The sequence below is a fragment of the Gracilinanus agilis genome, chromosome 1, assembly GCF_016433145.1.
Source record: "Gracilinanus agilis isolate LMUSP501 chromosome 1, AgileGrace, whole genome shotgun sequence".
Classification (NCBI taxonomy): domain Eukaryota; kingdom Metazoa; phylum Chordata; class Mammalia; order Didelphimorphia; family Didelphidae; genus Gracilinanus; species Gracilinanus agilis.
In genome coordinates, this window is record NC_058130.1 from 277,758,271 (window position 1) to 277,873,450 (window position 115,180).

General features: G+C 36.4%; 1 protein-coding gene across 1 annotated transcript; it reads left to right on the plus strand.

Moving 5' to 3' along the window:
- The first annotated feature begins 18,751 nt into the window (after positions 1-18,751).
- TNFAIP8 (TNF alpha induced protein 8) lies at positions 18,752-80,138 on the plus strand. Its single transcript, XM_044661993.1, has 2 exons — positions 18,752-19,274; positions 78,469-80,138. Exons 1-2 carry the CDS (start codon positions 19,202-19,204, stop codon positions 79,032-79,034), a joined length of 639 nt encoding a protein of 212 aa, XP_044517928.1. The 5' UTR covers positions 18,752-19,201; the 3' UTR covers positions 79,035-80,138.
- The last annotated feature ends 35,042 nt before the right edge of the window (positions 80,139-115,180 follow it).

Genomic DNA, 115,180 nt, shown 5'->3' on the forward strand with positions numbered 1-115,180 from the left:
CTTTTTGTGGTGGCAACAAATTGGAAAAGGAGGGTATGTCCTTCAATTGGGGAATGGCTGAACAAACTGTGGTATATGCGGGTGATGGAATACTATTGTGCTAAAAGGAATAATAAACTGGAGAAGTTCCAAGTGAACTGGAGAGACCTCCGGGAACTGATGCAGAGCGAAAGGAGCAGAGCCAGAAGAACTCTATACACAGAGACTGACATTCTGTGGTAAAATCGAATGTAATGGACCTCTGTACCAGCAGCAATGCAATGACCCAGGACAATTCTGAGGGAGTTATGGTAAAGATGCTACCCACATTCAGAGGAAGGACTGCAGGAGAGGAAACATATAAGAAAAACAACTGCTTGAACGCATGGGTTGGGGTGGACATGATTGGGGATGTGGACTCGAAACTACCACACCAATGCAACTACCAACAATTTGGAAATTGGTCTTGATCAAGGTCACATGACAAAACTAGTGGAAATGCGCATGGATAAGGGGGGTGCGGGGGGGGGGTTGAAGGGGAAAGGAGGAGCATGAATCATGTAACCATGTTAAAAATGAATATTAATAAATGTTTAAAAAAAAAGAAAGAAAGAATGCTATAAATATTTTGGTGTATCTGGGATCCTTCTTTTGATCTTTGACCTCCTTAGGGATTTTATTTCAAAGGATATGGATATTTTAGTCAATATTTCAGTACTTTATGAATCCCATCAATAGTGCTTTTCTTCAATGCCTTCAGCATTGACGCTAGTCCCATTTTGTGTCATCTTTGCTAGCTTTCTAGGTATGAGGTGAATCCTCAAAGTTGTTTTTATTTTGATTTTTTTAATATCAAAAATTATTTGAAGCAGGTTTTCATATGAGTGTTAGTAGTTTGAATTCTGCTTTTGAGAATTATTCATATTCTTTGACTCTTGTTAGGGTTAGGCTTTTGGTCCCATATATTACTCCTTAGTTGCCTATATATGTTAGATAGCAGGCCCACATCAGAGACATTTGATATAAATTTTTTTTTCCACATTGATTGCTTCCTTTATCTTAGTTTTTATTAATGTTCTTTGTACAAAAGCTTTCCAACTTCATGGAATAAAAATTAGCCATTTTATTTTTTGTGATCATCTCCATTCCTTTTTTCATTATTAATTTACTCCCTAGCCATTGCTATGAAGAGTACCTGATTGGTTCACTTCAGATAATTTTATGGAAAAACTTTTAATATACCCATCTTGTGTTCATTTTGGACTTAATGTAGTATATGGTATGAGATGTTCATCTTAACCTAATTTCTGGTAGAATACTTTCTTGTTTTCTCAGCAATTCTTTTCAAATAGAGAGTCTTTCCCAAGGTAATTTATGTTTTCAAGTTGTCAAGTACTGGATTAATTAATCAGTTTTTTCTGATTCTTCTCTTTCTGCACTTTCCACTGATCTACTTATATATTTTTAATCTGTAGCAAATAATTTATTAACTGCTGCTTTATAATACAGTTTATAGCCCAGGAGTACTATTGTCCTTTTATTCTGCTTTTTTCTGTAATTTCCTCTAATATTCTGGAGCTTTTACTCCTCCAAAAGCAATTTGTTATTATTTTCTCTAACTGTAAAGTAGAGGTAGTTCTGCTAAAACATAAAATGGTTTCCTAAAAATAACTGCAATGTACAATTGTTCATTTAAAAAAAATGACTTAGGGAAAATGGAGTTAAGGGCACAACACTCACAACTTTCATCAGTAATTCAATGGAAAAAAGCACAGGAACCTAATAAAAATAGTAGCATGGTTTTTTAAAGTGTTAGATGCATAAATAGTATGATAGAAGAAATACATAAATACTATAATAGTGGCAGTAGCTGTGACTAAGGGCTGCTGCTTTTTCCAATAGGGCCAGAGCTGGCAAAGTCTGATTGCTGCAGACCTTAGTAGGTAGTCTGCAACTCCTGAGGGTGGGAGCTATGGTGGAAGGTGGAGGAGTAGTAGGTCAATGTAGATGAGCCCTCCTAAGTCCCACTGCTCCTATTTATACCAGATATACAATAAATGTCACTTTACTTTGCCAAAAAGATGTAAAATTTGCTTGTAGCAGTGGGTAATAGAAGGGCTTCAGCTTGTGGGTTATCATGAAACCATGCAGTTTTTTGTGTTTTCTCATTGTTTTTCAAGGATGAAATAATGCATAAGCAAACACAGAATTCAGTTTTGCTCAAATGGGTCTGTAATTCATGAATTGCTTTGGAATAAATTCACTTTTCCAAACTAGTGTTAAAGCTGAGCTGATTATATTCTCATGCTTGTATGATCACCTAGATCATGAATTAATTTAGGTAGCATTGGCATCTTTATTATATTGGCAGGACAATAAACATTGAAATTTAAGCTTGTTGTTTCTTTAAGGAGACTCAGGTAAAATATTTAAATACTGCATATAATTTATGTACTTTATCAAATATGCTGCAATATTAAGTATGCCATTTTATAATGTGTTTTCCAATAAACTCCTAGAAAATATATAAGCAATCACCAGAAAGAAGCTTTCTTATCTAAAGATCTGTTAGAAGGAAATATATCCAGTTTTCTGAAATAAACTGGTGTCTCGGAGGTGTTCTCATCTTTCTCTGTTGTGTTTCCATGTCCATGAGCTCAAGTTCAGATGGTATAGCACTGGATGTAAAAACAAACAAAATGAAAAGTTTCCCAACATATGAAGGGTAATGTTGCTAGTTTGAAGAGGAAAGCAGCTGTTGGTATTTTACTGACTGTAGTTTTTCACCATCTGAAACAGATATTTAATCAGCTTGTATCATATGGGCTCAGGACACTACTAGTAGGTATGGTACCTATTTAGGGAGGGGTAATTTCTCTAACCACGAATAAGTATGACAGAACACGGAGTTTAAATGGTTTTAAATTGTTTTCAGAGATGTTAAATATGTTCTATTTGTTCTGTGTTGGACAATGTTAAAGGAAGTGCTTTGTACTCAACTTGTAAAACAGAAGGTTTGCAGCTGGTGATATTATTTTCAACTTGGTTCTTTTTCAGTTGTTGTTTTTTTTTGTTTGTTTGTTTGTTTCCTTTTGGTAAATTGAATAGATTTATGTATTTTTGAAGATGACTAGATACAACACTGTAGCTGAACTACTATGGGAAGGTAGGCTTTTTTTTTTTTTCTTTTAAGATGGCAAAAGAACATTTTCTCATCCACTTAAATACTCATGTGGCCAGGGATTTGGAATGTACCATCTGAGACAGGGTTAACATGAGCTCACTTCCACATATTGCCATAATCTGACTTAACTGAGCCACATTTCAGTAAGCAAGTATTTAGACACCTTCCTATCTACACAGCAGAGTTTGGGGAAGACAGCAAAAGCATAAGATCCAGCCATACCTTCAAGGACTTCTCAAGATGGCTGGGGATATCTGAATATGCATAGAATAAGATAAAATTTACTTCTAAACTCTGTGAAATTTATCAGTATGTAGTCAAATCCCTTCAATGATGGGGCAGATCAGGGTGGGATGAAACCTTGTAGAAAAGAAAGAACTTGAATTGAGGTTTGAAAAATGATTAAGCTCTATGTAAGTGGAAGGAATGCTTGATAGTAAGATAGTAGGTGCATGATAGGGTTAGTAAACTTCTTGAATGAAACAGAGGATCCATGTCAAGTTATAGTAGGAAATAAGGCTGGATAGAATGAGTGGGCTCAAATTATGTAGTTCTCAGAAATTTGGCAGAAACATTTGAATTTAATGGACAGGGAGGCCAATGAAGCTTTCTGACCAGGGAGTGATATGATGCAGGTAGTATTATATAAATCTTCTCTTGGCAGTGATGTACAAAAATGGATTTAAAGTGAGAAGAGCATGAAATCCAGGGACCTATCTTAAAATTTGCTGCAATCATATAGGTATGCAGAAATGCAATCCAGAAGTAGTGAAATGGAAAGAAAAGGCAAATCTGAGTGCCAATTCAAAGGAAGAAATAATAGGGATTGGTAGAAGACTGGATTTGGGGTATAAAAGGGGAAACAATGCTGTTCATAATATTTCTAGTCATTCTAGCCTGAGAGAATGAAAACATAGTGGTACTAGGGGTAGAAATCAAATTATTAAGAAAGAAGTAAGATTTTGGTAAGGGAGTGTGGTAGATGAGAGTGAGAAAGAAACCAATTTAGTGTCCAGATTAATATAGTCAGTTTTCAACATGTTCAGTCTGAGGTGATACCCAAGTGGACATAGTCGGCTTGAAATATGGAGAACAAGATGAAGACAAAGATTTTATAGGTACACTTTTTCCCCCCAGTAAACCTTGAACCTGACTATAATCAACAGTGGCAAATAAAAAGCTGAACTAATGAGTGCTATAAACAATATTTAAATTGGGTCTGCTGAAATAGAATCCAGATTGAGAAAGCTAAGTGAAAATTAAGCTTAAGAAAACTGACTATTCATAAAGGTATGGACTATGGTATTAATTTTCAGATACCTAGAATAAGCATCTTTAGTCTATATTATTAAACAGATACAGATTTATTTTTCTGGAAATTACAACTCTATAAGCATTGACCTTTGTACTTTTCTCTAGCATTCCTAAAGTGGTAGGGGGTTGATATATTGACAACTTGGTATTTGTTATAGAGTTTATTCTAGTGGAAGAGCTTCTTATCTGGGCCTTTTGCATAAGATACCCTCCTTTTAGATTCACATTTGGCTGAGTTCTGCCTTGGTTCACATTTTCACCACCCACTGAGTTTACCTCTTGAGCTCTGGCTTCATTTTCATTTACCTGGCAAGTTTTCCCCTGCTCAACATGTCTGGCAGACAGAGCTTCCCTTTCTTAGCCTCTTCTCTTGAACAAATGACCACTTGGATTGCACTTTTCACTTATTTAGTGATTCAACCCCAAGTAAAAAATTCTAGGTAATAACTTTCCATTCCTCTTACTCTCTCTCTCTCTTTTTTCTCTCTCCCTGGCTAGCACACGCTGATCTTGGTTCCATGTTTGGACATTTATTTTATTTATAGATTGTAGGGGTGGTTTTTCCCCTGAAAACTGAGCAAGGTCCTTATTGCTCATTTTCTATGAAATATATATATGTGTGTGTATATGTATATATCCTGTCTCTCAAATAGAATAAGTTTTACCTTATATTCCTTTATATTTAAGCAGAAAAGAGATTGTCATGGACTGGATCACAGTACTTTTGCTTGGAGACCTCATAGTAATAGGTAACAGATGTGAGACTGTAATAGTGAAGTTGCATAACTGTCTCATGTTAAATTCTGTGCATTTCAAGTACATATAGCTTGCCAGTAAATATGAGCAATGGTTTCATTGATTTGATGAAAATGGTCATAAACAATATATATTTATTTCTAGCAAATTGCCTCTAGAGTAGGAAAGACAGTGAGATTAGTTCTATAATTATTTCCCTCAAACACATTCAAATGTTGCTTGTATCCTTTGTGCTACCACCTAATAAGCAGTGGCTGGTATTCAGGGGTGTGTTAATAAGTGGTTGATATTTTTTTTAAAAGTGATTTATAATTTTAAACTTTTAAAAAGATGGAAGGTACCTTCATCTAAGACTCAATACTGTATATTAGTTATAAGGCAGAAAAGTAAGAGCTAGGCAATGGGGGTTAAGTGACTTGCCCAGGGTCACCCAGCTAGGAAGTATCTGAGATCAGGTTTGAATCTAGGACCTCTTGAGCCTGGCTCTCAAACCATTGAGCCACCTAGTTGCCCCTATGTGCTGACAAATGTTTTGATCTCTGGAGGGGTAAGGGGGAAGGTAGTCTCATGACACACTTGTAAGCTTAATCTGCTTTATTAATATTTTCTCAAGTCAATTAAAAAAAAAACCCTTACCTTCTATCTTAGAATCAACAGCAAAAGAGTGGTAAAGGCTTGTTGGTGGGTATTAAGTGACTTGCCCAGGGTCATACAACTGGGAAGTGTCTGAAGCCAGATTTGAACATAGGATTTCCCATCTCTAGGCCTGCTCTCAATCCACTGAGCCACCCCGCTGCCCCCCACTTTCTTAAATCTAGACAATAAGCTAAATAATCAATTCCTGATTTGTAGTATTTAACAATGAAAATTTAAGAACTGGTTCTCATGAGCCAGTTGAAACTGACTCCAGCACATCCCTGGATGTTGGAGAAATCTGATACCATACAGCTTGGAGCTGCTTCTCTTTTCCTTGCTGGGCTTTTCCTCTGCTTTTTCCCTTTCATACTTTGTTGGCATCATTTCACTGACCCTAATTTTAAAACTTTTTTAAAAATTGTGTCTCATTCCTCTAGTATTCATTCACTAGAATATAGTAAACAGCAAGTAGCTGTTTTCTAAATAGATCCCAAAGTTCACAGGATTATTCCCTCACCTGTGGTACATATAGACTACTGACCTATATATCTAACGTAAAAGAAAAATTACAGGAATAATCCATATGTATCTTTGTTTGGTAGAGAACTTTACTGGATTTTGTTGTGAAAAGATCAGGGGTGAAATTCTAGTTCTGTTCTTTATTACCTATGTGACATTAGAGAAAACACTACTTTTCTGTGCCTCAATTTTGTCATCTGCAAACTGCATTGATACTATTTGCAAGACTAAAAGAATACAGAAAATGCTATTTTTTAGGGTCATAGATCTAAGGCTAGAAAGGTCCTTAGTGACCATCCAGTTTAACACTCTTATAGATGGGAAAAGCAAGATCAAGGGGTGAAGGGACTTATCTAGGGTCACACAAGTAGTAAGAGATAATTAAGAAGTCCGGGATTTAAATTCATGTCTCTTACTTCCAAGTTTGCCTCTCTATACATTCTACTTATTGTTTCACACACACACACACACACACACACACACACACACACACACACACAGACATATATTAAACAAATTGTTTCAATAATGCAACATATCTCCTTTTAAAAAAGGCCCATTCTACCAAGGAGTCTGCCATGTGTTAAGTCAGAACTCTCCAAGTTTTCTCAAAATATATAACAATAGAGATAAATTTGATAGATGGCCTCATTGATATCATAAATCATAAAATGGAGATGTTTCCTTGCCAAAAGAACCTGCAATTAGCATGGTGGAGTACAGTATACAGTCAAAGTTGAAAGGAATTTCTGGTGGTTTTTCAGATTCCCCTAATTATAGATGGAATATAGGTTGCAAAATATTCTGCACTATAGACCCTCCTGGATTAGACCTATAACCACTTCCACTCAGTAAAAGCTGAGTGAAGAATGCCTGTTTTTCAGACTATTCCATATTTGGAAGGATAGTTTATTGGGCACATCTATCATAGCTCTGTATTGGACTGACATGGAGAATGAAAAGTGAGTTTGGACCAAAAATGAAAATGAAGAGGACAGTGGATTGGATTGCCTTTGGGAAACTTCATAGTTCTTTGAATATGCCCAAACTCTGTCCCAAAACAAAGATTATCTTTTTTTATGCCAATATTCTAGTATTGTTCTATACCTGTAGAGCAGTGATTCCCAAAGTGGGTGCTACCACCCTATGGTGGATGCTGCAGCGATCCAGAGAGGTGGTGATGGCCACACTTTTTTTGTATTACATTCTATTCTGAGTTCAATAAATAGTTTCATAATTTCCAGGGAGTGCTAAGTAATATTTTTTCTGGAAAGGGGGCGGTAGGCCAAAAAAGTTTGGTAACCACTGCTGTAGAGTCTTAATTTTACATTCTCCAAAAATGAGTATTGCCCAGAGAAAAATGGAAAGGCCTGTGGTGGGTGTGAATAGAATACCAAACATTACAAATGGGGTGGAAGGTAGAGGAGACGTCTGGTTAAAAGGCAATAAAGGCCAAGCAAATATGGTGGATTCTCCTTGTAATCCCTGCTACTGGAGAGGCAGAGGCTAATTTGATTTTGATTTGACCTCAGAAATTCTGAGATGCAGAGGACTAAATTGATTGTGTTTACTGAGCTGATTATTAGAGGAACTGGGCCTGTGAGTGGCCACTGAGCTTAAGAAAGAAGGGGGCGGGGTGGGGAGAAAGCAACAAAATAAAGGCCGTAGACGTCTTGCACAATAAACCCTTGTGATTATTTGAAAAGTCCCAGAAAGTCCAGTGATTAAGAAAATCCATGTAGAAATAGGTAAAATTTTTCCTATTATTCCAGAACTTTATAAAAAGATGGCTAAAAGTCATCAAAGACCAAAAGAGGGTATCATAAAGGAACTTTACAAATTTTGGAACTCAGGTAAATGAAAAAACTGGAAGAGTTTGGAGAAGAGTTCTGCCAAGGAAGTTAGCACCCCACTCACCCAAAAGTACTGAAAATAACATAGATCTCAAGGAGGGGATGGGAAGGATTAATGATGGTGGTGCCACAAATCAGCTTAAACTCCACTAATTGAAGACCTGAAACCAGTTGTTGACTTTGGTCTATTAAATCAGACAGAAAGACATATTCAGCCAGTCAGTTAACTAGTATTTATTAAGCACCAACTATATGTCATATATCATATAATATATATCAGTGGGATTTTTAGGCATTCTTGATTAAATGAATAGAAATTTTGAAATGCAAAAACAGGTGTAAAGAAGAACCTAGGAAAGAAAATACATTTGTCCAATTGGAAAAGATAATGAAGAATTTACTTGTTCCTTCAAATTCCTATATTCAGAGGTCACAGAGGTATTAAATAAGACAAGCATGGGTTAGGTGTGGTTTTGTTGGTTTTAAGTGAGGTAAGAAAAGGGAGGGAAGTAATGAGGAAGAGGGAAATTTTATTATTTCTCATCAACAGAATGTATATGAAGAAGATTATGCATATAGTAAGGAAATAAAAAAAAGAATAGACAAGTCCTGTCCTTACTTTTATATGAATGATAGTTTCAAATATAAAAATTCTCAGGATAATCTAGCTTAATTAGTCTGCCACAAAAGCTCATTTTTTAAATATTAGTTGTCTCTTAGTCATTTGATATTAATGAATTGTGGAATACCATGTTTAGTCTAAATAATTGACAGAATGTCATTAAGTGAAGGAAGTGACTTAAAAGATATAAATAATATTTATGATCAGAGAAGAAGGTAGACCAATAATATAGTCATAATTAAGATATGGATAACAGAGTTTTGCATTAATATCTAGGAATTTTTAAAAAAGGAACCCATTGTTTCATAAATCATCCAAAAAGGATTTATTTAGGAAAGGATATGGAAAAGAATTGCATAGAATTTGAAGATATAGAATCTGGAGTTATGGCAAGAGAACTGTAATGTAGAAGATGGCAGCATGGAATTCCTGCAAAATACAGGGTCAAGCCTCACCCAGAGTTCCAGGGGATGCCCCCTGGAGAACTTTGGGTGAGGGGCAGTTGAGAGGTAGTTTAACAGTTGTTGGGGGTTCACCTGAGGGGCCATTGTGGCAAAAGCCATTGTGGTTTCTACTCGGGAGTTAGCCTGTCTAGTAGGATTAGACCTTTTCAGCATCAATATAACAATTATTTAGTTATATAGACATTTGAAATAATTACTATTAACCAAGAGAGCAAGTTTAGCTAAGTGCCTGCCACTCCCTCCTGGGGGAGGGGGGAGGGGCAGCTTCAACCTGATAGATCAGGGCTTCCCATTAGTGATCCAAATCCTAATTACTCTCTCTTGTCTTCCCCTTTCCTTCCATTACCAATATAAGCTTCATCTTCAATATCTGTGCCTGGGAATTATTTGAGGATACTCACTCCTCACTTTTGCCATCAAGCTCTAATCCTGTCAGTTGCCAGCTTAAGAAGACAAGACCCATCTCAGTCCTCAACATTAAGATAATTAGCCACTGCTTATTCCTCAATCAGATCTGTGGGGAATATAGGTTAAGAAAGGGAACATCATTAAAGATTAGCCTCTGTTGAATCTTGCTTGAAGAACCTCAGCCCTGACTCCATCATCAACTGAAGCCCAACTGCTTGGGGAGAGGGGTTTGAGGACAAGGAGTACCTAACCCCCTCCCTACTCACTCAAGCCTGTCAGTGTGGGAGGAGGGTGTCCTGCAAATATCTGGCCCTGGCCTAACAATCAGCTTCCCCAATATTTCTGTTATTACTAACAGAACAGTTTTATCCTCAAGATATTATAAATCTCATGCAAGATGTTTTGGGAATCTGAAGCTATGGCAAGAGAACCCATACCACTAAGGTCATGAAGCCATCACATTTATTAATATGTGTCAAATTTTGAAAGACTTTCAAGGACCCATATGAAAAAAATTACCAAAAATGTGAATAAAGTTAAGTTTAATGGAAGAAATCTACAAATTCATTAAAACAAAACTTTCCATTTTTTTCTTTTCTCTAATTTTTTTTTTATTTTCAGATTTGGCTATATTTCTACATATTGGAAAAAGAAATATTTGACAAAGTGGCCTCATTTGTGCTTTATTTATAACTTTAAAGTCATAGGAATATAAGTAATTTGTAAATCTTTCAAATTTTTCTTTAAAGTTTATTTATAAAAATCATGACTGAACTGAGAGGATGATTTAGTGAATATGATACTGGTCTTGGAGTAAGATTTTGGTTCAGATTCCATCTTTGGATGGAATTTCACTAACTGTGAAATCCTGGGCAAGCCACTCAACTTACTTTGGACTCAGTTTCCTTATTTGTTAAATGAAGAAGTTGGACTTGATATCCAAATTCCTTTTGGCTCTAAGGTGTCACCATCTGAATAAACCATAAATTTTATTTTTAAGCTAATCTCATTCACATGAACATGAAACCTTAAAAAGTGATAATCTCTAAACCAATATGGTAGTAAATGGGTTTAAAAATATAGCCAGTTCTTTGTGTTTTAAGTTCATCTCCTCCGCAATAGGTACATTTCACCACTATGAACTGTTTCTTTAACGTTGCATTGATCAGAGTCCTAAAATAATTTATAGTTATTTTTCTTTATAATGTTCTCACTATTCTCCTAGTTTTTGCTTTGTGATACATTGATTCAGAGAGATTTTCTCAGTCTTCTCTGAAACTGCCAATTTTGTCATTTAGAAGTTGTAAAAGTACTATAGGCAATCCATAGTGGAAGATTAGTGGATCCAAAAATAAAGTTCAATTCTTTGGCATTTTATTGAAGTTAAAGTGGATATTTAATGTAATGTGGCTAAATTTGGATAGCGTTTGGGCTATAAACTATGTTAGTAATGTCTTATGTACATATTTTAAAGTATGAAAATATATTCAGTTCTATATAGGTGGATAATTAATCAAATATTTCTTAAACAACTACTCTATATAAGGTGCTGTGTTTAGGGAAGATATATTCGGCATAACCTTCACCTACCTTACAGTGAAAGAAAGAGAAAAAACAAGAACCTAGGCAGCAATAGTATAAACTATTATAACCACTAGATGACAGTAGTGATCAAGGTGGACAGCTGCCAAGCATCCCTTATGCCAGTGATTCTGTCTAAGAATACCCAGGATAACCACTCCCTTTGCTCCTATGGAACTTTTCTAGCAACTCACTTCCCACTTCTGCACCCTTTACATTGAAAGGTGGTTTTCTTTCAAATTGACACAACAACATGCTTATCCTACCACATAAGCTCCTGTAGTTCAATTGACCTTTAACGAGGAGAGTACCCCGGTCTCAAGTTCTTTGCCAGACATGCATGTAAGTCTATAACATTACCTCCTCATTTCACTCCCCCAATGGTTATCAATTATGACTCCCAAGTTTCCAGTCTAACTCAATTAGACAAAATGCCCATCATCTCTGCAAAGGGAAATTCTCTACTGTCCCACCCCTAGTCCTAAATTTATAAATATCAAATAATATGCAATACAAAGTTTAGGATTTCTGTTGATCAGCAGTTTTATCACTTTCAACAGCTTGGAAGAAAAAGTAAGCATAGAAAAACAAATGCTATTGCTTAGTAAACCAAGAAGAAAATAGGGAATCTAAAGTGTGTAATGACCCATAGAGACATTTAAACTTTCTTCTGAGGAGAGGGGAAAGTATTTTAACTCTCTCCTGCCAAAACAAGGGGTCAGCAGTGCAGGTTTCATCCATAATATAATTCACCCTTGAATCACTCTTACTATTTTGGCTCAACTCTCACCAGAGCCAGACTTTAGCCATCTGCTCTCCATTGGATCCATATTTCCATCTGTCTTGCTGATACTGGTGCAATTCCTCTTTCTTCTTGTTCATTTGACTTCCTAGTTATACTCACAACTTCCTTAACCCAAAACAGGGAGGGCTTGGGACTAAGTTGGGGAATATGGGGGAGAGTAGTCCGAGTTCCTTTTTTCCCTCTTCCCAAGTCTTTTGAGTCCTTGCTCCCTGAAGGGATGATCAAAGAGATGGTTCAAAAGTTAACAGGAAGGAAGAGATAAAGGATAGAAATACTGGTGCTTAGAAGATTTCTCGAAGAAGATGGAATATTTAAGCTTCCTCTTGAAGAATGGCTTTGATTTTAATAAGTAGAGATAGGATTAGTAATACTACAAGTGAACAATGACATAGATAAAGAATTCAGGGCATATTCATGTATGGAATGACCAGTGGCATAATTTTTAGTAAGAGGGAAAGTTGGTTTCTATAGTATTGGAATAAATGCCTACACCAGTGAATCACAAGACCTTTGGGTCAGATACCAAGGAGGTCAACTAGCCCAACTAACCTATACCTGTTCATCAGTATAGGGCATTGAAAGAAAAATAGTAGTATATAAGATGCCATTCAAAGAATTTCACATAGGAAAATTAAAATGTCAATAGGGTAGAATACATTAGAGGGATTAAGGACTGCAGAGAGGTAATTCAATACCTCTTCAAGTAGTTCAAGTAAGAAATGATGAAGTTATAAACTAAAAGTGATAATAATGGGAATGGAAAGATTCAAGGAGCAATAGAACAGGTCCAAGAGATATATCAAAGAGAATCCTACCCGAGGTGACGTATTAAATGTTTTCACATTTTTTCTTTAAAGAGTGATGACTACATGAACTTTATTACCTTATCTGTATCTTTATTTTTTTCCCTTTTTTATTTAGAATATTTTTCCTTGGTTACATGATTCCCACACACACACACACTGTTTCCTCCTCTCTCCTGAAGTCGACAAGCAGTTCCACTGAGTTATACACGTGTCATTGTTCAAAACCCATTTCTGTGTTATTTACATCTGCAGTAGTGCGATCCTTTATCATCACAACCCCAATCACATCCCTGTCACACTACACGATCAATCATATATTTTTCTAATGCATTTCCATTTCCACAGTTTTTTCTCTGGATGTGGGTATAGTGTTCTTTCTCCTAAATTCTCTGGATTCTCCTGGGTCATTGCATTGCGGCTAGTAGAAAAGTCCATTACATTTGGTTGTACCACAGTGTATCAGTCTCTGTGTATAATCTTCTCCTGGTTCTGCTTCTTTCACTGCATCAGTTCCTGGAGGTCATTCCAGATCACATGGAATTCCTCCAGTTCTTTATTCCTTTCAGCATAATGATATTCCATCACCAACATATACCACAATTTGTTCAGCCATTCCCCAATCGATGGATACCTCCTCATTTTCCAATTTTTTGCTACCACAAAGAGCGTGGCTGTAAATATTTTTGTAAAAGTCTTTTTCCTTATTATCTCTTTGGAGTACAAACCCAGCAGTGCTATGGCTAGATCAAAGAGCAGGCAATCTTTTAAAGCCCTTTGCACATAGTTCCAAATTGCCCTCCAGAATGGTTGGACCAACTCACAACTCCATCAGCAGTGTTTTAGTGTCCCAATTTTGACACATCCCCTCCAACATTTATCACTTTCCTTTGCTGCCATCTTGGCCAGTCAATCGCATGAACTTTAAATTAAATTGTGAGACTGTGACGTAGCTCTTCCTTCTATTCATTCATGTTTCTTTTGAACAAACTGAGGTCTGATGGCCTCTCTTTGAACTCAAAGTAGGATTCCTTAGAAGATGACATAGACTGTGCACCTGTTTTAACTCCTTTCCTGTGGCCCCTGAACTGTGCTATGTCTTTGAGGCAATTAAGAAGTGCTTTGGGATGTTGGATTTTTTTCAGCAGAAGAGAATTGACATGAACTCTGTCTAAGGCAGCATAAATATAATATTTCACCTGTGACATTTTGTATAATCATTACCTGGAAAGGTTTCATGTAGTAGCCTTAATTATTGATCATGTCTAAATATCTCGATAGAATCCTACCTCTGCTAAGAAGAACTCAAAACTTATGCCTAATGAAAATAATGTATTTGTTTTTGTCTCTTTGGGGTGCTTACTGAGGGATGAGAAGCTGGTACTCTGAATGATTCATTGGAAAAGGCCAAGAAAGGTCATTTCTGCTTGCCTCCTGTACCAAGTCCCAGGCATATCTTGTCAGATCATCAATGTGTCACATCTCAGATTAGAGGCAGGACTTTCTCGAGAAATCTAAGGTTACTGAATTTTTAAATTAAAAAAAAAAAAAGCTCCTTCTGTCTTAGAATCTACACTGAGAATTGGTTTTAAGGCAGAAGAGTGGGGTCACTTAGCTAGGAAGTTTCTGAGGCTAGATTTAAATCCAAAATATACTGTTTCTAGATATGGCTGTCTATCTAGTGACCCACCTAGCTGCCCCTAGTTATTAAATTTTTAGTTAAGAGTTCTTGGTAGGTTTTGACTATGGGTTACTGCAGATGTCTAATAAGAGACCTAGCTACTATCTATGACATTCCTAGAGTTTAGACATGGTTAATTTGCCAAAATCAAGCATAACTGACATTTTTTAGACGTCTTTCTTGACTAACAGGCCCATCTTTACTCTTCCTCCTCTCTCTCTCTCCTTCATCACCTCTCCTTTCATTATTTTTTTTACATTTCAATAAAATAAAAAACAAGCATTACTCAGCAAAAGGAAGTGGTTTTATATCTATGCCTTACAGTTATACCAGTGTTTGACCTACTTGTAGATGAACTTAAAATGATAATGTTAATCTACTTTTTTTTTTATTTTTAAATTTTTTTTATTTTAAACCCTTAACTTCTGTGTATTGGTTCATAGGTGGAAGAGTGGTAAGGGTGGGCAATGGGGGTCAAGTGACTTGCCCAGGGTCACCCAGCTGGGAAGTGTCTGAGGCCAGATTTGAATCTACAACCTCCCATCTCTAGGCCTGACTCTCAATCCACTGAGGTTAATCTACTTCTGATTCAATCTCAGTAGCTCTCATTATTGAAATATTTATTGGGATTACCATTTAAGATAAAGTTACTCCAGAGTTTGTCTTAAGGAGGCTTTCTTTTTTACTTTTAATACTGTTTATTCTCTCCTTCCACAATTAATACGAAACAGTCATTTAACATTATCAATGCTTCTATTTTTCTAAAATTTTGGCAGCTTTTTTTCCTGCCAAATCTATTTATCTTAATGTTGCAGTAATTAGGACATATTTTTGACATGGGGTTGAATAAAGGAATGAATAGGGAGGGGAAAAAAACTGTTAAAGATAAAGTGATTTTCTAAATTTGATTTATGAAAAAACCCTCTTATACTTATTGATAAATTAATTTCCTATTGATAATTTTTCATCATTATGCCCTCAATAGATAGAAACATAGAAATAACAGAAAATATGAGTTCCATTTCTCAGATCAGAAATTGAGGTTCCAACTCACTTAGCCTTTCTAGGGATAATATATAAAGGGAGAGAGTTGGAGTAAATGAATGCAGCATTTCTCTAAATAACTTACCCAGGGTTTCATGAGAATTTTTGTGCTGTACTTAGAGACTTCTTAATATGAAATGTTTATTCATTTCATAAATTGATAAAGCTTTTAATGTGCCAGGCAGTGAATTCACTTCTGGGGATACAATATAGTCAAGCAAATCAGTTCTCAAGAAGCTTACATTCTAATAGGGGAAGACAACACTTAGAAAAATTCTGGAAAAAAAAATGGAGAAGCATCCTGGGATTTGGAAGCATAATGAAGGACTAGACCTTGACAGAATAAGTCAAAAGCTCACCAATCAGAGCTAGGGTAACCAGGGACTAGAATCATAGGACCATGGTTTAGAAATAGAAAGGAACTTGGGGGTACTTTGGCCCAAGCCCTTCTTTTTTCTAGATAAGAAAATTGATATATTTATTTGTTTGTTTGTTTATTTATATAGCCCAAAATTCCACAGGGTAGTAAGTAGCAGGACCCAAAATTGAACCTGAGTCTTTGATTCCAAATCTAGTGCTTTTTTTTTTTTTCAGCGCATCGTGCTACCTCAAAATAGATGTCTTTATCTTTACAAATAACCTCTTTATTCCATCTCTGTTTTAATTAAAAAAAACAAAACCAAAATGACTTCCTAATTAGAATTATTTCTTTAAACCCTTACCTTCTGTTTTAGAATGGTATCAGTTCTAAGGCAGAAGAGCAGTAAGGGCTGGACAGTTGGAGTTGTGACTTGCCCAGGGTCACACAGCTAGGAAGTATCTGATGCCAGATCTGAAACCAGATTTTTCCAACTCCAGACTAGTGCTCTAGCCATTATGCTGCCTAGCTGTCCCTCCTGATTAGTATTCTGATATAAATAATTAATCCAATCATTTAGGAAAGTGGACCTAAGAGATTACATGTTATCTAGGCTCACCGAAGATTTCTTTAACCCTCAGAACCATTATGTCTTAAAGGTTAGCATTTACAGTATGTAATTTTGCCCATGGGCCTGAATCTGCAAAAAAAAAAAAATGTATAAATGTAGAAAATCTGTAGACAATGGATTTTTTTTTTCTTTCTCCTATACAAAGATAATTGATGATGGTGCTATTTTTTTAACTAAAAAGCACATCGCATATAACAGCACCTTCTGTCTGGATTGTATATACTATATTTTTTGTAGTACTAACATGGAAAAATGGTTTTATTATCTGTCAGTCAATAAATAAGCATTTATTAAACTTCTACAATTTGTCAGGTACTACTTGCTCTTAAGGAGCTCATAGTCTGTTGGAACAGATAACGTGTAAAAAGGTATCTAGATATATAGAGGATATATACAGGATAAGATACCAAAGAGGATAAATTGGATATAATCAACAGAAACAAGGTACTAGGATTTCAAGGGGATCAGGAAAGTCTTATTATATAGAAGGTGGGATTTTGGCTGCAACTGAAAGGAAGCCAGAGAGGCTGGGAGAAGGGAAAGAATTTCGGGCATGGGAGACGGCCAGTGAAAATTCCCAGGGTATCTTATGCAAGGAATAGCAAGGAAGTTAGTGTCACATATGGGAGGACTAAGGTATATGAAGGCTGGAACAATAGGAGGGGCAAGTTATAAAGGGCTTTGAATGCCAAATAGAAGGTTTCATATTTGATCCTGTAGACAATAGGGAGTTTATCGAATGGAGGGGTTTTTTGGGGAATCTTGACAATATTACTCAAAAGTTGATGGAACGACAGGAAACCAAAAAACAAAACAAAACAAAACAAAATAAATCAGATGACTTAGATGATGTGTTTCTTTTAGTCTGTTACATAGGAAAGGTGGAAAAGGAGAATGTATAAAAAAGCAATTATTTCTAATACTGACAATGAATGAAGGGTGAGTTACAACTTGACCACTCTGGTGTGTGTGTACACACACACATACACACACACACACACACACACACACACACTCAATTGACATATATATCAACTGATCTTGAAATCAAAGTTCAAACTGAGATCATCTTTTCCCCTCTTACTTTGATGTAGTTTATATAGTCTGTTGAAATTTTGAATTATATATTAATTTTATTTCTTGTGATGGGGGGCCTTCAAAATGGGGGGCCAAAGCCAAGGAGTTTCATAATCACCTAATCAGAGGTTGGAAATGTGGTTCTCCCTTGTATGGTTAAATGTAGGATTTGTCTCCAACATAACTATATCTACCTTTACTCCTCAGTACTTTCTTGTTCTCCAATCCCATTCTCTATGCTATTCTTGCTCTCAGTCCTCCCTTTCTGAGCCAGTCACTGAACTCTCAGAAGTTAATGTCTAACCACTACCTTACAGAGGAGCTATACAAAATGCCACTCTGAAAAGTCCCTTCTTATCCCAGCATGTTCATCCCTTCCTGTGTCATCTGTCTTTCTCTTTACTCTCCCACACCCGACACATTCAATTAGTTGCCAAATCTTAGCATTTTTACTTCTATAACAGCTCTGGCATCTCTTCCCTTGTATTCTCATAAAGCCACAACTCCAGCTTGGTTCTCATCACCTCCCACCTGGAGTGTGGCAATAGCTTCCTAATTGGTCTCCTTGCCTCAAGTATTTCCCCTTTCTAATGCATCCTTCTCACAGCAGCCAAAGTATCTTTCCTAAAGTGCAGGTCTGAGCATGTCACACCTTTTCAGTAAAGTCCAATGGCTCCCTGTTGACTCTAAGATCAAATAGTATTTCATCTTTAATCTCCTTTTAAAGTTCTTTTTCTATAAGTTATATATTATACATACTTATAAAGAGAGTTATAGGTATAAAATTTACAATAAAAATAGACATGGGTACATGATCAAAATTTTTATTTATAGGAGGAATATATAATAAAAAATTAGAGCATCATAATTTAAAGGCAGGTAACTAATCTTATTAAGAAATAAGTTATTTTCTTTCATTAAATTCCCATCACATGCTTTCTAAAACTTATTTTTAATCAGATTAAATAAGCAATAATACTAAGCATTGGTTTTGCACCTCCTTTTTTTCTGTTTCCTGCCTCTCCCCTTTTCTTTTGCTGTTTGTCTTCTCTTTTTTCCTCTTTCCTCTCCTCCCACCTCTGTCTCCTTTCCCCAGTTCTGCCTCATACTTTGCCCCCTCATGCTTTGCCTGTATGCCCACAGAGCATGCTATAACAAGTATAACTCCACCCTGTGAAAGAACTGAAGGCTTTGGGGAAAATCCAGTGACTGAACTCTTAACTACTGATATGTAAGTCTCATAGCGCCTGTGTGCAAAGGTGCTACTTCCCCAGCAGTTGCTAGCTAGCATGCAATTTTGAAGGGGCGGCGGAATCCTGTTCACATAGCTGAGATGTGATTCGTCAAATTTGCAGAACTTTCCCCTTAAAATCTCTACACGACTACCAGTCGTACACCCCAGGAGGTTTTTCTTTTCTTGGTTTCTTTTTTCTTTTTTTTTTTTTTTCCTTATGTTGAGACATTGACTTGCAGCTTCTCAGAGTGCATGTCAGCTATAATCCAGTCTCCAGCAAGTTACACTGACATCATGAACTCAGAAGCTGAAGAATCAAAGGAAGGTATGTTTTTTTGTGGGTGATAGAGTGGGAGGTATATTTGGGTCAGTGTTGGAAAAGGTGATGGCAGGCTGAGTTTTTAAACAAGCTATATATATTTTCTCTTTTGGAATTACCCTTTTGCAGCCAAAATAATAGAGAAGAATATGGATCTTGTGTTCATTTTTTAACATGCAGCCATTTAGTGGAGACGGGGAGGAAGAGGGGAGGGGAGAGACCTGGCACAGACTCTAGAGGAAGGACTGCTCTTTAGATTTCTCTGGAAACAAAATAGCTGAAGTATTGACTGCAAGAACTGGGAACTTGTTTGTGAAATGGCATCAACACAGCAGAGGGCTGGATCCCCCCTGGAAGAAAGCTCTAATGATGGCAACTGAAAAAAGAAAACTTTGGAAATTGGAATGGTTGTGTTTCTTAATGAAAAAGGAAACTATGAGAGAGAGAGAGAGAGAGAGAGAGAGAGAGAGAGAGAGAGAGAGAGAGAAGTGAAAGATCTTTATTTTGGACTTTTGCATTTATCTTTTAACTTCCCCTCCCCTAATAGGGTATTTGGAGGAGATGGGGGTGAGTGGAGGGGTTGGAGAGAGATAATAAAGAAAGAAATGTAAGGGAGATTTTGTGTGTGTTTGTTAATACTGAGAGGAGTGTGTCAGTTTCCAACTTTTCCAAAGCAGAGGGTTTCATTTACTCCCAACCTGATTGAGTGACAGGGCTGGAAATTCGCCAACAAAAACACAATTATACACTAGTGTTAGTTTGGGAGTTTATTTGTGTGTGGAGAGGGTGTTTGTATGCTTTATTTCCTGAAACTTTGTGTACAAAAGACCACTTGTGAGAGGTGGGCAGAGAAAAATCAGAGAGTAAGAAGTTAAATACTCTTCAAGCTTGTGGAACTTTTCTTTTAAAGCACTCCCCAGGGAAACTGGTAAATTTCAAAAAAAAATCACAGTGGTGTTGGCAATCGGCTTTGGCCGGCAAGGTTCCAACAGTATTTGGGTAGAGGTTAACTAGAGAGAAAAAGCCTTTAAGAAACTTGATTTTTCCCCCACTCTGTTCTGTGCCTCACTCCCTTCCCCCACTAAAGGTTAAGTGTTTATAAAGTCATTACTGTGGACCTGAACTTACCTTATTATGCCTATTGAGGGGAACAGGCAATAAAAAGGGTGCTTGTTGGACAGGAATACGGAGCTGGCTTTGAGTCAAAATGTATGGCTATGAGTAAGGATTTGAAAATTCTTACTGAACCTACTAGTAATGGGGGGTGGAGTGATAAATGTCTGTATAGTGTAGCTACCAAAATCATTTTGGGGAGATTGGGATATGCATTCTATACCCTTTTCTCTTCCCTGCTAACTGAAAAAGTTACTAGGAATGAATGCAGGAGGAAAAATAACAAAGATTTAGTATGGGGGAACTGAAGAGGAAACATCTCCTTAAATCACTATAATCAAACAATCAACAAACATTTATTAAATATTTACTGTGTGCCAGTGCTGTGCTACATACTGGAGAAATAAAAGACAGAAAACTCAATCTTTGTCCTCAAGGGGTTTATAGTTGGGGATGGTAACTGGGGTGGTTTTGCATGGGCATTAAAATAAAGGTAGCACTGTCAACATTTAGGGGCTGAGTTCTTTTTTCTTTTTTGAATGGTGGGGGAGGAGGGAACCAAGTATTATGCATTCTTTTAGCAACATTCACTTTCCACCTACCTAGAGTAGACAGTGGTTTGCAAGTTGAAGCATGAAAAGGCCCCTGAGTTACACACAGGAAGCTGCTAATACTCTTGTTAAGTAGACCTCCTTAACTCTGAAAAAAAATTTTTTTTTTTCATTTTGGCTAGACTCTTAATAATTTACGTTCCACACATTCTCTAGAAATAGCTTAGGTACTTTTTTCAGAAATGTCTGAAATTTAGAAAAAATACTTGGAGGTGCCAGGGTTTTAAATTGATGGAAGTTGAAATCTGATCTATCTGTAGGGATCTGATCAAATACTTTTATCAACCAGGTGGAACTATTCTGGTTTTTGCCAAGAATCTTAAACAGTAGTGACTGTGTCTACATATCTGTGAGGCAGAGTTCTGGGTCAGAGAATTCACCTTAGGGCTCTCATAAAGACAGAGTTTTCACTAAGCTGCAAACCTGATTATCTGGGAGTTGATATTCAGTTATCATCAGTCAAATCTCTATGTAGAACTATGTCAACAACCTAGTTATCAAACTTCTCCATACATGCAAATAACTCATTGGCTTTCCCCCATCTTTTACAGTTAGTTTTCCCCACTTAGTGTGAGAACATAGCTGTTTAGCCATAGAATCTATTTTGCAGGAAAATGCCCTTGGATTTCTTCTGATTTCTTGTAATGGGAGATGTTCTTAAGTCCTCATGCCAAACTGTCAATGAGTGACTAGAATACTTCTTTGAGGGTTAAATATGAAGGAAGGAAAAAAAAGACTTAATAGTCTATCAGAGGCCAACATATTTGTGTGTGCATGCAGGCGAGAAAGATCTCATGGCTATTAGAAACTTAGCCACCTTAGCCTAAGAAATTCTTGCCATTGTAATACACTTTTTTGCCTGTCCTTTTTCTCTTTACCCTTCCCTCTCACTTTAAAAAGGGTAGTAATAGCAAAAACACTTTGAGTTTGATGATGAAGCATGGAATGGACACCCAGTCCTTACATTCTTACTAAAGGCTGAATGAGTTTAACATGTCTGGACTTAAAATAAACATGAGAAACAGGGAGTTCTGTTAGAAACCTACTTTGAAGAAAGAATGAAGGCTATTGAAAGGAACACATAGACACTTTAGCTTCAGAGAGTAGCAACAGTGCAGCTGTCGACTACATTCCTAGCATACATTTGCTTCTTATAGAATAAATGCTTTTACTTATGAAATAATTGGGAGTAAAGGATAAGTTAACAGCAGCAAAGAGACCCCTAAAGCCTTTGCTCTTGTTGAACACTTAATTGGAAGTAGCTTCCTTCCCCACTTATTGCTATCTTCTGAATTAAACTCCCTCTTAATGTAGAGGTCCATTGTATAGTTGTAGATTCTTGAAAGGAAGAAATAGGATGAGTCTGGGTCACCTAACTAATTACATCCTGTTTTGGATTGTCTTTTTAAAAATATCCTTTTATATTTATTTTTTTATGTCATATTGTAGTTGCACTTCATGCATATGCCCTCCTTAATGCTTTCCTCGGTTGATTATCTCTAATTTACCCTGTCTGTTTACATAGTGTTTTTTTCTCTGTGTGTGTAACCTTGGGTAAATCATTTCACAAGGTCATAGGAATTAATGCTAGAGAATCCAGAGTTCATCAAGTCTAATTCTGTAATTTTACAAATGACAAACTGTCTTTTTTTACATAGTTGTTTCTGTGTCTCCACAGTTGGACTGTGAGCTCCTTGATAACAGGAACAATATATTTTTTTCTTTTTTTCTTTATTTCTTTTCTTTATAGTCTTAGGGCTCAGCACAGTGTCTAGGAGGCACTGGTACTTGTTCTAATTTTGATTACAGGATTTATTACTGAAAGCCTCTAGACCAGGGGATCCCAACATTCCTTTGTGTCATAGACCCCCTTGGCAGTCTAATGAACCCTATAGAACCCTTGTGTAAATGGAATTTTGTACCCCGGGGGACTACATCCCCCAACATTCACTATACCCTTTAAGAGTAATGTTTTTAAATACATTACATGAAATCTATAGGATTACAAAGGAAACAAATTCTTTTTGAATAGGATTATTAAACTGTCTTTAAAATGAGGTCATGGACCTCAGGTTAAGAACTCTTTATCTAGAGCAGCCCTTTCATTTTTTAAAAAGAAATGATGAGTCCCCAGAAAGCGAAGTAGAAAGAACACTAGATTTCAAACTATAAGGACTTGAGTTCAAATCCTGGCTCTACTACTTAACAAGATTTAAGATTTTGGGCAAGTCACCCAACTTCTCTGTGTTTCAGTTTCTTCATTCGTAAAATTATAGAATTAGACTAGATGATCTCTGGATGTCTCCTCTAGCATTAATTTTATGAGCCTGTGAAGTGACTTATACACACACAAATAGTGGCAGAAGAAGGGATTCAAAGTTCTCAGATTCCCGCTGTGACTTGTTTTACACTATAAGCACATGGCTATAAGTACAGATAAGCTAGACATACATTCCATTGAGAGAAAAGCATACTCTTCATTTCATTTTGAGACTAGTTTCAGATTCTCCTTTCCTTGTGAGGATCTTTTCTAGGTGTGATTTGGAGGGACCAGAAAGAATTGGGTAGAAGGACACAGAGCTCCTGTTCAAAGAAAGACTAGGTAAAGGAAATGGACTTGTTGGTTTAGCTCTCTTTAAAAATTGCATATGTTTGGTTTGAACAAAAATGTTGTAAATGTGCCACCTAGTAAGATGGGCAGCTTAATTGAAGCAGAGGCACTAGGTGACTAGCCACTATAGCTCTCACATTTTTCTCCTTGCTTCTTTTATCTTCTGCCTTTTGAATTACTTTGAATTATTCTGAATTTGTATCACCAGATATCTATGTAGCCCCTACTACATACCTAGCATAAAAAACATGATCCTCAGGTAACTAGTTGATTATCTAATTGTGGGGATAATACTTAACACATGCAAACAATGGCAATTAAGAGAATAAATTTTGAGTGTTCAGTTGAATAAAGGCAATAAAATATAACAAGAGTTCAGGGAAGTGGATACTGGGGCTATATAGGAATTAAAAGCTTCCTGGAGATGGTGAAACTTAAAGGATTTGGATAGGCTGAGGGGAAAGGGGGAAAGTGATGGGGCACAGTTCTTGAACCACAAAGGCATTTTCTCAGGTAAGGCGCTGGGTTTTCTATTCTGTAGAATATTTACAGAGGATTTTGCCATTGCTTGTCATCTAGAGTCTGAGGCTTCCACCTCTAATAGGCTCTAGACTAGAGCACAGAGAGAAACTTGGTCCATGTAGCCAAAAATCAAGGATCAGTGATTAGAACAGGATTGCATTTTGAGAATTTCCTGGACTCTCCCATCATACCACTCATTTTATAGCATTTAAGATGAATTCTCTAACCAGGCATCATTTTTTGTTTTTTAAGAGTAAATTATTTCAACTCCAAATATATTTGAGCTTGAAAACTAAAACTGGTTAGACTTTGAAAAGGCTGAAGGCTCTCCTAGGAAGTGTGAAGAATGGAAATGACTGTAAGAGAAGTGAAGGGCTTGATTCAGAACCTGTGTTTTTTTTTTCTAACCTGTGTTCTTAAACAGCTGAAGAAACCTTAGAAATCAATCTACGAGGACAAGATTCAGTCAGGTGCCTGTAAATTGTAGAGATATGAAACCTGCTATACCAAGGGGTAGGAAAACAAAGACAAAAATGAAACCAACAGTCTCTTCTCTCAGAGAACTTACACTTTATTGGGAGGATATGACATAAACACAGAAAAGTAAAATATAAGATAATTTGAGAAAGAGCATTAAAAAATGGGATTATCAGGAAAGGCTTTGTACAGGAAGTGACATGACCTTAAAGGGGATCCTCTTCAAAGAGAGGAGAGAATTCACCCCAAGCATTGTGGATACCACATGTGAAAATATGGGGAAAAGAGAAACAAAAAATGAGTTCAGGGAGCAGCTAGCAGGCCTGTTAGGCTCTAATAGAGACTCTGCAAAGGGAAATAATGTGAAATTATATGGAAAGATAAGCCGGGTGCCAGACTGTGGAGTTTATATTTTATCCTAAAGGCAACAGGAAGATATTGATCATTTTTTAACAGACATGGGGAAGAAAATTGGAGAGAACAGAGAGAAGACAAAAAAAGCTTTCAGGTACACTTAAGCTCAGGGGGTGATGAATAGTGGGTGGTCCAGCAACGGGAGAGTGAGGAATAGGCACAAAGGAAGAAAAGCCAGGAGTGAGTAGTTTTGTGTAGCCTAGGAAAGAAAGAATATATAGGAAGGGGTTTGGAAGACAACTGTCAAAAACTTCAGGGTGAAAGGGGTAAAAATAGAATGAGGACTTAGAAAAGCACACAAGATTTTGAAATTGGTAAATTTTAAGAGAGTAGTTTCAGTTGAGTACTGGTGTTAAAGGTCCCATTACAAAAAGTTAAGAAGTGATGACAGGTAGGCAAGTGATATAGGCATCTATTTCTAGGGGCTTAATTCTGAATGAGAAAAGGAATAGATGATACCTTGAGAGAAAGTGGTAGGAACAAGTGAAGGTTTTTTATTTTAACATGGAGAAAATGAAGTATCTCTCTAAGGAAAAAGTCAATAAATATTGAAAATGAAAGAATAGGGGGCAGCTAGGTGACTCAGTGGATTGAGAGCCAGGCCCAGAGATGGAGGTCCAGGGTTCAAATTTGACCTCAGACACTTCCCAGCTGTGTGACCCTGGGCAAGTCACTTAACCCCCATTGCATAGGCTTTACCACTCTTCTGCCTTGGAACCAATATACAGTATTGATTACAAGACAGAGAGGTAAGGGTTTAAAAAACAAACAAACCCAAAGAAAATGAAAGAATAAATAAATCAAGGGGGAGGTTCCCAGGGAAGATGGAATAGGATCAGATCAGAGGCACAAGTAGCAAGATGGGCCTGAGTAAAGAAAAAGCCTACCACAGTCTCACATTAGAACAAAGGAAGAGAGAAAGGGAATGGTGAGGTATGTAATAGGGCAGAAGGGGATCACCTAGTGGCCTTGATAGAGCCTTTCCTGAGAAAGAAGAATTGATCTAGGAGGGTTGAAAAGGGGGGTACATTATCGTAATAATTTCTTTGGAAAGTTGTGATTAAAGAAAAATAAAAGTATTGCCACGTAGCAGTCAGGAGCAAATTCCAATTAGGTAATATAAATGTATAGAGTATCTAATCAGTAGGGTTGTATTTACCTACTCCAGCAGTCACTTAGCAACTTGTCAGTAGGAGTGGAGAAGGCAGATTGGTGGAGATAACTCAAAAGTAGAGATGTTGACATAGTTTAAATGATAGGATCTTTTGAGAGTCAAATAAGTTAAGAGTAGAGCATTATATAGCAGAAATGGCTAACTATAGAGGCTAGAGGATGGTGGAAAAGGGGAAAAAGAGAGAGAAAAGTTGGTATAAAGCCTATAGGTTACAGTGAATAAGAGAAAGTTTAGACTAAGACCAAAGGAAATATGGTAGAATGAGGTTATAGGTAAAGAGAGGGGACACTTCAGAGTTCAGGAGTCTTTAGGCCACATAGTAATAGGTGATGGCTAGAAAATAACTATTTCTGTAGATTGCTGAATTGGAATGAAAGTATAGTTTATAGGAATTGAGGTTGATGATCTGGAAGGTCAAGGTGTTTGATGGAACATCAACATCTACCTTCTTAAGAATAAGGCCAGAGGCTATTTCCGGGTTAAGATAGTGGCAGAGTAGAAGCAGCTTGCCTAACCTCTCCTAACCCACACATACAGGACTCCTCAAGAAGACATAAAAACAAATCCAGACGAACAAAGGGACCCCACAACAGGGCGCAGCATTGAAGGTACTTGGGATCGGGGCATTTCCATGCTATAAATTAATAAACAGCTCTCAGTAAAACACAAGCTGAGCAACCCCCTCCACTCCCACACCACCTACAGTGCCAAAACCAGCGCACAAGAGCTAGAGAGAGCTTGGGGCACTGATTAAGTCCTTGGCAGCTACCTGGGGTCACTAGGGCCTGCTCTTGAGAGCAGCAAGACTTAAGACCCCAAGAGGCTAAAGAAAGTGTGGACTTTGAACACAGACCCTGAGCGCAGGCTCGGACTTGGATCCTGAGTGCAGGCATGGACCCAAGTGCACACTCGGATCCTGAGTTCAGGCACGGACACGGAGCTTCAGACAGAGGAACAAGCAAGGGGACCACCAGGAGGCTTGACCCTGAGAACAACTAGACCTGTGACCTCAGGAGCCTAAAGAGTGCAGACAGACCCTGAGTGTGAGGATAAACCTGAAAGGGTGCAGGGCTAACAATGGCAAGCCATCCACAGGAACCTCAGAAGAGAAAGATCAAATAAGAAGAAATCTGTAACAGTCAACAACTTTTACACAGATAAAATCCGGACAACAGAGCAAACAGCAGAGGAGAACAAACAAATAATCATATCCAAACCTTCCCAAAAATAAGGAAAACTGGTCACAAACTCTTGAAGAGTTCAAATCTGAGAAAATGAGAAAGATGGAAGAGATTTGGCGAGAGAAGTGGAAAATAGCTCAAAAAGAAATTAATAAGTTAGAAGACAGAAACTCCCAATTGGAGTAAGATGCCCCAAAATCAAATGAAATGGTAAGCAAATTGGCAACCAAAATCTGGCAAGAAAATAACAGTTTAAAAGGCAGAATTTTACAATTGGAAAGTGAGGCAAGTAAATTGAAGACCAGAAATGACCAGATTGAAAAGGAAAACCAGTCTCTAAAGGCTAGAATTGAGCAATTAGAAGCTAATGATCTCTCAAGAGAGCAAGAACAAATAAAGCAAAGTAAACAGGTCTAGAAGAGACAATTTGAGAATCATTGGTCTCCCTGAAAAAGCAGAAATTAATAGAAATTTGGACTCCATACTAAAAGAAATTATTCCGCAAAACTGCCCTGAAGACCTACAACAAGAGGACAATATAGACATTGAAAGGATCCATAGATCACCCTCTACACTAGACCCTGAAAAGACAACCAACCCCCAGGAATATAATAACCAAATTCAAGAGCTTCCAAGTAAAAGAAAAAATTTTACAAAAAGCCAGAAAGAGATAATTCAGATATCAAGGAGCACTAATCAGGATCACATAGGCTCTGGCAGCCTCCATGCTAAAAGACCGCAAGGCTTGGAATATGATATTTAGAAAGGCAAGAGAACTGGGTCTACAACCAAGGATCCACCTACCCATCAAAACTGACTATATACTTCCAGGGGAAAGTTTGGGCATTCAATAAGATAGGAGATTTCCAAGTATTTGCACAGAAAAGAACAGGATTAAATGGAAAGGTCAATATCCAACCACAAAAATCAAGAGAAACATGAAAGGATGAATAAGAAACAGAAGGGAAAGAAAGTAAACTCTTATTTTTTTTAATTTGCCTCTTTAAGGGCTTCAATAAGATCTAATTATTTGTATTCCTATGTGGAGAAATGTTATGTGTAATTCTCTGTAGTGAACTCTATTCACTATTATAGTATTCACTATTATAGTAATTAGAAGAATTATTCATAGGGAGAGGTTGGAGTACTAAATGATCTAAGATGATATGGGGAGTGGGAAACAGGGGGGGTGAATAGTAGAGGACACCAAGAGAAATTTGAATGAATAAGAAAAATAGGATATTCTATTACACACAAAGAGGGCATGGGAAGGGGAGGGGATGAATACTATTATAAAAAGGAGAGGAAGAGAGCATTAAGAGGTAATATTTAAACCTTACTCTCAGTGGAATTAACCCTGAGAGGGAAGAGTAGCTATCTACATCCATGCGGATATAAAACTCTATCTAACCCTACTGAGAAAGTCAGAAGGGATAAACCAAGGGGAGCAGGGGAGTGGGGAGGTCAAAAAAGGGAGGGGAGAAGAAGGAGGAGGAAATTCATTAGGCCTTAAAAATAAAAAGAGGGAAATAATAAGGGAGGGAGTAGAAAGGGAAGTAAATCAAGGGAGGGGACAAGGGTTACTGGCTTACAGCAAACCACTGGTTTAAAAGGAAAGAGTGTAAGAAGAAGGGTAGAACTAGGAGAGGATACCAAAATGTTGGGGAATACACAACTCATAATTATAACTCTGAATGTGAATGGGATGAACTCGCCCATAAAACGGAAGCAAATAGCAGAATGGATTAAAAACCAAAATCCTACCATATGTTGTCTACAAGAAACACATATGAGGCAGGTGGACATACACAGGTTTAAGGTAAAGGGCTTGAGCAAAATCTTTTGGGCTTCAAATGATAAAAAGAGGGCAGGAGTGGTGATCATGATTTCTGACAAAACCAAAGTAAAAATAGATATGATTAAAAAAGACAGGGAAGGTCATTACATCCTGATTAAAGGCAGTATAGACAATGAGGAAATAACAGTGATCAATATGTATGCACAAAATGGCATAGCATCCAAATTCATAAAGGAGAAACTGGCAGAGCTCAAGAAGGAAATAGATAGCAAAACCATAATAGTGGGACATCTAAATATTCCTCTTTCATATCTAGGTAAATCAAACCAAAAAATAAATAAGAAAGAGATAAGAGAGGTGAATGAAGACCTAGAAAAATTCGATTTAATAGATATGTGGAGAAAAATAAAAAGGGTCAAAAAGGAATACACCTTCTTTTCAGCTGTACATGGTACATTCACAAAGATTGACCATGTAATAGGGCATAGAAACATTGCAAACAAATGCAAAAGAGCAGAAATAATAAATGTAACCTTCTCAGATCATAATGCAATAAAAATGATAATTAGTAAGGGCACATGGACAGGCAAATCAAAAACTAATTGGAAATTAAATAATATGATTCTCCAAAACCAGTTAGTCAAAGAAGAAATCATAGAAACAATCAACAATTTCATTGAAGAGAATGACAATGATGAGACATCCTACCAAACTCTATGGGATGCAGCTAAGGCAGTACTCAGAGGGAAATTTATATCCTTGAGAGCATATATTAACAAATTAGGGAGGGCAGAGATTAATGAATTGGGCATGCAACTTAAAAAACTAGAAAGCGAGGAAATTAAAAATCCCCAGATGAAAACTAAATTAGAAATACTAAAAATCAAGGGAGAAATTAATAAAATCAAAAGTAAAAGAACTATTGAATTAATAAATAATACTACAAGCTAGTATTTTGAAATAAAAAAAGATAAAATAGACAAAGTACTGGTCAATCTAATAAAAACAAGGAAAGAAGAAAACCCAATTGACAGTATCAAAGATGAAAAGGGAGACCTCACCTCTAATGAAGGGGAAATTAAGGCAATCATTAAAAATTATTTTGCTCCATTGTATGGCAATAAATATAGCAATCTAGGTGATATGGATGAATATTTACAAAAATATAAATTGCCTAGATTAACAGCAGAAGAAATAGAATACCTAAATAATCCCATATCAGAAAAAGAAATTGAACAAGCCATCAAAGAACTCCCTAAGAAAAAATCGCCAGGGCCTGATGGATTCACAAGTGAATTTTATCAGACATTCAAAGAGCAACTAATCCCAATACTATACAAATTATTTGATATGATAAGCAAAGAAGGAGTCCTACCAAATTCCTTTTATGACACAAATATGGTACTGATTGTAAAGCCAGGTAGATCAAAAACAGAGAAAGAAAACTACAGACCAATCTCCCTAATGAACATAGATGCAAAAATCTTAAATAGAATACTAGCAAAGAGACTCCAGCAAGTGATCAAGAGGATCATCCATCATGATCAGGTGGGATTTATACCTGGAATGCAAGGATGGTTCAACATTAGGAAAACCATCCACATACTTGACCATATCAACAATCTAACAAACAAAAACCACATGATTATCTCAATAGATGCTGAAAAAACCTTTGACAAAATACAGCATCCATTCCCATTGAAAACACTGGAAAGTATAGGAATAGAAGGACCTTTCCTAAAAATAATAAACAGTATATACCTAAAACCATCAACAAGCATCATATTCAATGGGGATAAATTAGAAGCCTTCCCAGTAAGATTAGGAGTGAAACAAGAATGCCCATTATCACCTCTATTATTTAATGTAGTACTAGAAACACTAGCAGCAGCAATTAGAGAAGAAAAAGAAATTGAACATATCAAAATAGGCAAGGAGGAGACTAAGCTATCACTCTTTGCAGATGATATGATGGTCTACTGAAAAAATCCTATAGAATCAACTAAGAAGCTTGTAGAAATAATCAACAACTTTAGCAAAGTTGCAGGATACAAAATAAATGCACATAAATCATCAGCATTTCTATATATTTCCAACACATCACAGCAGCAAGTGGTAGAAAGAGAAACACCATTTAAAATCACCCTAGACAATATAAAATACTTGGGAATCAATCTAACAAAACAAACACAGCTATTATACGAAAACAACTACAAAACACTTTCCAAACAAATAAAACTGGACCTCAACAATTGGAAAGCCATTAACTGTTCATGGGTAGGACGAGCTAACATAATAAAAATGAACATCCTACCCAAATTAATTTACCTATTTAGCGCCATACCTATCAAACTACCAAAAAACTTTTTTACTGAATTAGAAAAAACTGTAACAAATTTCATTTGGAATAACAAAAGATCAAGAATATCAAGGGAAATAATGAAAAAAAAATGTGAAGGAAGGTGGCCTACCAGTACCAGATATTAAACTATATTATAAAGCAGAGGTCATCAAAATGGTATGGTACTGGCTAAGAGACAGAAGGGAGGATCAGTGTAATAGACTTGGGGTAAGTCACATCAGCAAGACAGTGTATGAGAAACTCAAAGAGTTCAACTTTTGGGACAAAAATCCACTATTTGACAAAAACTGCTGGGAAATTTGGAAAATAACATGGGAGTTATTAGGCCTAGATCAACATCTCACACCCTACACCAAGATAAATTCAGAGTGGGTGAATGACTTGAATATAAAGAAGGAAACTATAAATAAGTTAAGTGAACACAGAATAGTATACTTGTCAGATCTCTGAGAAAGAAAAGATTTTAAAACCAAGCAAGAGTTAGTGAAAATTACAAAATGTAAAATAAATGATTTTGATCATTTCAAACTAACAAGCTTTTGTACAAACCAAAACAATGTAGCCAAAATCAGAAGGGAAACAACAAATTGGGGAAAAAAATCTTTATAACAAAAAATTCTGACAGGGGTCTAATTACTCAAATATACAAGGAATTAGATCAATTGTATAAAAAAAATCAAGCCATTCCCCATTTGATAAATGGGCAAGGTACATGAATAGGCAATTTTCAGATAAAGAAATCAAAAGTATCAATAAGCACATGAGAAAGTGTTCTAAATCTCTAATAATTAGAGAAATGCAAATCAAAGCAATGCTGAAGTATCACCTCACACCTAGCAGATTGGCTAAAATGACAGAAGGGGAGGGGAGAGTAATGAATGCTGGAGGGGATGTGGCAATTTGGAACTATGCTCAAATGTCTATAAAAGACTGCCTGCCCTTGATCCAGCCATACCATTGTTGGGTTTGTACCTGAAAGAGATCATAGATAAACAGACTTGTACGAAAATATTTATAGCCACACTTTTTGTGGTGGCAAAAAACTGGAAAAAGAGGGGATGCCCTCTAATTGAGGAATGGCTAAACAAATTGTGGTATCTGCTGGTGATGGAATACTATTGCACTCAAAGGAATAATAAACTGGAGGAATTCCATGTGAACTGGAAAGATCTCCAGGAATTGATGCAGAGCAAAAGGAGCAGAGCTAGAAAAACATTGTACACAGAGATCAATACACTGTGGTAAAATAGCTTGTAATGGACTTCTGTACTAGCAGCAATGCAATGACCCAGGACAATTCTGGGGGATTTATGGAAGAGAATGCTACACACATTCAGAGGAAGAACTACAGGAGTGGAAACACAGAAGAAAAGCAACTTTTTGAATACATGAGTTGAGGAGGACATGATTGGGGATGTAGACTTACAACTACCACACCTATGCAATTATCAACAATTTGGAAATAGGTCTTGATCAAAGACACATGTTAAAATCAGAGGAAATGCGCATTGGCTATGGGGGGGATGGGAGGTTGGGGGTGAAGTGGAAAGTAAGAGCATGAATGATGTAACCATGTTAACTTTTCTAAAAAATAAATATTAAAAAAAACGAATAAGGCCAGATATTGAGGATGGGGGGGGGGGGGGGGGGAAGGGTTAGACCTGTGAGCCAAATTCTGAACTCCTTAAGAAAGAGGGAAGAATAATCTAGAGATCGGTAGGTACTTGTAACAGTGATCTGGACAGGGTAAGTAAGGTCTTCAATGGAGTTGGAAAGATTGTTAAATAATTGAATCTATAATGAGCAAGTAATATGCCTACTCTTTTTCATGGCCCTGTGTGTCAGGAGGCATGCAAGGAGGCCTTCTTACTGAGGCCACTGATGAACTACTTTTTAGAGGATGCTAGGCTTAAGTGATTGCAAGAAGTTAGAAGAAACAAAGAAGTCTAGGATAAAGGAAAATTTGTTAATAAGACTGGAAATTCCAGAGGGCACAATTGTAGGGGAAGGCAAAGTAAAACAATAATTATGGAGGGATAGGACTGAGGGTAACAGGGATGAGAGGACAACAGACAATGCCTCGGCAAACATCACCCCTGAATTTCAGGAATTAGAAATGAGAAGATGGTGGAAATTTGCTATCCTCCACATGGAGGAAGTATCCTTTGTTCACTTCAGTAATAAAGGGCAGAATCAGTTTGTTCTTTCTTAAGCATCAAGGACCTTAAAGGGGGAATGGACCAAAAGAATATCAAGTCAGTGGTCTCAGTGGGCAAAATACCTGGTGATTAGGTCCAGAGTTGCCTTACTGAACTCACTCTTCAAACCATCTCCATACTTACTCAGATGGTGCAAATTTGTGAGTATATTTCAAAGACAGCTAAATTGTGGAATATGCACCTGGCTCCTGGTTATGTCTGGTGTCTCCAGTTCTAGTTCTGGATAAAGGCTCTTGAGTGTCTGAGCACACAACTGTCAGAAGAGCTAAAGTATTATTTTTCTCAGTGTGGTCAATCTGGGCAGTATTAGGCAGTTCTAGAGCTAATTGATTTCTACATCTAGTCACTGACAAGGTTTGAAGTTAAAGCTCCATCTTCCAATGTTCAGTGATGGCAAAGGGAAGAGTAAATACTGGGGAAGAGGTTTTAAGCATTAGCTGTGGCTTCACTAATCTGTACTTTCTGTGATCATGGAGGGCAGAAGCATTGTTGTTTTCTCAGACTGTAATAGTGGTAAGAGCCTTTTGCCTAATGCCACCAGGGATTGTATTATTGAATACAAATGAAATGTGCACAGATAACTAATTAAATTAGAACGTCAAAAGAGCATAACAGAAGGAAGCACAGAGTATTTTTCAATAGGAAGAATCAGGAAAAGCTTCTGGAGGGGAAAGAATTGAAGCTAGTCTTTGAGTTGGACCAGATCAGGAAAAATTAGGTCAGGAAGTTAAGCTGATACAGTGGAAAGAGCACTGAACCTTCAGTCATGGGACCTATGTTTGAATGCTAACTCAACTACTTGTGGGGCCTTGGGTAAATCATTTGATATCTCTGGGCCTGGGGAAATGGAGAGATGAAGAGACTTTGGACTACATGGCCTCTGAGTGATTTTCCAGCTTGAGATCTATGATCCTGTGATATTTTGTAACTTGGCAACTATATTTCCATGAATTGTCTAATCTGGTGACTTCTCTTACTTTCATAGTAAAACATTTTAACCCTTTTCTTGTTTCAGTTAAATAGAAAAAATAATCACTCTCTATGCTGAGAAGCAAGGACATCAGTACATTTTCTTTAGTGTTCAGGGTTAAGTTGGTGGCAGCGAAAGAAATAATTCAAGGCAGGGAAAAGCTTCTGGGGTAGGAACTTAGGGATTCAGCTGGGGAAGTCATTCTTGCCTTCTTAGTGTGACAGAACATCAAAGGAATGGTAGTATGCAGGGTTTCTAGGATGAAAGGTAGAACATCCTGGGCATAACTTATCATCAGGTTTAGGCAGAGTAGTGAGTCAATATCCCTCAAACGTTTTCCTATTTAGGAAAACGTTTGAGGGATATTGATCACAGGTTGAAATGATGGAAAGAAGGTTTGCCTGGGGAATGTGGTAGTGGTGTAGGTAGATGGTAAGAGAAACTCTAACTCAGAACGATTAGAGCTTTACTAAGTGAAAATTCTAGGGCTTGATAAAATTGTCTTTCAACTATTCCTAACCTAGTAGTTTGAGAGTGGAAATGAGGCATTGTAGAAAAAAAAAGTTGGTTTTTTTAACTAAACATTTAGCTTAATTGTGAGAGGAATAAACTTTAAATGGAGAGATAGCAAAGAAGTGAAATCAAGTTTTCATTGCTTATAGAATATCATTTAAATTAAATTTACTACTGGGGTTGCTATTTAGGAAGGGAAGATATTCTTCATGAGAAAGGGTAGTTCAGGGGACAAGAGAAAAGTTGTGATCCATGCCATTATAGGATCATACAGACATTCCCAGGAATTTTTCTGTCCATAAAATTCATAAATGACAGGAAGTAACCTCGGCCTTCCCAACCTTTAGATCACAAATCTCTTTTCAGAAGGCAGTTGTACAGTTTCCTCAGAGCAAATAGGCATGCATTTGTGAAGAACAGAAAAGACTTGGAGAAGCATTAGTCCAAAAGAAGGGCCTCATCACTGCTTCTTCTTCATATTTAAGTATCACAAATTCACTACTAAAGAAGAGAGCATACTTAGAGTTCAGCTTTATTGGTCTGTAGGGAAAGACTACAAAGTCTTTTTTAATGGCTTATATTCCCATTGGGTAAATAAATTATGTGGCTGTTGTTTGTATAATTATCATTTTTAATGTGTGAATTTATATGTGTGTGCTGTTATTTGTGTATTTAAATAGACTTTGCAATGACAGATGAGATTTTGTTTTTAAAATAATTATGAATGATCTTATTTTCTTCCGTGAGGATGGTGAAGTAAAGAGGTTGCTGAAAATGATTCATTCCTTGCAAACAATGTAAAATCTAGGCACAGGGAAGCCTTTGAAACCATTTGCCAAAATTAAGATGTTTTAAAAATCACCAGAGATTATGAATTCTTGACAGGAGAATAAGATAGAAGAGGATAAAGAGAAAAAATCCTTAAAGAGCTTTTCCAATTTAAGATGCCTACAAGACTTATCCTATCCTTGTGTCAACTAACATACTCTGGCCATATTTTTAAAAATGTGGTTCCATGGCTCCTATTCTGTATGCATTATAGAGACCACCTTGTGACCAGAGCAAGAACTAGGAGCATCTCCTGCCAACCTGCTCTATGCTGCTGTTGTCATTTAATTGCTTATCTCCTACCCCATTATCATAATCTTGACCATTATCATTTTATCTTTGCTACTATAATCATCAGTAGATATATATCATATGTCTACTTAACATAGAAGACTATAGGCACTGGGAGTTTTAAAGATAGATCTCTGCCCTTAAGGGATTTAGTTTAGTGGGTGTGACAATATATATTTGTAAAACAACACTGAATTGTGCATGTTAAGTACTAGATGAGAGGTAGAAATGAGAAGTGCAATATAAATTCAGAAATGAAGAATAATCACAATGTAAAGAATCAAGATATTTGCAGAGTGCTTCTCACCTGTCTGGCACAGCATTAGGCACTGGAATACAAAGACATAAATAAAAGTCTCTGCCCTCAAGGTTGCAGACATTTTATCAGTGGAAAAAACCTGGAAATATCCATATAGATACAAAATATCCAAAAAGTAAATATAAGGTAACTAAGTGAATAGAGAGGCTCTAGAAGCTGGAAGAGGACATCTGTGCAGGAGGAAGCCTTTGAGCTGAAGGATAAAGAATGCTGGTTAATCTAAGAAATGGAGTAGAAAAGTAATAATTACCAAAACTATCAATAAAATAGATTATCTAACCAGGAACTAGTTCCAAATATATGGCAAAAAAATAGATTACTGTTTGATAAATCCTTGAAAATTAATTGTTCAACATTAGTTTTCCAACAAAAAACTGTTGGTAAAATTGGATAACAGTATAGTTTTTAAACATAAGCTTAGGATCCATAATTGTTCATTTGCCACAATGGAGAGATCCATTCCCCAATAGATAAAATGCTCAAAAAATGTGAATCAGCAGTTATTGAAACAGGAAATACAAATTCCATTTGAAAATATAACATCAACTAAAGCAATGATGTTTAGTTTCTTGCTTTGATTTTCATGATATACTTTGGTTTTTAACACTCTTACCAATAATTAGCCTTTGGAGGAAAGTAATTCTTTAGTATTCAGGGTAAACTATGTATCAACAATTATATGGCAATTTCGTACCTACTGAGTAAAAGATGCTACTGCAAGTAACATTATTGTTTGAACCTGTAAAAATAGACCATGCTAAGTACATACTGTTGCTTGTAGCCCAATAAATTTGTTAACATTTTTAAAAAATGGAATAGAGAAGGGGATGCATTCCAGGCTTAGGCAACAACCTTTGCGAAGGCAAGGATGTGGGAGATGGCATATTGCAAGGAGCAGCAGTAGACCAGTTTAGTGGGCTACAGGTACATGAAAGCTAAAATTAGATAGATAGATAGATAGATAGATAGATAGATAGATAGATAGATAGATAGATAGATAGGCAGATAGGCAGATAGGCAGATAGATAGATAGGCAGATGGATAGATAGGCAGATGGATAGATAGGCAGATGGATAGATAGGCAGATAGAGAGATAGGCCAAGATGGTGAGCAAATCTCATATTAGATTCTAGAAACAGATAATATGGAGTCTTTGTAGAAGTTTGGGGAAAAGCTTAACTCTAGAACGCTAGCACTAGAAGGGGCTTTAGAGAACTTTAATATAATGGGATCCAGTCTAATGTTCACATTTTAAAGGTGGACAAACTGAGGTGCAGAGGTTTGTCTAAAGTCATACATGAACCTACATCCTCTGAATCTTTTTTTTAGTGTTCTTTCCCCTATGGCAAGTGACTATTTTCTTTTCTTTTATTTGTTTTAGTAAGCTTCCTGTTTTCCCATCCTAACTACGTGCCTCCCCCACCCCTTGCCCATGAACACAAGACAAACAAAATCCACTACAAATATATATAGTCAATCAAAACAAATTTCTACATTGGTCTTGTCCAGAAAAAAGTACCTCATTTTGCATTCTGATTTCTTCATCTCTTAGGAGGATGGATAGCACATTTTATTATCAACCCTCTGGAATCTTTATTAGTCATTTTGCTAATCATAGTTTGGCCCAATAATATTCCATCACATCTATAAACCATAATTTGTTCATCTATTCTCCAATATATGAACACTCCCTCAGATTCACCTTCTTTGCTACCTCACAAAGAACAATAAATGTTTTTTATATATCCTTAGGGTTTGTTTTGTTTAAGACTTCTCCTCTTAATCTACCCTTCCTCCACTTCCTCCAATCCCCTTTCAACCCTATTTTCCTGTTCAGTTAAATGGGTCTTTGTGTCCAACTCTCTGTGCATGTATTCTATTTTTTTAAAAATATCACTTCAGATGAGAATAAAGTTCAAATAGAAAAAGAAGACAGGTACATGAGATACTGTTTTTAAAACTTAAAAACCAATTGGGTATGGTTTATTAGGGGATCAGCGAGAAACTGACCAGTCAGAAATGATGCCAAGATTACAAACCCAGGTGTCTTGGAGCTCCGCAGATATCTGGATTTGGAAGGGACTGGTTTACAAAAGATAATGAGCTGATAAGAGATCAAATCAGACACTTCCTAGCCATGTAATCCTTGGCAACTCTCTTAACCTCAGTTGCCTACACCTTACTATTCTTCTGCCTTGGAACCAATATTTAGTATTGATTGTAAGATGGAAGGTAAAGGTTTAAAAAAAAAAAAGATAATGAGTTTTCCTTAGGATGCATTTGAATATGAAATGACTATAAAACATCCAGTAAACAGTTTGTGATCTGTGGCTAGAGTTTATGAGAGAGTTATGGCCAGAAATATACATTTGGAGTCATCTACATAGAGATAGGGCTAGCTCAGTGGATTAAGAGCCAGGCCTAGAGATGAAAGGTCCTAGGTTCAAATCTGGGCTCAGACACTTCCCAGCTGGGTGACCCTGAGCGACCCATTGCCTACTGGTTGTGGCCCTATGCTCCTAGAATGGAGTCCCAGGATAAAAAAAAAAAAAAAACAAAAAAACATAGAGATACTTGAAACCAAGGGAAATTCTAAGATCACTGAACTTTAGAGAGAAATCCCAGGATAGCGGTCTAACAAACATCCAGCAGAGTTTCAGAGTTTACTGAGAGGAAACAGGCCTACAGATAGAATGGTCTCATGGAAACCAAAAGAATAATGAATGTTCAGAAGAGAAGTATTCACCAGTATTAAAAAGCTACTGAGAAGTCAAGGAATGGAGGACTGAGAAAAAGCCATAGGATTTAGCTGTTGAGATAATTAACATAGACAATCAATCTCTCTCTCTCTCTCTCTCTCTCTCTCATAGCATTGTAGGTTAAGGGTCTGGGAGAATCAAGTCAAAGTTTTTTGAGAATAAAGTGGAGCTAAGCATTTTTGACAATCAGGAAATCTAATGATATCATATTGTCTTTCCTAGCTAGATGCTAAGCTTCTTGAGAGAAAGGAGTGGGGTTTGTTGGTTTTTTTTTTTACTTTTGTCTTTGTATCCCCAGTGCCTGACACATGGCTGATGCTTAATAAATGCCTAGAGATTAATGGATTAAAAATGAGCCCTTAATGTTTTGAAGTAGAATCTTTTAAGATTAATTTCAAGTCACCCAACAAGCATTAAGAATTATTGATAACAAGTATATGCATCTAACATGTATATACATAAACATATGTATATGTATGCATATATTCACACACAAAAATATGTTTTCCTTTGTAGATTTAACCAGTTTCTTTGTTTAGTGAGGTTATATAATTCCTGAGAACATTTATATAGCATTTTAAGGTTTTCCAGAACACTTTTGATTACCTCATGTTAATTCAGGTGACCTCAAAACAATCTTGTGAGGTAGGTACAGCATGTGCTGTTATCCCCATTTTACAGGTGAGGGAACTAATGCTTGGAGGTAAGTGATTTGCCCAAAGTAGCACTACCAATATTGAAAAACGATGTGAGTCTATATTTTTTCTTACTCTAAATCCAACATTCTATCCACAGTCATACTGTTCTTCTTATCCCATTTTTCCATCTTAGAAATTATTGTAATTCATTTTAGTTCAGTATGTATACTATGATTCTCTGTATATATATATATATATGTAATAATGATTATTCTATTCTTTTATTCTCTTTTTCTTCCTCTTCTCCCTCAATTTTTTTTATCTATATCTTGGGAAGCCAGTGCTTTTGTTTTGGGGAACTCTAAATTTGGCCTGTATTTATAATCTGGAATTCTTAATTTTAGAGCACAAAGGGACGTTAGAGACTTAATGAAGTCAGACTTCCTCATGACTGAGGATGAGGAAAATAAGGTCCAGTTCAGTGGGAAAGCACTGGTTAGACCTGAAAATTGAGCTTCAATTCCTGTCTCTACCGTGTCCAACCTGTATGCTTGTATTAGTCAGTTTACCTTAATTGCTTGTTTTATTGACTTTTCCTCTTGGGGCTACAATGTCCTCATCTATAAAATGAAGGAGAGCTCAAATCCTTCTAAGGTCTGTTAGAGCTTGCAATTCTAAAGGTATGATTCTTCAACTTGGCCCAGGGGTATTAGGGCAAAGCCAAGACTACCTTATTCCTTTGCTGGCTTCAATTGTTAATAGATTTAGAGTTGAGAGTGATATTAGAGATCATCTTATACACACCTCTCATTTTATGGAGGAGGAAACTGAGTCCTAGAGGGGTTAAGTAGATTTCCTGAGGTAACAGTAGCAGAACCAGAATTTTAACTCAGGCTTTATGATTCCAAATCTAATGCTCTTTCTCTTAGAGCAGTGATTCCCAAAGTGGGCACTACCGTCCCCTGGTGGGTGCTGCAGCTATCCAGGGAGGCAGTGATGGCCACACTTTTTTTGTATTACATTCTATTCTGAGTTCAATAAATAAGTTTCATAATTTCCAGGGGGTGCTAAGTAATATTTTTTCTGGAAAGGGGGCGGTAGGCCAAAAAAGTTTGGGAACCACTGTCTTAGAGCATGCTTCTTCCTCTCTGGAATCTTCTCCCCTTACACCATTCTCTGAATTAGTCTTCTGACTTATCTCCATGATATGTCCTACTAATTAGGCTCTTGACTACATCACTGAACTAATAAGAAACGTTGGGTAATTTCTCATGAAGTGGTAAGCAGCTATCACACCAGTTTAAAGTGGAATGATGACTTATCCCTTGTGAGAACTCATGAGGTAATTGGGGGCAGGGGGGTTGGTAAGTAACACTCAGTGTTCTTCACATAAAAGGTGCTACATAAATTTAAAATGTGTTATAATCACATGCACTGACAGAATTCTGCTCTCCTAATTAAAAAGTGAGTTTTATATACTGCTAAGAATCAGAAAAGCTATTCCTTCTCCAAAGAGATCACCTTTTAATATTTAACCTTGATAAAATATTAGACCACTGTTCATTGTATAGCAAATGTAAAGATAGGTTCTGCCTTAAGTTTTAAAACTAGTATTGAGTAATTCTGTTATGAAATACCTTACATTTCAGTGGTATACATTTTATGTTGTACAAACAACCATTTGAACTTTGGATTAAGGCATTCAGTGGAAAAAACAATTATTAGAAATGCTTTGTAGAAAAATTCCAGAGTAAGAAATTCAGGGTCAAATAATGCCAGGGAAGGGAACAGAGCTCGTATACTTTGAAAATAAATTGAAAGATTTGGAGACAGGAGTGGGGAAAGGAAGTAGAGGGAGTGGCTACTTGGCAGGTTTCAACCGAACAAAGTGAAAGAGAACGTGAATAGAAGAGTAAAAGGAAGCCAGAGCTAAGGTACCCATATCTTGAAATGATGCAGAGCCTTGAAGAGAAGACACATGAACTTGATACAAAAGGTAAATAAAGGGGGTAGGAAGACAGGAGAAATGTGAAAGCAAGGAACATGGAAGGAAAATGATAATTTATGTATAAGAGTACAGGATATCAGGAAGGCAAATGTTTTACTAGTTGAAACAAAATTTTAAGGGCAGGGTATTTTATTCTTAATATTTTTAAGGTGAAAAGAAGAGATGTTTATAGAATGAAAGTGAGTAGTAATTGTGATATTGTCTTTGAAGCATTATAGAAGCAGGGAGGTTGTAAAATAAAAGAGAAAATGACTTTTAGATGATAAGTATTTAAGTTTTTCTCTCATCAAGTTAATTTGTTGACATAGCCAAAGATGAATATTTTTATATTTGTCCAGTGTCCACAGTAAGAATAGTCCAAGGAGAGAGTTTAATGGGATTTATTATCTTAAATTTCTAATAATTTCCTTATCGTGCTGTAAAATTGGATTCCCCATCAAGATTTTGAAAAATGACAGTCAGTTCTCAAAGAAATGTAATACCTGATTTGATGAAATTAATTCAAAACCGCTAGTGGTACTTTATACCGGCTGTTAGCCGAAATGCTAGTCCCACTTTTGACATATGGGTAATGAAATGATATACTTTTATAGGGATTATAACTTCCTATCTAGTGCAAATGTTAAGAGTAAATGCTAGGTAATAAAGCTCAGGAGAGCTCTGGGTTTGAATCTTGCTTCTATTCTAGTACTAACTAACTATGTGACAAGCAAATTAGTAAACCTTTCTGATGCTGCTTTCTTTTTTACAATTTACACTACTTGTCTCCCTGGGATATGTTGTGAAGGATAAAATGAGATGATATAAGTAAAGGAAATTTGCAAGCTTTAATTTGTTATTTTTCAGGCATTTCCAACTCTTTGTAACATGATTTGGGGTTTTCTTAGCAAAGATGCTGGACTGATTTTCCACTTCCTTCTCCAGCTCATTTGATATAGGAGGCAAACAGGGATAAGTGATTGCAGGGTTACACAGTTACCAAGTGTCTGAAGCTGTATTTGAACCCGGGTCTTCCCCATTCCAGGCCTAGTGTTTTAGCCAATGCACCACCTATCTTCCCCATTTTAAGTCTTAAAGCACTATCTAAATGTTAGTTGTTACTATTTTACCATAATCATTCCAACTTCTGAGGGCCTAATTTCTTAAGAAACTCAAAGAATGTAAAGCAGGGGAGGAAGCATATTGATTTAATTGGCAAGAAAACAATTTTAAATTATTTTTGTTTCCATTGACTCCAACTCATTGATAAAAATCAAGTTTAGAATTACAGAACTGTAATATGAGATCAATGACGTTTCCTCTTCTGGTGAGCAAGAGATCATAAAGGCTTATACGTGGTAGTGGAGTTTCTCTGCAACTCAGCACTGGTATTTATGGGACAAATTTAAAGAGGTAGAAAAATTAATGTAGTGAATTAACATAGTGATTATAATTTCCCCTTCTCTGTTAGGAATCTTTCTGAGTCCCTCAATACCAGCTCACTAATTGATGGGGAAAGAGATAAAAAAAACCAATTGATTTACATCATTGGTTATATTTCTCTTGATTTGCCTTCCTTTTACATAAGAACACTTCCTTTTACATAAGACTATACTGCAAAGACAAATTAGCAAGCAATTTACATGCCAAACGATGATATTTTTTAACCTTTCTGCTGTACAGAAAAAGTTGCTGGGGCAAAATCTGTAATTTGTCTTCTGAATTTTATTTTTTTTTAAGTTATTAAGACCATTTCTGTTAAAGTCAATTGTTCACAAATAAGAGAAAAAAAGAATAAATTATTCTTTATTTATTTCCTCTATTGGAATATTCCACTGTCCTTGGGCATTTTTATAGTGAAGCATAGACTACACAAAACTTCATCTGTGCTTTTTAATTTGGAGCGAAAAGGATTGGCATTTGGTAATGGTTATATTTGGTGGTTGTAATGAACAGCTGTAAAACAAGAAAAAAATACAAGATAAAACAAAATTTATTTTAGAGTAAGCCCTTCTAGTCCATAGCAGATAATTAGACCAATTTTAAATGTTTCTCTGAAGATTTAGTTCTGACAGATACTTTCTGCCCACTTATTGCCATTTTGATTTTTTTCTTTTTAATGACTATGGGCTAGTTGTGTGCTTCAGCTTCCTCCACCCTGAATATTTAATAGTAGCAGTTTGTTTCCATTACTGGGTGATTCTTCCACATGCTTTCAGTATGGATATGATGCTTTCAGTATGAATATGACCGATCAATTTCCAGTTTAAAAAATAAAGTGGGTTTTTTTTGTTTTTTTTTTTTTAGATAAAGCAGACCTTTATCTTGTGATCTGTCATTTAACTTCTAGGCTTCCGTTTCTTTACTTATAAATGACTGGTTTGAACTAAATGACCACTAGCCTTCAAGAATTCTGTGACCATTTGACATAACTTTGTATTTACTTTTCTTTTTAGCTTCCTTTATTTACATTTTCTTAAAATTTTATGAAATTAATGACGTTATAAATATCTCCTCGTGGAACTGTGCTTATGGTCCTTTACAAATTTTCAATTACCTTACCATTTTTATAGGAAGTAGCATAGGATGAGGCTTTATCTATTAAACTTCATAAATGGGAAGCAGTTATGATGTGAGAGGCAATGGATAATTGGATTTGAGATAATGGGAGGCACAAGATTTGAAAAGAATTCAGTAGCTGGAAATTTCATTTCTTAGTCATCAGGTTGCTTTGAAGTAGGTAGAAGTTAGATCTTTGCCCCTTAAATTGGCTCCAATTAATTAAATAGGTGATTTGCAGATTTCTTTCCCCTGATGTTTTATTGCTCTTAGTAGAAGTAGAAATGGAAAACAAAAATTAGATTTAGCTAACTGTTAATGAAGTTGTAAAATAGTGGAGCCATTCTGAAAAGTAATTTGGGACTGTATCCAAACTGTCACTAAACTATGTACCTCCTGGGACTCATTTATATCAGTATGAGGCATATACCCCTAAAGAAATTAGTGACAAGAGGGGAAAGACAATATACAAATATACAAAAATATTTCTAGCAGAAATTACTGGTTTTGCCAAACATTTCTATACAAAGCATAGAAAATTAAGTGGATATATGTCAAGGCTACAGAAGTTAGGATTTTAAGTGAGTCTTGAAGGAAGCCAGGAGACAGAGATTAGTGAGTATGTAGGCAGGGAAATGGACGTGCAATAAAAAGTCAAAGCCAAAAGATGGGATGTTATTTGACAAGGAATCCCAAAACCATTTGCTAAACTGTAGAGCACATAGGGAGCAATAGTTTTAAGAAGACCAGAAATTTGGGAAGGGAAGGTTATTAAGGGCTTTAAAAACCAAATAATGGATTTTATATTTGATCCTAGAGGTAATAGGGAGACTTCGGAATTTATTGAGTAGGGATGAGGTATGACATTAGATATATAATGACTTGTGCCCACTTTATTTTCAAAAAGTTCTGTGAAACATATTTTGTATATGTGGATCAGATCTTTGGTTTAAGAAAATGACTTTAGCAGCTGAATAGAGGATGGATTTGCAGGGGCGGGGGGCGGGATCTGGAGAAGGAGACTTAAAGCAGGAAGACCAAGCAGAGGCTTTTATCATAGACCAGGTGTGAGGTGATGAGGTTGGTCATATATCACAGTAGTGTCATCAGTTCTTTTTGTGGTGGCAAAGAATTGGAAATTGAGGTATGTCCATCAATTAGGGAATGGCTGAACAAATTGTAGTGTGTGTTGCTGATGGAATACTATTGTACTTTAAAAAATAAGCAGGTTCAGAAAAAGCTGAAAAGATCTACATGAACTAATGCACAGAGAAATAAGCAGAACCAGGAGAACAGTAACAGCAATATTGTACAATGATTAACTATAAAAGAGGTACAGATCAAAGCATATTATGTTTCACATTAGTTTATTTATAGTTTTGTTTTGGGGTTTTGGTTTTATATCAGTATTCTCTTACAATAATGACCAATGTGGAAATATGTTTTACATGATAATCATACATAATCCAGATCAAATTGCTTACTATCTTTGAGATGAAAAGAAGAGCAAGAGAAAATTTGGATCATGTAATTTTAGAAAACATATGTTGAAAATTGTTATTACATGTATTTGAGAATGAAAAATTAATTACAAAAATACTTGATAATAAGATAGAAGGTAAGGGTTTGGGGGAAAGAGTAAGTCACATGTAGAAGGCACTTAAATGTCTAATTAAATGTCTAATTGGATTGAAATATATCAGGAATCTTCATGATTTATTTAGTATATAAGGATACAAGTAAAACCAAAAGGAGTGTTAAATTAATTAAAATAATTTAAAAATTTTTTATTTATGTAAATATAATAAAATTTATTGATTGGTATTAAAATTAAAATATATAATTGGCAACCAATTAAAAATATACAATTCCAGATTCTATTTATTAATGCATTATGCTCAGAAGACAAGCAATGGGGATTTTGCTAGACAACTCAGACCAGAAAATTACAGTAAAAGGGTTTCTTTTCTGAAGACTCCCTTACCTTTGTGCCTTGCAGTTTCCATCAAGACTTATTGATTACAATAATCATAATATGAATGGCACTTTATTACCTCCATTCAGGACTTTTAATTGCATTCAGAAGGGAAACAATAGGTATTTGGGTACCCAATTTTAATGAAGTTCAGCTTTTCTCTGATTACTATATTCTGTGAAATCTACAAGGTGACCTTATAGACACAAAATACAAGCCTAAATATTGATACTGAGTACTTTTGGAGGTGAAAAAGAAAGCTCTTGTTAGAAAAGGAAAGCTATCTTCACTTTGGTCTTTCCTGGTAAGAAGCACCAGGGTGGAGTGGAATGATTATGAAATCTTTCGAGTTTGAAGACTGGAGTTCAAATCCCCACTCTACTTAGTACTTACTGTATTTGATACTTCTTTGAACCTCAGTCTACTCATCTGAAAAAGTAAATCTTATAGGTCCAAATCCTATAGATTACTTTACTTTTTGTCCATGTTAAAGAGTTTTATGAACTGATGCAGAGTAAATTGAACAAAATGAAAACTATTTCTAGTATAACAACAATAATGGAAATATATATCATAAAGCAATTAACTTTCAAGATTTAACTTCTCCCTTTAATGTTTGTTCAATGTTTTAAAAACCCATTCAAAACATGTTTTTTAATTTGTTTAAATAGTAATTTTTTAGTGTTGGTGGCAACGTATGGTTTTTTTTCCTTCTAAAATCCTTAACTTCTGTTTTATAATTAATACTATCAGTTCTAAGGCAGAAGGGTGCTATGGCATAGCCACCTGGGGTTAAGTGACTTGCCCACAGTCATGCCCAAGACCTCTTGTCTTCAGGTTCCTGAGCTACCTAGCTGCCCTTTAAGACTCTTTAAATTTTCCTTTGTCATACATTGCCTTTATTTTATATTTAATGCTTGTTATATAATGATGGGGATAGAGACTAGACATGTGATTTCATTAGTAAAAGGAACTCCCATGTGAGGAAACAATATCTACAAGTGCAAAGCAGCCACTTTTCTGTAATTTATAGTCTTACAGAGTTAACTAAGTGACATGCCCAGGGTCATACAGCCAGTGTGTGTCATAGTTGATACTTATAATATGAACCCGGGTTTTCCTGTCTTTGATGCCTGCTCTTTATCCACTAAACACACCGCCTTTTTTCAGAATTTGATAGATAATGAAAGAAAATATAGGTGGATTCTTCTATATGTTTTAGGAATAGATAGATAAGATGGGCATATTGCTATAAGTGAAGAACAACATCTCTGTAAGATTTGAATATAATTTGGATAGGAATGTGGGTGGAATTCTGTTCACAGATTTGAATGTTGCAGTGAAATATATGTACAGAGAAGCACCTGTTTGTTGCCTATATAAAGACTTGAACTGTACAGCTGACTGCTTAAAATATTGTATGAGAGCCATGTTTCATGTCTTTATAGTAACCATCTGTTTCAACATTCCAAGATAAGCAATGGTTATAAAGGAAAAAATAGTAAAGCCAACTTAAAAACAGCTCTATTTTAGGGGAAATCTATTAATTTGTTTAATTTAGGAAGTGGCAAATGGAAGAATAAATAAAGTAAAACTGTTGTATGGGGAAAATAGCCATAGATTTGATTTACACAAAATAGATTTAATTCACTGGTTTATTTTAGGATAATAGATTTAGAGACAGAAGGAACCTTCAAAGTCATCTAATCCCACCCCTTCACTTTGCAGGTGAGGAAACTAAGATCTGGAGCCCAAATCCTCTAATTTTACTTCCTTAGGAGGAGACACAAACTACATCCTTTGATTATTTTATAGTTTAGATTAAAGTAGTTTTCATTTTTTAGAACACAGACCTTGGAAGTTTCTGGCAAAGTCTAGAGAACTACTTGTCCAAGTATGTTGTAATAGGATACACACACACACACACACACACACACACATGAGAGAGAGAAATATCACTAAGCTGAAATTCTGTTATAGTCCCTAATTTCACCCCTCCACCACCACCCCACTATATTTTTGGAAACTATGTCTTAAAGTAACCTATTATCCAAATATGCTGGAGAATAAGGTTGTAATTGAGGGCTTCATTCTTCAATAAGAATATGGCATCAAATAATCCTTAATATGACCAACCATATGTAATAGAGGCAAAAAGTCAACCAACTCTATAGTCATGTAAAATAGTAATATCGTGCTTTTGATTCTATAAAATAGGCAAAAATGATTCCATTGTATATAAGAGATTTGAATATAGTAGACATGGTATATAACAATAGAAGTCATATATGTCATAATTTTGACCCTAAAAACAATATTCTAGCTTTATAAAATTATCAAAGATTTAATTTTTTTATTATTATTATTTCCTTTTTTTTCCAATTACATGTAGAAACAAATTTTGACAATTGTTTTCTGATGTTTTATAGTTCAGGTTCTTTCTCTCCCTACCCCTACCCCAGGCTATAAACATTATGATGTAGGTTATAACAGTGCCTTCATGCAATAAATATTTTCATATTGCTCATGCTATGACAGAAGGCACATCCCAATACAATAAAAAATTCATGAAGGACATAAATTGGAAGATGGCATGTTTTGATCTATAATCAAACTTTAAATTTCTTCTTTTGCTGTAAATAGCATTTTTCATCATGAATCCCTTGTGGATATCTTTCTCATAATAGTTTAATCCTTCACAGCTGATCATTATACAATATTTCTGTTATTGTTTTCCTGGTTCTGCTCACTTTACTTTGCATCAGTTCATATGAGTCTTTCCAAGTTTTTCTGAATTTATCCTGTTCATCATTTCTTAAGGCACAATAATATTCTATTACAACCATATAACACAACTTGTTCAGCTATTCCCCAGTTGATGAACATCCCTCAGTTTCCAGTTCCTTGCCACTACAAAAAGAGATGCTAAGAATATTTTTGTACTGGTAGATCCCTTGTCTTTGATCTCTTTGGAATACAGTCCCAAGAGAGGCATTTTTTTGGTCAAATGTATACACAATTTTATGGCCCTTTGAGTCTGGTTCCATATTGCTCTCTAGAATGGTTGTTTGAGCTAACCACTCTACCAACAATATATATTAGTATCCCAATTTTCCCACATTCTCTCCAACATTTGTTATTTTCCTTTTTTATCATATTAGCCAATTTGATAGATGTGAGGTTGTTTTCATTTACATTCCTCTATTTGGATTTGGAGCATTTTTCATATGACTAAAGATAGCTTTAATTCCTTCCTCTGAAACTGCCTGTTCATATCCTTTGGCCATTTTTCAATTATAGAATGCTTTGTGTTCTTATAAATTTGAGTCAGTTCTCTATATATTTGTGAGATTAGGCCTTTGTAAGAGACATTTGGTAGAAATATTTCCCCCCAATTTGTTGTGTCCATTCTAATCTTGATTATGTCGATTTTGTTTGTATAGAAACTTTTAAATTTAAATTTAATTTAAATTTAATTTTAAATTTAAATTTAATATAATAAATATAATAAAAATTATCTATTTTGATTTTTTCTAATGTTCTCTGTCTCTTGTTTTATGATAAATTCTTCTCTTATCCATAAGTTTGACATATAAACTTTTCTGTGTTACCCTAATTTTTAGATTACGTATCCATTTTGACTTTGTCTTAGTATATGCTGTGAAATGTTGGCCTATGCCTAGGAAAAAGTCACCACACATTGGTGGTTGCAAAGTTCCCTGCCTTTTCCTTTTCCCTTTCCCAACTCATTGACCCATTATTTATCTTCTTTCTTGTACCTCAACTTCTTGTTCGTCTTAGTGCAGCCTCTCCCTTATTGTCCCTACATATTAATAACTCTGAACTCAGTTTGAGCCTTGCAACTTCATATAGGAAATATACTTCCCTATCACCTACTTAGAAACTCTCTTTCTCCTTCTACCTGATATGAATGAATGAATGGATAAATGAATGAATAAAGCACTTACTAAGTGCTTACTATGTTCAAAGCTCTATACTAAGAGTTAGGATACAAATAGAAAAGTAAAACAGTTTCTTGTCTCTTTGTATGACTCCCTAAAAAAGTAAAACTAAATAAGACAATTTTAACACATCAAATATATCTTTGATACAATCCCTTTCCTGTTAAGCCTAATCCAAATTCTGCTGTCTCAATGCTTTAAAATATTTGTGATTTTATTGTCATAGGTATTTCTTCCACAAATGTAGATACCACCTGCCTTAAGAGATTATCTTAATGAGTTACTGGGACCACCTTCTGCTGATGGACCTAATCCTCAAATGACATGATCACAGTTTATTGCTAGACTTGCATTCACTTGTCCTTTTTACCTTGGTAGGTAACACCAGAGCTTATCAACTTACCAGCTTAATTTTTTGGAATCCGTGATTATCCTCTTACCCCCAGAACTTCTGTGAAAGACCCAACAATAGCAATATGTCAAATTTATATAGCATTTTCCATCCTGCAAAACACTTTCCTTGTATTAACTCAATGAAGTCAGTAGTGAAGGTATTATGAGTTCCGTTTTAAAGGTTAAAAAAAATGAGGTTGAGAAGTTGCTTTTTGCAGAGTAAGTGGCAAAGCCCACCTTTTCTGACTCCAAATCTAGTATTACCATGTTCCCTCTATACAGACAGGGGCTAACTTAATTGATACTTTGTTGGCATGCAGTCAAAGCATGTAATTTTTCATTAGAAAGCCATAAACTTTTATAAATAAGTTTACAAGTATCTCTCATTGGATATGTAAAACCAGGTTTAAAATGGAATCTTTACTGGCAATGGGTTGTTTTTGAGGAAACCACTAAATAAACAGATATCTAGATGTTTAGAGCAAGAGACCCTTGCTTTCAAGGACCTTACCTTCTAATGGGGAAGCTAAAACATAGCAAATAAGTATAAAGTGTAGAAACGTGATAGTACAATAAGATTTGGAAGACAAAGAGATCTCTTCTGTCCAGAAATGGAGTCAAGGAGAAGGAATCAAGAAAAATATCTTGAAAGAGCTGCCAAACTGACTAGAACCTTGAAGGGTTCATAGTGTTATAAAATGAGATATTTGTAAAACTTAGCACAATTCCTGGCACATAGTAGGTAATACTAATAAATACTCGATCCCTTTTCTCTCTTCTTGCCCCATAGTTTGATTTCAGTAACTGATAGAAATGTAGGATAGGGTCATAAGATTATAAATCTAAAGCTGGAAAGGAGATTAGAGGCCATCAATTATAACCCCCTTATTTTACAGATTTACATTTATAAAACACCAATTTTGTTGGTCTTAACCATAACCAATAGAACTCCAAAATAATATAGAAAGGCAATTTCATTTATCTTAAGGACTGATTGTGACCTTAGGAAATTTATCAACTACTTCTGCCTTATTTAACACTCTATGAGAAGGTAAAAAGTGAGAATATTGCTTCCAGATATAATTTCCTGAAGTCTGTTGGAAAAAAAAGAAAGGTATTGTGAGGGGGAAAAAGAAACACTTATAATCCCCTGCTATCTTGGAAAACTGGATGAACCATGCTTTGCATTTCAAATATTCTTCAGAATAGCAGAACACACAAGCATCCCTAAGTTTCTTATACCTAAGTATAATTAGTCATTCAATTGCTAACTGTAACCATGGGAGTCATGGAAAAGTAATTTGAAGAGACTCGCTTTTTGAGTAGTTGCATTGTTTAATTGTTAAACATGTAAGCAAAATCAGCCTTACTTGTTAATAAATGCATGTGCTACTTCCTGGGGCACACAGCCTGCCCTTCCTTGTCCCAAAGAATTGAAAATACCTTTTACCATTTATTCTGATCATCTTTCATGTTGGGGTTTTTTTCTTCACCTTTTTGTCCTTAACAGTTTTGAGTTGAAATTAGGTTGTTTGGAGCAGAAGTAATTTATTTTATAGGGTTAAAATTGTAAAAGTGAAATTTGGGAAATGTATCAAACTACATTTCCCGTGGTCCAACGGGTTTCCGTTTCCGGTTTTTGGGCTTGGGAAGGCTTACGTCTTGACGCAGGGAAGGGTTTAAATCTCCTGGGTTAGGAGGGAGTGGTCTCTTTTGCCGGTAGGGGCTTGGCTAGGTGGTGGAGAGAGTAATGGAGGTGGCGGCAGTTTTGAATGCTTACAAGCGCGTGGTCTAATGATTTTATCTATCAGCATGGCTTTAATTAAAATACTAATATATATATTTATACAAGCCTTTATCATTTTTCATATTTATCATTTGGCGAACCAGAAGGTCGAAATTCGAACTCTCAATCTTCCAGATAGCCTAACGATAGCCATGCCTGCTTTTTGGCCGTCTGGCTCAGCTCTTTTGAGCACCTTTTTAAAAAAGGAAAGTGACTTTCCTTGCCATGCTTTTGCTAAAAGCAAGAGCACATTTTTGCCTCCAGTGGGACTCAGCCGGCCAGTCCAGCCCAAGCCACCTTGGGAGGGAGGTCAGGTCAGCCGATTCGGGCTTTTGGCTTTAAACTAAAATCCCGGAGCCCAGCCAGACTGTCTCTGCCACTGATCTCCATTCTTGACTCGCTGATGCTGCTGATGCTGCCATCGTTCCAGTCCCAGTGCTGCCGCTTCCACTTCAACCCCGAGCTCCAGAACCTGAGATTTCCGGGAAGGAACCCAGTCCTGATAAATATGAAAAATGATAAAGGCTTGTATAAATATATATATATATATATATTAGTATTTTAATTAAAGCCATGCTGATAGATAAAATCATTAGACCATGCGCTTGTAAGCATTCAAAACTGCCGCCACCTCCATTACTCTCTCCACCACCTAGCCAAGCCCCTACCGGCAAAAGAGACCACTCCCTCCTAACCCAGGAGATTTAAACCCTTCCCTGCGTCAAGACGTAAGCCTTCCCAAGCCCAAAAACCGGAAACGGAAACCCGTTGGACCACGGGAAATGTAGTTTGATACATTTCCCAAATTTCACTTTTACAAAATCTGGGAAGAGTCTTAGGGTAACTTCTTCATTTTATAGAGGAGGACATAAAGGCCCAGAGCTCAAGTGACTTACTCAAGATGACAAAGGAAAATGAGTAACAAATATACTGGTTGTTCATCCTTTATTTGGAAAAGGACCAATGACATTGTGGGATAGGTAATGTCATGGTTTCGCATGAGTTAGATTTAAGTGAAGTACAGTTGTACAAAGTCATCAGCCTCAGAGCTCTTTTCTAGTCATCAAAGTCTAAAGGTCAGGATGGCTAGCATTGGCCCGGGATGTATTGGATGACAAAGGAGATGACTTCTTTGGTGTCTGACTAAGCTCTTGAGCACTCAGTAGTATCCTCTTCAACCCCCTTCATGGCTATTGGAACAAATTAAGATGAATAGCATTTTTATTTGTTTTATGACAAAATACCACCATTCTGTTTTAGTTCATCAACTAAAAGAGATTTTGTGCCTTGAAGCTTTCAAAGATAGAATGTCCATTACTGTTTGTTTGTTATCTGGAGACCTAATGTCTTCAGGATTAGTTCTTCTCTTCTTATACCCATCTCCTAAATAACATCTTGCAGTTTGAATTGGGTTTGCTACCCAATTATGCAAAGTCATCCAAACCAGTTCCCCCTCCTCCATGCACAGTAAACCCCACCCAAACCTTGATTTTTTTAAAAAATTGGCTGAAACCCCTGGGGCTATTTCCTGTACTGAACTCCTCTAGCCACTAACATGTTTATAAAATGCTTGACTAACTTTAATATTTTAATATAGTTATTGGGCAATGGTCATGACAAGAATGTTGGAAAGTTTCACTAAGATACATATTTGATTGCTGCTAATAACAACAATAATAGTTAATATTCATATAATGCTTTAAGATTACAGAGAACTTTACTTATATTCTCTCATTTGTTCTGAAGCCCAAACTTGAGGCCAAGGGGTTACTGATCTTAAAATACACCAGTATCTGGAGGTTTTTCTTGGATAGCAATACTTTTCCTTGGAAACCTCTGGAATACTTCCTGGAGAAATGGAATAGTAAACATGTCCTGCTTCTAAAAAGTGGGTTGTTTTGGGGTTTTTGTGGGAGCAGGGACAAGAAGAGAGAGGTAAGTGGGTAGGGAAGGAAATAAAGTAAGAAGTTTTAGAAATTATAATCCTTGATTCCACAGACATTAAATACTTGTCATATCAGACAGCTTTGCTGGTTTGGGGGAAAGGGATCATAGAAGAAAAAAAAATGGAATAGTTCCTGACCTCAAGGATTTTATAGCTTTATAAAGAGGATTATCAAATCAACAAGCATTCAGTAATTACCTACTACATGCCCAGTACTGTGCTAAGCACCAAGTATACAATGACAGAAAAGAAACTGTGCCTTCAAAAAACTTATATTCTATGGGGGAGGGAGAGGAGAGAGAGAAGAGAAGGAAAGGGAAGAGAGGTATAGAGTTGGAGTGTGAGGAAGAATAGTTTTGCAATAGGCTACTGAGTATGGAATAAAGACACTATAAGAAAGGTTGGATCTGGGGCCAGTTTCCTTTAAAAGGCCAATGTAAAAAAGTTTATATTTGATCCTAAAAGCATTAGGGTGGTTATTGATAGAAGAGCAATTATGGTTAAACTTGCCTTTTTTAAAAAATCACTTTGGCAGCTGTTTGGGAGATAGGTTGGAAAGGGGATAGATTGAGGCAGAATATTGGCTATTTGGAGGCTATTTTATAATCCTACTGAAAGTAAGGGAGGGCTGGAGATATGAATATATATAGGGAGAAAGAGATGAAAAAAGATGTTCCTAGTGGTAGAAATGAACATATTTGGATACTGCTTTGGATATGTGGGGTGATGGAGAGTGAAGAATCAGGAATAATACTGAAGTTGCAAAATCACTGGTGTCTTCATCAGAAATAGGGAAGTTCATAAGAGAGAGTTTAGAGGGAAAGATGATGAGTCCTGTTTTGGACATACTGTTTGAAATGCCTATGAAACACAATTGGTGATGCAGCATTAGAGCCCAGAAGACAGATAAGGACTGAATATATCAATCTGGAACTCATCTGAATAGGGATAATAATGAATCTCATAAGAGTTCATGTTATAAACAAAAGTAGTCCTATGGAGCTATAGATGTGCACTGATGTTGATGTACCCCTTTCTCTCTAATAGCTGCCCAAGAAGGACCCTCGAGAGGTTAGATAGATGAGTAACCTTTCCAGGTCCAACCTGGGGTTGGATAGATTATTATTGGGCTGTTGATTTGCCTTGGATGACGTTTGGTATCTGACTGCATTTGACTCCCTCCCCAAGGGTCATGATATAAGGACCACTCAGGAAGATACTTGTTGAACTGTCTTTATAATCAGGGAAAGGATAAACAGGACAAGGACTGGGGATTGGAGACCCTTCAATCCTTTATTTATAAACTAGTTGACAATCAGGACTGGAGGCTATTAATCAGGTGGAACCTGGAGATTTACTCTCTCCACTACCTCTGGCCCAGCCTGGCCACAGCCAAGCCAGAGAATAGGGAAGACTATTGATGCAGCTGTGTTGGTAATCTTATTCTCTCAGCTTTCTCACTACCAGTGTTGGTGATGCACTAGCTCTCACAGTCTTTCAGGAAATAGATTCAGATTCTTCCTACCCTCTTTTTCATAGACCTTCCTGCCTCCCTTCACCACCCACTCAGAGATTTCCCAGTCCAGAGACTCCTGTCCAGAGACCTCCAGAGCCCAGAGAGACCTCCTCCAAGTGGCTGTCAGTGGTATTTATACCATGGGGCCAACTGACGTTAGCCTCTGGCTCACGGCACCTGGGAACATTCTGTGTCTTCCAACTGCCTTCCCTGTCATTCAAGGTGGTATCCATCACTTCCCAGATTATGAATATAACATTCATTAAGATTTTTTAAAAAATATATGCAACTAGCAGATATAAAGCAGACTATGGTAAGCATGAAGGAAAATTCCTTATAAAGTACTATAATAAATTAGAGGAGGGTGAGATCATTTTCAGCAACAGAAATAAGAAGTCTGTCTGGAGTTAATATCTGTGCTGGCCTAGCAAAGAAGAGAATTTCATCATTAAGAGATCTGGATGGAAAACATTCTAGGAATAGAAGTTGATGTGTATAAATGCACAGATACCAGACAGTGTAGTCTAAAATTAGAGAATGGCTAGAAGCACAGTTTGGATAAAGCATAATATCCATGAAGTAAAGTAGTGTGAAATAGTTAGGAAGGAGTCAGAATCATGGAGGGACTTGCATTTATTTTAAGGAGTCTTTATTTTACTTTACTCTGCAGCAATATATTCTTCTTTCAAGGAACATAATGCTTTTGTCTTTTTTAAATAGTTTTTTAGGGTGGGGTATTTCAGAGTAATGTTTTTATCATTATTTTCCCAGAATACTATTGTATGAGCCTTAGAGTTAAGTTTATTTCCTACTTCCACTAAATATGACAACTCTGGAAAGCTGTATAGTGCAGTTGGTATAAATGAGACCTCAGTCAAGTTACTTATCCTTTATGGGCTTCACTTTCCTTATCTATAGAATTAAGAGGTTGTATTACTAATCTCTGAGGTCCCTTTTGACTCTAAATCTATGATCCCATTAGCCTAAGGTGTTCTTGGGAATGCTATCCAGGCAAATCTGAAACTTCAGCTTTTATTCTTATGTCTTAGGAATTGTTCCACCCTTTCTTATTTTGAAAGTTACTGCTCCTGAACCCAGCAGATCATTGTCATTTAGACTTCTTTTCAGATGTCTGATAAATTTTGCAGCTGTCCAAGGAATTTTGGCTTTTGAAATAACAATTCTCCATTTCAGCACTTGATCTTGATTCCAGTTGTCCATGACACTGAGTGATCAGGTGATGCCTAAAAGATTGTCCACTGAAGTAATGACAAATGTGTAGAAGCTCATTCACACACAATATCCAGATGTTATATTAGGAATATTAGGCTCAGATTGATATCTAGCCTTCCAAACAGCATGTGAATATGAATATTCATCAAGATCCAAGGAAATCATAGAAACTGTTTAGAGAATTTTCCTGTGCGTTCACCACTGGAAAATTGGATCATATATGAATCAACATAGAGATTCATAGCCCCAAGAATATAAATAAATGAAACCTTGTTTAATTATCTACTCTTGAAGAAAAAACTAAAACTTTTTAGAGTATATCATTAAATCTGAGCTAAGTAGATTAATTTTTCAGATGTCAACCTTGTATAACTATAGAATGGGTTTCTCATTTAATTTCAGGCAAATAAAAAAGCTAATGCTAAAATGAATGTTTTTTTGATCCAAAGTGTTTGTTAAAATGATGCTTTCTGAAAAAAGGCTAACTTTAGATTATTTTCTCAGGTGCTTTTCAAACACAATATCTGTAGGGGTTTTTTTTTTTTGTCAATATTAGTGCTTCACCAATAGACATAGATAAGCAACTCCTTCACTGCCTAGTTTCATGAGTTCATAGAAGTTGAGTTTTCCTAATCAATCCTCTTATTTTATTGATGAAGAAAGCTTGAGATATAGAGAGGTTGTGACATGTCACAGTTATTTTTCAGAGAAGCCAGAGTTGGAATCAAGTTCTTCTAATTAAACATCAAATTTTTAGTAAGTTTCACTCATTAGAAGTTTCATTCAGTAGAAAGTACTATTATTCATATTTCCATAAAGTTAATTTACATTAATATCTAAATGGTGTGTGCTCTTGGAAAGTGTCTGTATGATTAATATAGTTCTTTAAGATACCTTCCTGAGGGCTCCTATTCAATGTCTTGAGGAAGTATTAAAAATATACATTTTTAGGAACTTTACAACATAACTTAATGAAATGACTGGGTAATTCATTGTCAATCATTTGAATTATATTCCATGTGAAGCATTCTACTTTGGTGTTGGTATTCCCTCTGACGGCACAGATCAGAGCTTTTTTATCTTGCACTCCACTGACATCATCTTTAAATGCTTTTAACACTTTAAACACTTCCATGCCATGATGAGGAATCTATGTAGAACTTGAATGTATCTAAGAACTTTCACAATCAGTATATTTTAATTCTTTATACAGCCTATGGCTTGAAAAGAATAATCTTCAGATTGTCTCCAAATATTCAACCTGTTTCTGTATGATGGGGATCAGTGAAGTGGGAAAATGAAATTATGAATCCTTGGCTAAAATGTATCCCTTGGGTGAAAAATATTATTCAATCCCAATACTGTGCCCTTATAATAATTCATTTTTTCCCTTTGTTATGGTCTTAGGAAAGGAGCCTAAACCCATGCTGTAAAATGGATTAAAGTTCAACTCAGAAAACACTTATTATTCACCTACTATGTGCCCAATTCTGTGCTGGCACTAGGGATTTAATAACAAGAATCATAACAATCCCTGACCTCAAAGAGATTATGTTATCCTGGAGACAAATAAGTGAGTTGAATGTTTAATAAGCAATTAATGCAGAAGCTACAAAAGTTATTCTTCTTAACTCAGTCATTTTACCAAACTCTTATTAATTAATAGAGTCCTGGCCCAATTCAAGAAGTGATAAAGCAGACAAATATAGACTAATTTCATTAAATAATATCGATGAACATTTTAAAATAAAGTTTTAGCAAAGAGATTGCAATATCAAAAAAAATTATCTCATATAGACAAGTTATATTTTAACCAAGGATGTGCAAGGCTGGTTCAACCTCATAAAAATAATTAGTATAAGTAATTATACTCATGAGTTTGTAATTTCATTGATTCAGAAGTTCCCTCTAGTGTTACAGATTGCAAGTCATCCATGCCTGCTCATCCAATATATCTCTTCCTTTCCCCTTCAATGTCCATTCTGTGGACACAGAGGTTGTACTCAATATGCCAGAAACTTTCCTTGATTGCTCCTGACATTGTTTACCACCAATGTGGCATTCTGTCTACCCATCTGTCATCCCTTGTTCTTGCCACGTGTCCATCCTAACATCTTTTCTTTTCATGTAATTCCTTGACATCTTTTATTCCTATTCTTTGGAACTCTTTATTGGTATGTGTTGCAGTCTGCTCCATACAAGCTGAATACCTCTTCATTTCTCTCATTAAGATACTCAAATTTTAGTTTTTCAAAAACAGTTCTATGCCATGTCTCGCTGCCATTTAGAACATGATTCTAATTACAAAAATTTTTATATTATAGAACATTCTATTTTTCTTTCATGGTATAATCAATCTACAAAAGAGCCTTACAATGATCTGTAATTGCAAATCCAACTGTACTATTCCTCCTTTTCTTCTTTCTTTTTTTTTTTTTAGACCCTTAACTTCAGTGTATTGTCTCATAGGTGGAAGAGTGGTAAGGGTGGGCAATGGGGGTCAAGTGACTTGCCCAGGTTCACACAGCTGGGTAGTGGCTGAGGCCGGGTTTGAACCTAGGACCTCCCGTCTCTAGGCCTGACTCTCACTCCACTGAGCTACCTAGCTGCCCCACTATTCCTCCTTTTAAACTCTGAGCCAAACTAATTGGCCCATTGTAATGTCACAGATGTATATAATGATGGACAAATTTTATAGGATGTCCAATATACAAAAAAACAAAATTTACAGGATTGTATCAATAAACAAAGAAAAGGGCTTGGATAAAATAAAGCACTCATTTATGTAAAAAAAAAAAAACAAAAACCCTAAAAAATATAGACACAAAAGTTTCCTTCTTAAATACAACCAAAAGTAGATATCTAAAAATCAAGTTCTAATAGTATTGGCAATGAAGAAACCCTGGGGACTTTCCTAAAAGATAATAGTGGTAAAGGAAGGATGTACCTTCTCTTTATTTTTATTTAACATAATAATAATGTTCCTTTATAGTTGAATAACACTTTTTGTTTTGCAAAGCCCTTCATATATTATCTCTTAAGCTTTAAACAGCCATTTGAGGTAGGCTCTATGGGTATTATTGTCTGTATTCTATGGAATAGAAAACTGAGGCTCAGAGAAATTGAGTATTTTGCCCATGGTCACAAAGCTAACAAAAGTGTGAGAATTAATTTTTGAACTCAGTTTTTCCTGACTCAAGGTTCAATATTATCCAATAATCCACACTTTCCTTTCATAGTTCTAGAGATTAAAAGCATAAATATCAGTAAAGACATAATAGTTTACTTAGAAAAATCCAGAGACTCAATGAAAAGCTAATCAAAATGATTAATAGTTCATTAAAATGGTAATATTTTAATAATAAATATGAAAATATAATTTTAAATAGTAATAAAGTATAAATAAAATAAAATGTGTTGTTTATAGTAAATATATTTTAATAATAAATATGAAAATAGTAATTAAAATAGTTCAGTAAAAACACAATAAATCCCCAAAGCTCTTGTAATTTCTTTACACTGAGATGTGAATAGAAGCTAGACTTGTGGTTTCATTTGTTTAGAGAACATGCTGATAAGAAAGTTATGACTACCAAAGAAAGTCAGCACTTTCTCTGCAACTTAGATGGTCTTACAGAATTATCTAAAACAAAGGTGCCAGATAGGTATCCCATAGCATCCTAAAGTGTAGACTGAACCAGATTAAAATATAATTGGGCAATATTTAACAAAATAAATAAAAATACAATGAAAAAGAATGGTTTTCTAAGTCAATATGTGGCCAACAGGGATTCTTTTATATCTGATTCTGACACCCCTGCTTGTAGAAGGTCAAGGGAATAACAACTAAAAAATACAGAATTGCAAGGACAGTTTCAGTAGAATGATGGGACCAAAACTAGATTGTAGAGCTGCAAAATGAGGAGGTAATGAAAAAGTTAAAATCCTGAGTATAGATTAGAACTGGCCTCTGAAGTAAGGGAGACCAGAGTTCAAGTCCTAACACTAGCATATAAGGAAGCATCTCTCCATGAAATAACATGTTTTTTTTTTTTTAATTTTTTAAAAACCATTTTTCTATCTTTTTCTTAAGTGATCTTGTTTTATGTAGTTTTTTAATGGATATCCTGAAGTTGAGTGTGTAGATAAAAGTTAGAAAAGGATATGAGTAAATGAGGTTACAATTCAATGTTTTGCACAATAGAGTTTTTGGAACAATAGAAAGCATTTAATACCCTTGGGGATGAGTCTCATTCTAGCTCAGATAAATTCTAAAAAGAGAAATATTTACACAGCCTTTAAATTTTTAACTTTAAAAAAGATCATCTTTGTACAACTTAGTACATACTTCCCTGACTTTTTAATTTATCATATAGTGTTATAGGTGTAGCTATAAATATAGGTGTAAATTTCACAAGACATGGGCTATATGGTTCAGCTTGGCAATGGCTAAATACATACCTTAAATTCAATCCAGGCTGCTCAACTGTGGAAGTCTGGGGGCCCTTGTGTGACATATTGATACCCTAAGAGTTTGGGTATGGAAATTAGAATAATTGTTTGTCCTACCAGAGTACAAAGCATTTCTGTCTTTTATCTCTTATTTGGTCACTATTGCCTATAGCTTGTTGTCCACTTGTTAATATAATCCCCACTGGTTACTGCCACCCTTGACACTTCAAATTTTTGCCATACCATCTTCTGAATTCTTCCTTCATCTCCTGTTTACTTTTATTCTGTTTTGTCTTTGCTGTTTCTTGTCACTTCTATTAGGCTTTATTGTTTTTATATGAAATGAATGGTCTTTTATAAACACTTCCAACCCAGAACACTCCTTTCTGCAGACAAATTGATGAATCATAACAGAATGGGGAATCTTTGCCTCTTAATTTTCTTATTTATTATATTACACTGAGCAACGGCTTTTTACACACGCACACGTGTGCACATATGTATGTATTTAAAATGCAAGGAGAAAGATGTGGGTTTGTATTTAGATGGCAGCAGAGATTTGAAGACATCTTGGTGCCAGGTAACTAAGTTTTCCAGACCTTCCTATGATCTTTAAAAAGAAAATCAAGCCATTCCCTAACTGATAAATGGGCAAGGGACATGAATAGGCATTTTGGATGAAGAAATCAAAACTATCAATAAGCACATGAAAAAATGTTCTAAATCTCTTATAATTAGAGAAATGGAAATCAAAACAACTCTGAGGTATCACCTCACACCTAGAAGATTGTCTAAATTGACAGCAAAGTACTTTCCTTTGTTGAAGGGGATGTGGCAAAATTGGGACATTTAATGCATTGCTGGTGGAGTTGTGAATTGATCCAGCCATTCTGGCTGGCAATTTGGAACTATGCCCAAAGGGCTTTAAAAGACTGTCTGCCTTTTGATCCAGCCATACCATTGCTGGGGTTATACCTCAAAGAGATAATAAGGAAAAAGACTTGTACAAAAATATTTATAGCTGCACTCTGTGTAGTGGCAAAAAATTGGAAAATGAGGGGATGCCCTCTGATTGGGGAATGGCTGAACAAATTGTGGTATCTGTTGATGATAGAATACTATTGTGCTCAAAGGAATAATGAACTGGAGGAATTCTATGTGAACTAGAACGACCTCCAGGAATTGATGCAGAGCGAAAGGAGCAGAACCAGGAGAACATTATACACAGAGATGGATACACTGTGGTACAACAGAATGTAATGGACTTCTCTACTAGCAGCAATGCAATGATCCAGGACAATTCTGAGGGACTTATGAGAAAGAATGCTATCCACATCCAGAGAAAGAACTGTGGAAGTTGTTATTTTTGGGAAGCTGTAACATGCCAGGGGTCTGTGGCAATCAAGTCTTTTTTTTTTTTTTTTTTAAACCCTTGTACTTTGGTGTATTGTCTCATAGGTGGAAGATTGGTAAGGGTGGGCAATGGGGGTCAAGTGTCCTGCCCAGGGTCACACAGCCGGGTTGTGGCAATCAAGTCTTACTAATCTTTTGGTTTATGGAGAGGATACACACACACCCACTAACAGGCTAGACTGAAAGGGAGAGGGGCACTGTCTTGCTGAGTGCTCCTTTACTTCCCCCTCATCCCCCACCAAGCAGTTAGAAAATCAGTTACAATATGGAGGTTAATCTATTATCTTCTGGGCTCAGTCAGGAAACTAGGTAAGGCCAAACTCCTAAAGATGATAACCTTCTCTAAACTATTTCCCCACAGGATTAAATAGGAGAAGCTTGATGTTTTTGAAGCTTTAAGGCACAGAGGAAGGGTCTTACTTTGGGCTACAAGGCAGAAGGAACTCAGCTTGAGGAAGTTGTATCTCCCTATAACCAGGCACTGCTCCCAAATGATTAAAGACTTAATGATATGTGGGGAAGGGAAGGAAGGGATATCAAATACGGATAGATAAGGTCTGGGAAGCCCTAAAACTGTTATGTCCAAGCAGCCCCTCCCCCCCAAAGGGGAAAGGTAACTTGATTTGCTAGTTAGCTCTCTAAACCTATAAATAATCTTCTTCTATATCAAAAAAACTAAATAGAGATAACTGTGATGTTGATTGAAGGTCAAATCAAGGTAAAGCAGTTTGGCAGCTAGGAACTAAAATGGCTTTTTTCAGATTCAAGCCTCTAGCCCAGGGGTCAGCAACCTTTTTGGCTCTGAGAGCCATAAATGCCACATTTTTTTAAATGTAATTTTGTGAGAGCCGTACAGTGCTCACAGTGCACGCTCCTGTAACAGCACCTGAAAAAAAAATTGACTTTAAGGCTCCTGCAGAAAGAGCCATATGTTGCTGACCCCTGCTCTAGCCCCTCAAGAGCAACCAGGACTTAGGACCCAGCAAACCGAGAGACCTGCTTACTCCCAAACCCAGGATCCAACTGCCTTTAACTGCCCGCTCTCTCAGAGTTCTGAGCTGTGACCTGACCCCCTCTCTTGCAGCTGGAATTCCATTCTGCCATTTCAGTCTCAAAAAGTAGAAACACAGAAGAAAAACAACTGCTTGATCTCATGGGTCAATGGGGAATGTAGACTCTAAGTGATCACCCTAATGCAAATATTAATAATATGGAAATAGGTCTTAATCAGTGACACATGTAAAACCCAGTGGAATTACTCATTGGCTACGGGGGGAGGGGGAGGGTAGCATGGGGAGGAAGAAGGGGAGGGAAAGAACATGAATCACATAACCATTGAAAATATTCTAAATCAATTAAATAAAATTTTCAATTAAAAAAAATAAAAAGTTGTACCCCAGAAATATAATGAGCTGTACATGTTTTCCAGGTCATTTTCTTATTAACATTTTCAATGCTGTATACCAAGACCTTAACTGCCAAAGGCCCTGGAATCTAGCAATTATCCTTTCAAAATTACAGTGGCAATACATCTTATGGCTAAGTGAATGATTAATTGTTATTTTACCTTTAAGTATATCAGTGGGATGTCAGAATCGATAAACTTAAAAATCATTTAATACAACCCAGAATGTCTCAGGTCCAAGGTCATGCATGCAAAAAGTGACAGAGCTGAGATTCAAACTCAGATCTCTAAATGGAATATTTAAAAGGACCCCAAGTCCAATGTTTAAGGAGTAGATATGTTCTAAAATATTATTTGTCTTATCTAGGGATCAATTTTTTTCCTTACTAGAGTGCATCTCCTAAATTAGAAATAGAAATTAGTAGTAAAATTAGTTCCCCTTAACAGAAATTTGCTTCATGGTAACCTTTTCCCAAGTCTAGATATCATTATACTTATAATAACACCCCAGGCCTATTTCCATGATATAGTATAGTATTATTTTATTAAACATGTTAAATTTTCAAAATTTGAGTTTTTATATGCTAAGCATTGACATGAAGTTTTGGTGGTGGTTGTTGTTATTGTTTTTTAGTAAAATACACAGTTGTATTTCCTTTTAATGTGTAAAGCACTGATCTGACCTCTCCAGAATTTGTCCTCTGGAGACCACTGTATGTGCACACCTTATTCCTTTCCTGGGAACATAGCTTTTGTTTCATAACTGTATTGCTTAAGAAAATTGAGCAAGCTTTAGAGCAGGATAGATGTATGTGTTTTTTCTTTCCAACTGAAGAACTTTTATTTCACCATACTTTCTTTAAAATATATATAGCATTATCTTGTTAACAGTTGCACAATTTTCACAACTAATTATTTTCAGAAGCATACTTAAGAATCAGCTATAGGGATAAGATTAATTTGAGAAGGAATTCAAGGTATGAAATATATTTAAAGGGAAGAGAAATATTCATAGCTAAGTGGAAGAAATACTTGTTTTCCAAGCCTGGTGGTCATATATTATGCAAAGATTTTCCCCTGGGGAAAATATGTGTCTTGTGTCTCTTTTCATTTTGGAGTGCAGAAGTAACTACAAATAAAAGAGAATACACATGTATGGCTATCCCTGGGATATGTAACTTATTCAAAACACAAAGTAAAAGAAGTGGGATTTTTATCCCCGGGTAAATCAGTTCATTTACACAAGAGAAAAGTGCTACGCCTTGACACTAAAGGTCACATTTGCCCTGGTCAAGCAAATCACAACTGTCCCCTGCATTGGTCTTTCCTGAGTAGAAACACAATATAACCAATGTAAAATCAATTTGAAAGCTCTATCATCCTGCTAATGGCTTAGTAGCAACATCTTTATGTAAAAGAGAATACACGGTATACACACATACAAATAAAGTGAAGATGGGCAGTTAGATTGATACTTGAAATTTCCCTGGTATTAAAGTGAAATGAAAACTTTTTAAAAAGCAACTTTTTTTTCTTAGTTGTTCAAACCCTTTACCAGTAAATGGTAACTGAATAATGTTGGTTGGCCAGAATTGTAGTTTCCTTTTAAGCTTTCTCTTAAAGGAAGTAAAACTGGTTCTCCATAAAGTAGTGTAAAGCTCTGATATCTGTGGTTAAATGGAAAAATTAGGCCTGATTAGAAAAGTAGTTTAAAAAAGCTGTATTGAAAAGTCTGTTCTTAGAAGAAAGGAGGGAGAAGGAATCATCAGGAGCCAATTCCCCTTATGATTTTATGTCCTTTACTAGCTTTCCATCTGAAAGACACTGTAGTAAATCTAGAATAGCATATTTTTAAACTGGACATCTTGATTATTTATTGATTAAAAACAGAAACTTGAAGAGTTAGAGCACAAAGTATTATGGGTTTGTTTTTTTTTTAAAACCCTATAATTTTAACTCAATCTTTAATTTGTAGCTTTATGAATTACTTTTTTTATATAGATAAAAGTCTGTTTCAAATTATTTTTCATTTGTGTTTTCTTGGCTATAAAGATCTAAGGTATATACTTAAGGTATAAGGTATCTACCACTATTCCTGTCCCCATATGATAAAACTACATTTTTTTTGAAAGGTGAAGGTAAGAAAGAAGACATTTTAAAGAACTGATTTGAGTTGTAAGCAACTACATGAAGTAATGTGAGGAGATACATCTCTTCTAAGAAAGAAAACCTTTGTTGGCAATTAAATATTTATAATGACAATAATGTAGTATAATAAAGACACTGTTCCTGCCCTCAAGTAGTTTATATTATAATAGGGAAAGGACTGGTGGCAGCATTCATTCATCTGTTTTTCTACTCCAAACCTTAAAGGCCATCTGATCCAATCTTTTCATTTTATAAAGGAGGAAACTGAGGGCCAGGAAAGATCATGCATCTAAACTTGGAAATGATCTTGTTCCTTGGGCAAATCATTAAACCTAAAAATGAAGCTCCTTGAAGGGAAGGGACTGTTTCACTCATCTTTGAATCACTGCACAGTGCCTAGCACTTAGTAAGACCTAAAAAACTTGGTGATTAATTGATTGATTAGGATGCTCTGGGGAGAGAAAGGAGGGCTTGAAACTTTAACTTAAAACATAAAGAATAGCTGGTTTCAAGGGTTCTCTGTACCTATTCAGCCTCAACAGACTGTATGTGTGGTTAAGAAATAGACCTAGCATTTTCCCCTTATCAGCAAAAATTACGATGCACTCTTACAATGTAGCAAATTTGGAATTTTATTCCCCATTGAATTTGAGTTTAGGAAACATAGTTTTATATAAAAATAGTAGTTCAGCTTTTTAAAGTATGGTATAGTCTAATTAAGTGAAACAAGCAAGTTGTGGGATATTTAAGCTCGGATTTCCTCATTTCCTTGTTTTAAAACTAACTTATATTAACGTGATTTTGCATTAAGATTCTTAAGCCATATTCATGATTAACTTTTTTTTTTAGTATCATGAGCCTTTTGTACATGTTGTTAGATTAATCCTGACTCACCTTCAGACATTTACATTAGGAACAAAACACATATTCTCATATTATCATTGGATAATTTCTGCTCCTGAAGATCTCTGGGAGCCCAGAGCAGTACCCTAAAGTATTATCTAGGACAGTGATGGCAAACCTTTTAGATACCAAGAGTCCAAACTGCAACCCTCATGCCGTATGTGAGCCCTCCACCTTACCCCAGATAGGGGAGGGAGGAAGTGCTCCTACTGGGCAGCGAGGCAGGTCATGTGAGAAATGTCCTCAGGCACACATGGAGAGGGGTAAGGGAGCAGCCCTGTCCAGCATGCCAGAGGTTTGCCAACTCAGATCTAGGATATCCTATTTTTGATAGAATAAAAGCACCCATGGAGCTATGAGAGAATCAGATAATCAAAGAGAATCTGAGTTGAAAATTTGAGCTCAATATACCAGTCCTTACTTGAAACAAGAAACATTTCTTATGGCAAACTGAAATCCTTGATTGATAATATCCAAGTATTCAGGAATCTGAATGGAGCCATATTAGGCACCTTCAAAGAAACCTTTCCTATGACTTCTAAGCAAAATGATGATCTCAAAAAAGGGTTGGAAAAAATAGGATGCTGGGGCATTCAGTTTTGTGAAATCTATCATATAGTTATAAGTATGGGAGAGGTGGTAGTATTGGAATTACAAAGTTGCATTCTGTTTTGTTTTTTGAGTCTTGGGTCTTTTTGTTGTTTACAGATGGGGATATTTTCTCTATTTTCCTTGGTTTGTTTTTTGTTTCAGTTTCATGGTGTAACATTCAATCATTTTCTAACCCAATGAAAATGCCTTTAGGAAAAAGAACTAGGGAATAACTAAATCTCATTTTAATGTAGCATAGAAAGTTTAGATACAGACAATTTTAAAAATTGACCACATGATTAAGATGTGAAAAAGAAAGACTTGCATGGGAATTATAAATGAAGCTCTTATTACACCTTTACCTGTCTTCTGTGCTTTCATATAGTTGTGTCCATTGCTGAGAGACTTTGGTTTTAGCTTTTATTCTTAAGTAACCCTATATCCTTTGAAAAGCTTTTTCTTTTCATGGGTCATTTAGAGGAACACAATCACTTCAATAGAAGAATTCAACTCCAGCCCAGCCCAGCTCACCCTGGTGCTCTTAGACTTTCTGGCAAATTTCTTTTTTAGAACCACATGAAACTGTTGTTCATAACTCTCTTTCACTTTCTTTCTTAATTTTTTAAAATTCAATTTCTTCCTTTGCTGTTTCACTTCATGAAAGAAGATATTTATATTAAAATACCCTACAAGTGAGTTTTTCAAGGGCTCACTATTCTCTTGCTCCATTAAAAGGTGACTTTTTTAAGACTTTGTGTAAGTATTTGATAGAAGGACTTTCCAGTCATTTTGACTATTGATCTCTTATACATGGATTAAAAAAACAGGGTAACTCAGAGCAAATTAGTTAGGTCTTCAAAAAAAATGCATCTTCCTGTCTGTAGCTTCCCTTTTTTTGTGGTGGTTTCCCCTTCTGGGCAGTCAGTCAGTCCTTCTTCCTCTCTTTGGAGCCTGCTTCATTTTCCTCTACCATTTTTAAAGCACAAGAGTCTTGTGCTTCTTGGTGGCAATGGGTAGCCCCGCCCAGTATTTGTGGTTTTTAAGTAATTTAGCTCTGAATTTTGGAATGAAAGGTCTTTCATTAAAAGGATTTCAGTCAATAATAATTCAATCAGTAACAAAATAAGAAGATTTGTAGACATTAGGGTCAGATACAATCATGCTCTCCCTTTATGAAGTGTGAAGATGGTCCTCCTGATAGAGGGGCAGATGACATTCATTGACTAGGTAAAGATTTTTCATGTCCTTTTAAAGAGACTTAAAAAAATTAACCTATCAGTCCCACAGGGCAATTCTAGAAGGTGGTCCAGAGGAAGATATCTGTGTGGAGTGTATTCGTAGTATTTCTACTCAAGGGCAGTTTAAGATGAAGGAGACTTTCCCTTTTCCGCCATATCCATGACAAGAAGCAGAGCTTTTCAACAACAGGAAAAACCACAGTATCCAACAAGGAGCAGAGACAGACACAGAGAAGCAGTACAAGTTCAAGGAAGGAAGAAGCTTTTAAAAGTGTGATCCCCTAGTAGCAGAGAAGAGAACCAACCATTTTTTGACAGGGAGAATTAGCCATGGTAGTTAGGAGCTAAACTGTTTTTGTAGAAAAGTATGCCCAAGCAATCATTACAAAAAGCTTTTTAGTGTAATATAATCAAAACCATTTAATTTACATTTTGTAATTTTTTTTAACTCTTGCTTGGTTTTAAAAATTTCCCTTTCCCATAGATGTGACAGGTATACTAGTCTGTGTTCAATTAACTTATTTATGGTTTCCCTCTTTATATTCAAGTCATTCACCCATTCTGAATTTATCTTGGTGTAGGGTATGAGATGTTGATCTAAACCTAATCTTTCCTATATTCTTTTCCAAATTTCCCAGCAGTTTTTGTGAAATAGTGGATTCATGTCCCAAAAGTTGGGCTCTTTAGGTTTATTATACACTGTCTTGCTGATGTCATTTACCCCAAGTCTATTCCACTGATCCTCCCTTCTGTCTCTTAGCCAGTACCATATTGTTTTGATGACTGCTGCTTTATAGTATAGTTTAATATCTGGTACTGCTAGGCCCTCTTCCTTCACATTTTTTTCCATTATTTTCCTTGATATTCTTGATCTTTTGTTATTCCAAATGAAATTTGTTATAGTTTTTCCTAATTCAGTAAAGAAGTTTTTTGGTAGCTTGATAGGTATGGCACTAAATAGGTAAATTAATTTGGATAGAATGGTGATTTTTATTATGTTAGCTCGTCCTACCCATGAGCAATCAATGTTTTTCCAATTGTTTAGATCTAGTTTTATTTGTTTGGAAAGTGTTTTGTAGTTATATTCATATAATTCCTGTGTTTGTTTTGGTAGATAGATTCCTAAGTATTTTATATTGTCTAGGGTGATTTTAAATGGTGTTTCTCTTTCTACCTCTTGCTGCTGTGATGTGTTGGAAATGTATAGAAATGCTGATGATTTATGTGCATTTATTTTGTATCCTGCAACTTTGCTAAAGTTGTTGATTATTTCTACAAGCTTCTTAGTTGATTCTCTAGGATTTTTTAAGTAGACCATCATATCATCTGCAAAGAGTGATAGCTTAGTCTCCTCCTTGCCTATTTTGATACCTTCAATTTCTTTTTCTTCTCTAATTGCTACTTCTAGTGTTTCTAGTACTATGTTGAATAATAGAGGTGATAATGGGCATCCTTGTTTCACTCCTGATCTTATTGGGAAGGCTTCTAATTTATCCACCATTGCATATGATGCTTGATGATAGTTTTAGGTATATACTGTTTATTATTTTTAGGAAAGGTCCTTCTATTCCTATACTTTCCAGGGTTTTCAATAGGAATGGATGCTGTATTTTGTCAAAGGCTTTTTCAGCATCTATTGAGATAATCATGTGGTTTTTGTTTGTTAGATTGTTGACATGGTCAATTATGTGGATGGTTTTCCTAATGTTGAACCATCCTTGCATTCCTGGTATAAATCCCACCAGATCATGGTGGATGATCCTCTTGTTCACTTGCTGTAGTCTCTTTGCTAGTATTCTATTTAAGAATTTTGCATCTATGTTCATTAGGGAGATTGGTCTGTAGTTTTCTTTCTCTGTTTTTGATCTCCCTGGCTTTGGAATCAGTACCATATTTTTGTCATAAAAGGAATTTGGTAGGACTCCTTCTTTGCTTATTATATCAAATAATTTGTATAGTACTGGGATTAGTTGCTCTTTGAGTGTCTGATAGAATTCACTTGTGAATCCATCAACCCTTGGCGATGTTTTCTTAGGGAGTTCTTTGATGGCTTGTTCAATTTCTTTTTCTGATATGGGATTATTTAGGTATTCTATTTCTTCTGCTGTTAATCTAAGCAATTTATATTTTTGTAAATATTCATCCATATCTCCTAGATTGTTATATTTATTGCCATATAATTGGGCAAAATAGTTTTTAATGATTGCCTTAATTTCCCCTTCCTTAGAGGTGACGTCTCCCTTTTCATCTTTGATACTGTCAACTGGGTTTTCTTCTTTCCTTTTTTAAATTAGATTGACCAGTACTTTGTCTATTTTATCTGTTTTTTCAAAATACCAGCTTCTAGTCTTATTTATTAATTCAATAGTTCTTTTCCTTTTGATTTTATTGATTTCTCCCTTGTTTTTTAGTATTTCTAATTTAGTTTTCATCTGGGGATTTTTAATTAAGTTTTTTAAGTTGCATGCCCAATTAATCTCTGCCCTCCCTAATTTGTTAATATATGCACTCAAGGATATAAATTTCCCCCTGAGTACTGCCTTGGCTGCATCCCACAGAGTTCGGTAGGATGTCTCATCCATTGTCATTCTCTTCAATTAAATTGTTGATTGTTTCTATGATTTCTTCTTTGACTAGCTGGTTTTGGAGAATCATATTATTTAATTTCCAATTAGTTTTTGATTTGCCTGTCCAGGTGCCCTTACCAATTATTATTTTTATTGCATTATAATCTGAGAAGGTTACATTTATTATTTCTGCTCTTTTGCATTTGTTTGCAATGTTTCTATGCCCTATTACATGGTCATTCTTTGTGAATGTGCAGCTGAAAAGAAGGTGTATTCCTTTTTGTCCCTATTTATTTTTCTCCACATATCAATTAAATCTAATTTTTCTAGGGCTTCATTCACCTCTTACCTCTTTCTTATTTATTTTTTGGTTTGATTTACCTAGATATGAAAGAGGAATATTTAGATCTCCCACTAGTATGGTTTTACTATCTATTTCCTTCTTGAGCTCTGCCAGTTTCTCCTTTATGAATTTGGATACTATGCTTCTTGGTGCATACATATTGAGCACTGTTACTTCCTCATTGTCTATACTGCCTTTAATCAGGATGTAATGACCTTCCCTGTCTTTTTTAATCATATATATTTTTACTTTGGCTTTGTTAGAAATCATAATCACCACTCCTGCCTTCTTTTTCTCATTTGACGCCCAAAAGATTTTGCTCAAGCCCTTGACCTTAAACTTGTGTGTGTCCACCTGCCTCATATGTGTTTCTTGTAGACAACATACAGTAAGATTTTGGTTTCTAATCCACTCTGCTATTTGTTTCCGTTTTATGAGCGAGTTCATCCCATTCACATTCAGAGTTATAAATATCAGTTGTGCATTCGCTGACATTTTGGTATCCTCTCCTAATTCTACCCCTTCTTCTTATACTCTTTCCTTTTTTTTTCCTTTTTTTCTTTTTTTTTAAACCCTTAACTTCTGTGTATTGACATAGGTGGAAGAGTGGTAAGGGTAGGCAATGGGGTCAAGTGAGTTGCCCAGGGTCACACAGCTGGGAAGTGTCTGAGGCCGGATTTGAACCTAGGACCTCCCGTCTCTAGGCCTGGCTCTCAATCCACTGAGCTACCCAGCTGCCCCTATAATCTTTCCTTTTAAACCAGTGGTTTGCTTTAAGCCGGTAACCCTTATCACCTCCCTTGATTAACTTCCCTTTCTGCCCCCTCCTTTATTATTCCCCTCTTTTTATTTTTAAAGGCCTAATGAATTCCCTCCCCCTTTTTCTCCTCTCCCTTTTTTGACCTCCCCAGTCCCCTGTTCCCCTTGGTTTATCCCTTCTGGCTTTCTCAGTAGAGTTAGATAGAGTTTTATATCCCAATGGATAAAGCTACTCTTCCCTCTCAGTGTTAATTACTCTGAGAGTAAGGTTTAAATATTACCTCTTAATGCTCTCTTCCTCTCCTTCTTATAATAGTATTCATTCCCTCCCCTTCCCATGCCCTCTTTGTGTGTAATAGAATATCCTATTTTTCTTATTCATTCAAGTTTCTCTTGGTGTCTCCTACTATTCACCCCTCTCTTTCCCACCCCACCCCCCATATCATCTTAGACCATTTAGTATTCCAACCTCTCCCTATGTATTATTCTTCTGATTACTATAATAGTGAATATTATAATAGTGAATAGAGTTCACTACAGAGAATTATACATACCATTTCTCCACACAGGAATACAGATAATTAGATCTTATTGAAGCCCTTAAAGGGGCAAATTTTAAAAATATGAGTTTTCTCATTCCCCTCTGTTTCTTATTTACCTTTTCATGTTTCTCTTGATTTTTGTGGTTGGATATCAAACTTTCCATTTAGTCGTGGTCTTTTCTGTGCAAATACTTGGAAATCTCCTATCTTATTGAATGCCCAAACTTTCCCCTGGAAGTATATAGTCAGTTTTGATGGGTAGGTGATCCTTGATTGTAAACCCAGTTCTCTTGCCTTCCTGAATATCATATTCCAAGCCTTGTGGTCTTGTAGTATGGAGGCTGTCATATCCTTTGTGACCCTGATTGGTGCTCCTTGATATTTGAATTGTCTCTTTCTGGCTTCTTGTAAGAATTTTTCTTTTACTTGGAAGCTCTTGAATTTGGCTATTATATTCCTGGGTGTTGTCTTTTGTGGGTCTAGTGTAAAGGGTGATCTATGGATCCTTTCAATGTCTATATTGCCCTCTTGTAGAACTTCAGGGCAATTTTGCTGAATAGTTTCTTTTAGTATGGAGTCCAAATTTCTATTAATTTCTGCTTTTTCAGGAATACCAGTGATTCTCAGATTGTCTCTTCTAGACCTGTTTTCTTGGTCTGTCACTTTCTCATTGAGATATTTCATGTTTCCTTCTATTTTATCAGTCTTTTAATTTTGTTTTATTTGTTCTTGCTGTCTTGAGAGATCATTAGCTTCTAATTGCTCAATTCTAGCCTTTAGGGAACTGGTTTTCGGTTATAATCTTTTGATTTTCGGCTATAATCTTTTTGGTTTTTCTTTTCAATCTGGTCATTTCTGGTGTTCACTTTGCTTATCAGTTCATTTGATTTCTGAGCCTCACTTTCCAATTGCAAAATTCTGCCTTTTAAACTGTTATTTTCTTGCCAGATCTCTTCCATCTTTGTCATCATCTCAGATTTGAACTCTTCAATAGCTTTTGACCAGTTTTCATTAATTTGCGAAGTTTTGGATATGATTACTTGTTTGTTCTCCTCTGCTGTTTGCTCTGTTGTCTGGATTTTCTCTGTGTAAAAGTTGTTGAGTGTTACAGATTTCTTTTTGATGATCTTTTTCTTCTGGGGTTCCCGATTTTGGCTTGCCATTGTTAGACCTGCGCCTTCTCAGCTTTATCCTCACACTCAGGGTCTGTCTGCGCTCTCTAGGCTCCCAATGTCTCAGGTCTTATTGTTCTCGGGGTCGAGCCTCCTGCTGGTCCCCCCGCTTGCCCCTCTGCCCGAGGCTCCCTCAACAGTCTCAGGGCACTGCTTCCACAGCTGTGCTCCCGTCTGCACAGGGTCCCAACTAGAGGTCCAAGCCTGCCCTCAAGATCCTTGTCCGTGTCTACAGCAATGCCTTTACCCGCGCCTGCACTCACAGTCTGTGTTCAAAGTCCACGCATGTTCTTTAGCCTCTTGGGGTCCTAAGTCTTGCTGCTCTCAGGAACAGGCCCTGGAGTTGCCAGTGACTTAATGGGTGCCCCAAACCTGCTTCAACTCCTATGCACTGGCCTTGGCACTGTAAGTGGTGTGGGGGGTGGGTGAGGGGGTTGCTCAGCTCGCACTCCAGTGTGAGCTGTTTCACCCCTTTATAGAGTGGAAATGCCCCGATTCCACGTACCTTCAATGCTGCGCCCTGTTATGGGGTCCCTTTGTTCATCTGGATTTGTTTTTATGTCCCCCTGAGGAGTCCTATATGCCTCAGTTAGGAGAGATCAAGCAGCTGCTCTTTACTCTGCCGCCGTCTTAACCCGGAACCTGCAGAGTACATTGATGCAGGTAGTTTTATGGAAATTAAGAGGACACAATAGGGTACCTAGGTCAGGCCATTCTCTTCAATTCCTTTTATCCTTTTGTTCCAAGATTTCTAGATTCCTAGGATGCAGAGCCCATTTTCATTACTATCTTCCCTAACATATAAGCAATTTGCCAGCTTTCATTTATGCTACTTCTTCATTTCCAATTTATAGCATGGAGAACATGTTTTCTCCTCCATGCAGGCCATTTACAGCCTAGAGTTTTCTTGTACCTTATATCCTCTAGCAACCAGGGTATCTAACTTAAAAGCAGTGAGTAGCCCTTAAAGTGAGTTAAGGCATATTTGAAAGGAACCAGTGCTTTACAAGGGAAAAAAAAGACCTTCATTTTTATGTTTATAAACTATTATATTCTGTTTGACAGCAGTAAATAATACAAGTGTATTATCTCATTGTATAGATGAAGCAGTTCCCTATAGATGCATGGTATTCAAATGCAAGTCCAATTTTTACTGGACTATATACCACACTATACATGACTATATTGTGTGTGTGTGTGTATGTGTATATAAATATATATATATATATATATATATTCACATATATATGTCTCATGTCTTAGGACAAGAGGTGATAGATAAAGGGCAGGAACAAAGGGGATCTTCTAGTGGGGAGTAAAGGTAGTGGTGATGATGATTTCATGGTATTAAAAGAAAACAATTTTTGACATCAATTATAGACACTAATAATGAAAAGAAATAGAAGCTAAAAATAAAGGGTTTATTATGTAGCCAGAAATGATTGTGTGTACCATTCAAAATAGATGAGCTTAGTTGTAAATTTTATTTTGTAGGAACCATCACATTTTAGAGCTAGGTGGGGCCTTGTGAGATTTAGTCAAATTCCTTCATTTGACAGATGAAAAAATGAATTTCCCAGATATGGGAAAATTCCCTGAAGTCATGCTGTTAACTAATAGCAGATCCAGATCTAGAATCCAGGTTGGCTACTCTTACCTTAAAGGAAATATCATTCAGTTTTCACCCAGGAATACTATACACAGATCCAAGGAGCTATCCATATAATATTTCTTTTCCTCCCATACCTTCTGTTTTATCTCTAGTTAAGACATCCAAACTTTTGGATATTAGTCAATGTTTTTTGAAGAACATCCTCTCGCAGAACATAGTATAAGCCTAGTAGTACTCTCCTATTTCTCTTGACTTCTATGGACTGTGCTTAAATAAATGCTTATTAATTGAATGAATGCATTCACTCTTTGCTTCTGCATTGCAATACTCTGCTGTAGTAGCAGTTGATTCCATTAATATGATCTGTGACATAACTGGCTGGAGGCAGAGGAAACACTAATAAATAGGACTGCAGTGGAAATGATGGTTTGTTCCTGCCATTGCCCGCATGATTTGTTTAATTTTCTTTCAGAAAAAAAATGGGATAGTATGAGATAGATTTGTTTAAAAGATAAATGTTGGGGGCAGCTAGATGGCTCAGTGGGTTGAGAGGCCTAGAGAGTCAGTCCAAATCTGGCTTGAGACACTTCCTAGTTGTGTGACCCTGGGCAAGTCAATTTCCATTGCTTAACCCTTACCACTCTTCTTCCTTGGAACCAATACACATTATTGACTCTAAGATGGAAGGTACAGGTTTTAAAAAAATAAATACATAAATAAAAAGACAAATGTGCTATATAATGAAAGATTGTAAATAACCAGTTGGGGAGTAAGAGTGGTAAATCTATGCAGTTGAGTTTTATATTGACATAATAATGAAATGTAAAAACAAAAACAAAAAACACCAGAAAAACCTGTATGAAATAATGCAAACTGAAAAAGCAGAATGAATAGTATTATTATCTACATTGACTACAACTATACTTAATGGCCATACATTCTTACTATCATAAGAATCGGGAGTTATAAAGTGACATCTATAACTAATCAATGGTGCCTATATATTTGTTTTACCTTTTATTACAATTGTGATTAGCCGTGATTTTTTTTACATAGCTTAGAGTTCTTAGGATTAAAATTAAATTAAACTGACAAATATAAGTGCTTAGTGTATGGGGGAAATAAAAAATATAAATGAGATACCATTTCTTTCCTCAATGAGCTGGCAGTCTATTAGGAAAATTAGGATGTGTGCATGAACTGAATATGCTAAATGTCATAGAGGTACAAAGAAAGCTCTGTGGAAATTTAGAGGAAAAAGAGGTTCCTTCTGGTTGCCAAGATCATGTTTAATTTTGTGGAGGTGGCATTTGGGCTGAACCTTGAAAAATATAATAGACTTTTGACAAGGAAATGAATAAAAGAAGGTATATCAAGTGGAAAGAATAGCAGAAACAAAAGGATGAAGTAGTGATTGGCCCAGTTTGACTAGGTTATTTTCCATTACTAATATTCATTATGTTATTATTAAAGGGGTGCTTAAATTCAGGTGGACTTAAACATTTTTTTGATAAGTGTCTTTCAGTTGGTTCCCTTTGTAATTCTTTGTGCTTTACTCTATGCATTTAAAAATACTTTTCCAATTAAGGGTCCCAAAGATCCACCAGATTATCAAAGTCTGTTGAAAATAAAAAAGTTTAGGAACCCCTGGCCTGGCCTAAAGAGTTGTTTAGGTTAAATGATAAAGGTCCTTAAATGCTAGACTAAGAAGTTTAAGCTGAGTATATTTCCATCACCTTGCTTTTTAATAGATGTCAATGACTGTGGAAAGGAAGGCCACCCTAGATAATGAGGAAAAAACATTGAGGAATCAATTTTTAACATATGTTTTTTAACAGACTTTCTCCCTTCATATTTACTAACTTTTTTTCCTTTCTCTCTTCTCCTCATTTTTTTTAGTGGCTACAGATGTCTTTAATTCAAAAAACCTGGCTGTGCAGGTCCAAAAGAAGATCCTTGGGAAAATGGTATCCAAATCTATAGCAACAACCTTGATTGATGATACAAGCAGTGATGTTTTAGATGAACTCTATAGAGTAACAAAGGAATACACTCACAACAAGAAGGAAGCTGAGAAGATCATCAAGAATCTAATCAAAACTGTCATCAAGCTGGCCATCCTGTACAGGAATAATCAATTTAATCAAGATGAACTAGCATTAATGGAGAAGTTCAAGAAGAAAGTTCATCAACTTGCAATGACCGTGGTCAGTTTCTATCAGGTTGATTTTACCTTTGACCGGAATGTATTATCCAGACTCTTAAATGAATGTAGAGAGCTGCTTCATCAGATCATTCAGCGTCATCTAACTGCCAAATCCCATGGACGGGTTAACAATGTTTTTGACCACTTTTCAGATTGTGAATTTTTGGCTGCCTTGTACAATCCTTTTGGAACCTATAAGCCTCACTTGCAAAAACTCTGTGAAGGTATCAACAAAATGCTGGATGAAGGGAACATATGAAAACCTGGATTAAAATTTTGACTGCTGATGCATTTCTTGTAAATGGAGCACTGCTGATTTATGAAGGAAAATAAAAATAGAAACCTAGGGTTGTTTTTTGTTGTGGTTTTTTTTTTTTTTTTGAGATTATAGATACTTCAAAAAGACTTTGCCAAATCAATCAAGATTAAACATCACATCAGATTGCTATATGTAGGCCTTGATTTTTATTTGATGAGGAGAATATTGCCAAAATATCTGATTAAAAGCTACCAAATGTTTAACATGTCATGAAAATTATGTTAAATAATATAAATGTATTTATAGCCCCTGGAAAGAACTTTTTTAAGGAAACTCTTTGTGATGATGGTACACCCATTACATCTAACATGTATAAAGTTATATATTTTTTTACTTATTTTCCTTCTTGAGGTGTGTTTGCTCAAAACAAAAGAAAAAAAATCTTCCTTTTGATGCCAATGCTACTTTAGAAACAATTTGAGTTTTCTACTTCTATTCTTGATGCTTTTGCAAAGTTTTCCTCAATAGTGTTAAAATCCACTTCAAGCCAAATCAATTGCCATGGAAATTTTACTTTGATTTTCATACCCTTAGAGATAAAGTTTTACCCTTTGAGGAACAGGAAATTATATTTAAAAGAATTCATAGTATAATAAAATATGTGAAAAGATGAATAACGTGTGTGCCCATTTAGTACTGATGGTGATATCTATGTTTCCCAAAATGTAATGGGGCCATGTTTACTTTGAGTGTTTGTTAGTGCACTTAATGAGTATAACCTTGATTTTGTTTTGAAAGTATGTTTATGTTAAATGTGGGCAAGACAAATTTCAAAACTAAGAGAAAAAAGAATGACAATCTGGAATGGTATGATATTGGTATAGGACTCTTGGTATGGGACCATCAAAAGCAAGTGTAGTTTAAAAAAAAAAAAGAAAAAAAAGAACTTCCCAAAAAGCAAATAGATCAAAATGAATGGATTTCAGATATTTGAGAGGTTTTGTTGTGAATACATAGAATGTCACTTTTTTATTTAATTACCAAAGTTGTTTATTTTTTTGTTGGATATTTTGATGATTAAACCAAAGAACATTTGCACTTACAGCCATGTGTGTATGTCTTATTTCTGTACATTTCCTTGGAAGTAAAAGTTTCCATTCATTTTTTAAATGGAGTTTTAGAGAGAAACTGATTCCACTCCCACCATCAGCAACAGAAAGTATTCTGTGATTTGCTATTTTGTGCATGGAGTTAATGCTGCTAATCCTGATTCCCTACATTCTGCCCACATTCTTGCAGTGTTGAAATCAAAATAGCATCATACAGAATAGAGTTTGAAGAACCATCAAACATGGAGTACATGCCTTGTTTTCTTCATTTTCACTTCTTCCTTTCTTCCTTCTTTTCTTTCTTTGCTTCTTTGTTTCTGTTTTTACATATGAAGAAACTGGATATTAATTTTAATCTTACATTCTTTGTGGTTTTCAAACATGTTGAAATCAAGTAAATCATTAGGCCTCAGCTTTAATAGATCTTGGTACCTACCCCCGCATCGGAAATTTCAAGAGATACAATATATAGAGGTTTTATTCTGGGAAATTTGACCCTCAACTCAGCCCTACAGACTGTAGATTCTTTTTCTTGCACTTCTCTAAATAGATATGGGGCCAATTAGGGATTAGACATGAAGTAAGATTTTCATTTGGGGCACTTAGGTGGTACAATGGATAGAGTGCTTTATGGATCTAAAACAAGCCTGACCAATTTGCTTTTTTTTCTCACAGAGTTGGACATGGCATTAATTATCTGACCAGTATTTTTAAAAAAGCTAACATGTTTGAAACTTATTTTTCAAATTTAGAGGTGAGAAGGAGAAAGGATGGCCAGGAATGGGGAGGTGGAAAGCTTGCCAATGAATTAGTGAAATGTTAGTCTTGTGTTTTTCTGATCAATGTCAGACAAGCCTGGCACACATTCATTAGACTCAGCACACATAGCATGTTGGAAAACTTATCTCTGGTTACAGAGATGAAAATTGATGGTTCTAACTCTATACAACGTGAATGTGATATGAGCGATAAGAAATGAATATGTAGAATACAGATAAGGGTGAGAAAACTTGTGAACTGATGTAAAGTGAAGTAAGAATCAAGAAAACAAGATACCCAGTGACTAAAAAGTGTAAACTAAAACATCAAAATTCAAATAGGACATTTAGTAAGTACAATAGCCAAACTCAATCCCTTTGAAGAAGGAGGAACCATAGATGTGGAATAGTATATATATTATTGGTCTTGAGAGATATTGGTCTATTTTCCTAACCTGTTCGTTTCTTTCTTTTTAATTCTTACAAGGAATAACTACTTGAAAGGGAGAGGGAAGACTATATTGGAAAATAAAAGTATGTGAAATAAAATCAGCCAATAAAGTTAAAGAAATGTTCCCTGGATATATACATATATGCAATATAGTTGTATATTAATGGTCTGTCAAAATTGATTAATTCAATTTTGATTAACGAGTGAAGCATTTGAAAAGCACAAAGGTTGTTTGGCTCCTATGGCCCATTAAGCTCTCATATCTTCAGGTTTTTATTTATCTTTATTAATTATCTCTCAGATAATTAGAAATCAATTAATTTCAGTCAATTAATAAACATTTACTAAGTATCTACAATGTTCCAGGCACTCTGCTGCTTTAGGTCTGAAAGGAACTTCAAAGGACATCAAGTCCAGCCACCTCATTTTACAGAAGCAAAAACTGGGACTCGGAAAGGTTCTATGTCATCCCAAAGTTACAATGGTAGCAGTGTCATAATTTGAACTAATATCCTCTGACTCTTCAGGGCACCAGACTAAAAGTTGGGTTACCTTTCTTAGTGAAGAAATATAGAACTTATGTATTTTGACTTCTATGAAGTAAAAATATCTCCAGGATATTATAGATTTTTAGCCAATAGGATCATAAATTCAGATATAGAAAGGAGAATAGAGACCATCTGGTCCAATTACCAAATTTTACAAATGAGGTATAAGGCTCATTAGGGTTAAATGACTAGTTCAAGATCATACAACTAATAAGATTCTTGGGAGAGCCAGGATTCAAACCCATGGACTCAGACTTCAAATCCAATATACTTTTCTACTGTCTCATGTTTCCTTTTAGGTTAACAGATTTTCTGGCAACACATTTTCAGACAGTTTGTATATGTACATTTGTAATTGATAATACAAATAAGGAATTTGAACTGTATATTTCACTTTCCTTTTTAACATGTTTAAAATGGATTCATTTTGACAAATGTTAAAATTTGATTAATTCAATTTTGATTAATCAGTGAAGTATTTGAATAGCACAAAGGTCTTTTTGGTTCTTTAAATCCTCATGTAATCCATTCACTTTAAGCCCATCATGCTGTTCAGGGTAGTGGAAAAAAAAAACGATAAGCTGTTATCCTATTTCTAAAATAATGAACTCTTTTATTGTGTTTTGCAGAAAAAGATTATTGTAAGACATGTACTATAACAACACTGAGGTAGTAACTAAGCCAGTGAAAAACACCTTTATTTCAAAATGATGTGCATGAGAACTTAACAGCACTTGTAGCACTCATTTTTAAAAAGAAAAATGTAATTTTATTTGCTAGCTTGTTATCTCTTTCACAACTTCCAGTAAGAGAATTTGGTCATGCTAAAGGGGTGGGTTTTTTAAATTAAAAAAAAAATTTTTTTAAACCCTTACCTTCCATCTTGGAGTCAATGCTGTGTTTTGGCTCCAAGGCAGAAGCGTGGTAAGGGTAGGCAATGGGGGTCAAGTGACTTGCCCAGGGTCACACAGCTGGGAAGTGTCTGAGGTCAGATTTGAACCTAGGACCTCCCATCTCTGGGTCTGGCTCTCTATCCACTGAGCTACCCAGCTGCCCCCTCCTAAAAGGGTGGTTTGAGTTAAACAGAAGGCTCTGTTTTCTATCTTTTCTGGCTTAATTTTAATCCTCTTTATTCTGACAATTGTTATTTCGAGGGTAGTGGTGGTAGTGTTGTTTTTTAAGTTTACATTTTGAGTTCATTTTAATCTACCCAAGATGTATTTTCCATGTGAAAATTAATGTTGGCATAGTAGTCATGGGGAGTTAGCCCCTCCCAAAGCATGTAAGCTGATAAACATTGAGAGGAATGTAAGTCAGCCAATATTCACGGGTAAGGAGGAAACATCTGTGCTTTGGAAAATGTTTTTAAAAGATTGTGCTTTTTAAAAAAGATTATGCTCTTCTTAGTCCACAGAGTTTCCATATATTCTTCATATCATTATCCAACCAGTAAATAAGATCTTTTCCCCTTAAGAAGAAGACGCTGGGGCAGCTAGATGGCTCAGTAAAGCCAGGTCCAGAGATGGGAAGTTGTGAATTAAAATCTGACTTCAGACACTTCCTAGGTGTGTGATTTAACCCCAGTTGCCTAACCCTTACCAACTATTCTGCTTGATTCTAAGATACAAGGTTAGAGTTTTTTTTTTTTTTTTTAATAGCACTCTTCTAAACAAATGTTTGTTTCTGGTTCCTATTTGTGCCTCATAGAAAGCCAGTGGCTATGACGGTACTTTGGATTTATTCTCCTTTCTTTGGAGAAAACCTAGTTAACTAGTGAATGATGTGTGTGTGTGTGTTTATTAATGGAGCGAACCATGAACTACTCAATCATTCCTCTGTGTTTCCATTTCCAGAACTAGAAAAGGATTAATCAGCAAGTAGAGTTTCTTGCAGCTAGGCATAAAAATAAGGCAAAAAGGTATAATCTATAAACTATCAGTACAAAAGGTTGGTGCAGTAGATAGAGCACTGGGCCTGAAGTTAAGAAGACAAATTCAAATCTGGCCTCAGATATTAGTTGTGTAATCCTGGACAAGTCACTTAATCCCTGTTTGGTACAATTTCCTCTCCTGTAAAATGGAGATAATAATGCCTACCTTCTATAATTGTTGTAAAGATCAAATGAGATAAAAATTGCAAAAGTCTTAGAGTGCCTAGAACATAGTCAATGCTATGTGAATATTGGCTATTTTTATTAGCTTTAATTAAAGCATGATTGATGTTTTATAAGGAGCACAGATTCTGTATTTTCCAGAGATTGATTCTGTGAGCTCTGTTAGGGTCACTCCATAACAACATCTGTGCACTTTACTTTTCTCTTTTAAGAAAACTTTTTTCAAAAAGATAAGCACTTGCCAAGCAAATAATTAAATTTCTAGTGCTTATTTCAAGCAATTTTATACCATACATCAATGTTTCCTGCTAATTAAGTAGATAAGCACCACAGATGTTTCAGCTCCCTGGTCTAACAACTTTATCATTCTGATGGTTAACTTGTTACTAAACTGTACACATGAGAACATTGTATGAAATTTGTAAAGTGAAATATTGTTTTCAAACTAACATTTGGCAAGGAATTACTCAAGGAGAGCTAGCAATCTCTAGGACTTAGTTGAGCCTCAGTGGCATAGGAATCTGTAAATGAAGGTTCTAATTCCACCTCAAATGATGTATTTTCCTTTGCTTGTATCCTTATTTGTAAAATTACAAAGCTATTATACACCTTACTTTACAGAATGGCTACATTGCTAAAATGTTATCATACTCTCAATTTGGGAATGGCTAAACAAATTGTGGTATTAAGATGGTGATGGAATTACTATTGTACTCTAAGGAATGATGAATAAGATGATTTCAGAAAGAGCTGGAAAGACCTACATGAACTGATGCAAAGTGAAAGTAAGCAGAATCAGGATATCATTATACACAGTAACTGAAATATTGTGGAACATTCAAATGTGATAGATTTTGCTACTAATAGCAATACAATGATCCAGGACAATTCTGAGGAACTTATGAAAAAGAATGTTTTCCACTTTAAAGGAAAGAACTGTTGGAGTCATAATGCAGATGAAAGCACATGATTTATCACTTGTTATATGTTTTGGAGTTTTGGTTTTATAAGATTATTCACTTATGAAAATATTCATGGAAATATATTTTGCATGAGAATACATGTATAATCTAGATTGAATTGCTTTTTCAACTCTGGGAGGGGGGAAGGAAGAAGGGAGGGATCATATAACTTCAGAAAATATGCAGAAATTTGTTACTAAAATAAAATAACAAAATGATTTTTAAAAATTAAGATATCATAAATATGAAAATGCTTTGAAAAATACTCTTTATTACTAAAATGCCCAAACCTTTAACTCAGATATCCAGCTGCAATTGTTATTATTTATACCAATGAAGTAAAAGAAATATTTTTAATAGTAATTTAAAAAAATTTTAGCCCCAAAATATTTTAGTAGTGTTTTCTAAAGTTGCAAAGGATTTAGTTTAGTAGATGCTCATTAATTTTGGGCAGAGGTAGGGTGAGGGTAAGGGGAATGCCTAAATATATTGATATGCATGAATATAATTGAATATTATTATACTGTAAGAAATGATGAATGTAAAAATACATGAGAACATAGAAGGATATGTCAACTGATACAAAGTGAAAGCAGAACCAAGAAAACAAAACACACAAAGACTCCAACAATTGTAAAGAGCAAATGCAGGCCATGGGTTGATGAAACCTACAGGCTCACAGTCCTGTGTGGGGGATGGGTGTAGGAGAGGCTGTTTCAGTTAAAGATTCCCTCCCAAGATGTCACAGGACCTGTGAGGGAGAAGGCCAGTGATTTCCCTAAGAGGAATTGATTAAATCTCTCTCAACTTGATGGTATAGTTGAGAGAAAGAATATTCCCACAAGAGGAGATGTCTCTGGATATTGGATGAAGTCCACAACCAAGGATCAATGATAAAATCCAATGGGCCTATACAGCTAGTTCCCCACTCAACTGCCACTTCTGATAGAATATGGTGACTGTCTCAGGGTAAGTCAATTCTAATGGCCTTTTCCAACTTAAGAACTGTAACACTATATATCTTAAGGATAAACTTGTAATATCATGATGAATCAAATGAGGAAGGAGGTAGTTGAAAGGAAAGAGGGAATAGGAGGAAACTATAGCTAATTAGTTGAGTCTTGGGGCTGGGTTTGCCCTGACTAAGTAAACCCCCCCCCATAAGTCTTCTTTCCCCTTCTTTATCTATAAATCCAAAGTAAATGAGTAAACTTTAGATGAACTGTTGCTATTGTTGATTGAAGGTCTGTAAAGATGATGGATTGTCTCTACTAACTGCCTACAAGGTTAATCAGCAGCTATAGTAATCTGTATCAATGATGGTCAGTCTGACTGGAGATCATATAGAGTTGCAGGGTAAAAGCATAAGGATCAGCTGGTATGGGATATGACTAGGCCTAGGAGTGATTGGTTTTTCACCATCCTCCTCCCTAGTTCTCCCAAAACCCAATGAGCTTCCTTTAAGCTTGGGGTTCCTCCTTATATATCCTGGTTCCAACTGTCTTCAACTGCCCTTGGCATCTTGGGGTTCCATGGATTGCACCCCACTTGGGATTCTTAGGTTACACAATATAAATAGAAAGAACAATAATAAAACTCCAAACAGTAATTATGACAACCAGGCTTAATACTTCTTTCCATTTACATTGTTGGAGTCATTTACATAAATACAAACCCTGCTATGTATAAAAGTGAACTTTAGTGCTGTATAAGTATCAATGGTCAAATGATATCCATTTGAATATAGTTCTGCAGTAGTTGTATTAACATTTCCAAAAAATGATTTTGTTTATGTTTGTGGTTGATAGTTTATAAATAATAGAGTAAGTGAAATCACAGGTCTTGGTTTTTAAATGTACAATCTTTGCACTAAGTGTTCACTGGATGACTAAGAAGGGAACTTAAGAGTTGAACTTTTGACTCATCAATTTTAAATATTAAAGCTCTTCAATTTATGTTCAGTGGAATGTTGGCTGGTTATTTTGTCATCTGAGGCCAAGATACATTTCCCTTCATACTACTTATTGCTCTTCCCCTCCCAGATGTCAAATGAAATCAACCAGACATGAGTTGTGAGCATCATATGTTTACTTTATTATTTTTTTCTTAAACTTTTACTTTCCACCTTATAATCAATACTATGTATTGGTTTTAAGGCAGAAGAGTGATAAGGGCTAGGTGATGATTTGCCTAGGGTCACACAAATAGGAAGTATCTAAGGTCAGATTTGAACCTGGGACCTCCTAAATCTAGGCCTGGCTCTCAATCTACAAAGCTACCCAGCTGCCCCCATGCTTACCTTATTAATCAAAGAAAGTTGTTGACCTCTTATTAAGAGGCTTTGAGTTTGTTTCTGTCATTAAGCTGTTTTTGAAGTTAAGAAAACACAAGTTCTATAAACTTTTTTCAATGCTTTCTCTAGTTGAATGATTTGCATCTTTGTACATTGTTTCATAAGATCAAATATTTAGAGCTGGAAAAGACCTTAAAGTTTATCTGGTCCAACTGTCTCATTTTATAGATATAAAAGCTGAGGCTCAGAAGGTTATCCAAGGTCACATTGATAGTAAGTGGCAGAGGCAGAATTTGAACCTAGGTACTAAAAGAGGGTATGCTTGTTTTACCCCTAAACTTAGAAATCTTTCAGTGTTTTACCATGATAAATAATGCTGTTTCTTGTTTTTTTTTTTAAGTATGTCTTTAATCATATTAAAGAGGCTTGTTATACTTATGCCTTGTAGTGTTTGTAGCTTAAGTGCTGAATCAAAAACATTTTTCCTGCATGATTGATATAATCACATTTTAACAAGGTTTTTATTTGTTGGTCAATAATGTCAATTGTTTTTCAAATATTGAACCATCTTTATATCTCTAACAAAAGCAATATGATAATAATATTTCTTCAAAATTTTGTTGTAGTCTATGAAAATTTTATCGAATATGTACTAATCAATACTAAATCAATAAAAGGAACACAGAATCTCTAGGTATGTTTTTTTGGGTTTTGTTCCTGGCTCCTTTATTTATAACTATTTTTAGTATATCATGGTTTTTAAAGAATGTTCTTTTTACATTTTTAAAATTTATCTGAATTTTCTTAATTCTTAGCATATTGTTATAGGACAGGCCTGATGATGGCAAGCCCAGTGGTTCAGTTTGGGATATTCAAGGATGTAGCATTGACTTATTTGAATACAGCTTCCTGGCCTCTGTTTTTGTTAAGCTGGCATGCCAGTCAAGTCTGAGCAAGGAACTTATTTTGGCTCATTGACTGGCTTTTATGCTTAGCTCACCAGGAAGATAATTGGTTCAGTGGTTTGAACTTTAGTCTACTAGAACATTAAAGTCTAAAATACAATTTTAATACTCTTTAAGGAAAAAAACAGTCTAGCTTACATGGGGATAGATGTAGTTCCTACATCCCACTATCCCTTAATGGCAAGATCTTAAACTCTTCTAGAAAACTTTCCATCACTATATGGCCTTAGGTTTGTTACCCAGATCTTTGAAGTCTGAGAATCCTGGCATAGGCAGCACTAGAGGAAGGGGAAGATATTAAAACAAAAAGCAAAAAATACCCAAATAAGTACTGTATAATAGCTTCCTGAAGGAATAACAGACTATAGGGGAGAATTGTAAAAATGAAATTTGGGAGATGCCATCTTTAAGTATATATATGTATTTTCTATGGACATGTGGAAATTATCAAACTACATTTCCCGTGGTCCAACGGGTTTCTGGTTCCGGTTCCTTGGGCGTGGGGACATCTACGTCTCCACGCAGAGGACAGTTTAAATCTCCCGGGGTGAGGAGGAACTTCCTCTCTTTTAGCTACCGCTCTTGGCCAGCAGACTCAGGAAGGGAGGTAACAATAATGGCTGGGGCGGCAGTTTTGAATTCTTACAAGCGCGTGGTCTAATGACTTTATCTATCAGCATGGCTTTAATTAAAATACTAATTTTTATTATTATATCAACCTTTATTATTTTTTACCTTTATAGAATAAAGACCAAAAATCTGATACATTGCATCCCCCTTACTCTTCATAAGAACTGAATCCCAGATCTTCATAATTTGGTGCATGTTAAGTGGAAACAATGAGCAAGATTAAAACCAGAAATATCAAGGTCATAGCATGAACAATGAAACTTCTGGCACTCTTTTTCTATCAATCAGTTCCAAAAAAATGCCTTGCTCCTCTCTCTCTGGTCAGCCCAGGAAAGGCTCCTCTCTAAATTACTTAAATGATTGACCCTACTGTTGTAGGGGCCCTTGAATGATACACCAAGCTTGGATTGGTGGTAATGACCTAAAGCTCTTTTCCTCATCTCTTGTGTAGATTGCTCTAAGTGAATAGTTTCACGAAGTTAAGGCAGTCTCCTTACCATAGCCCTACACTTCAACCAGCTTTCCAATCAGAAACTGGGATTTTGCCCCCTGTATCTTCTCATTTTGATAAGTGACCCTTTTGCCTTATCTTGCAGGAAACTAGGCCATTGCTCCTTCCTACTGTCTGCTTAGTCATGGCTTTCTAACCTTTTTCTACTCTATCTCCTGGCAGATCAGGTGAGCCTTTTTGCCTAATCTTGCTGGGAATCACGTCTCCACCATCACTATCCCTTTGTGCATTCTGCCTGCCATACCTCTACACTGGTACATCTTACATATTACTTTCTAGCACTACTTTAGGGTTTTCCTACATTAGAATGTAAATTTGAGGACAGTGCCTACATTGTTTGCTTTTATTTGAATCTATTAATTAATGCCTTTCTCTCTCTCTCTCTCTCTCTCTCTCTAACTATCTCTGGAAGATGATTTTCTGAGGGTATGCAAAAAGGTGTGATTTGTTCTGTGAAACAAAACAGTTAACTGAACAGTTATCTAAACTTTGGAACCATGTTTAATCTATTTTGTAAAATATTCCTTATTCAATATATAGTGTACATACATACATAATTATTAGATGAGGGATATTTGTTACAAAGAATTTGGTTTTTCGTTTGTTTGATTTCCCATTGGAGTAGGGACTGGTAGGAAAGACAGAAAATAGATTCCTGCTAATTAACAATTTTTTTTAAAAGAGAGAGAGGTTGAGGGTGTGCTACAGATATGAAATGTTGTTTCTACTTTCAAATGAGGTCACTGCATGTTTGGTTTTGCTTAATTGTTTTATTTCGGTACAAGATAACTCTCAAGGAATGGGGATAATCTGGAAATATTTGCAATGTAGAAATGAAATAAATATGAAACAATAAAAATGAAACAGAAAAATTAGAAAAAAGAAATATGCTATCCAGACCTTTTTCTTTTTATTGTTTTCATTGAGTATAATGATTCTTAAATTATCTCTCATTGACCTGTTTTACAACTTTTTGGTCATAAATTTTGGTTATTTGATTACAAATACATATTTAGATTTGTCTTCTTCTTTTTCAACATTTTGCTATCATTCTAATAATCTTGTCTTTGAGTCATTGAGTTATGTTTGGATTATTTTAATTTTCAGGAAGTCTAATATTCTTCTAACCTACTTGCTTTCCAATTTTTTTCCTACTGAGCTTTCATTCAATTTCTAAAAGTCTTACTTTTTTATTCCCAAGAATTCTTTTACTGCAGTTTTGTTTTTATCTTTATTGTGGAGTTATTCTCTTTTTTTGGGGGGGTCCCATTTTACCATCTCTTGATCCATAATATTTCTTCAAAGAAATATTGTGTTTCTTTATTTACTTATAACTCCACCTTCAGTTCCAGATTTGATACTTCATGCTAGGGCCAGGCCCTTCCCTGTCTCACTCTATTGGATTGGATGGTTAGGTTCTATTTGATCTTGACTTCATTTTCTTGCATTCTGAGTGCTATCTTTCACTTCCCCTAATGTGTTTGGACTCAGAGCCCTGGAAGATTTCAGAGTTTTAGTCAGAGTTCTTTGATTGGTTGTTCCTTTCTGGAACACTGCTATGAACTTTCTTCTTCCCCAAAATTTCAACTGTACAACTTCTCCTTTTGGGGAACTGTCAGAGTCTTCTATCTTATTGATCTGACCTTGTTCTTCCTTTCCTACCAGGATTTCTCCTCCAATCCTGTGAATTCTTTTTCCCCCTTTTATTATCTTTGCGTATGTGTGAGGGCTAAATATAGGCTCCTCTGTTCACTTTTACTCCACCACCTCAACCAGAACTTCCTATGTAAACTTTTTTTTTTAATCTAAAGTTAAATACCATGTTTCAGGGGAAAAAATTGTCAAATTTTAACTTGGAATCTAAAATACACCTGCCAAAAATGCAAAAAAATTTAATTTGTTTTGGTTCTTTCTCTTTTCTGATACTTTTTGGAAGTTGACAGAACTATAATCTCAAGCAGTAGGAGGAATCTTAGAGGTCACTTAATACCATTCCTACCTGAGAAATATCTCCAGTGATATGGAATTGTACTAGCTTATGAAGCAGTGCATTTCATTTTAAAACAATATTTCCCCTCCCCCCATCTTAAGCTGAAACTTGCCTCTTTTTATTTTCTATATATTGGCCATATAGAATAATCTAATCATATAGTAAATAATTGTATATAAGGGGTTTTATAAACTTTAAGACATGACACAAACATCAACTTTTATTCCTATTATAATATTAAAAGTATTTTAAGTTTTCCCTAGGAAATTATAGATGATATAGATATATTTCTGAAGGAACACTGTATACTTGGCTTCTATTGACACTATGATTAAAAAAAATCATAAGCTGGGGAAAAGTAGGGAGTGATAGTCATCGAATTTTAGATTTCCAATTAGAAAGGGACCTCATCTAGTCCTACCCAAATCCAAATTTAAAAATTACATCTACAACATCCCCCAACAAGTAACCATTAAATTTCATCTTAAATATCTCCAATGAGATCCAAGGAAGTCACTTACAGTTTTGAATCGTTCTAATAGGAAGTTTTTCTTATGTTGAGTTAAAATCTACTTCTCCATAACTTCTACAAATTGCTTCCTATTCTGCTTTTGGGAGGCAAGCAGAATACATAACTGATTGACTGCCCTGTTGCACATGACATTTAATCTGTCAAGTAGCATTATGTTAAATGCCTACTATGTGCCAGACATTGCTCTAAATGCTGGGGGGGGAGAAAGGGAGAGGGAGAGGGAGAGGGAGAGGGAGAAGGAGAGAGAGCGAGAGCGAGAGCGAGAGAGAGAGAGCGAGAGCGAGAGCGAGAGCGAGAGAGAGAGAGAGAGAGAGAGAGAGAGAGCGAGAGAGAGAGAGAGAGAGAGAGAGAGAGAGAGAGAGAGAGAGAGAGAGAGAGAGAAAGTCCCTACCCTCAAGGACCTCACAATCCAATGACATCATCAAATATCAAGTTCCATTCCAGTCTGTTCTTTAGTCTAAACCTCACCAGAGCTTTTAATTGCTGTTCATGTGACAATGGCTTCTAGATCCTTCACCAGTTTGAAAAATAGCATTTAGTAAAAGTTGGGTCAAATCCAAATTGTTAACCCTGATGATTCTTTTGAACTTAGTTATAAAGTTGAATAATTGCTTGTTTAGCAACCAAATGCTAGACTACCCACTAAAAAAATACAAGGAGGTCAACTGTTAAAACATTCTCTTTTACTCCTTAACTTTGTAGAATCCAACACTGATATTTGCATGGTTCAGTGTGAATGTATAAAGCATTTCAAACCATCATTATTGGCAGTATCTAACTATATGTCAAATAAATATTTAATGTTGTGAACACCAATAATATTAGCCTATATACCAATATAACCATAATATTGCCATAAATCCTTTCTGTATTCCTCTTAGATTCCCCAGAGTAAGGAACTTGCAGCTGCTGGAATTCATTATAGCCAAGTACAACTATACCTAGATCCAATGTCTGGTTACTTTGTTGGTGATAATATACTGGGACCAAGTAAGGGGAAATGGCAACAGTGAATACTTAAAGGGTTTGTTTTGTCTTGTTTTTTCAGTTTGCAGCTATTTTTCATGGGAAAATTTAATTCATAGACATTTATAGTCAGAAATCCTATAAGGTTCACTCTCCTCATTTTAAAAATGAATAAAGTTACAGGGAAGTTAAACAGCTTGCTATTGTTTTGGTATATGTATAATTTGTTTTGGAAGAATGATTTAGATTATCATGAAATTAGTATCAATTTGTGCCTTCCAAAAATCTTTGTTTTGCTTTAAAAAACCTTTTAGATGCAAAATATCCTGCCAGATACTAATAGTATACTGACAAATTTGTCCTAAAAGACCAAATTCCATTTTCCTAGCCTGCCAACTAGATCTAACAATGACCCCTTTTATTCCCCATTCCTTTTCTAGCCAGAGGTTGTCTCCACCCCAGAAAAAGTTGATAGGTCAGTGCCTTGCTACATCATAGAAATCTCTGGACTCCTTCCAATTTGACATAAATTCTATTTACTCAATATGTGTGCCATATGACTTTCCAGTTAAAAAAAAAAAAAGCCTTGATCATGTTCACGCATTACCTTTCCTTCTTCTTTATTAGTCCTTTTAAGTATAGCTCAAAATTCCTAGGCCTCTTTCAACTGCTTCACTTTAACTTTTTACTTTTTTATGATTTAAAAATTTTTTTTGTTTTGTTTTTAATGCCTACTGAAGGTTCTGAGACCTACACCATCTAGAATGCCTAGAGGCCACACCATGGGGACAATACCATCTGCCACACTGCTACAGTTTGCAATTATTATTACTTCCACCCTTTCATTGACTTCTACAATCAAATAAGTAGGATATAGTGGCATTGCTTGAAACAGGGATGACTATCCCATTGACACTTATGCTCTTCTTATTGTAGTTGGTGAGGTGATGTAAAGTTCCCTTCTGATAATTAGATTAAACCCACCCTGCCCATTTTTTAGATTTAAACACCAAAGGTGTAAACATCACCACTTAATTCACAAGTTGGAAAGTCTGTAACCCACATGTGCAAGAGTGGGTGATGAATCAGAATTGACCAACTGCCCCCTGGGTAGTCCTAAGCAAAACATCTGTTGTGATTAGACATGTAAACTAAGAAGAAGGCACAGGAAGTGACACAAGACCTAGAGGAGCACTGGCTGAGACCTTGGACTGGTGACACTGTTCTTAAATCTCTCCCTTAGCTTCCCTGGAGGTACTAGCCTCCAGAGGCTCCCCTGATTGGGAGGAGCCCTTGTGGCTAAAACCCTTGTTAATTGACTTTTAGGTTCTCAGGCTGGGACTTTTGGAGCCCTGCCAGAGTAAAGCCAGGGATTGAGTTCATAATCTAGTTCATTAAACTAGATCTCTTACTCTACCCTCTTCTCATTTCTCTCCTATATTTTGTAAATAAATTACCATAAAGGTCATTTTGACTTGAGGTTTTTTTATTAGGAGCTGATATTTATTCAATTCCTTGACGACTACTCATTTAAATATTTAATCCAAACAAAACCCCCTTTTCCTTTTTTACACCCTTAATAGTCCAGCAATCCCTAGAAACTATGCCTGTAATTGTGCATGCTCATCTTTCTTTGTAGAGTTGTCTGATCAAGGGCCAGAACTAAAATAATCTCTAAACCTTTTCTGCTGGATTAGGTTAATTCTTGTTAATTAAGGATAAGTGTTTTCAAGTATTTGCTTTTCTGAATTATAAAAGAACCTCAGTAGTAAAGAAAAAAATACACTTTAAAATACCTCATGTAATCTAAAATTTCCCAAATGATGAAGTTTTGAATATTTTAGTTTATCATGTATCTGTATTAGTATATGTATTTCCATTATATGTTACTTTCTTCCTAGAAGGTAAACTTTTTGAAGGTCCAGGGACCATATCTTATCTGAAAGTTGCATCTCCCTCCCATCTAGCATAGTGCTTCCTTCCCAGAATTACTGGATAAGAGTAATTGCTGGTTTTGTGATTACATGATTGCATGACAGAATCCTATAATATTCTGCTTGCTGATTCAGGGGATAAAGAGTTGAAAAGGATAACAAGTTCCCTCATTTTAAATGACAAAGCTGAGGTCTAAAGAGTGAAATAACTCCTTAAATGACTCTAAATCTAATGCTCTTACCACAGAGCCTGGCTTACTCACTCTTCCAAGAGAGCAAAGAAAAAATTCCTCGAAAAATTAGTTGCAAGTTGTTTTCCTCTTTGGAATAGAGAACATTTACCAATTCCTGTTATCATTAATTATTTAAGGCCTCCTAAGGAAATTAGCTATCCCTGCTCATCTTATAGACAAGAACACATCAACTATGCCTAGTCATTTTATACGCCATTTACTCCTTAATGACACTTAAGAAAATTAACAGCCACCCAGGATATTAAGCCTATGGCAAAATCAGCACCAATTTTCTCCATGTGTCCTTTTGTACAGTTTTGAATGGAAGATTACAGGCTATGAGACAAAAAACTAAATCCCTGAGGAGAAGGAATTTTGGGGCTTGACCAAAATAATGACATTTTTAGTAGCTTTACTTGCTGCCTTTAAAGCTTCCAATTGGTCTTAAATTTATCTTAAATTTCTGGTAACTGCTTTTATTTGTATAAATGTGTGAGGGCAAAACTTTCACTGTCCTTTTCAGACTTTGAATAGCAGCATCAGCAAATGGAAAGACCAGAAATTAGCAAAATACTTGGCAGAGACATTGTCTTCTAGGTGTTGATTGCTGTATCTTTTCCTGGATACTTCAGCTGGGTAATGAGGAGGAGCTTAAAGGCAAAAAAAAAAAAAAAAAAAAAAAAAAAGAATCCTTGAACATCAGAGTGCTTTTGTGATTATTTGGAAAATGGCCTTGGTCTGGCTTATGGCCTGGACTACAGAAATTTTAGGAAGCATATTGGATGGTTAGCATACACCATCATAAAATCTCTTATGGAGAGAAATCAGCCTTGTACTAGAAAAGGTACGAAATTTTAAAACTAGGGTTGTTCTTTTTCTAAAAGAGCAGTAATACCAGAGGCAAGTGTTTCAGTTGTGTCAGAAACTCAAGAAAATGGAGATTGCAGCTGAACAACACTATGGTTCCTCTTGGATTGGAAAACCTGAATTAGCATCCAGCAATGGGTGATAAAAGCAGTCTCTGAGAAAGGGGATCAATTGATCTTCTGACCTGGTAGGGCTCTCACAACTGGCAGAGCTGTTGACGTAAGGATGAAAGATGAACAAACTCTTTGTGAGGAACTCAAGAGAGATAAGCCTCATCTGATTGCTACTACCTTAACTTTTAGTCATGTATCATTCATCACTAATATTGCTCTTTTCTTTGATGATCTTCATAAAGGTAAAATTAGCACTCTTGAAATCTTAAGACTCATTATTACTAAATCCAAAACCTGAAACCCATTAGGGCTAAGTCAGGTTGTCTATCATACACAAAATATATTATCACAAATATAAATGCAAGAAATCTGAGAGTCCATCTAGTCTTATCTCCTTTTTAATCTTTTTGAGATTACCTCCAATTTATCATATACATATATATTGATTTTACATAATTGTTTGCATGTTGTCTTCCCAGGCCTCTCTAAATCCTTAGATTCTTTCTAGGCCTCAAAGGGCAGAACACCAAACAATGGACAGAAATTACAAAGAGGCATTGGATTAGATGACTACTTGTCAGTTTGCAGTAGAAGGGATTCTGGTTATGAGTTAGATAGTCTCTCAGGCACATTTCAACTCTGGGATTCTATGTCTCTAAAGTAGTCTCTTAAACAAAAACATCTTCTCAGATAGAAAAGGCCAAATTTCATTTTGTTCTAATTTTAGCCATTTTACTTTTACTTTTTGTGTTCGTTGTAGATATCTTACAACTGAGGAGTGACAGAGGATCTTCTTTACTCCCCAAAGCATAGAGGGCTTACTTTTGATTTACATGGAAAATAAGGCTAGTTTGGTGGTACCACCCCATGAGAGAGGACTACTAGCAATAAACCACTTACTAGAGAAAGAAATTGCAAAAGAGTAAACATCAGTAAAAACAACAAAAATAATAAGAGCAACCTGTCAGCCCTACATAATCTATCAGAAGGCAATAGGCCTATCTTTCCATGTTGTTTGTTAGAATCAAAATAGTGACTTAACAAAAATGACTATGGTCTCCCTGGGCATTTTCTCATTGGCCTGTGAGATCATTTACAATAAGAAAGTAAAAAGAATTTGTAGCAAGGCTCTAGTGCAGGGCTTCTTAAGTTAAATTTTTTTTTCTTTTGATAACTATATTTCAATATAATTGATTTCCTTTGTAATCCTATATATTGTATTTTATGCATTTAAAACTTCATTCTAAGAAAGGGTCTATAGACTTCACCATATGGCCAAAGAAGTCACAATACTATAAAAGATTAAAAACTTTTGAAGTTGGTAGTAGCTTAGGGAACTCTGCTTGATGTTTTCTGAATTTTAACCTGGCCTTTGGGTGCACACACTCTTTTTAAAAAAATTTATTTTTATTATGTAATGAACAAATACCCAACAAAATGAGTGTTTCTATATATAAAGAAGAACAGAAAAAGAATGTACATGAAACCACAAATATTTATTGTGTATAGCTTGCTTTTCCTTTTAATGATTTCAACATGTAACTTTCAAATTATTCATCTCATCTGTTTCCTTCTAGCTCTCCTCCTCCTCCTTTTTTCTTCTTCTTCTCCTCTTCCTCTAACTCATTCTTTTCCTCTTCTTCCTCCTTCTTCCTTTTTCCTTCTTCCTACTTTTTCTTGTTCTTATTGTTCCCAACTTATTTCTGGTCAGAGAGGGCTGGGGTATGTTGTGGAGGAAGGCATGGGGAAGGTAGTCCAGGACCATCTAGCACAGGGGAATAAATCCCTCAGCTGCCCACACAATTATACAGGGAGGAGAGGCAGAGGTTAATGTAGTAGGTGAGGTAGTCCTGCAGGTGATTAATGTGTGTGGATGCTGTGAAGCCCTCCTGCTTGGACCAGCACCTGCTGTTCAAGTTTTGGAGTAGAGGTAGAAGTTAGACTGGCCCGATGACTGCTTCATGTGACACAGTGACAGCACTGTGAAAGATGGCAGAGACAGGGAATACTAGTATCTATATGAGGACAGCTATCAGGGCTAAGGCAATAAGAAAGAAGAAGGTGGTCTACTTATTCTCCAGGTGGGTGGAGAAGGCCCACATAGTGTCCACCAAATTGCAACTGCCAATGGCTGTGTCAAATATGGTGCCAACCACTCAGATGTGGCTAAACTGGCAAGGTATATGGATCAACTCGAAGACAAAGTAGAATGGCATGACCTCCTCTACATGGCTGAACACATGGAAGAGGAAGAACTTCTTAATCTCATAGTTAAAGGGCAGTTCCAGCAGTTTCTCTTCTTAGATTTTTTAGAAAATGCTTTTAAAAAATAACCCTATCATTAGGTCCTCCAATCACAATCTCTCAATTCTTTACCCTAAAAAATTTTTTGAAAAGAAGAACAAAACCCTCTTACAGATATTCATAGTCAACAAAGCAAGTTTTCAAGTTTATCTCATTCTGTAGCTTGAGTCCATTATCTCTGTCGATAAGTACATAATCTATAGAAGCATACATAATACTTTAAAAAAAAAGATTTTGGAGATTTTTTTCATTAACAATCCACAGGAGCTAGGCCAAAGAGAGAATGACACCAGGAGCGTTTATGTGAGAAAGGAAATGAAGCATGCAAAGCAGTGTTAAAACTCCCTTAGAGAGGAAGACAGATAAAGATAGTTTTACTGGCAGGGAAGCCTGGTTGGAGGTAAGCTCTAACCTTCCCCATGAATATACAGCAATCCTGGATAGGCTTCCCAACCCCTTTGGGCCTAAATTTCCCATCTCTACAGGGAGTGTACATCACTAGAATGGGTGGATTTCTGCCTAAGGCACCACCCTCCTAGATGAGTAAATGTTATTGTAAAGAAGGCAACTGTTTTACTATTGTGCACTTTCCTAACCAGTCATAAAATATAAATCTTCTACATTCTCCCTGTTTTCCTTTTTTTCAGTTTCATCATGAAGGAAGACTCTCCTCGCCTCCCTTCAAACAGTAGAGGGGAATGGGAGAACAAAAACTAGACTAATAGGAAGGGTAAAAACTTACATCTTCTAGCCAGCTCTAGTCTTTCTAGGAATGTAGTAATTAATAAAGAAGGTATTAGAGAGGAGAAAAAAAGGGTCTCTTTTTCTCCTCACCTATCTAAGTACATCTTGTGGAAGGGCCGCAAGCCTTTTGTACAAAGTACTCTAATGAAAGTAAAGCATCTTGGGTCTAAAAGAACCAAGGAGTTCTACCACTCCCCACAATGGGGAAGGAAAGGTAAAATGTCCTGATTTCCAGGATTTTGGTTCAGTCTCCCAAATGTTCCTTCTGATTTAGGGCATAAGGCATGAGGTTGGAAGGGTACAGTTATTTTACAGGTTTTGAAAAGTTACAGGTGAGTTAATAGCAAAAAAAGAAAAAAGTAAATGGAAGACATGTCTCCTCTTCAATCTCACGTGAGAAAGGAGGGCAAACAGTTTAAATAAGTAGCCCATTGCCTAGATTATTGTGCAAAATGTCAAGGTATCCCCCTTTCAGCTGCTATGTGTAGGCACAGTTTGGCCTTTCCCACCATGGCAATATTAAGGCATGTAGGTGACTCAGTGGGTAGAGCTCTGAGCTTAGAGTCAGAAATTATTGTTTTTGTTGTTGTTCAGTCATTCAGTTGTGCTCAACTCTTCATGACTCCATGGACCATAGCATGGCAGGTCCTTCTGTCCTCCACTAGCTCTTGTCCAAATTCATGCTTATTGTTTCCATAACACTATATCCAAGTTCATGGTTGTTGTTTCCATAACTATCCATAACACTATCTGTTCATCTCATCTCCTGCTTCCCCTTTTCATTTTGCCTTCAATCTTTCCCAACTTAAAGCTTTTTCCAGTGATCTCTGCCTTCTTATTATGTGGTCAAAGTATTTAAGCTTCACTTTCATTAATTTGTCTTTCCAGTGAATAGTCTGAATTAATTTCTTTTAAGTTTGACTGATTTGATCTCATTGCTCTTCAAGGAATTCTTAAAAGTCTTCTCTAGTACCACAATTCAAAAGCGTCTATTCTGTGCCATTCAGCTTTCCTTATAGTCCAACTCTCACAGCCATACATTTGTAAGAAGGGAGGAGGTTATCAGATAGTGGGAGTGTGATCTAATGACCCCCACTTGTCTGGAACACCTGGCCCAAAGCTGATTACTCTCCCTCCCTACTAGGAAGACTTTTGAGGGTATAATTTGGATGGAGGCTCCCCAAACTGGAAGAGTGGTAGAGGAGATGATGGAGGAAGGTGTTAGGATTAGTTTGAATCCTAAATGACTTCTGTCCAATGTTCAGAGCCACTAAAATCTTGACAAACCTCTCCCAAGCACTTCCCAAACGTTTTTTCCTCAAGTTGGAGTCAAATGTTCTAAAACCTCCCTTCAGTCACCCAACAAATACCTTCCCCCTCAAGGACTCTACTCCAAACTCTAATCAATGTACTAATATAGCTGAACAGGGATTTATTGTGAAGATAAAGTATTTGGGGTTCAGGGAAGGGGAATGATATGGGGAACCAGGAATGAGGGTAAAAGGAATATTCACTAAAAATGATGAACTTTCCCCTGAGAAAAGCACTGGATCTTCTTTGTGGCTTGATCTCAGTACTTGTCCCTCACCCCCTATAATCTCCTAATCACTATTCAATAACCTAATATAAAAGGGAAGTAACGGGGACAAATGAATCAAGCAGGATCAGGGAAGGGACCCCCCCCCCACTTTGAGCCCGCTAACCCAGAAGTCTGGGTTCTCTGGCCAAAATGGAGAACTGCTGTTCAATGTCTTCTTTGTTGGTAAATGAAGCTTGTAAAAATGAATGATGGCAGTTGTGATCTCCACTCAGTCTCAAATATAGGAGTCCAGAGGAACCAGATTCTCTCAAAATCCACCACTCCCACCTCCCTTGATACAACCCCCCTCCACCCCACCCCTCTCGGTCCAGAGCACAAACAGGAGTGAAGTGACAGTTGGAACTCCTCCTCTTCTGACCCCTCCTTCACATTCCGAACCTCCAGCCTCTTCTAGGGGCTGCTCCAAGTTCTAAAGCTGTATACTTTACTTAGCTCCCTTTGCTAAATTCAGTCCAAACTGTTACACATTGCTACTGGAAAACCAATAGCTTTGACTATATAGACCTTTGTTGTCGAGATGATGTCTTTGCCTTTTAGTGTGCTGTCGAGATTTGCTATAGTTTTCCTTCCAAGGAGCAAGCATCTTTTAATTTCATAGCTGTAGTTGCCTGTCTGCAATGAGCCCAAGAATACAAAATCTGGCACTGTTTCTATTTTTTTCCCCTTTATTTGCTAAGAAGTGATGGGACCAATGCCAAGATTTTAGTTTATAGAGTTTTTTTATGTTAAGCTTTAAGTCAGTTTTTACACTTTCCTCTTTCACCCTTATCAACAAGCTTCCTAATTCCTCACTTTCTGTCATCAGACTGCTATCATCTGCATATCTGAAATTGTTGGTATTTCTCTTGGCCCTGGCTTTTGATTCATCCAGCTGGGAGTAAGGAAAACCTAAATTCAGATTTAGCCTCAGATAGTTGTGTGTGACTAGGAAAATTACTTAATTTCTGTCTACTTCAATTATCTCCATTGTAAAATGGAGCTATTGATAGCCACCTTCTTTTTTTTTTAAACCCTTAACTTCTGTATATTGGCTCCTTGGTGGAAGAGTGGTAAGGGTGGGCAATGGGGGTCAAGTGACTTGCCCAGGGTCACACAGCTGGGAAGTGTCTGAGGCCGGATTTGAATCTAGGACCTCCCGTCTCTAGGCCTGACTCTCAATCCACTGAGCTACTCAGCTGCCCCTGATAGCCACCTTCTACAAAGAGCTGTGATTAAAAGAAGATGAAATAATATTTGTAAAGTGCTTAACACAATGCTAGGCACATAGCAGGTGATTAGTGAAAGTTGGCTTCATTCCTGCCTTCAATGGTGAAATAAGCAAAGGGGACTTAGCAAGAGCCAATCAAGGGTGCCAAACACAAGGACCACACCCACAACCCACAAGTAATAAAACTAACTAGATACCCTGGAAACCCACACAAGGGATGTGGAGAATGGATAGTGGCAGAGTAAGCACACAAGTTGGGTAACTGTCAGTTGACAGTTTAACGGTCTACCACACTAGCCAGGGAACCAGGTTTGGAAAGGTAACTCAATATGGGCTCTTGTTGGAATAGAGGAAACACAGGAAGTATATAGAAAACAGTTTAATGATAAGTTTAAGGGGTAGGTGATAAGGGAAAAGGTCACACTAGATCTAATCAGCTATGGATGAACTATTTCTACAGCCCTTAGCAAGAGCCAACATGAAGTTTGCACAACTGATAATGACTCTCCAGCTCACAATGAGAGAGAGAGATTGCTCTTTAAGCCAGCTTTCTGTTGTTTTTCTGATTCTAAACTTAACTTGCCTGATGGTGCTACAGGAAGTTCTAGTTTAGATACAAATGACCATATGCAATACTGGATCGATAATAAGTGTACACACAAGACTGAGGATTCTTTATTACCCCTAGTACCAGTGAAGTCCAATGACAGTGAGGAACCACTAGTTACCTTAGAAATCGGGGGGTAAACTATGAAGGACTACTGGACACTGGTGCAACTTGTTCCGTTTTACGTGAGGCACCCGAAGGATGCCAATATCAGGGTAGTTTGAGAGTAAGAGGAGCTGCTGGGATAGCTCAACAAGTCCCAAAGCTAAAAGTTAAAATGGTAAAATTTGACCCTCTAACTCTCGAACACACCTTTTTATTGATGCCATCATGTCCTTCAAACCTCGTGGGACGAGATCTCTTGTGCAAATTGGCCGCCACCATCCAATGTCAACTGGATGGGCAAATCTATTTCCACCTACCCAGGAGATCTCTGAAATACTATCCCATTTTATTTTTAGAACCATGTAGTGAGGAACCCACTTACCAGTCAAATGACACCTATGAGGTTCCTGACGATATTCCTGATTACCTGTGGGCTAAAAATTCTAATGAGGTAGGCAGAATATTATCAGTAAAAATAGAGTGGAACCAGTAAAAATAGAGGTAAAAGAAGGTCTACCTCCAAGAATTCCTCAGTTCAGACTTAGCCAAGAGGTGATAGAGGGAGTGAAACCCATCATAGAAAGTTTATTAAAGCAGGGTATACTAAGATATGGCTTTTCACAAAATAACACACCAATCATCCCTGTAAAGAAAGCCAAATTATCTCCCAATGGCAAGACTCAATGGTGTTTAGTACAAGATCTAAGAGCAATCAAAGACCATGTGCAAAAGACCTATGCCGTGGTACCAAGTCCATCACAAATCATAGCAGCAATACCACCCGAAGCTGCTTGGTTTACTGTTCTGGACCTGAGCTCTACGTACTTCTCTGTTCCCCTGCACAGTGTTATATTTAAAAATAATAAAGGCTGATATTAAGAGGAAAACTAATATTTTATTTAGGCCCATGTCAATAGAATAAAATCGAGACCACACGCCTGACTAAGATTCATTCAAACTGCCTGCCAGTCTGTACCTTCTCCCAGCTTTACTACGTAGCCAAAGAGAGACCAGTCTTAAGGCCAACCTCCAAATTTAAGCTGCGCTTTACGTTGGAGACGTCACCACGTCCAAAGTCCCCCCAAAATGTCCACAGGAAGTTTGTCATTTAAAAGCTCAAATGAACCCCAAAATACCTCTAATGGAACCCCCAGAAATTTTAAATAACACAACAGAGACAGCCAGAAGCTGTTTGCTTTCACATGGGAAGGCGAATCCATCCAATGGACCCGTTTGCCCCAGGGTTTTTCAGATTCAGCTTCAGTCTTCTGTCAAATCCTACAGAGAGACCTTGAGTTGATCACTTTCCAAGACAGCAAAATGATACATTATGTTGATGACATTCTGCTAATGTCACCATCTGCTGAAGTCTGTTATACTGATAGCGTATACTTAATCAAAGAGCTAGGCAAAAGGGGCCATAAAATTTCCAAAACAAAATTTCAATTTGTGATGAAAAAAGTCAATTATTTAGGATTCATCCTAGAAAAAGGCTCCAAAAAGAATTCCCAAAATAGAACACAAGATATACAGAATTTGAGTTTCCCTAAGACCAAGCGGTAGCTCAGGGCAATTATAGGAGTAATGAGCTTCTGTAGAAACTAGATTTCAGGTTATACTCTCATAGCTAAACCTCTGATAGAGCTAATCAGGAAGGAAGTTCCAGAACCATTAAAACTATCAAAAGACCATGTCCATGCTATAGAGAAATTAAAATCACTCTCTATCAGCTCCAGCCCTAGGTATCCCTGATCATGACAAACCATTCCTCCTTTATGTCCACGAGGATAAAGGGATAGCCTCTAGTGTTCTCACTCAATCATTCAGGAATACCCTAAGACCAGTTGCCTATTATAGCTTGAAACTAGATTCAGTGATCTGTGGTATGCCGAGCTGTTTAAGAGCTATTGCTGCGGAAGCCATCATAATTAGAAAAGCATCTTTCTTGGTATTAGGGGGTGAACTGAAAGTATTTTCCCCACACCAGGTGGAATCTACTTTAAGAAACACCGCACTTCAAGCATTCACTTCCCAAAGACTATCACAATACCAAGCAATCTTGTTGGCTAATGAAAACATAACTTTTCACTGGTGCAGAAACTTAAATCCTGCAACTCTGATCCCAGATTTACCTCTGAGGGAAAAAGTCTACACATCTTTGAAGACGCACTTAACATCATGCATAAAACAAGGGCACATTTAGATGACAAGCCCATGAAAAACCCCGATTTGACATTATTCACAGATGGATCGTCATACATAGTAGACAATCAGAGATATACTAGAGCAGCCATAGTGACAGCCTCTGAGGCCCTTTGGTACTCATCATTACCATCCACCAAAAGTGCTCAAGGAGCAGAATTAGTTGGATTGATACACACTCTGAAGCTTGCCGAAAATCGCAAAGCAAACATTTTTACCGATTCAAGACATGCTTTCACAGTTGTGCATCATTCTGGTGAACTCTGGGAAAATCAAGGCTTCATTACATCCAATAGCAAACAGATAGCGTATGGGAATTTAATTAATCAGTTGTTGGATGCAATCCAATTACCAGCCCAAGTGTCAGTCATTCATTGCATGACTCATTCTAAGAACCAAGGGCCAGTGGAATCAAGGAACAAACGTGCAGATATCACAGCCAAATTCGTGGCAAGGTATAGACCAAGTGCAATTCTAAACTTATCTTTGGTGGAGGAAGATGATCTCAAAAACGCATACTCCCCAAAGGAAGTGAAGAATTGGAAGAAACATCACAGTGCATACTTAGCTAATGGAGTTTGGCTGGGAGGGGGGGGGGCAAATGGAAAACCTATGTTGTCTAGATCCTTGTATTTCACCTTTTACAATGCATTACACCAAAAAGGCATTATGGAAGTCTGGGCATGGCAGATTCCATAACTAGGTATTGGAATGCAAGGGGCATATATGAAGTTGCTATGAGAATTTCACAGAGGTGCAGAATTTGTATGCAATACAACCAGACAATTACAAAAGTCCACAGTCTGGGTGGCAAACCACTAGCCTATACACCATTCGAATGCTTACAAATTGATTACATCACTATGCTAAGGAGTCAAGGTTATAGATATGCATTAGTTATAGTGGATAGATTAACTAAGTGGCCAGAAGCTTTCCCAGCAAAATGTAACACCTCAGTGTTTGTTGTGAAAGTCTTATTGAGAGAATTAATACCCAGATTCTCTATTCCTTTACATATTGCTTCAGATTCTGGATCCCACTTCACTAATAAGATTTTAGCTACAGTTTATGAGACCTTAAGAGTCAAATAACATCTTCACTCAATATACAGACCACAGTCCAACGGACAAATTGAACGTGTGAATAGATTGTTGAAGACTCTAGTAGCCAAAATCTGTGCAAAATCTCATATGAAATGGCCTGATGCTTTACCGTTGGCACTATTCCATCTCAGATGCCAACCCAACAGCATTACACACTTATTACCATTCGAAATGCTGTATGGCCATCCACCTTTCCATGGCAAGTCAGCTCAAAGCATTCACAAATTGTCACATCTGGGTATGGAATGCAAACTCTATGAGTACATTAAATTACTCAAGCAACGCTTAAACCAACTTCATAAAATAGTCTTGATACATCAAAGAGTACCCTTTGATTGTAGTCTGCACAACTTCCAACCTGAAGATTATGTTTACATCAGAAACTTCACTAGGAAGTCTGTGTTAGAAACCAAGTGGCAAGGACCATCCCTGGTAATTTTAACAACTCCAAGTGCAATAAAAGTTAAAGGAAGGGATCCTTGGTTCCATATCACTCATGTCAAGCCAGCAAAAGACATGTCCCAACAACAACCACAAGACCCAGTCATTATACAGCACAAAGATCAACTAGCACCAGCCAATCAGTCAAATGAGTCCACAGAAACTCCACAACCTATACATGAGACCACGGAACCAGAGCAGCAATCAGAACAACAATCATAGCATGAATCAGAACCAGAATTAGACCAAGAACCAGTGAACAATCAGATATTACACCAAATTTTACACCCAAATGATTATCCCAAATCCCAATTGCTACTTAGAAGAATCATCTGTAAACCATTATGACAATGAAAAAGAATCAATGGCAGAAGAAGACACAACATTTGATTTGCAACCAATCCAAGACCTAGACATTGATGAATAAATGAAAACACAAAAAACTTTATCATGAACTCTCTTGTTACCTATAATCATCTTTATTAAACTGCAAAGAAAGAAGAAAGATTAATCACGTTTCATGGACATTTGAACTTTGTGCCTGACACAAGTCAGTCAACACACCAGAACATCAGTTCCCGTGCAAGCATGGGATAACATCAAACGACACAAGTGAGGCATAGCTGACTTCACAGATCATCACAAGGACAGCAAACCTGAGAACTACAAAAGACATCTGTGACCAAATACACAATCAGTGTATGGGACAACCACACTGTGAAGAGGAACATCGGATCAGCGTTGGACCCATGCATTTGAAGAAAATAACTTACACAACAGAATTCTCACTACATCCAACACGTTAGATTCCATCCACGCAGTACATGCACTTTGCAGAAGAATTCTGATGGAGTAGTATGTAACACCTCATTACATGGATAGGTCATACTAGACAACACATAAAACATTTTTCTAAGTTCACATCTACATGTGAAACATAAACTCACACTTAAGAGAGAAGAGCTTGTCAATCTTAGCATAGAATTTTCCTCTTACTTTGGTTTAGACACCTTCTACTCAAATCACCTGACATTTCTTGTAAAAATGTAAATATGTAAATGTTTGCTTACTAATCCTTATCAATAAGTTTTACTAACACACAGGGACAGCTTAGTTAGTTTGATAAGTTAGAACAGGGACAGAATGTTCTAAACGTTCTTTGTAAATATTATACAAATCTTAAGTCTATAGTTTAACCAAAGGTCTTACAAATAATATCAGACTTACTTATTCTTACTAATGTTTCTAACATAGGCATAAGTGTACTAACATATACATATACTAACTTTATAAAGTGAGTTAGAATTTAGAAGCTTAGATTGCAGAAATTTTCTTAGTTGATACTTTTGTTGTTAATTCATGAAATTAAATAGATACATAGATAGAATTTATTACTTTGCTTTAGTTAGCAAATGTTAGCTTTAAGACTGTGAATGTTTGCATTTAATCTGTTTTTCCTTTCTATTAAAATTTTTTGCAAAACTCAAATCCCTATTCCTTTCCTATGCGTTTCCCATAATCCATATTTGTTTTAGCTTAGATTAGTCTTAGTATAGTCTAGGAGATAGCAACCCTTTTATTATTTTGCAAAACTTAGATAGGGATAAGAGCTTAGTTAGAATTTAGCTTAGAATAAGCATAGTAACCCTTTAAATCTTAGCAACCAGAAAATGTTGCAAGGTGCAAATTTTCAAAAGACAAATGAGCAGACTGTAATGCAAGGATGCAACAGAGGCTTTTGCTCTGGCAGGAGCCAACTGTAAAACATCCTGGCAGTTAAGCCTTGGAATCTTCAGAGAAAGTGAGTTGGAACCTGAGGCTTGAAGAGAGTTGAAGGTCCAACTGAGGCTCTGCTTTTGGCTCTTGGTTTTGCTTTGGCCTGTGCTTTTTGTCTCTGGCAATTTGAACCTAGCTGATTTCTCTGGACCTTTCCCTGACCTTCTCCATATCATACCCCTATTATCTTACCTGATTTCCCCTTTGGCTCTGGGAGGAAGGGTGGTTTTGGTGATTAGACTTTATGGACTTTAGTTTTCTGTAGGCAAGTAGGACATCTTTGAATCAACCTATCCCTTATTTTATTGATCTAGTATATACTATACTTTAAGGTAGGCTCTCTGTCAGTCTAACCCTCTCCTGACCCTTCCCCCAGCTTCAGTTTCTCTCTAGCGGCTAATACAAAACCCTAAACCCCTCTCTCCTTTCTGATCAACCCTAATATCAATAAAAAACCCCTTTGTTACCTACTCAAACGCTCTGGTGAATCATTGTGTCAAAAATTTAAGCAAGGGTTAAAGAGGGAAGGAATTATTTTCTCTTTATTTCTTGAGGGAACTGCAGGCATCCATCTTGGCAGGAAGTCCTTACCTGAAACTTCCTGCCATCAGTTTGACTGGCAGGGAGGAGCCCTTCGACTCCTCCCTCAAGGAACTTGAGAAACTAACAAGAGAAAGCCCTCAAGGCAGATTTAAACACTTCTGAGTGGCCCAACTCCTTTGTGTCCATAGGGATACCTTTCCTGCCTTGAAAGGTTCAGCCTACTCCCCCAGTGTCCTCTGTCTCTAACCTCAGCCTCTAGGCTGTTTTAAGCTGCTTCTCCTGAATACCCCACCTATTCCCTCACCATCCAATATACCACCTCATTCTTTCCTCCTCCTAATACCTACTTCACCTTTATCCTTCCTTTTAACCTAAGATTCAATGATTACTCACTTCTCTATAACATAGGTGGGACACTCTTCTCTAACACAGGCTGACAGGACAAGCCTGGTTGGTCAGAAGGGGTAAAGGATTTCTCACAGATGAGTCCTCTTCAGTTCCACTGATGATCTCAGCTCCTCAGGACCTCAGGTATCACAGCAATTAAACCCAAAGGGTAATAAAGTCAGGGAGATGAATTAGTTTGTATGTCCACCATTCAATGCTCAGTCTGAGCTTCCTCACTGGGCAGATCATTTCTTGCTAGAGACAATCCACTTTTCTTAGCTCTTCACTCAGATAGTCAAACCAAGCAACCTAACTGCCATTAGTCACCAGAGTCAGACAGGAAAAGCCACCTTCTCTTACCACTGTTCCATACTTGGAACCTTCAGGTCTTGCCTGACAGCTCTGGCTGCTACCTTATTTTAAAATCTCAATTTCCTCATAACAATGGATAGCCATTACAGCCCATGCTCAGATTGTTTTGACTTCCCCTTTTAAACTGAATGATGTTCCTTGAGGGATTTATGCTTGATGGATTTGAAGGATACACAGTTTATCCATCCTCTCCCTAATCTTTTTTTTTGTATACCTGGTAAGTAGCAAGAATTCTTAACCATCCAAGTAAACCCATTCAGTTGCTCAAGAAAGCTTCTTTAGCACTTTAATCCTTCAATATAATATTCATGATTTCATTATTGTGGACACTCCCTCTATTTATGTGTCTCCTCATACTATGAAATTTTTGTCTATACCTTCTTGTAAAGGCTGGGGCAATGCTCTTTTTTTTTTGAAACCCTTATCTTCCATCTTGGAGTCAATACTGTGTATTGGCTCCAAGGCAGAAGAGTGGTAAGGGCTAGACAATGGGGGTCACATAGCTTGGAAATGTCTGAGGCCAGATTTGAACCTAGGACCTCCCATCTCTAGGATTGAATCTTTATCCATTGAGCTATTTAGCTGCCCCCCAGGGCAATACTCTTGATATCTTAAAATCATGTAGTTGCCAATACAGTACATAAGTTGTTTATTTATTGTCTCTCATTCTCTTATATGACAAATCCAATTTATTTTCTGGTCAAGTTACTAATAACTTTTATAAAATTAGCATGAAATTCATCACTGGCAATAGGCTACAACCTTTTTTACATCCACCTATGACTGTGCATGACCCTTTGGGTGACTTTCAGTTTTGATTCTTCAGAGATATTTCTTATTGTCTAAATATATTGCATCACCCAAGGAATATTGGTTTTTATTTCAGGGAGAAGCTTGAGGTCATTAAAATCTTAGGTTCTTAAACATTATGTTGGCATAGTCCAAGCTATGACAAGTTCTACCATGTTGGAAAAGGTTCAAGTATGGTCTAGGCAAGAGGAGAATGTTTCTTATTTTTATAAATTTGGCTCAGTTCCCTAGTTTGAGATGTCCAATAGGCAGTTAAGGATATGCAACTGGAAGTCAGAAGAGAGGTTAGGAAAATAAAGAATGAAACATACTTGATTTTTCATAGCGAAGAGATATTAAGGAAGACTTCACATTCCAGGGTTTGAGGTAAAGGAAATCAGGACTAATGACAAGTAAAGGTGAGAAGGAGAGTATCCAAGACCTGGTAGACTTGATTGCTGTCTCCCTGCCTCAAGTTTCTTCTCTCTCTCCAGTCCATCCAATACTGAAGTGTCATATTAATATTCCTGAACTATAGATCTGACCATGTCATCCCCTGCCCTTCCCCCCAGTCCCACACAATAAAGCACAATGGCTTACTATTATATCTAAGATCCAATATAAACCTTTTGATTTTCAAATCCCATTATAACATAGCTCCTTCCTATTTTTCTAGTCTTCATATATATTATTCCCTTCCATGTACTCTGCAATCCAGGACCTCCTTAAAGTCCCTTGAACAAGAAAGACATTTCACCTCCAGATTCTGTGAATTTTCACTGGCTTCTTTCCATTCCTGAAATGCATTACCTTCTGGTTTCCTGAGCTTTCTTTGAATTTCCAGCTCAAATTTCATCTTCTATAAGAAGATTTTCCTGATCACTTACCTTTCCTTTGAGATTAGTATGCTGTCTCCTCCATTAAAAAGTATCTCCCTGGGGGCAGCTGGGTAGCTCAGTGGAGTGAGAGTCAGGCCTAGAGACGGGAGGTCCTGGGTTCAAACCCGGCCTCAGCCACTTCCCAGCTGTGTGACCCTGGGCAGGTCACTTGACCCCCATTGCCCACCCTTACCAATCTTTCACCTATGAGACAATACACCGAAGTACAAGGGTTTAAAAAAAAAAGTATCTCCTTGAAGACAAGGACTGACAACCATAATATGGAAGGCAAATCCCCTAAACTCTCTGATTCTGGGTATATAGAAAAGCTGTAATCTCTCTGACTTCCCGAAGCTCAAATGAGATGATATATTTAAAATAGTTTTTAGACTTTTAAGTAAAGTCTAAATTGAAGCTTTTGCCATTATCATTATTGTAAATAGGATATTAATAAGCATCAGTCTGAATAGGAAGAAACTGAGTCCAAATAGTGACTATTTAAACCCTTTATCTGGCAAAGTGGATGGCTTCAGAATCAGGAACTCCCAAGTTAAAGTCTTACTTCTTGCAAATATTAACAGTACAATCATAGACAAGTCAATTAACTTCTCAATGTGCAAGGTAGCTCTTTTTAAAGAATGAGATAGAGTGGAGGAAATTTCCATCCAAGAGAACTCTCTACACTAATGAAATCTTTGGTCTCAATTTTTAAAAATGTTGTAATGTCCAGTGTTGAGCAATAGACTTTTTTCATTCTAAAACTTTTGAAATTTTTTGTCTTATGCTACTAGTTAAATTAAGTAATTTATAAGCCAGCAATACCACCTACTTCTTTCCTTAATGGTACAATGAACAATATATATCAATAAAAAAATTTGATTTCAGAAATGCTCCTCTAGATCAAATATTGCAAGGGCAGAGATGAAGGAAAGCAATAAATCCTAATTGTCAATACTCCTAGAAAACTCCCATTATGGAAATGAAAATGTATATGAATGACTTCTATGAGAAGTAAGGAACTCTCTTTTAGAAAGTTTCCCTGCAGGGTCATTAGAATAGTCATGGGGCAGTTATTGTTTTTATCCCTATGTCACTTTGACTTGAATAGAGCTTGCTGACCTAGTCTGGATGGTTGGAAGAAGAGGGTTAATTTGTTTCTAGAACACTTTGAAAAGCATTGACCCTACTCTCCTAGTACTTTTGAGACTGGCCTTAGAAATAGCAAGTCAGCTGTATTGCATTCCTGTGCCTTGTGCTCCCTCTAATGGCAACCATTTGTGCTTCTGCTTAAAGTAGAAATTGTCTAATCACAAAAACTCAAGATTTTATAGTTCTTTGGCAATCAACATGGAAGATTAAGGAAAGTATTCAGAGATAATAAATTGTGCAGATATGTGTGTCATTAAGGTTTTAAGGCATTTGGGGGTATCTATCCATCCATCTATCCATCTCTCTATCCAGAAATATAAGATACTTGAGATCACATAAAAGTGCTTTGAAGAAATGTTATGTTACATAACTTCAAGGTTTTATTAACATCAGTAAATAAGCACATCACTGTAATTAGGTGAGTAGAGAAACTTGGAGTCAGATAAGGTCTTATGAGGCTCAACTGAAATTATTTAAAGGCCATTGAAAACTAAAGGAATACAAACTGGCATTACAGGCCATAGGCACCTTCTCCGCATCTGATAGTCTTAGAGAGTTGTCTTGGATATTAAAAAAAGTTAAATGCCTTGTGAGGTGTTACAGTCAATATGTTTCAGAGGCAGATATTGAACCTGTCTTCCTATTTTTTAAAATTTATTTATAATTCCTTTCTTCTGTCTTAGTAACACCTCTAAGACAGAAGAGCAGCAAGGGTTAGATAAATGGCGATGGCAGTAAGTGATTTTTCACAGGGTCACATAGCTAGGAAGTAAGCTAAGATCAGATTTGAACTTGGGTCTTCCCAACTCCAGGCCTGGTTCTCTATCCTCTAAACCACCTACCTACCCCAAGACTTCATGTTTTCAAGGTCAGCTTTTTACCTGCCAAACCATGCTCCCTCTCACAAACCTTAGAGGTCTACATAAATTGCACTTGTTACTATGAAGAGCAGCAATAGTAAGAATATATTACTCTAAACTGCAAAGAAGCAAAGATTCAAGTATCCTTACTAAGCAAACTCTATCATTTACAAATAGTGAGTTGCCTTAGATATTACATAGGAACAAACTGGATATGTAGCCTTTATAAAAGGGTTAGGAATCTAGGATTTTCCCTCCCTCCACTTCCCAAAATACCCACAAAATGACCAGATCTGAAATCATATGTAGCTAATTTAAACCATGGTTTTACTTCATCCAAGAAATATTTGAACATCTGTTCTGTGCATGGCTTTAAGATAGATGCTTGAAAGGAATATGAACAGATGATCTTAGGCAGGGATGTTCTAGAATTCAGTGACCTGAGCTAGATAGACAAATATCCCTAGAAATGTCTTAGGGACAGGCTTTAGTTGTCTAGGGAGAGAACCGTGTACAAACTGCAATATGTCCACAGTGTGTCAGATGGTTTCAGGGCCCCGAGTTGTACCTCTCACTTATGTCTCTTATAATCTCTTCCATTTACTTGCATCACCAAACCAAAAGAAAAATCAGATTCTCTGAATTACTGTGGAATTCAAGACTGCATACAATTATTAACTTCTGGTCGGTGGTCTTCACTAGATTTTCTCTTTGCTTTTTTTTCAGGATGAAGGAAGAATGGACTGTCTTTTCCTGGAGCAGTGGTAGTTTCTGTGTTTCCAGAGGTTTTCATACAAATGTATTTAAGACTTTACTTCTGCCAATAGAAACTGGTCTCCATATGCCCCAACCCACTACATTCACATTCTCTTTGTTTCTTTCTCTCTCACCTCCTTCCTTCTTCCTTCCTTCCTTCCTTCCTTCCTTCCATTCTTTTTTGGGGTCATTCTCTTACATGCTCCATTAAAGGACTGTGAAAGGGAATTCTTTGTTCTCTTTGTCTATTCTGAGTTTACACTTATGAAAAGGTAATCCTTTATTCTCTTTGCCTAGTTGGAGTTGACACTTTGGTTAACTTTAACTTAATTACCCCTACTTAGTACCTCACTAGACTGAAGGCAGGATTAACTCTCCTTTTTCTACCTTTTAAACTGAATCAACAAAAGTTTGAACACTCTACTTAATGCTGGGTGAGAAGCCAGTAAGATACTTGGAGAGCTCTACCCTTTTTTTAAACTCAGTCAGAAACTTGTCAATTCTTTTAAGAGTTCACACCCTGAGAAGCTGTTCAATCAGGAAACTGAACCTTTATGATGAAAAATTGACCTTCAGAAGGTGAGAAGTTGATCCCACAGACACTGCCCCCTGGTCAGTGCTAGACAATTTAGAAACTGTAACTGGCTCCTATGAAGAGGGAAGGAGACAAGAAGTTGCCATAAAAGCAAGCCCGAACTCCCTCAGAGGAGATGGTCTTTGAGAAAATAGTCTGAAGAAATTGTCTTCTGGAGATAGTCTTCTAACTGGGGAGAGTCTTTGAGGGACCTTTGCTAGATACTGCAGTTTGGATCATGGGCTTGGAGCTCGGTTTCAACTTAGACTCTGACTCCTGGACTATTTTTTTGGGCAAGTGAAAGGCTGACTACTTTCCTAGTTTCCTAAGAGACTAGCTTCCATCTTGGAGGAGGTCATGTGGTTACTCACCCCTAGCCTTCCTGGTTGAGAACTAATTAATCTCTGCCTGGATTAAGATAGGATAGATAACTTTTCTATCCCCTTGACATTTCTCTACTTTATTGTTTCCTCTCTATTTTGAAAATAAATTTCTGATTTGAGATATAAAAAATATTGGCAACCATATAATTTCATAAAATTATTGTCCAACCATATATTTTCACCTTTATAGGATTAGTTGGATGGTAGTAGCCCCAAAGACTGAAAGAAGGATTATGTCTTAGGGTTTAGAAAATACTGACCAAGGGGGGACTAAGTGGCTCAGTGGATTGAGGGTCAGACCCCTCAGAGACAGGAGATCCTGGGTTCAAATCTGGCCCAGATATTTCCTAGCTATATATATATATATATATATATGTACATATATATATGT

Excerpts from the sequence above, each read along its gene's own strand:
- TNFAIP8 (XM_044661993.1), top strand. The coding sequence starts at position 19,202 with ATGTCAGCTATAATCCAGTCTCCAGCAAGTTACACTGACATCATGAAC. Across the intron at positions 19,275-78,468 it reads AGCTGAAGAATCAAAGGAAG|TGGCTACAGATGTCTTTAAT; the intron begins GTATGTTTTTTT and ends CATTTTTTTTAG.